The 144179-nt window shown below is 38.3% G+C and overlaps 3 protein-coding genes across 3 annotated transcripts; 2 read left to right on the forward strand and 1 right to left on the reverse strand.

The window, feature by feature from the left end:
• The first annotated feature begins 36546 nt into the window (after positions 1-36546).
• Positions 36547-96860, forward strand: srrm4 (serine/arginine repetitive matrix 4). The gene is made up of 13 exons (XM_008417861.3): positions 36547-37407; positions 71807-71944; positions 79605-79688; positions 80515-80595; positions 80682-80708; positions 80951-81001; positions 82679-82762; positions 84246-84396; positions 88489-88814; positions 90154-90345; positions 90436-90537; positions 90657-90812; positions 93140-96860. Exons 1-13 carry the CDS (start codon positions 37199-37201, stop codon positions 93408-93410), a joined length of 1872 nt encoding a protein of 623 aa, XP_008416083.2. The 5' UTR covers positions 36547-37198; the 3' UTR covers positions 93411-96860.
• Positions 96861-97521: 661 nt separating this feature from the next.
• Positions 97522-110028, forward strand: hspb8 (heat shock protein b8). The gene is made up of 3 exons (XM_008417860.3): positions 97522-98186; positions 102193-102256; positions 108355-110028. Exons 1-3 carry the CDS (start codon positions 97760-97762, stop codon positions 108527-108529), a joined length of 666 nt encoding a protein of 221 aa, XP_008416082.1. The 5' UTR covers positions 97522-97759; the 3' UTR covers positions 108530-110028.
• Positions 110029-110693: 665 nt separating this feature from the next.
• LOC103469858 (uncharacterized) lies at positions 110694-113631 on the reverse strand. Its single transcript, XM_008417859.2, has 4 exons — positions 113325-113631; positions 112894-112957; positions 112579-112699; positions 110694-111252 (listed from the first exon to the last, which is right to left on the reverse strand). The coding sequence occupies exons 1-4, from the start codon at positions 113623-113625 to the stop codon at positions 110824-110826; spliced, it is 915 nt and encodes a 304-aa protein (XP_008416081.1). The 5' UTR covers positions 113626-113631; the 3' UTR covers positions 110694-110823.
• Positions 113632-144179: the final 30548 nt, after the last annotated feature.

The following is a 144179-nucleotide window of genomic DNA, read 5'->3' on the forward strand; positions in this document are numbered from 1 at the left end:
TCGTACTAAAAGTTACACAGTTAAGTATTTTGACAATATTTCCATTTAATCCTCACAGTTTTTCAGAATTTTGATCTGAATTTGGGAACAACAGACATGTCTGCTCAACGGTGTGCATAAAGCTTTTATTAGCATTAAAGCACAGCTAGCTGATACAGGAAGTTAGAAAAGTGTCATCCTTTGCTTATTGAAATTAGTTAGTTTTGTTGCTGTACATTTCGCTTCATTTTAAATAAATAACATAGCTTGGGAAAGCTTTCTTCTGTTGAGCAGATATATTAGTCTGAGACTTAAACCAGGAATTGTTTATTGGAAATGCTAATTACTGTCTTCTACATCATAAATCACAGGTAAAAAGAAAAGACATCTAAACATTTGCTTTAATGGGTATTTATGCTCTTTTCCTGTGATACCTTCACCAAACACAACCCGCCTATTGCTGCCAACAGAACCTCTTTCTCCTTCCATCCATTACACCTTAACTCGTCTCTCTGACTTTGCATTTTACCGCCACACTGTCTTCCAGAGTTTTATTACAAGTCCTCGCTTGTCTAACATAATAGATGACTATATTATTAGTTCTGAAAGCATCTGAAGCTGTTTGCTGAATAAGCAAGTGAATATATCTACATTTAAGCATACAGCCAGAACACTTAGCTTTAGTTTTCCTCTATGCCTTGCATTGCTGTTTTGATGTTTTATGGTCCTTTTTACAGACTCTCAGCAGTGCCGTTTATAAGGAGTGATTCTGGCACATTGGATTTTAAATGAAACAATGACTATGCGGCATAGTAAGTCTTAAGTTTTTGCAGGTATTGCTTTCCCAGATTTGTCAGATTGGTTTGTCATGTGTTAAAAAGTGCAACCAAAGGATTTAAAAAGTGAACCCTTTGGCTTAACAGTCAAAATCAATTGAGGAAATTGTCTTATTATTAGTTTAGTTGATGCTTATTCACTTTGTGAACCATCCGAAAACACCAGAGTCAGAAAATATTGCCTTTTGGCGAGGGACAGTTTGGATGTGATGACAAATGTGGCGTGTCAGAATGCACAGGGAGCAGTTACATTGTGTCTCAGTCCTGCTCAATCTTGCAATATTAAATCTGTCAAGCGTAATTGGTTTCCTACCAGATTAAAACATAAAACTGTGGGGAAGACACTGTTTTCTCCTTACCACCATCTGTGCTCTGCGATGTGACACTGCAGCAAGACTTGATGAATCATTAGGTCATTAAGCAAAACATATCCACTGTAACTTGGGGCCAAAATGAGTTTTTCTGACGCTATTTTTGTCTCTGCTGGTAATGTCAGACTTTTAGACACCTTTGTTTAGTTTTATTTAACAATAATCTCTTACTCTTGCTAGGGGGGCTGCTGCCTAGCTCCAGCGGTCATTGGGCTAGAGGCGACCCAGTCTATCACAGAGCTTTATAGGATTTTGTTAGTTTTTTAATCAGGCACTTTTTCCACTTTTCGTCATTTTATTAACTGAGCCACAAAATCTGTTTTAATTGGGGCTGGCACAATAACACTTTAATTTTGATTGTTTAATCACATACATTTTAATGTGTTAATTTTTTAAGAGCAATTAATTGCATTTTCTTTAAAATACAAAAAGTCCCGATCCCCGTGCGTCTTACACACAAGCGACTTCTCCAAAGAACAGAAACCACTTCTCTTAGCCCACTGGAGGTTCATTTTTGTTTTAAACATAATTTGATGAGACTTGGAATAGACCACTGTTGTGTGAAAGTTGTGCAAAAACTTTGTAAGCCTATTACCTAAAATATTCAGACCTACACTTCCATCTCACAGACGACAACAACACGGTCAGCCCACATTTATAAAGAAGTATTTTTTCCAGAGAAATTACATGAATGATCGGTGATTCCTGAAATATTTGAAAGCTTAATGGGTATAATAGCAATCTGCAATAGATTAGAAACAGTTAATATTTTTGTTGATGTAATATGTCTATTTGTTCAGCTGCAAAAAATTATTTTGAATTGAAAATGTTTATTTTGTCAAAATATGACTTTCGATTAAAATGTGACTAATTGTGAGACCATGCAGTTACTTAAATAACATTTTTTAATTGAGTTCCATCATTGTCAGCAAAATGCTTAACATTAAAGTTTCTTGTAAAAAAAAAAAAAAGTGACATGAGAATCAAATTTCCCAATAGGTGATTATCTTTTCACACATACTTAGTTTTACCATTGCACTAAGTCTGTTACTTACCACACTGCAGTTAATTAGCTGCAGCAATAATCCTGTAGTATTCGTAATGAAGCTTAATGGTATTAAAATAGATATTTCCAACCTTCACTGTACAATCAAACATTCTAGCATTTAAAAGGCTTTTGTAGTGAACATCAAAAATCAACTGTTGTCTTTCGCACCTTTCCTTTCTGTTGCCTTATATTGATAATAATAACTATAAAATCTAGTGCTGCTGCTGTTTATGGTATTTGTTTTCATAGCTGAAATAACAGCAAAAATATGACTGAAATACATCTTAGACTCTTTAATGTCGAGATAATAAATGTTTGTGTGTAACTGCAGCTTTGTTTGACAGGAAATGCTGTTCATAGCATAACATTTAGCTTATCAAGTTGAATTAATGAGGTAAATAAAATCTTCACCTTAGCCTTTTCTACCTATGTAGCATTTGCACTACATATTTCAAAGCTCTGTTAAAAATGGAAAGTTATTGCATGTTTTTTTATAAGTCATGGTGCAGTTATCTGCAACTGTTCAACACAATAGATAGTAAAAGTGATCCTTTTAAACACAGAAAGACTGTAATGCTATAATCTTTCTGTGTGAAAGTTGTGCAAAAACTTTGTAAGCCTATTACCTAAAATATTCAGACCTAAACTACCATCTCACAGACGACAACAACACGGTCAGCCCACATTTATAAAGAAGTATTTTTTCCAGAAAAATTACATGAATGATCGGTGATTCCTGAAATATTTCAAAACTTAATGGGTATAATAGCAATCTGCAATAGATTAGAAACGGTAAACATATTTGTTCCTACCAGAAAGACTGTAATGCTACAGTCTTTCTGTGAATGGTAAATTCAACTAGTTGAATGGTAAAAACACCCAAAGTGGATGTTTAAGCTGATTTATCAATATCAATTTGGCAGCAAACATTATTTTGGTCAACAGTAGTTTGACTATAGGAAATACTTATTCAGACCAAAATCCTTGTAAAAACTTTTTTGTTTGACTAAAGAAGAAATGGTTCATTGGTAAGCTTGTATAGTGATATTAGGCATTTATCTGTGCGAGATAAATTAGCTTTCAACAATGGTTTTATTTGTGTTTTATTGCAAATTCAAATCTGGAAGACACACAACCCACAAACAAGGTTATAAAGTTTCAAGCTTTGCATTTTTGATTAATTAAATTACGTAAATGTTGGTGCAGACTCCTGCTTTGTGCTGCTGCTGGAACAGGAAGAGTTAGATGATGCATGTAAGAGAAAATGATTAATCAGTCTGACAGCAACATGGTCCTGGAAAAAGCACATCCATTTTTATTGGTCAAATTCTGATGTAAATCTCAATAGTTTACAGAACAAATATTTTTTCATACATGAAATTGTGAATTTATAATTCAGAGGTAAAAAATATCATATATTGGGATTTTATATAATTAATTCTGAAATTGGGGCTCCCAGCTCATATTTTGAATCTACGTTTAGAGTAATCTTTTCATTTTCCAATGTGTTTCTTCTTGCTGGAAGTTATATTAAAAATGTACAATCCGACTTGTATCCAATAGAAATATGTGGATGGAGCTAAAGATTAGGGTGATGGCGAGGAGGACTTTCAACCTCAAAGACTTGAAGCTCATTAGAAAAACATAAATTGTCAAAACACCAGTGGAAAAATGGAAATAGCTGGTCAGCGATTCTAAGAAGAGTTTGATCGCTGCGATGGCAGTGAAGATTAACAGGCAACGTTTTAATGATATATAAATGTAAAAAGAAATGATTCTATTACAATGAGAAATGTCTCATTTTCTATCATAAACAGTGGAATAAAATATTACATATGTTTCAGGTGAATTTTTTACTTTTTCCCTTTTGCACTCCAAGGAAATAATACGATAAGCCACCCCTGAAGATTTTTTTGAAAGTTTTCTCCAACCCCATTTTTCTTGTCTTCCAATATTCTCAGCTGAGATCTTTCAAGTGTTTTTTCTCTGGGAATGAACTGAGAGGGAGGAAAATAGTGGCCACCATTGGCTTCCAAGTCACAAACAATTCAACGAGAACTGCATTGTGAAAAGATGGACATGTGTTTTTAGTATCTCAGTGAGAAATAACATTCTGCCTTAGGCTTCTGGCTTTGATTTTGAGATTTGATGGCTGGCAGCAAAAACAAAAGCAACACTTGAAAAACTAGACGGATAATATTGAAAAGGACAAGCCAAAAAAATGACCATATGCAAAATATATTTTTACTCATCAAGCGCTTGGCTGATGTCGTGTTTAGATGCTGCTGGCACCCAGAGAGCAGCAGATGCCTCTGATTAGCTCCCATTTCTTCTCAGTGGTACTACAAATATCTCTCTGCTTCCTCCCAAGGTTGATTGTATGTCAAGTGTTATTTTCTGCCAGTGACGTGTCGACTAGCGACGGGGAATGATGAAGGAGATTAAAGACGGAACACGACAACGATTCATGGGAAAGAAATCCGCCTTGTCTCTGTCCAAACAGCCACAGATTCAGGCTGGATCACACGGTCAGGCTGGTCAAGCGGACCAGATTCTTCCAAGACTGGGCTGGAAGATTTACATAAGACAGCTGGCTTTGATGCAGGCGCTGCTCTGCAGTGACAGGGGAAAGAGACACAGTATAAGAGTTTTGTGCAGAGTGCTTCAGAAGCAGCATTCAACCCCCAGGCTTAAAATGTACGCTAAATAATCAATATCGTCACCTACTTAAAATAATGACCCAAGGCATTTTTGGCCAATGGTTGCAAAAAAATATTCTTTTCTGACTAAATCATACTTTGGCAATAAAACAGGTTTCAAAATCACTTTTGGAAAAAAATTACTTAGGCAATTATTTTAGGAAGGTGGCAATATGTGTTCATAATATTAGTGGCTGCTCGGGTTCTCACTAAAACCAGGAAGATAGAGCACATAACACCAGTTTTAAAGTCCCTACACTGGCTTCCTGTAGCTCAGAGAATAGACTTTAAAATACTGATGTTAGTTTATAAATCACTGAACTGTTTAGCACCACAATACCTTAAAGATCTGTTATTACTGTACCAACCGTCTAGACCCCTCAGATCTTCTGGTTCTGGTCTGCTCTGCATCCCCAGAATCAGAACCAGACGAGGAGAAGCAGCATTCAGTTTCTATGCACCACAGATTTGGAACAAACTTCCAGAAAACTGTAAAACAGCTGAAACACTGAGTGCCTTTAAATCTCAACTTAAAACTCACCTGTTTAGAGTTGCTTATGGCTAAATTAGGGTTAGAGTGCCGGTTTTGATGTCTTTAATGTATTTAATTTCTTCTTTCTTTTCGACGTTGTTTTTTTATTTTTATTTTTTTTAATCTCTCTCTCTCTCTGATTATTTCTGTTTTTATTTTAATTATGTAAAGCACTTTGAAATGCCTTGCTGCTGAAATGTGCTATACAAATAAAATTTGATTGATTGATTGATAAAAGTCAAAGATTTGTTGGTCATTTGCAGTATATAAATACAGAATCGTTTTGTTTTGGTCAGCAGTTCACAGCAGCCTCTCTTAGGTTAGATTTACTTTGTTTTCGGTCAACAAGAGATCATTAAACACAGTGTTTAGTTAGGAAGACGTCAATTTAGACAATATTGTGAAGCCACAGATGTCAACAAGTTCTGAGCCAACAAGGATGCTAGACTGGTTTGACTGGCTTCACGCAAGTAAAGATTTACCATTAGTCATTAAGAAGGGCATGAGTATTATTTGGCAAGCCATTTTTAAAATAAACGTTAAAAAAGTTAGTCTTCCATCGTTTTATTATTTGACACGTTTCATTTCCCACTACAATGTTCTTGGTTAAATAAAAATTCAATTTTGTTTATTTATATGTCCATAATTGACAGCATGCCATATCAAGGCACTTTACAAAATAAAAATACGTTAAAAAAAAAAAGTTTTAAATGACTCTAAATATAAATTTTCCAGCAATATTTTTAAAAAGTCAGACCTAACTGCACAGCAACCCAAGTTTGTCATTATTATTTATGCTTCATGATTAATTATCCTTAATTAAAAAAACAACTCATTATTGAGTGAAAAATTAAACATACTTTTCTTGCAGTCTTACATGTAGGCATTCTCTCAATATCAACAAATATTACCACAAAATATTACCATGTAAACAAATTTGAATAAAGTATTAATAAATGTACATTTTCTGATATACATCTGAAAAAAAGAAAGACATTTTTTTTAAATCTGTTTTTTCCCCCTCTAAATCTGATTTTAAAAATCAGTAACGTCTAACCATAGGTTACTACAGTTCAACAAAAAAAAAGTGATTTTTTTTTGTCCAATTACAACTCATCCAGCTTCAAAGTTTGTTTTACTGAGTCACAGAATACGTTCTCAGGAAAAGAGCATCATCTTTAATACTCTAATGTCTTATTTCCTATCATAACCACAAGGGAAGCATATCAAATACAGCCTATCAGAAGTGATGGTGACAAATTAAAAAAGTATGACATGTTTTTTATGTTTGATAGCTGTTGTATAATGACGACGGCTTTCAGAGATCGAAGGAGAAAATGTCCTGTCCGGTCCTGTACCGGAGCATGACAGGCTGAGGTTTCTTTCAGTTATTGGAATTTAAAGGGGAAAAATGATGATTGAAATCATGTTTGTGGGAGTGGAATATTTTCCTTGAGTGGTAGCATCATTAGTTTGTTTACTTTGCCATTTATTAAGTACATAATTAGCTCTTCAAAATGACTAAATGCTTCATCTTCACGCACCAAGGATGAACTACTACTTCTGAAATATCATTGCTTGATGAATTCATTCCCCATCCATGTAGGAAAGTGTATGAGTCATCAAAACTTATTTGCTCCAGACACATTTAAAGGATGAAGCTTGGGAGAAAAGAAATCTCGCAGAAACATCTCATAATTGAGTCATGCTTTGGTGGGAAAACTATGTTTTATTGCTGTCTGTATCTTTGTGAAATCAGCATTGATATGAGAGTGAAATCAAGATTGGGAGGTCATAAGCAGGATTTATTCTACATGCAGAGTATTTGCCGTGGCTGATTGAATCACCGCTGCATCAAAGCGGAGCGTCGTCTCCGGCAGAATTAATCACCATTTCTTTGTTAGCGGCGCTTGTTTGTGTGCTCCGTCTCCTCGCTGCTGATGATCTTGAGGGGCATTCAAGTCTGAGAAAATTAAGGCCATCAAAGACGTGCCATGCAGAGTGGCTGATTGCAGAATTCCCACATCAGGGAGCAAAGTCCATTATCATTAGTTATCCACCGATATGTGCTGTGGTGAGTCAGGGATGACAGAACGATGGGATACAGAGAGGAAAAAAGGAAGCGGGCAAAAGCAGATGAGCTCTACGGAGAATGGATTTAGGGGGAACTGAAAATAGCACAGAGGGATAGACAAGGAAGACGGAGAGAGAAGAAAGTGACAACAAGACGTATTGATAATTACCTCAGCAGCTACTATAATGTACAAAAAAGCACCAGTCAAAATGAAATGTCATCATTTGGGATGAGACTGGCCGGTTCCCTGACTCAGCTCGTACAAGGGCTACCCTACCTGTCATTTGTCATTCGCTCCAACATTCATCACTGCAAGCCTGGAGTAAAGCTTATCTGAAGTCAGCACATCGAAAAGAAGTTATAATAGGCCGCCATCACACGCCTGGAAGAAGCCTTTGAGAGGCAGGTGCAAAAACTGTCACTGAAAGCAGTAATCGGAGTCAAAGCGTTATTGGTTTAAATAGATCAGTTCAGTTTGAAGATAAACCACCTTCACGAAATAAGGTGATGAAAAATAGATTTCTGGTTAATTTACATACATCTTAATAAAGTTTCACCCTCAAACCCGTCACTGTATTTACAGAAAAGACGCCACAGCAACGTGTCGCGTCCATGAAAACTGTCCTACAGACGTTTGATATCGAGAATTTCCTCTATTTGCTTCAACACCGTTACACCGTTATGACAGTTTTATTGAATTATTAGCTTTCTTTGTTGGTCTTTGTTGTGTATTCTCACAATACAAATGCAACCACACCATCACTGTCAGTTAGTTTTCATTTTTAAATCAGGCATCCTGAGTTTTATTTTGGCAGAACAAACAGAAAAAATATTTACAGGAAGTATTATATTAAGGGTTCAGCATCTTTCCAAAACACATACTTTGCATGGCTGGCGTCTGAGCCCCAAATGATCCAACTGGAAAACAGTCACTATGTTACTGAGCCCTAAATAAAGCACTTTAAAGGCACCTAAAGTTCACTCAGTTTTGGAATAATTTGTTCTTACTTTATTTACATTCTACACAATAAGTTTTTGCATGTTTTGCATATTTTACCTCTGGTTTTATAATTAAAGATCTAATAATCACCATGTTAATGAAGCTTGTACAAAGAGGACATATTAGAGCAAATATTAGGGTGTACATGTCTACACATGTCTTATCAGGAAACTTAAAAAAAAAGTTCAAAATATTAACTATATAAATACACCATTTATGTGTTGCTGCCATGTCATTTATCTTTTCACTTTTGCTCTTGAACCAGTTTAATTTGCTTTCATTCCGGCTGTAGCTGTCATGTTCAAACCACGGAGGCGTTTTGGTCCTTTTGCCATCTCCACACCTGACATGAATGGGTATCCAGCATTGTGTGAAGAATACGCAAAAATCACTGAAGCATAACAGTAGAAGCCTCATCTAAGGATGCTGCTGTTGAATTTGCTCCAAACGATGGTCAATTTTCAGTCCCACGCAAGAAAGACAACAGATCGACCTGCTATAAGCACAGCAATCACTTACCAGTAATGTGTGTTTTTCTTGTGTGCGCTGACAATCAACATCATTTTTTCTTTCTTGCTTGAGTATCTTTTTGAGTATGAAGTGTTCTGTTGGTCACTTTAGTCAGGAAATCACGTGGTGTGAATAATTCAAACATGAGCCTTTCTTTTGCCCCTTCATGCTGTGAAACGAGGGGTGGAGTTGAGCTGGGATTTCGCTCAAACCTTTAGAGCACAAAATAGTGTTTATACTCCCACCACATCCTCTCACACTGTGTGTTGCATGCCTGCGTGTGCGCAGCAGCAGCAGCAGCAGCAGCAGCGATCCGCGCTCGCTCGTGTGGCCACGGCTGGGGGGGTGTGAGAGGGTGGGGCTCTGGTCAGCCATTGATAAGAAATCCCAGTGACAGGAACCGTGTGTCAACTGTAGATAAAATTAAAGGACAAAAGAAGGCAGGAGAAACAGAGGGAAGGCTAAGAAATACATATTTTGTAAGCGTGGCGACTCAGCCTCAGCAGAATCAAGGATGCAGCTCGCAAGAGGAGACACATTTCCAGACACTGTAAAAGGATTAGTTTCACCACATTCTAATGTCGCTGTCTCTGTGTTGCAGTCTGTGCATTTCACTGCAACTGCAAACACAGCCAACATCAAATGCTGCTTTTCACATGCACACACACACACACACACACACACACGCACACACACACACACACACACACTTGATGCTTACATTCCCAAATAATGTCTTTAGTGCATCTCCTTTGGTGGTGGATTAGAAATTAAAAGAAAAGTAAGGCATATGGAAGCAGCTTTCCTATTAATATTCTGAACCACTGCGGTTTGATTGTTACCTCCTCTGGCTCTGCGTAGAACAATCCTGACCGATGGCAAAGAGCTGAGCACATCTGCAGCATCAGAGCAGATTAGAAAAGTCTGGAAATTAATCATTATGCACCTGGAGGAAAATTTGAGACTTGAATGGTATTTGAGAAATTCTGAGTTCCTGCGAAAGTGACTAGTTTCATCCTGGCACTCAATAATTTATGTGGAAAGTAAAAATGGAATGCTGTGATTCCCTTTTCTTTTATCTTTGATATTAATTGTTATCTAGAGTAGATGAGAAAGCAAAAGTAACTAAGCTGAGCTGATCTATTTTGTAAGTCACCATATGATCCAAGCAGAGCTCCCTCATTACATCTATTCAGGCAAGAAACACCTGAGGATAAGACTGCAGCAGCACTGACATCCTGAAACATATTTTCACGGTTAAAGGAAGTGATACAGATCAAATGAAATCCTTTAAAAAAAGAGAGGAAACCATGCGAGGTAGTGATTTCCTCTTTCTCCCCAGGTATTTCTGGCCGTCTGCAGGGCTGATTGAGTTTTGAATCTGCTGATATGGAGGCCCTGTTGGAGGAGCGCGAGAGGCCTTATCTCCTCTCCTGAAGAAGAACTCCTGGTGACAAAATGAATAGGTCTGTCCACATAGAGACAAGGAGGCCCCTTCAAGGGAGATTTTTTTTTAGCTTTTTCCACTCCTGAAGTGACCCTTTTCTAAGAAAAAGCTGAGTGATATTCAGAAACATCTCTTAGTTTCCTTGTTTTCCCAAATATGATTTTTTTTTTTGTGCTTCCAGTGCTTGTTTGAAGGAACAAAGTGAAATTTTATAAAATCTTAAAAACGACTTACTTTCTTACTTAAAATTATTTTCATGGTGTCAGACCCAGGTCTACAGTACATTTGGGGAATGGGTTAGCTTACAATTACAATTCACATGCATGCATCAACTGGATGTCATTTGCTGAGATTAATTTCCAACAATAAATTTAGTGCTGTTTCAACGTTTAGAGATTTAGTGCCACCAGATCTTGTTATATTACATCCGTATAGCTATAAGATGATCAAGACTTTAAGACCTTGTCCATGAAAGATGTTTTTTCAAAACTGATCTTTGTATTTGTCCTTTCTAAAAAATATATCTTAATGAAAACTGAATTATTTCATTTCTAGAAGTGTCTGCAATCATACAAAAGAATGCACAAACAGTGTTCAAGGGAGCCCTTTATGTAACACGATATCTGTACACTAAAAAAGAGGAAGATATGCAGCATGTGGTTAAAACAGATGACTTGTGTCCTTGACGGCCAGTGGCCTGCACCGTTAGTTTTTAAATGTGTCTCTTGTCTTAAACATTTGAATTAAATATCAGAGTTACTTCCTCCATATGCTAAGGTAAAAGTATGCAAAACACTTACATTGAACCGTGCAGCTGTTTGGAAAATCCTGATGACTGTCAGTGACTGGCAGATGGATTATTTGAATAATCACTGAAGTGTCTGACAATGCAGGACAGACAGGCAGGAAGTGAACGGGTCTCCGCTGAGACTGACCTGAGATGAAGGGTTGAGACACAAATAGAAAAGATAGGACAAACTCTGCAAGTTCCAAAGTGAATTAAAATAATGATCTCTTCCGCTAAAATGTAAGTGATTCTGGATTGGCATCTTGCTTATTATGAATGGATGGAAAGCAACTGCCAAGTTCAGTCTCTGTTGAACTTTAAGACAAATTCTTGCTCAATAATTTATGATAAAAAGTGAAAAAAGTACATTTTTAGGGGGAATGTAGCTGATTTTATTCAACTGTGGAGTGTCCAATGTAACACCTTACAATAATATAATTCCTTTTTCCTCTTTTTAGGGGCTCCAATATAACTTGATTATTTTTTCCGGCTACTGAAGTGCATCAAACTCTGAGCATACAATTTATTTCTTTGGGGGGAAAAAAAACATGTGACATTCTTAATACAATACTCGCATAACAAACTCAAAGAATGAACCCTTTACTGAAGGATATGATTATGAAGAAAGCCTTGGATGAAATACTATAGTGGTGCAGAGGTAATTGGATGGGAAATGTCGTATTGTAGTCTGTAACACATAAATGGGAATGTGAATGAAAAATGAGCAAAAAGCTAAATCTAAATGAGATAACATGAGTCATAATGCTATACCATGTAATTGCTGCAAATCTGTCAATTGCAGATTCATGATGCTCCACCAGCCCATATAGAAGGAATGGTGAAGCATCATATTGTGTTGCTGTTAACACATCGTCATTTCGCGCATTTAGAGAAGGTGATAAACACATTTCGGTGTAACACCTTGTTATTTTAACTGCTGCAATTTCTCCATTTTCTCGTACCACTCTGCCCATTCTCCTCTGACTTCAACAAAGCATGTTTTGTGTATGGATTCTGTAGAAAACGTACAGAAGGTTGTGCTTAGAAATTGCAGTTTTTGAAATACTCAGACCAGATCCTCTGATAAAAACAACCATGCATCACTCAAGGTTATCTTACTTTCTTTTCTTGCCAGTTTTGATGCTTAATTTGAACTCCAGCAAGTTGCTTTACCTTGTCTAGAAGTATAAATGTATTGAGCAGCTGCTATGTGATTGGCTAATTTACTATCTGTGTTAATAAACAATAATTGCACAGCCTATAAAGTAGCTGGAAACTATATAACTACTTTAAAAAATTAGACAGTTATTAGGAACAACAAAAGATATTTTTTTGGCAGTTTATTTGCTTCATCTATCAGTTTTTGAGAAATGATGCAGAAAAACCCAAAAGTGTAATGGAGTCTGAAGTTCCAGTCACTCCAGACCTGTGAAGGACTGCTGCAAATATACTTGCTTAATGATTTTAATAATTATGAGAGACTGAAGCAGAAGGCCACACATTTAACCTCTGACAGCAGATCCATTTTCCTTTAGGTGCGATGTCTACGGTGCCGCGCCATCCTGGATCGATCCGTTTGTGCTCTGTGATTGATTAATGCTGACCACTACTGTCAAGTTTGCCCTTCATAGGAAGAAATTAAGCGTGAAGGCACTCAGCTCTTGTATTCCCTCCATACTTCAGGAGAGTGATTGCATTTTAGAGCTTCTGTCATCTCAGTGAAACAGTCCACTGCTGAACAACATCATTGGAGAATCAACAGTAAACTCTGTCATGACCACCGACTGAATCAATTACACAAATAATCCTAATTTCTCTGACACATTTTGTCTGATTAAAAGTGTCCTTTTTATTCTGATTGTCGTATGTAAAAGAATAAAATAAAAAAGAGGTGATGAGTAATTTTATCACTGTTTCCCTAATATAAATACATTTATGGAGCACCAATCCTGAATGATGCAATTTGATCATAGCTTGTCAATTTTTCAAGTTGCTCATTTATTGATCATTAAACATGATGTAGGATTAAAAAAGCACACCCAATAACGGGTAAATAATAATACAAAAAAGTTACTTAGCTGATGCAGTGAGTAGCCCCTCATTTCTTAAAACGGCCATGATGAAAGACGCATCCTGTAGTCGTGAAAAATATGTTAGTGGCATAAAGCAGAGATCACAGAAACGACTAACACTGTAGTCTATGGTAACAACTACTTTTAAAACAAAGTGAATTAAAAATGTCCAAAACATCAAAGCATGGCTGGTTTCACCGCTTCAATTCTAACTCTTGTTTTTCTACACAGAGGCTGAAATTGAAAGGAAAACATCCTCAGAGAACTGAATGCATTTGAATGCTGATACTCTGAAGAAACAGGATTGCTGCCTGCCAGCTTTCATCCCTGTGCCAATTAAACAAAACATATGAACATGAATGCTGCCCACTGTGGACAGATCCTTAGTCACACAACACAATTCAAGCAAAGATTAATGGAAGCCACAGAAAATTGTTGGAGAAGTGGATAAAAAAAAAACATTGCTGAATAGTGTTTGAATGTTTCAGCTTCCATGAAATTCTCAAAAACATCTTTTATCTTTTGTTGTTGTGAACCTTTTGTGACGGCGCTGAACTAAATCCTCATCATTTTCTTTCGACATGTCGACAGACAGCCTCCATTTGTAACATTTCCTAGAAGCTACTTAATCAAGTACGTTAAGTGAAATAAATTTAACACTGATTTTAAATCTGTGCAGCAGATGTAATTTGTTTTTATAATGCTGGGTATTTCAACAGCTTTACAAGATTGCTGTCATTATGAAACGGCAAAGTATAAAGGTCAAAGTTATTAACTGAAAAAGTTTTCAAAGAGTTGGATAGATTCAGGAGGGTTAGAAACTTGTTGAAGTATTCACCAATTCACCATTAGAACCTTCTATCTTTCTGTTATTTTAATTAGGAGTAAGGTAACACCTTACCCATGTAACAGGAAAGAACAATTTAGCCAAACAAAAACAGAAGCTATTGACATTATCTATACCTGAGTCGCCCTGGACAGTTTGCCATTAGACAACAACCATGCATGCACAAACTAAAACCTAAGGGCACGTTAGAGAGACCAATTAACCTAAAATTCATGTTTATGGACTGTGGAAGAAAGCAAAACTATCCAGAGAAAACCACTTTACAGGGAGAACAATTAAGCTCCATGCAATCCTAGGCTAGGATTTGAACCCAAGAGCTTCTCGCTTGACAGCAACAGTTAACCATGACGTGCACCTGATTGGCAAAAATAATCAAATTAAGTATAAGGACAGTATAGAGTCCTATCATTCTTTCTTTTTTCTTTTTATTCAATGACCACTGAAGGTGGGCTGCAGAACTGCATGGACAATCAGGTCTGCAGGATGAATTACAGTAAATAAGAGTGAACTCTACCTTCAGTGACTTAACATGCCTCTTTTTAAACCAGCAGCAGTGTTTCTGTTTCATCCTGCTTTTGGGTTTTTGCAAACATATTAGGAAACATTTATGTTTATGTCCCCAGTATATAATATCTGATTATGCTTGATGTGTAAACCGTTCCAACTTTATGAGCGCAGACACTATTTATCACTCTGAAAAACTCAGTGCTACACCAGACAGAATAACATTATTTTATTTGCTGAAACAACAATCTTTAACTTAGAAAAAGAAGAACGTAATTCCCATGGAGACAGGTAAACAGAGCAGTTTTTGCTTTGAGAAATGATTTTAATAACAGTTGAAACGATTTCTGCAAAAAGAATAGCTGCAAAATATATCTTTTTATGTCAGTCTTAATGAAGTATACTCTATACAATCAAATTTGCAACATTTCTAGGAAAAGCAGTCTAACTGAACACATTTTAACACTCATTCATCCCTCTCTTGTCCAAGTTATGGGTCCATTCAGCGAATTCTGCTTCTAATACACGATACACAAGACATTTTATGGCTCCTCATATCATCCAATCTTCTCATTTCAGAGAAAAGCTTTACCGTGGAGGAGAAATAACAAGGGTGGCCCCTGTGGTAATTGCATTCTGAGATTCAGAATTATACACCACTTGGAGTCTGAATTAAGTTATTTCCAAGCAGCTACAGTGAAAATTACTTGTGAATGCTAAAAAGTAGATTTGAAAATGGGGTGCACAAAGGTGGTGCCAAACAGTACCAATGACGTGACTTTTCTAGTTTGTGGAGGAAATAAGGACATGATTTCAATGACAAAATGGAGACAGAAACTGTAAAACCAGGAGACATTTAACAGGGACCATTTGGAAGTATAACATTGATGAGGAATAGATAAAGATTCTTCTGAAAAGAATGAGTTGTGAAACACAGGTATAAATGTTTATAGAGCATATAGGCAAAGCCTCTGACTCCCATTTACTCAACTGTATTCAGCTGGGCTGAAAACTGAACATAAATGTTTTGTGTAATAAATGTAATCAAATGAAAATCTTTTGAAGTTGGACATGTATCTGCTACAGGGAACCATTAAAAAAAAAAGCAATTTCAACACCTGTGGCATTCCAGTGACCCACAGTGAGAGCCACTTTCCATAAATGGAGAAAATATGGAACAGGGTTGACCCTTCCCAGGAGTCAGTAGGAAATCAAAATGACTCCAGGAGAGCATCAATGATTCATTCAGCTCTGCAGGCCTCACTTTCCTCCATTCAAGTTGATTGTTTATGAAATAACAGTAAGAGAGCAGGCAAAAATAACATTTGAGAGAGTTCAATGCCAAAAAATCCCACAGATGACAAAAAAAACTCAAAAGCTGATCTCACATTTGCCAAAAAAAAAAAAGAAAAATACTTCATGATTCCAAAGACTTGGTAAAGGATTTCCTGGACATATTTGGAAGCTGTCAGTATCCTTACATCTCGTGTGAAACTAGCACAGCTTTTTAGAGGAAGGAAACTGGCACACTTTATGGTACCATGAATTTCTGTGTGTATCTGGACCCAACTGTGATATTTTGCCTGACAAAATTTCTACCACAGCCTTTACCTTGTCTTGTTTTATGCAATTTTTCCAGCTGTCTTGGTACACATTTGTTTGGGTTGTGTTTACCCACAATGCATTAGGTAACAGAACACAGTTCCCTTGAACGAAGATGAACTTTTTCTGTATCATAGATTTCCAACTTGGTCAAAGAAAAGAAGCCTAAATCTGTTAGTGTGTTGTTTGAAAACAGCAACTAAAAAAAGTGATGTTACTGTACAAGCATGAAAGATACTATTATAAAAATAATCCTGAAGCTGTCTGATAAGATCAAATAGGTTTTTTGTTTTGCTTTAGATGACATTTAAAATCTGATTGCAGGTTAGAAATCCATATAAATCTGGCTTTATTTCTCATGTTCCTCAGTGCCCTCTCATCCCCATGTCAGTAGTTAAAATGTCACTTTGAATATGTACTAAAATAGTTATAAAAATCCTGCTGAAGCAAAACTTCCTGGTTAAAACTTTGCAAAAATGAAATCCTGTATTACAGTGAAACCTGGCATGGTGGATCAATTTAGGACCTCAGCTTCTTGTTCTGAAAATAACAGATACTTTATAGATCCTGACCTCAGGATCAGAGGTCAATGTACAACACTGAATCAAATGATTCCCTAAGTCCTTGTGTTGGTTTCATGGTGGAAATGCACAGTAGAAAAACTAAGCTGATGTAAAGAAATGTTAAATGTTTAAGATGTGTTTTATGTTTAGTTTTAGAAGATAAGAATATGTTGCATTCATTTCTAAAAAGTGACAAAAATGCATTTGGCAGCTTTTTGAGTCTGTTGTTGCCTTTATTTTTAAGCAGTAAACAGCTAAAATGGATGACTGGATGAAAGACCGCGTACCTCCCTGGGATCAGGCTGGGATTTGAATCTGGGTCAGCTGCCCAGTCAATAAGCTTAGCTCCAGCTGTATTTTATTCTGGGCTAAGCTGCTTTGTGCTAGAATATTTAGTCTGAATTATTGTTGTTTGAGGGAATCCAACAGGTATTTGTTTTTAGATTTGGAGAAGAATAAGCCAAGCAATTTGATCTAACGCTTGATCAACTTCAGTTTTAAATGCCTGGATGAAGTTTGTCAGACTATTTTTCCTCTGGTTGGTTTCACTCATAATTAGAACGGTTCAAAGAGCAGAAAAACGTTACTTGAGGACAAGGTGACATGCCACCAATCTCAACCCTCAGCAGCTGTTTGCTAATTGTTTTTTTAATTGAGATTAATACTGTATATCAGATTATAGTACGGCATAGAACAGCAGAATAGATCCTAAACTATCATTAACTGTAATGATTATATGATCCTTTAAAGAAACAAGCAATGTGATAGCTTAAATTGTAAGAAACAACTTTCATAAATATAAGATTTGACAATGTCCTTTCTAACTCTTACTGCTTAACTACGAGGTTTTACAACACAACCAGCTCAGCTCCTTTGACAACATAGCAAATCAACTGAAATAGTTTGAAGTCTGTGAAAGTGGATTGTTGTTATTGCTAATTTACCTCATAGCTTTTCTTTAAAGATAGCAGCTTCTTCTCTCATTTTCAGTCACCTTTCAGGTTGTGACAGCAAGCGTTTATTTGTGTTTGCCAGGCCATTGATATATGCCCTTTATAGAAGTTTATTGCTGTTTGAATTCAGAGCACATGAAAAGCTGTAAACAACAAAGCTCTCCATCACTGCCTTAAAACTCCACAGCAGCTCAACGGCACTCTGAGCAGAAAGGCAATGAGCAGCTAATTATAATAAGCAGCTTGCACAATGCCATTAAAGGTTTTTCTGTGAAAGGAACTACTGCATATTATTAATTCCATAGCAACTGATACAGTATTCATGTGGAGCTCAGCAGGTTCCCACTTAGTCTTTGAACTGGTCTTTGCACAGCAGTTAGAGTACAAATCACTTCATTATACAACTTCCAAACAGTGTTACAAAAGGTTTCTACCAGAAAAAGTCCCCCAGGTGAAAAAAAAAGTATACTTTAGTATACTTCAAACATACTTACATTTGTGAAAGTACACTTTAAGTATACTAATTATTAAGTGTACTACCTATAAGTATACTAAAAATACACTTGTACCAATTTCGAAATTAGTACTTTAAACACTCTTAAACATAATTGTACCAAAATACACTTTTAATATATTAAATAAAAGTATACTTTAAGTGAACAAAATATGAATGAATATGTATGAATTTTTAAGTGCCTTAATAATCTTTTACTATTTATTAAAATTGCATACAATAAAAAAAGGATAATCATCAGTTTTAAGATGTGTGATGTAAAACCTTATAATCAACGGCATTAGCTCCAGTTCATACTCCAGACCAGATGGTGGCGGTATTGCACACTTTCATTTATTTAAAAAACGCCACAAAGAGAAGGAAAAACTTGAAGCAGGGAAGATAACAGACGCTGTGAAGATTCAGAGACAAATATTTATCTGTATTTAGGATCATTTTGGGAAGAATCTAAAAGTTGAAGATAGAAATGGTCAACTTCCAAAGAAACTTAGAACACTGCGTCTTTTAATAGGCTTACGGACAGCACATGCACATGCAGCTTCTCATATATGACCCCATTACCTACAGCTGCATCTATGTACAGCTCAGACTTTTCTAAAGACAATAACTTCCTATAGCAGTCTGTAGCTCTGAGTGTCTTTAACATGTTCAGATGTTCTTTAACTTTTTCGCTCACTTTCAGGGTGAGCGAGCCAAGTGAACCAACGCTGTTTAGTCGGCTTTAATCAAATTCTTCGTTTGGGGAGGTGTGATTACAAAATTGATCTCTGATATGGACCAAACTCTGCCTAAAAAAAAACCCAGGTTTTGGTTCAGTTGAAGTGAACTCTATGTGAATGCAAGTGGGAGCACTGCAAAAGCAGGAAGTGGACTATAGCGCAATGCATTCTGGGTAAATACAACCGAAATGAACATGAAAGTCTAAAGCTAACGGCAGAAATGGCTCATTGTCTTTTATCAAATATTGAAACTGCTAAAGTCTCACTCCATTCCATTTTCACTTACATTTTGTGAAGAAGGAAGTTGCGCTCAGTGTCTTGTTCAGAGATTTAAATTTTGTTTCCTTCAGTGGTTCTTGGTGCAAGTGAGGGGTGAACAGAAAATCAAAGGGTTTAATTTGTTTGGCAGTTCAGTGTGACGGCGAACTGCATGCAGTTTTGGTCCCCATTCAAACTGAGACTACCAACCTGTCAGGTGTGAAAACACCTTCAGTGTAAGGCTCTGGCTTAGAAATGTGCTGCTGAGGCATGATGCTATTCTCATATGCTATCCGGCACTACAGAACATGTTTAGTTCAGGGCAATCAGACTGTGGGAACTCACTGTTTCATGTATTTCATCTAGAGTGGTGGACAAGAATTTAGCAAATATATAGTTGACAACACAGTTTACAACTTTATTTAATCAGTAGCTTTATCTTAAATTATGTACCTTTTGTTGCAACGGGCTGGTTAAAGCTTGGCTGACATGGAGCTCATTTAGCTTCAATTATATATGTGAAAAAGCTAAATCTAATTGAATCACAAATTATCGGAAAGAAAATGTGTTTTTAATATTCCTAAGGATGTTTTGCCTTTCTTCAAATAGGCTTTTTTGGGTTAAATGGGTTCTTAGGGAGAAATTAGAATAATTTAATAATTTTTCTTTCAGATGAGTTTCATACCAACACATTACCAACACATTAAAACTCATCCCCTACAGGAAGGCTGCATTTCAGCTGGAGTTCTGTTCAAGATGATGTGAAAATATTCAAGTAATTGAGATTTTTTTAAGTAAAAAGGAGACGATTGGAAAATTTAGAATGAATTTGAACATTGTGTTTTTGTTTTCTATTAGATAAGTGACATTAAAGGGTGGAAATTGCAAAAATAAACAATTTAATAAAAGATGGTGAAAAGGCAAGTCATACATAAACTTTTTCTGTGATGTCCACATAAAAATCTTACAGCTTACTTTTCTTTTTTCCTGTTAGTCTGAGATGCCATTTACTCATCATTGTTTGTTTGTCTCCCCCAGCTGGTGAATGGGAAAGTGAATTATATCTAATAACATCTGCATGATAATTTTATTCATCCATCCATTATCTGATGCAGGGTGGAGCTCAACGCGCCTCAGACGGGTCGCCAGTCCATCACAGGTAATTATATTTAACAAGAATTTTAAAAGTGTTTGTGAATCAGAAAGTTTAATGTTTTTTCCTCCTGAGCTACTGCTTTAAGAAAGATAACTTATCTTTTTTTAAGTTGCATGTCGTATTCATATTTTTTTTATGTAAACAAACTTACAAGATTGTCTTCATGTTGTCAACTAGATGAACTGCAATTCAGTTCATCTAGTTGATTAGAATCATCCGTTTGATCAGGTTTAGACAGTTTTTTGTTCTGGTGTCACATATAGACATTGCAAAATAAAAATATATATTTTGCTTTGTGGTTAGTAATGCTATTTAGGTGGGATAAAACATGTTTAGCTGTCCAACTTTTGCTGTTATGACTTAAAAAAGTAATGTTCTTCCTTGTCTGGTGTAACCAGGTTTCACTCTCCGTTGTGGTTCTAACAGGAAAATATTTGTTTTTGTATTGCTTTGCTGCAGCATTGCCAACTTTTTAGCAATTTATCTGCATATAACTCAATACATAAACAGATATGTACGAAAAAAATTCTAACATTTCATGCACAAAAATGTTACATATCCATTTGATCATTCTTAAAGCTGTTAAACATAACTAAATATTTTTGAAAAAAAAAATTATTTTCAAAACTGAATACATTTTTCCCTCTGAGCAATCACTTAACGGGAAAAACAAAATGGAACAGTTCCTTTTAACGAGTCAACATGCCTGTCGTTTCTAAACCCAAACTGACGTGCTTGTTTTAGATAACGTGGCTCCAAATCAAACTCAACAGCTTGATGAATACAGGTAAGAAGAAAAATGTTTGAGGCTTGAAATTTGCTTTTTAATCCTCTTCAGATAAATCCATGTTGCATAAATGTGTGGGTGGAAAATATGACGTTAGCAATTATTTGTGCACAACAGAATAAGTGCTGATGGTTAATCTAGTGGACAACAAAGCTGCAAGACCTTGTAAGAAAGCAGTCATTTAATAGTTTCTCGCTATAAAGTGCACAAATCACTGGGAGTGAATAATTTACCTTAAATTGCAAATTCAAAATTGCAGCAGCTGCAAAGCAACATTTGGATTTTGATCTTTGCTTTGGCTGAATGATAAAAGAATAACTTACGACATAGAACTGATTTTCTTCCTTTTACAATCTTTTGAGGATTTTCTGTTGCTTGGATGTATTAATTTGAAGCATGTTACCGTTGTGAAGAACCACAATTTTCACAGTAATGGAAGCACATTACAGGAAAACAATTTGCATTTCAACCAAGACTGCCGTTCTAGTTACTGTGTGAGTGTGTTTGTCTGTGTATCCAATACATATGTGGAGCTTGTTTTTTTTTATTTTGCACACAAATTTGAACTCCTTTCTTTTCTTTCTTTCTTGTCTTCTTTCTTTATTTCTTTTGAAAAAAATAAGGACGGAAAATGTTCAAGTAATTGAGACTTTTTAAAAATTATTTCTCTTTTTTCCTCTCTTTCTTCCCCTGCCCCAGCCCAAATCCCACCTTGGGGAGATTTTTATGCCTTAGTGTTGCATGGACACTATGCAACTCTAAGGCATAGTGTCTTAGTGTCGACACTAAGACACTATGGCATAGTGTCTTTTAATATAATTTAGAGGTTTTTTCTAAATTATATCAAATACAGTCCTGGAAATAAAAGAGCTATTTCCCCGGTTTTCTGCTCTTGTTACTGTTCTCAAATTCCTTCTGAAATTCATATTTTTGTTAAACAACTCCACTTATTGCTGGAAGAGAATGCGAGCTGGTTCTCAATAGAAATCATTCAAGGATATATTGTGGTAATGAATAACTTGATCTCCAGCTGCTGAGCACCTGGTGATATCTGGCTGACATTAAAGCATAAAGAAACAACACCTTCCATCCCCGCAACATTTAAATGAGAGAAAGCACAGAGAAGCAATTTGCCTTCAGATGACTTTCTCTACTGTAAGTGTCCTCTCCCACAGAGTTCTCCTGGCATAAAAGCTACATTACAATGATTTAGTCTGCCTAGAATCAGAGTGCACTTTCTGAGACACACGTACACACACTCACATCCAAGCAGATACACCCTCAGGCCAAGGGATCTATCCGTTACAGCCGATTCACTCAAGTCATCATCGTCCTCATTTTTTTCCCCCTCCTCCCTACATGCACAGAAGTGGCACATGATGGACTCAAACCCTCTCAGTACCACAGATATGGAGCGCTTTGTTTGGAAGGCATGCTATCAAAAATAAACCCAAGGTTCCATCGGGATCTTTGAGCGACTCTTGTTTTGTGTTTGCTGGTTTAAGTATGTCTGCTGTTAGCTGTCTTGGAAATAAAAACAGTAGAGTTTGTCAGAGGTCTATATTTATCTGGTTCTGTCAGATGTCATAGAAAGCAGATGGCAGATACATGCAAACACGATTCACTGAAGTGTCTTTTTATAAAAGAAAATCCTATAGTTAAGTGCATTTAGAAGTTCTCATCAGTTCATTGTTTTATTTACACGCATTAAGAGCAAAACTATTCACAATAAAACATGTCAGCCCTTGTCTATTTTTATTAAGGGCAGCGGTTGTATATTTCTAAAAATATATGCATTTGTTAAACTGACAAACACAGTTAGCAGACGGCTTTTATCTTATTGATAGGAAAGAATAGATTTGAATTAAACAAGATTGTTTTGGCTGTGAATAATGTTCAGCTTTGCTACTTGTGCTGTGTGAGAACCGTTTGAACTCCCCGAGTGGAAACTGTCAGTACAGTTATGTTTTACCTCTGAGAAAGTCTTGTGTCTTTCAGTTTCCACCCAAAAGAGCTCACATAATGACTGCCAACCATAAAAATATACATTCTGAAATTTTCTGGTGCTGAATGGCTGATATAAATAATGTTGGCTGGTTTTAGAAAGGAAAATTGACACAGCCTTGAATATCTGACTATACTGATGATACGCATTGAGAAAACTTTTTGTGAGTTGCATTTTAGCTGTAGATTTGTAATGAGAGATTAACAATAGAGTAATAAGTTAGTCAATAAAACGTTACCGCTGTTTCATAACCAGCAAAATAATTAGGGCAATTAAATTGTTATCATAATTTTTGATAAAATGTCAACTGGTGTGCAAACTGGACAGAAAAAAAAATACATAGAAAAGGAACAACTTGTTGCTGGATTCATAAAAAGAAGGGGAATTTATGTTTGATTGATTCTATTACTTTGTTATCACAAAGTCTTTGTAAAGTGCATACCAATTTCCATTTTAAGGGTGACAAATTTGTAAAATGTATAAATCAGGGTTTAATATTAGCATCATAGCCATGGAAAACATGGCAAACAATCAGCAAAACCCATATTTTACAAGTTTTTGTAAGAAGTTTGTTTACAGTTTTTGAACTCATATTCTTTTTTTTTTTTTTTACTTCCTCTCTTCTGTGGTGTATGGCTGCATGCACTTATGATATTATACAAAAGTGAGGCAGTGAGACCACTGAGTGAAGCTCTTTCAGAGCACTGAACCAAAACACATCCCTGCAAAAAGCCTCTTTTGTCTGAGCCAATCTGCGCCCATCCTGAACCTGTTGTGTAAGGCCACTGATGGCTTCCTCTTGCTGCAGGGTCAGAGCGGCAGCCATATTGATTTTGCTGTTTCTAAAGACAGTAGCAAACAGGGCAGGCACTGAATACCAACAGGAGTAAGTTGAAAAAAGGCAACGACTCGAGGTATTTCTCTGTTTCCCTGCCTTTCCCTGCCTCTCTGTTGGGTTTGAGTTTATGTATTTTCTCTGTCATGATCTGTGTCAGTACTTTCTGTTTTGCTAAGTACTGTGAGGGACACAAGTCAGTGTTGATGTGTTTCTCAGCTTTTATTGGTCCAGAGACTGGAACATGCTGACTAAGAGACACTGAGTACTAGGATTGTTAAATAAAACTGACATGAAAAGTGTAAAGTCATACAAATGTTTATTACTGCAGCTATAGCACGTTTTTGCAAACTGGGGTCATTCAAGTTATTCATAAAGATTCTCTGTCTGATCAAAGTAAATCTGAATGTCTACAGCAATCCCCAGACCTGGGGCAGGATGCAACTTCCCCAAATCTTTGTTACATAAGATTCAAAGTTCCCTCTATGGGGACTATATTTATCTTAACAATGTTGTTATTTAGAGTGTGTTACTACAAAAATACTCCTCTATTACTGCCTAAGAAAAACTTGTATTTTGCACTTCACATTTCTGTGAGTGCTTGAGAAGAAGACAACAATAGATCATCAGACTAAAACCAAAACCACTGAGTGCAGAGGGGCAGATTTCATCCTGACTCCACAATGCATTTGCAAGCTTAATTATCTTGTACAGAAATAAGGTCTGCCTACTCTACCTAAAAATAAAACGTTTTTTTTTTTTTCTAAATTTGCAAAGAACTTGACTCTCTTCAAGTAACTTTTGAAGTTTGCGAAGCAAAACAATCTGTGCAGTTGATTAATTGTAATTTCTTATGGAAGTATTCAAACGTATACACCTTGGAGTGCTGCTAAGCATTTCCTCTTAGACCAACTGAAATGATCAGACTCCAAATGAACATCAGAAATGTAGCATCATTGATTTAACACGAAGACCCCTATGATGAATACAAACTTTGGACTTCGTTTTCCCTCGCCCGGACGCGGGTCACTGGGGCCCCACTCTGGAGCCAGGCCTGGAGGTGGGGCACGATGGCGAGCGCCTGGTGGCCGGGCTTTTACCCACGGAGCCCAGCTGGGCTCAGCCCGAAGAGGAGACGTGGGTCCCCCTTCCGATGGGCTCACCACCTGTCCGAGGGGCCAAAGGGGTCGGGTGCATTGTGCTATGGGCGGCAGCCAAGGGAGGAGACCCTGGCGGTCTGATCCTCGGCTGCAGAAGCTGGCTCTTGGGACGTGGAACGTCACCTCTCTGGTGGGGAAGGAGCCGGAGCTAGTGTGCGAGGCTGAGAGGTTCCGGCTAGAAATAGTCGGCCTCACCTCGACACATGGCTCTGGTTCTGGAACCAGTCTCCTTGAGAGGGGCTGGACGTACTTCCACTCTGGAGTTGCCCAAGGTGAGAGGCGCCGGGCTGGATTGGGCATACTTGTTGCCCCCCATTTGGGCGCCTGTACGTTGGGGTTCACCCCGGTGAACGAGAGGGTAGCCTCCCTCCGCCTACGGGTGGGGGGACGGGTTCTGACTGTTGTTTGTGCTTACGGGCCAAACGGCAGTTCAGATTACCCACCGTTCTTGGAGTCCTTAGAGGGGGTACTGGAGAGTGCCCCTCCTGGGGACTCCCTTGTTCTACTGGGAGACTTCAACGCGCATGTGGGCAATGACAGTGAGACCTGGAGAGGCGTGGTTGGGAGGAACGGCCCCCCCGATCTGAACCCAAGTGGTGTTCTGTTGTTGGACTTCTGTGCTCGTCACGGATTGTCCATCACGAACACCATGTTCAGGCATAAGGGCGTCCATATGTGCACTTGGCACCAGGACGCCCTAGGCCGCAGTTCGATGATTGACTTTGTCATCGTCTCATCAGATTTGCGGCCGTATGTCTTGGACACTCGGGTGAAGAGAGGTGCGGAGCTGTCCACTGACCACTACCTGGTGACGAGTTGGCTCCGGTGGTGGGGGAGGAAGCCGGTCAGACCTGGCAGGCCCAAACGTGTAGTGAGGGTCTGCTGGAAACGTCTGGCGGAGTCCCCTGTGAGACGGAGCTTCAACTCTCATCTCCGGCAGAACTTCGAACACGTTCCGGGGGAGGAGGGGGACATTGAGTCTGAGTGGACCATGTTCCGTACCTCCATTGCCGAGGCGGCCTATCGGAGCTGCGGCCGCAAGGTTGTTGGTGCCTGTCGCGGAGGCAACCCTCGAACAAGTTGGTGGACACCTTCGGTGAGGGATGCTGTCAAGCTGAAGAAGGAGTCCTACCGGGCCTTTTTGGCCTGTGGGACTCCAGAAGCAGCTGATGGGTACCGGCGGGCGAAACGGCATGCGGCTCGGGTTGTCGCTGAGGCAAAAACTCGGGCGTGGGAGGAGTTTGGAGAGGCCATGGAGACAGACTTCCGTACGGCTTTCTGGTCCACCATCCGGCGTCTCAGGAGGGGGAAGCAGTGCAGCACCAACACTGTTTATAGTGGGGATGGTGCGCTGCTGACCTCAACTCGGGACGTTGTGGGCCGGTGGGCGGAATACTTCGAAGACCTCCTCAATCCCACCAACATGCCTTCTGTTGAGGAAGCTGAGCAAGGGGACTCTGGGTTGGGCTCTCCAATCTCTGGGGACGAGGTCGCCGAGGTGGTCAAAAAGCTCCTCGGTGGCAGGGCCCCGGGGGTGGATGAGATCCGCCCGGAGTTCCTTAAGGCTCTGGATGTTTCGGGGTTATGTTGGCTAACGCGACTCTGCAATATCGCATGGACATCGGGGGCAGTTCCCCTGGACTGGCAGACTGGGGTGGTGGTCCCCCTGTTTAAAAAGGGGGACCGGAGGGTGTGCTCCAATTACAGGAGGATCACACTCTTAAGCCTCCCTGGTAAGGTCTATTCAGGGGTCCTGGAGAGGAGGGTCCGTCGGATAGTCGAACCTCGGATTCAGGAAGAGCAGTGTGGTTTTCGTCCTGGTCGTGGAACACTGGACCAGCTCTACACCCTCAGCAGGGTCCTGGAGGGTGCATGGGAGTTCGCCCAACCAGTCTACATGTGTTTTGTGGACTTGGAGAAGGCGTTCGACCGTGTCCCTCGGGGGGCCCTGTGGAGGGTACTCCGGGAGTATGGGGTACCGGGCCCTTTGATACGGGCTGTCAGGTCCCTGTATGACCGGTGTCAGAGTCTGGTCCGCATTGCCGGCAGTAAGTCGGGCTCGTTTCCGGTGAGAGTTGGACTCTGCCAAGGCTGCCCTTTGTCACCGATTCTGTTCATTACTTTTATGGACAGAATTTCTAGGCGCAGCTGAGGTGTTGAGGGGATCCGTTTTGGTGGCCTTAGGATTGCATCTCTGCTTTTTGTGGATGATGTGGTCCTGTTGGCTTCATCGGAACGTGATCTGCAGCTCTCACTGGAGCGGTTCGCAGCCGAGTGTGAAGCGGCCGGGATGAGGCTCAGTGCCTCCAAATCCGAGGCCATGGTCTTGAGCCGGAAAAGGGTAGAGTGCCTTCTCCGGGTCAGGGGGTCGTCCTGCCTCAAGTGGAGGAGTTTAAGTATCTGGGGATCTTGTTCACGAATGAGGGAAGAAGGGAGCTGGAGATCGACAGGCGGATTGGGGCAGCATCTGCAGTGAAGCGGGCGCTGTACCGGTCCGTCGTGGTGAAGAGAGAGCTGAGCCAAAAAGCGAAGCTCTCGATTTACCGGTCGATCTACGTTCCCACCCTCATCTATGGTCATGAGCTTTGGGTCATGACCGAAAGAACGAGATCACGGATACAAGCGGCCGAAATGGGTTTCCTCCGCAGAGTGGCTGGGCTCTCCCTCAGAGATAGGGTGAGAAGCTCGGTCATCCGGGAGGGACTCAGAGTAGAGCCGCTGCTCCTCCACGTCGAGAGGAGCCAGTTGAGGTGGCTCGGGCATCTGGTAAGGATGCCTCCTGGACGCCTCCCTGGTGAGGTGTTCCGGGCACGTCCCACCGGGAGGAGGCCTCGGGGAAGACCCAGGACACCCTGGAGGGATTACGTCTCTCGGCTGGCCTGGGAACGCCTTGGGATTCCCCCAGAGGAGCTGGAAGAAGTGGCTGGGGAGAGGGAAGTCTGGGCCTCCCTTCTGAAGCTGCTGCCCCCGCGACCCGACCCCGGATAAGCGGAAGAAAATGGATGGATGACTTGACACATTTTCTTAATTACAAACAGTATTTACTGTACATTGTTGCCCTCCAGACTCTCATGACTACACAGGACTCTGTCATGAGGTGCTGGAGGGCAGAGCTGCACATCATCTAGTTTCACTGCAAAGTCTGCACATTGGTGAAGACAAATAAACCAGCTAAAATTTAACTCTGTAAGAACTCAGTTAGTTTAGTCAGTGATGCTCCAGAATGCACAAATGAGCAGAGTAAAAAGCAAATAAAACTCAAACTGCAGTTTTTGAAAAGTCTCAAAATTTTTGTCTGTCTTTGAGACAAACATCCTCATATTGCAGATAAGATTCAAAAATATGACTGTTGTCCAAAAAGATGACGGCTCTTCTTTTTGGTTCTGTAACTTTCCTGCTCGAAAACCAGTATAAGCATTTCTCTGTAACCTCTAGGCACCAAGCAGAAGCAGATCTGCTCCGTCATTCTGTAACCCCGTGGTTTATTTGCCCTGATGGAGACTTCTGATTTAATTAGGTAAGATGTTGTCCTCTCATCGTTGCCCTGTGTGGGTCAGATTGTCCTTAACATCACCAGACTGGCCTTCTACTTACTTACTTGCCAAACTCTGCTAAGTCCCTAAAGGGAAACTTTGTCAGTGTGCATCTCTCCTGAAAGGTGTAATGAGACAGGAAAGAAGGTTTTCTAATCTATTTTCTTTGATCCAGGTAAAAAATATGTTGATTTTCAATTCATTTTAGGTCAAAATAAATATTTCAGCAATTTATTTCAGAGTTTATTTGAGCAGCAGAGTGCCACTTGAATTTCATCACATCATGTCTCGTAGCAAACAGACGTGAATGTTTTTCATCAATTTTTTCTGATAGACCAACTCAAAGCAGAACATAATTGTGAATGGGTAGAAAAAATATTTTAGATTTTTAGTTTAAAAAAAAGAAAAATTCTGAAAAGCATGATCATTTCAGCCTCTTTTGCTGCATTATTACTCCTACAAGTCTTCTGGATATCTCTACCAATAAACTGAAATTGCTCTTTGCATGGATGGAAACCATTTGATTGTAGCTGCGACTGCATGTTTACCATCATTCCTGCACTAGAATGTCAAACCAAGTTTTACATGGCAACACAGAGACACACAGGACAAACAACCATGAACACACACACACTCACACCTAGGGGCAATTTAGAGAGACCAATTAACCTGACAGTCATGTTTTTGGACTGTGGGAGGAAACCGGAGTACCTGGAGAGTACATGCAGAAAGACCCCAGGCTGGGAATTGAACACAGAACTTTCTTGTTGCAAGGCAACAGCTCTACCAACTGCTCCACTGTGCAGCTGGCCCAAATACAAATATCTTATACAAAAATTTCATATTTAAATGTTTTTGTCTTGCATCTATCTTTTTGTATCTTTATGTCCTATCTTTATGTTTTTGTGAGAGAAAATAAAAGTATTATGTGGTAAAACTTTCACCTGACCTCCCCAGACTCTTTGCTCTCCTGCCCACTGTAGCTGGCCACATAGATTTTAGGATTTAGTCAAAACAAACCCTTAGTCTGGCCACTTTTTGAAAATAAAAAGTCTGTTCCTCAAAATAATGAAGGTTTTTCTGACCTTCCAAACTATTGTTGTTCTGTTTTACTTCTAAGACTCACAGTTGTTATGACCGGGGTCAGAGGACACTTTGCACAGACTGTGTGTCTCGGATGCTATAAAGAAACTGAGGGGAGACAAAAACAAGTCAGGCTTCATAAGGATTCAAGTTTATTGAAAAGAATTACAAGAATGATTTGTTTTGGCTGCGTAACCTAAACTAGCTGTAAGACTCAATGAGTTATGAAGGTGAATTTATTTCACAATAGTTGCTATTTACTGCATTAGGTTTTTGCTTTTTAGTCTTTACAGAAGGAATAATAATCAGGAGTGAAATTTAGAGAACAGGAAGTAAACAGATCACCAGTCTGAATGCTGCGTTTCTGCCAATGTGTGTAAATGCAAAATTTTCCAAGAAATGTTGAATATATGCGTGAAGTTTTTTATTATCATTATTTCTGACGGAAGGTCAGTCTTGTTCATTTAAAGAATCGTAAGAACCCTTGATGTTCAGCGCAGCTCTTTTCTTCTCACATATATTTTCTCAGAAAATATATCAGATAAAATATTTCCTGCTTTGAGTTTTTGTAGTCTTAAGCATTTCTTTTTGATTATTTGATGCGTGGACTGTATCGTGGTAATTGCTGATATTGACATTTCTATAAACTTTCACAGTGGCTGTAGTCTCACATTTTCAAATACATTCACTAGAGAAACAATTGATCAACATCTTGAACAAATAAATCTTCTGATTTAGAGGAAAAATACTCTGAGTGCAGACTGACTAAAAATTTATTTTTTGTTTTTCTCTTTTTCTAATTTAGCAAAAACTGAAATAAAACAGTTTGTCATCTTTATAACAAGAGAAAAAGTAGGTCAGTTTTTGCATGTTATAGCACCTATTTCATTCCCTTCAGACATATATGAGCCAGGCTCTACATACAAGTGTTTGTTGTTGCCATAGCAACCACAGGCTCCTCAATTTTCAGGCTAATTAAAAATACAATATTGATTTCTCTGCATTAGAATAAAAAATAAATAAAAATGCAGATATAAAACCTGGAAAAGTGAAAACAGAATTAGTCCAAACCACTAGGATTTGTTGATAACACTGACAATTATTAAATCATAAAAATGTACAAAATCACAATTTTTCATTATGTTTATGTATTATTCATTGAGCATGCTGTCTGTTGCTCCCTAAACTGTTGCAGTCATTATGCTGGGATGTCAAACTATCATTTCATTTTCTTTATTCATGCCTTGTTATTCATTAGATCTCCTAACCTTAACCCTTAACCCTCATTTCCCTCAAATTACCCTGCAGTGAAAGACCACGACTCTTCGCTCTCAGGTACACGGAGGGATGATCAAAATATCATTTTGAAGGAAATCATTACCGGGTTTGCGTAGCCTCAGGCAAAGCACCTGGAGTTCACAGTTTGCAATTTATCAAAGAGATTTATCAAAGAGATTTATAAGAAACCGTTTTACCAAATGAACAGTCGGCCTCTGTCCTCCAAATCAGTATTAGTGAGCTTTGCTGTCCTTCTCTAGTCCTTCTGTGAAAAGGAATTTTTGTGATTTAAAAAAAACCCTCAAAGTTTTGCTCCCAAAAAAATTATTTTAAATCTGTCTAGTATTTTTTTTTTTTTTGTACACAGCTAAATAGAGCAGCAAATAGCTGCTTTACGGCTTCGATTTCACAAAATAATAACTTATATTTCCAACTGTTTGTTGTCAAAGTAAATAACCCAACACAGTAACTACTTCAGCCAATTAGACAAATAAATAATGACAGCTTAAGCAGAGTCAATGATTGTTATGATGTTTCCAGCAAGAACTGTAGTTCTTACAACAATTACAATCCATCCATCCATCCATCCATTTTCTCACACCCTTGTCCCTCAGTGGGGTCGGGAGGGTTGCTGGTGCTTATCTCCAGCTAGCATACCAGGCGAGAGGCGGGGTCACCCTGGACAGGTCGCCAGTCTGTCGCAGGGCAACACAGAGACACACAGGACACACAATCATGCACACACACACTCACACCTTGGGGCAATTTGGAGAGGCCAATTAACCTGACAGTCATGTCTTTGGACTGTGGGAGGAAACCGGAGTACCCAGAGAAAACCCACGCATGCACAGGGAGAACATGCAATTTCAGTCATTGGTATTTATATTTTAAATGTAGTCAGATCCAAAACATGGTGTTTCACAGAAAAGGATTCATTTTTGTCTATGAAAAAAAAGGTTTTCTTCATTATGCTAATGTTTAATAATAGGTTCAAAGAGTAAACAATAGATCTATTTTTGTAAAATAATTAAAAGAAGATTGTGTTTTATGCATATTTTGATTCTGAATTTAAAGTTGTTTTCTTGTCTTTTTTGAGATTCCCCTATCTAAGGTTTTGTCCAGTTTTCTTCTAAGAATGGATAATTTTCTAGACAAATGATTCGCCTTAAATTTGTACAGCAACTAGAATTGTTCAGTTGTTTATAAAAAAGTACACAATTTATTCATCTGTATGGTCTGCACTGGGTCTTATTTGTTTTTGTCAAATCATTACAAATTTGTAAATTATTTGATTTGGTTTGTTTTCTGGACCACAGTTTACTTCGATGTCTGACTTAAAATGGCACAGTAATTCCACAGGTATTGGAAATAAGTAGTTTTTTTTATAGCACCAGATGTCCTCAAAACTGTCTTGAGAAGGAAGATTTGTCTGCTCTGAATGCGGTGGTGACAGCTCATCCACAGACAATAACCCTGGATTCCTGGTAAAGACGCGGAGGCGCGCTCGCTGAAATGAAAACGAATTTACGGCTCTGGGCTTTGACAACAGGTTGAATGTTTGCTTTCCAGTGTTTTAAACGATGCGTCAGACGAAGAATTGCCACACAAAAAAAAAACTGATAAAGAGAGAGACAAAAAGTTACATTTCGCAGTAATAGCATACCCTCTTTTTGTTGAAAAATAATAATAAAAAAATCCATTAAGAGGAATTCATCTGCTCCAACAAAAGCATTTACTGTCAGCAGGAGATCTGAGCATGCAAAGTCATCCAGCTTCCCCACTATGTCTCCATCCATTCCCCCGTATTTCCCTCGGCTATTTTTAAAAGTTTGCTTAATTTTTTGTTTACCTTTAGTGGAGGCTCTTCACGCTGCGCCCTGTCAGCCAGTACAAATATGAAAGACGACTCCTTCAGGAATAATTGGGCTTCTGACTGTTTTCAGAGCAGAGCTGCACACAATGAATGTCAGCCACTAATTATTGCAACATTTTCTATTATATTAATGCAATTTCAATGACAATATCCAGAGCCAATTAAGATGAAGAGTCCACAGCTTTGGAAATCTGTTTGCATTAAACATTTTAGCAGCTTCTACTAATTGCTTCCCCACCCATCAAAACTTCTCTCATCTTCACACAAATGAACATTTTAATAACAACCCATGTCCTTCAACTAAGCACTTTATTTAAAAGCTATACAAGCAAAAGCTCTTCATGAAAAAAATCTGTTTTGCAGAAGCCCGACCCGCTGCCCTCGGCACAACCCTCCGATATTTAACGCGACGGCTCAGACGCTTATTTAATATTCCCAACGACGATGAAAACATTTCCCGTCTTGTTTGTGCTCCCCGGTTTGATTGGAGAGCACCTCAGTTTCATCTTTATGCAAAGCACACTGATGAAGCAGCCACTTATCATCAAGCAACTGGTGGTGTTATACATCAAGGTTTCAAGTTATCAACTAATACATGCATTATTAGACCCGATGAGGCATGAAGCAGTGTTATTATGCATACATATTAGAGGAAAGATATTACCACCTCCACCTATGACTTTACAATGGGGAAGTGCAATTTACCTGTTAGTAATTAAAAAATAGTTAAAACTCTTGTTCTTTATCTCTTGCATTCACTTACATTAAGGTAACATTCAGGTATTTTAATGGATTTTTTACCCACATGGAAATAAAATAGAAAGGTGAGATTTTATTTGTTTTTTTCTAAACCAAGTAAGTTCAAAACAGACAGGCTTGTGGATGTGTCTGTGAGTTTTAAGGATAAATAAATACACTTTTAGCTTAATCTTAAAGAAGCTGACTGAAACAAAATCCACAAAATATAAATAAATCTTTATTTTTTTCTTATATAAGGAATAACAGATGTACAGATAAAATTATAACAATGATATTTTTGTGTTTTTTGTTTTGTGTAGAACCTTTGAACTTAACTCTAATTATAAAGCAATGCAATTGTTATTGTGCCAAGTGGTTAAAAATGTTGCTTTTAAAGGAAAACCAGTTGATTGCATTGTTTCAGTTTTGTAGAAATAACTCATTCTGAGCATGTGGTAACAGAAGAAAAGATTGACTCCTTTAAAAAAACAAACTCTAAAAGAAGCAGGCCCAGCATGAGCTGCCATCTGCTGCAGCAGAGTGAGGCTTTTCCAAGATTGAGCGGACGCAACAACAAAAGAAGCACTACTTGTTCAGGAGTACGTTATATCTTAAAGAAAAAGTAAAGAGTTATTTTCAACAGGAGCTCCTTGTGTGCCTTTATCCAGGAGAGAGATAAAACTAAAACTGGGTGGGGGCATTCTGCACAATCAACTTTTTAAAGCTTTGTATAATTTTATAATGTTATTCTCCCGTCTAAGTATCTTTGAGTGTTGCTTTGATTCATTCATGCATGTTTAAGGAATCCTTGAATCTCCTGTGGAAACCATTTGGGCGTCTGTTTGGACCCAAAGCTCCGTCTTGGAGCTTTAGTCCATTACAGAGCACCACTCCAACACACGGCTCCACCAGACTAGCGGCAGCAGCCATTAACAAACAACAGGTACAATTCTGTCTGCTGATCATTCAACCTGCAGCTCTTCTAACAGCATCAATGGAGAGCAGGGAGAAGGTAGGAGGTTCTTAAAGAGACAGATGCCAATTTCAAATAATGTTTTAAGTTGTTTCATTTTTATATTTAAAGTATTTTCATAATAACTGAACATAAAACAGTTATTTTACTGTGCTCTAAAATGGCACAAAGTAATTTTATCCACCCCAAAATTATACCCAAACCAGTTAACATGCTTCAAAATCAGCAGTAGCAAAGAGGTTTTAAAATATGGAAAAAGTTCCTGCATATTTTGGTTGAGAGTTTAAAGCCTCATTCCTTGAATTAACAGTTTTGTAACAGGCAGTGTGGAAAACTGAATACTAATCTGAAATGTTTATGGTATGTTTTAAAGGTACTGTCAGCAATAAAAGAGATTTGTAGGTTGGTCAACTGCTAGTAGCTTAAAAGTGAACGCAAACTTAAAAAAAACATGAGATGCATAAGAATATTTCTGTAGAATTCTGCTTCAGCTTGAAAGTTAACTTTTTTTAGTACAGAAACGTTGTGAAAGTTACACATTTAACGTAAATATTAACAGGATGCCATAAGAAAACCTTCACACCTGTGTGATCCAATCAGACTAGAGTCCAAACAAATGAATCCAGCAGTTGGAGAAAAATGCAGGGAGGTTTGGATCAGGCACAAGCCCTGACCGGCCCTCGCTAAGCTGGGCCTTTTGTTATGCTGATTTCCTCCAGCCTTTTGTCTGAGCAACATGAAGTGTGAGCTTCCAAGAGAGCAGGACAAAGAAACTCAAAAGCTACTGACACAGACACAGAGCAGGCTGCGTTCAAATCTGAAACCTTAATCGCACGTAAAATAAAGAACGTAACACTACCAAGCAAAATGACTCCATTTTGTGCAAACTTTTATCGTGAAAAATGTAAGTGCATGTTTTACCAAAACCGAACTAGTAAACGTATTAAAGAAGGTAACAATTATATTACACATAATGGCTCTTTGACCATTATGTTTTACTTTTAGCCATTGTTTACATCTGGATTTACAGTATTTGGCTTCTGCTGGGGCAGAATTGTGCTGCACCATCATCATAATTTATCATGAAAGTTGGATGACCTGCAACTTGACCGTTCAGAGCGCAGATATCGTCAAAATTATCCATCTGATGTAGTTTAGAAAGGGGCACAAATTGAGGTTTTTATTGGGGTGAAAACATTAGAACTGGAATGTTTACACTGCTTTGAAAAAGCCTGATATGAATCATACATTGGGATAAAAAAGACAATTTCATTTGGGTTGAATTTGCCTGCTTAAAAACAAAACACGTTTTTTTTTTTATATACAGTACATCCTCAATATATTTTGAATTACTTCTACTAATTGTCTTGATTGTGGGAAACCATTTTGGCAACAGAACATCAGCATCAATATTCAATTCATATTAAGCTAACAGAGCAAGTGTGACAGCTGTATTCTCACAAGATGATGAATGTTTGGATGTGGTTTATGGGTATTTCACAAACTTTGTTGTAATTTTAGAGATTCTGTTGATGTTTTTCTTCTTGTGGTATTTGTGGTTTTATGTGATCTGATATAAGCATTCTTTTATTAAATATTGATTGAGAGTTTTTTTTAAATAAGAAGAAGGGGAGAAGAAGACAAAGAAACAGACAGTGATGCATAGAAGTAAGGATGAGAGGTAAACCTAATTACAAAACTAACAGAGACAAGAACAACACACCCACATTACACACAGAGGTGTCCCTCCACCCCAGAGTCCAGCCCCCCTGTCTGACGTCACCAGCGCAGAGATACAAAACAAGCTTTTTCACAGTTCAGCTCCTCACTCAGCTCTCATTCATGCACCCGCTCGCACACTCTTCAAACTCACACACAGACCTTCCTTCAGACACGCTTGCCTCAAACCTGCTCAGCTGCTGTGGGTGGGAGTACAATCAAAACACAGCTTCTGACCACGCAAACTCCTGTCTCCTTCTGACCGAGCCATGCTCCTCCATCTGTAGGACGGGAGCGCTTCACACTGTGTACAGGGGCAGTAGAGAGAAGCTCCCCGACCCGGACCCCGTCCCAAATACAGCAGCAGATGTGACTGAGAAGGAGAGGCGGAGAGAGAAACACAATCTGTCCCCCCCCTCCTCCCCGTCCCGTCTTCAAGAACAATACCCTGCCTTCAGCTGGAGAGGGTCAGCTTTTGTCCTTCTCCCCGGGCTGCAGCTCAACTGAAGAGCAGACAGACGCGCTGACAGGTTGACCCGCTGCAGCGAAGAGGAGAGGACGCGGCAAAGCAGCCCGCTGCACTCCACTCCGCTTTGATTCAGTACTTGGACAGTTCCCGAGCAACAACTGGAGAGAGCGTGTTTTCAGCAGACTGTGGAGCGTCTGGCTCATGAGGGACTAAAGATCACATCTCACTTGCAGATTAAAAAAGAAAAAAAAAAACAAAAGAAAAACCCCCTGAGATGCAGACACCATGTTCACTCAAGCTCGACCTCAGTGGTCCTTCTCCAACCCTGGGATCGGAGGGAAGCACCGCCACCGGCAGCTTCCTGCAGCTGGGAGAGAAGCAGCTCTTTGAGAAGTTTTGGAAAGGGACTTTCAAGGCTGTGGCCACACCGAGACCGGAGAGCGTTATTGTGGCGAGCATCACCGCCCGCCGCAGGGTGACTGGGTAAGTTCTCTGAAATATTCTCACATGTTGCTAAGCTTTGGTAGTGAAAGAAACTCGAGCAGGAATAGCTGTTATGTCTTCAGGGGTATCTGGGTGTTTAATATACACATCATGAAAATGATCGTATTACAAATTCAAACTGAACGTATGCTACATCTCACTGGGGAGGTCGAGATGTTTTGAATTTTAAATGCATTTCTTCTTTTGCATTTCTTTTCACACTAAAATGAAAACATAAACCTGTTTGTTGACATTTGGAGTAAATGCAACAGTTGTCATGAATTATGGATAAACAATATGTTCCAAATATCATCTTTGCTTTATGAATCTGCATAGAAGGACTATTTGGAGCACAGTAGTGTTTTGCCCAGTCGATTTGGCCAAAGATTCATGTGTCATGAATTTGAGTTGTAAGTGCATGTAATATATTTTGCCAGGTGCATGGAGTCTCTTCATGCACCCTGACATATGATAGTAAAGTGGACAGAGAGAGCTGGATCAAGGTGTCAGAGGTCTGACGAAATGTGGATTCATCACAACTATAACTTCACCCTCATATGATTTCCTAATGCTGTACAAACACATTACAAATCCATTAGGTATTTTGAAAAATCCCAGGAATTATAGCCCTTTATGTGTGTTGAATGACTTGAATTGTGCTTCCAGTAAAGACTTTTTAAGCCTAAATAAATAAAAAGGGGTTTTATTGCTATGTGATGTCAGTTGGATTCGATTTAAGTGGTCAATATGACATGATAAAAGCATTTTAAGTTCTTTCTATTCACATGAAGAAAACTAACCAGTCTTTTTTTAAACGGGCAGTATTATATAAAATAAAATTTTATTCCCCTGTCAAAAACATACTTGCAGTTTTCTTTCATGTTCTTTCATGCATGTTTGAGAAACCCTTTAATCTCCCGTGGCAACAGTTCAGTTTTGCAAAACGCCTGGGTGGACCTACCGCCGCCTTCAAAACTCCTCAAAACCGCAAGCTTCCAAGCGTCCGCCTCGTAAAGCCTCCCTCCCCCGTGACTCCTTCACTTTGCTCCTGCAGACTAGCTAGCAGCGCTTAGCAAACATCTTCTGAGCTCATCATTCTGGCGAAATCTCAGTGAAATGCTGATATCTCTGTTAAAGGGTTTGTAGAGGAGTGTTGTGATGACTTCCTGAATGCACTTACAAAATTTCTTTTAAGTCATATTTGATCTATACAGCATTTTCATAATAACTGAAGGTAAAATAGTTACTTGATTGTGACTGGAAAACATATTTATTTTTTAAGTTTGAAACTTGAACAAGTCTGGGTTTTAGTGTCGTACACAGCAGGCGTCTTCTTAGTTTTCTTCTGTACCCCGTGTTGGCACACACCCCAAACACATATCTGTGGCGTTTAAAGGTCATGTGACAGCATCGTCCTGCCTCTAATGTCAGACCCGTTCCTCCTCTCCTCTGTGTCTCGGCTCTGCCTGAGTCTCTGTTGAAGCAGCAACCCGTCACGTGTGAGCCGTGACACTTTCATCCATCTGTCCAAAAGGTTAGCTTTAGTGCAGCGGCCGTTTGAGGTGGAACGAGGACAAACATTTCAAACTCTTTTTCTGATCATCCTCTTTTTTCATGTCCACATAAAACTATTTACCTGTTTTGTCAGAAGCAGTTCTGCTGCCTCTATATTTACCTGATTCCTCATCTCTGACAGCTGTTTCTCTCTGCGCTTGAGCGGTCTCTCCATGCGCTGGCGCATAAAAAGAGATTCTACTCATAAATATTTTAAATGAGCGTTAGAATATTTGAACAGGCTTACTTATATATACATACACATCTAGTAAATGCCTGTCTGGTTGACCTTTAAATGGTTTTGACATTCTCTATCAACTTCACCTTACGTGAAATTAGCTATGTTGATGAGGATTACAATGGCCCATTTCATCTGACATCGGCGCAGGCAGTGGAAAGGCACAGTGAACCAAATAATGGGTCTTTAATAGCTTCTGTTACCGCAGGAGCATACGGCTGCACATGGCTTGGTTTGAAAAGATTTTATTAGCTTTTTGGATTAGAGTTAAAAATACTTTTTATTCCTCGAATGCGACTGAACACGTCAGGCCTCCAATCAGACCGAATAGATGAACGTCTTTGACTCCAGTCTGGAACAAATGTAAGTCTATTTTAGAAAATTTGCAAAAAAAAAAACAACAAAACAGAAATAAAGAATAGAGAAAGCAGAGTAATGTGGCTCGCTAGCGTGAACTGAGCAGCCTTTTCTCAAATAGCCCGAGGTTCTGGAGCTTTGCCATACTGTCTCTTCAAGTTCAGCCTCTTTTGGAAGAAATCTCTCCTCCAGTCGCTTCGCCCCACCACTGTTTCTGTCCGGGTGACAGTGACGATGATGGCAACGTGGCAGGCAAGAGCAAACATCCCCAGAGAGCACATAAAATGCTGCTAACTTGCCTGGACAGCTCGTAAAAGACAAGAGGGGTGTCCCTGTGGTCCAACATTTGTCTCAGGGAAGGAGAGGCAGAGGGACCTCTGGGTGATGCAGATCGTAAATAATGACTAAAAAGTAAAAACAACACACAGAGAGAGTATGGAGACGGGGCATTCGGCCTCCCTCCCCTGCTGCACTGTTGATTTTTTGCGCAGGCAGAGAGAGCGACTTGGGAATGCTTAGACAATCAGAATGCATGGCCTTAGGCTCGCTCCTCTGCCTCCTTCTTTCCAAGAGGAAGCATTATTATTCACTGTGGAGAACTGAGGGGTGACGAGCAAATGCACTGAAAGCGAGAGGGCATTATGTACAACAAGCAGAGACGGAAAGAAAAGAGAAGGAGACAGAGAAAGAAGCCACAGGGAGACGCTTCATGTTCAATCAGCATGAGTTCTTTTCTCCCCGCGCTGTCCTCACCTCTCCTTTCTGCTCCGCTCCTTTTCTTTGCTCCTGAAATGAAACGCTGGAGGGACCCGATGGCCACACTGGACTAATTAGAGTTTGCTGTCGTCCCCCCTCCCCCCACTGCCTCTTCCCTTGGAGTCCCACAGAGAAGAGGAGGAGTTTGCTGGGTTTGTGCAGCAGGTTGAGTCTTGCCGTCCTTCATGGGGACTTCTCGCTCAGATTACTGGAGCTCGGGTGCAAATGTCAGCGAGTGCGTTTGTGTGCAGCCGTGCATGTCTGCTGCGTCTGAGACGTTTTCCAGCAATTGAGCGGGTTTTAAATGAGGGCTTTCAGCGTGGATGTATGGTGAGAGCGTGCGGCTGTTCTGGTGGTGGGGCTTCGTCCAACTCTGTGGCAGATGGCAGGCATGAGTGTCTGCAAAAGGAAGCGGTGGGGTGTGCGTGTGTGCATGTGTGCATGTGTGCGTGTGTGCAATGTTGAAGGGGGGTATTCAGGCCTCTTACCTCAGCAGATGCTACTTTAATGAGGAAGAGGGGGAGAAGTGGTTGGAGGGGCTTGTCGAATGACAGCACCAGAGGGAGGATTCGGCAGGCCGGACGGAATAGCAGGAACACTTCTGAGTGGAGAGCAAAGCAATCCAGCTGCAGCTGCAGCCTCAGCATTGACTCCAAGTTCTGAATACAGCTGAACAATTAATCATCTGCTGAGATATGCAGCCATGATGTGGAGTATATCTGTATTTTGTTTTAACCTTATTTTTATATATGTTTGGATTAACAGGTCAGCAACAGCCATTTTAAATGAATTTGCATCTTAGGAAAAAACATGTAAAAATCATTTTGCCTGTCCAGTGCATGTTTCTGCCACCTCAGCTCCCCCTTCTTGCTCACATGCTACTTTATTGATGGTTAATCTCTTATCCTTATCAAGACTGCATTGTTTGCCGACGAAATTCAAAGTCTTTTGACATTTGCAGCATCGATGCTGAAAGGCACAATTCAAGCAAATGCAGACAAACTGACAGAGTACAAGGCGACAAATGAGTACAAGGAATGGAGTCTGAAAACATGAAGCAGAGGCAGTCAGAGCTTCTCCAGAGATGAGGCATCTCTGCCTTTCTTGATCTCCCAGTGAGAATGACAAACATGATTTAGTGGCGGATGAGGGGTCTGTCTAGCGTTACTCTCCTCTCTGCTTGTTTTTCCTCCTCTCTTCCCTTCTGCCCAACATGTCTCCCTCTATGTATTTCTCCCGGTTTCGTTTCACTGCGTGTTAACTGGCCCTTCCTGTGTCTGTGTCGTATTACTCTGGGTAATGCGGACAATGACTGACTGCTGGAGCATTCCCACTAAAGAGCGGGAGATGATGCCAACTCCCCGGGAAGCGATTGTACTTATCAACAAAGTGGATTCATATGTCGTACTGATTTCCCAATCCACTAGAATCCCACCACTGTTGTTGGCTTAACACCCGATGCAGCACTCATGTTTATTTTATGACGCTTTTCATTCTGTATATGAGGAAATAAAACTAAATGCTAATTGGTAGGGCGCATCAATGATGCGAAAAAAAAAATGAAATGGATAATAGTTTTATTTTAATAGGAAAAAAATGTTAAAGTAATTTTGCAGACTAGCGACAAATGTGCACTTAGCAGAGTAAATTGAGAAATACAAATGATCCCTCCTTGGTTTTGGATGGCAGATGGACATTGAGAAAAATTGTATGCAAAATGTACAAAAAGAAATACTAATAATAACAAAAAAAGGTTCATTTTTCTATGTTTTTGCCTTGTGATGGATTAGCAAAGTGTCCAGAGTTCATCCACACCCCAACCTGGCAAGGATAAATAGGTATTGAAGTTCAGTGTGTGTGTGTGTGTGTGTGTTTAGATGAAGGGTGTAAAATATTCAGTGTGCTATTGCGTAAGAACAGAAAAAGTCACTTTTTTATCTTTTATCTTTTGTACTCATTGATTGATTAACCTTCTCAGATTAAAAGTTCAATGATATATACATAATGTATGAGTCACTCTAAGTGACTCATACATCTTTCTGTCAGTGACACTTAACAAAAAGAAATACATTTGGTAATTCTAACTGATCTAAAGTAAGAGATATTTCCTCTGATTTATCTTCAGGCAGTGAGAAAAAATGTCTTTTTATTTGGTGTATATGTACTCATGATTTCACCTGCATGTCGTTAGCTGAAGAAACAAAAGATGGAAACTCGCGACTGCCTGTCATTTTAACATATCCAGTAAGTGTTGCTTTCATGTAGACTGTGGTGACAGCTACCTGCAGAGGAAAATCAGTCAGAATAAATCCAAAGTTAGCAGTGACTAATCCTGCCACCCAGCACATTTCGTCTGGCCAATTAAGCCATTTCACAAGAGGTAAAGCAAAACTACACAATACAGCAACTTTACTTTTAAGTGCTCTGCAAGAGTACAGTGTGTTCACTTTGTCATTAACAAGCCCTTAAACTGGCAGACGGAGCTGCGGCACATTAATGACAAAGACATTCACTGGCTCAGAGTGACTGTAATACATCACTGGAAGGGAGTTTGAATGAGATATTGATGAACGCCAACAACTCAACGATTACTTGAAAAAGTTATCTTTCTGGCTGTTGAAGCTCACGTTGACATTTCCAGATTTCAATCTAATCTTCTGAAGTTTCTGGCTGGGAGAAATGAGTTTGGCTTTGCTGACACACCGATTGATTTTGGCAGGCGTTACGTTGCTGCAGCGCTAACTTTCTCTGCTGTTTTAGCAAAATGAGTCCGATGCTTGTGATTAAAAGCAATGGGCCCGTTGGAATGGAGAGCTTTAAAATCCCTTTGAGTTGCATTTTGCCAATCTTTCTCTTTTTGTTTTCATCTGCGGAATGTAGGGCAATCCCGTTTGTTTGGGTTTTAGAAGTAGAGACTGGAATTGCTCTGAATCTAGTGGTTAATCGTCTGTCTTTCAGTTTGTAACCTTTGCAAAGAAGTAAAGATTGACTAGGGGAGAATTTGGCAAATACACAACTACTTAGATGTGTAGATCTTTTGTAAAACACATCATTTATTTTAGGGATATTTCAAATCGGTACATGTGCATAGTGACACATATTATGGGAGGGAATTGGAACTTAGTGTGATAATTCCTCCAGAAAATCAAAGCAGAGAGCTGAGTTTAAACCCTTCCCTTCAAACATCAGCTAAAAGCTGCTGTGAAATTCTCCCTGAAGGAGCACATATTTCCCTTTCTATGGTTCACCTCAGCTTGTGAGGAAAGCTGAACGACTCGCAGCCTTCCACCTGCAGCCGGTGGCACGTCGGTCATCCTGAAGAGCGCATCTTCATTTGGGATGTCTTGTGTAGTCTGAGAGTATTTTCTTTCTGAAGGGATTCTAATAGATCATGAACTTTTAACCAATCGATGATGTAGTCTCATAAAATCTGACGCAATCAGAAGCAATGTCCAGTCCAGTCGACGGTATTGATTGGATCTGAGTCATATTCAATAAATTAGAAAATGTTTTCTGATGAGGCTCATTTGTAATATATTAAAAGTAACTTTTGAAAATAACAACCCTTAAGCTGGTATTAAGTATACTTTTCATTAGTCACCAATTTTTAATTGGTCTGTGGTAATATTGTAACTTGAATGTAATGTTTTCATTAACAGTAAGCGTGAAATCATCATAATTAAGTTAGTCTACATCATGTAATAGTTAATTTAATGTGTGAAATAAATTTCCTTTTTAATAATAATTTAATTAATGGTTCTGAGTGCTTTGTACCAGTGTCCTGTGGGGAAAGTAGTTTGTATCAATCAGTCGTAGTCTAATGTTGGTGCATACCGGCAGGTTTTTTTTTAATCTGCAGTATGAAAGGTTTTGCGATTTTTGCATTTTTTTGTCTGTAAGAACTCCAAGTGTTTGCAATAACAGATTTATGTGTGTTTGTAATATTGCAGCTTTATGGATCTGCACCTGCTGCACTCACTTTGAGCTAAAATGTGGGGTGTTGACATTTGAAAAGACTCGAGGCATTTACCTCCATTAACATAGTAAATGAAGTTGATGGATTGCAACATGTGTTTTCAATGCAGACTGCAAAAAATATTTACAACCAGCTGCAGTAAAAAGGAGGATTCTGACCATTTCTGCAGTGTAAAGAACAGTTTCATCTGTGAACTCTTTTGAGTCACTTGGTTAATATAGCTTAAATTCTAAAGATGTTGTTTTGAATTTTTACAGAAACCAACAGTAATTCTTCATTTTAAAAACATGTAAAGGTTGTTTTGTGAAAATGCCAGACAAATGTTGGCTCAGAATAAAATGAATTTATACGTTTCAACTGGGGCTGCACAGTGGCGCAGTTGGTAGAGATGTTGCCTTGCAGCAAGAAGGTTCTGGGTTTGATTCCCGGCCCCGGTCTTTCTGCATGGAGTTTGCATGTTCTCCCTGTGCATGCGTGGGTTTTCTCCAGGTACTCCGGTTTCCTCCCACAGTCCAAAAACATGACTGTCAGGTTAATTGGTCTGTCTAAATTGCCCCTATGTGTGAGTGTGTGTGTGCGTGGTTGTGTGTCCTGTGTGTGTCTGTGTTGCCCTGCGACAGACTGGCGACCTGTCCAGGGTGACCCCGCCTCTCGCCCGGCACGCTAGCTGGAGAGGCACCAGCACCTCCCGACCCCACTGAGGGACAAGGGTGTAAGAAAATGGATGGATGTTTCAACTGCATCCAGACCTACAAAAGGTTATATTTATGTCTATTCTTATGCGTTGCAGCTAAATCAAATCCCAACAGATTAAACAAATTGGCTTCAGTTATTTTTGGATACCTTCTTACATACAATAATGTACAAAATGTGCTGCATAAGAAATACTGGAGTTTAATTTAGCTGACATTGGTATAGATAAAATAGCTACATTTTTCAGATCCGTGTCTCCCTCAAGTAGAAAATGGCTGCAGAAATTGTATAAAAATGAGAGAAAGCAAAAAGGGAAGAAAGCTAAAAAACAAAACAAAAAAAAGACAGGATGCTGTGTAGCCAAGATGATTACATTTTTTACTTGATGTCACATTCCTGTCCAAAAATATGAATCGTCTGAGGTTTTGCCAAATGCAAGAAAATCATACTCTGTGTAGGTATGTAGGTTCAAATCCATGACTGGGAAGAGAGAAAACCTGTTGACTGGTGTTCAAATTAAACCTCACAGACAGGCAGACATGACCAATTCTTGATGCTTTTATTTATAGTGGGTCTAAAGGAGGACGGCTCACTGATTACAACCTATTTGATGTTCACAAAGCAGAGATTTCCAAGATAAAAATAAAGCGTGAGACGGCTTTCAGCTTAACTGCTTGTCATTTTTGCCTCCAGCATTGAGACAGCAAGAGAAACAACAACAAATGTAAATTGGTTATGTGTAAAAAAAAATGTGCCCTTTCACTGAAAAAGATTTTTCCTCCCTTTCTGTTCAGGATGAAGTGATTTTATGACTTTCAATTTAAAATAAACATAGCTCAGTATAACATAGTTCAGGACTCTGTGTGCTTTTCTCTTCTCAATGTTCTCACTATGTGAATCATGAAAATGAAGTCCCTTTTAAATGTGTTAAAGTGTTGTGATAAAACCTGCTTTACCACTATTGTAAACCATGTTTTGCTGCTGATTTGAGTTTAAGCCCTTAAATACTACACCCAGAATGCTGATAGTAAAATACTGCTGCACCACTTATCCGTTGTTACCTACAGGATCCAAATATAATAAAACTACTTCTGTTAAAATAAGAGCCTAAATAATAAACATTCACTATGTGTGTAATTTGTCAACTTCCTTTCTCTTTATCTGATTTAATCAGTAATTTTAGGCTCAACTTTTTGATCTTTACCTGAACATAGATCATTTAAATCTTTTATAATTAAAAATTCTGACTCACGTTAAATACATGTTAACGTCAATATATAATATATTGTGTGCATTGAAAAACCTGCATTTTGAATATGTAGAATGTTTTATTCTTAGTTCAGGCCTGGTTTTGGGATTTGTCTAAATATTTGAAGGACAGAAACTGTGCACTATGTGTAGGCATGGAGAACATAGAGTTAGACGAAAACCTCAGTAAAACCTTGATTCTCTATTAATTAAATTATAGATTTGCTTACTGGTTTGTTAGTAGTTATCAGTTGCTGTGTTTGCTTGCTGCTATCTTTGTTAAGATTCAATATATCTGCCCAAGATTAGTCCTCACCTCACTAGGTGAGTGTTTTGCTTTATAATTATAAAATGTCTGTGATGAACATCATGTTAGATGCATTATAAATACACATTCCTGGGATGTGAAATAGTACATTTTTCTCATTAATCATGCAATAAAAGTCAAAGCATTAACTTTAAGCTTTCTTCTTCTTTCAGCCATGTTTATCTTTTTCTTCAGTTTTATTTTCTTTTTTAACGAAGTTGGCTTCTTTCTAACTGGACCCCTAGAGCAGTCGTAGTATTCATTATTAAAATGGAAACTTATCAAAGTCAACTCCTCATCACTTAAATTAAATCATTTCAAGGCTGAGTGACTCTCACGTCTCGGCCTCCTCCTCCATTTTTCATTTTCGCTTCTTGGCCATCCTCATTTCGGGAAGACGATCTGCCATTCATTTAAAATTGCCACCATTTGCATAACTGATGCCAGGGTGAGGGGACGCACTGTAGATTCCCCAAATTCAATCGACAACGGTGGCACAGGAATTTATTGGCCCGGTGCTTTAGTTTCCTTTTTCTGTGCTTCATTCTCACCTTTGCTGTCAACGCTTCTTCCTCAGAGGTGAATGTCTAGTGAAAAACAGCTTTGCATTATTTTGAATTTTCTGTTATCATTGGATCAGAGGAGTTGGTTGAATTAGAGTCTTTATTTTTTTCGGCTGCACGTCATGCTGACTGCAAAATGAAGATAGTTGATGAGAAATAATAGTTTCTGTTGTTTGTAGGACAAGAACAACATCTCCCACCTGGCTTCATTACATTACATTCATTCAAAAATGTAATTTGTCATTTTTAGGTCTAATTCATATGACCATTTAGAAAGTACAACAGAACATGTGTCATAGTTTTTATGAACTGCTTTGAGGTATTTTAAATGAATAAAATGTGAGATTTGGCATTCTAAAATTAGAAATTTCTAAAAGTATCAAACAGGAAGTGCTTTTATTTTTATGAATGGCCAGTGCCTTTGTAATGATGTAGTGAACGCTTGTTAACGCCGGAGTTTAAACTGATAAATGAGGTTTAAACTCTCCACTACATTACCATCCACATTATTCCTACAGCCAATGAGGCTTTGAGATAATTATGCAGGTGACTTTCAGAGCAGCAGTTTTACATCTAAAAACAGACTTTTTGTTACAGTTAGAGATGAAAATACTGGCATGGCACAGACCGATGAATTACCACAAATTATAAAACACAAGTATGTCTTGCATACCTGAACATAAAACTATAGCAAATCTGCTTCAGCATTGCTTGAAGCACAATTTGGTGTACTGATTTTCCTCTTTGGGATCTTTTTGACAAAATGAAAAACAAAAGTGTGACTTTTTGTGGTTACTTCAAGTTCAGACGTTCGCTCATGTGTCGCTAACCTATTAAAAGTCCACTGATCACAGCAATAAAATTATAATGCCAGTGGAAGGTGTAGTAGAAGCACTTAAAACATCCTGAAGAGACCAAATGAATCTTAATAGCATGAGCACATTGGGAAATGACTGCAGTTTTTTATGCATTTTGAATCTACCAATGATCTGTTTTGACAAAGCTGACCTATAGAACCAGAGAACCCAAAATTAGAAACCGGTCATAGCTTATTAACACTGGTGTATTACACACTATTTTTTTTTTTTTACTTTGCCAGTTTGCCAGAGTACAAATTGGTCCACAAAAGACAAGTAATGAGTCAGGAATCAAGCTAATGAGCTTCCGAAATGACAGAAAGCTAAGTTGAAGTGAAGAAGTTGGACTAGCTTGCAGAGTTACAGTCACTGTTTTTGGATTATATAACTCTGAAGAGAAAATGTCAACACAGAAACAATACAAAGCTTTTGAAATAGTAAAAACTGGATTTGACTTTGACAAGGATCTAGGGACTTTTTGTTGTAAATAAACAATGTTCACGATATGAATTTAAATCATGAGAAATACAGCCGTAAATCCATTTCCACAGATCACAATTAGACTTGCTGTCAAATAAATCTCTCTCTTTTGTCAAAGAAATCTGTAATACGATCAAAACATATTGAGTCAAAGATGCTGCTGGGGTCAATACTGTGGTTAAGGATTTGCTTGTAACTTAGAAATGCAAAGAGTAGAGACAACTTCCAAAACCCTGTTCATCATGTGGCACGTTCCAGGGTGACTGTTATTCCTGATGACATTCCTATAGCCGGCGCATTCCAAATAAAACTCATAAGGACAAAACGAGATGACAGGTTGCTGAGGCCATGGGGGCGTGGGGGGGTGTAAAATCAAAATCTGCTTTGCAGCTAAAGTGGATATACTTTGTGTTTCACAAAATACTTCAGCACTTTGATTTTGTTGAGAACATAATGACACATAGCATCATGTCAGTGGTTTTCTGTCCTGTTCCTCCGTGTTTCCGATGCGTCTCCGCTGCGGCACACCTGATTCTAATGATTGCATTACTTTCTCAGCATGTCATCGAGTGCTGCAGAAACCTTTCTGTCTCCTATTTGTCTGTGTGAGACAGCAGTGAAAAACCTAAAGCATGGAAAACGGTGAGTCATGTGGACTGAGAAACTCTGCTTTGGATGATATGTTCTTGCTCATTGCAGATTATGCTGCATAACTCCAAGACCTTATAAGTGTCATGTAATTTCACAATATGTCTTAACAAGTAAAACTTCAAACTTGATTTAAGTTGTACTTTATTTTTAGATGACAGCAATGAAGACTTCAGTAGATTTGAAAACTCTAGAGCTCATAAGTGATTTTCTAGATGTTTTTTCAAAGTTAAACATTAATACCTCTATGACGTTATTTATATTCAGCTACAGGTGCACTTCACATTAATTAGAAAATATTAGCACTTACACTGATTGTTGCTTCAGTGTTAAGATAATGTAACCTCTTCCTTTTCCTGGAGATCTACATTTAGAGATAGAAAGATGATGATGGAGGCTTATGGAGATTTCTTTTTAGTTTTCAACTTAATGTTTTTTTTTTTTCACTTTGAGACTTTTTGAAGTGAGTTTTATTTTGCAGAGGAAATCTGCCTTGTATTCATGGAGTGTAATAAGCCATAGAAAGCCAAAATAAATCCCATCTGATAGTCTGATAGATTTTCTCTGTCATGCAAAGTTCAAATTTAAATCCATGCGACGATTCTGACAAGTTTTGAGAATTTTATAGCAACAGAATATGGTTTTCTAAAGGATGTTTTATTATTATTAATAATAATAATATAGTTTTTTTTTTTTTTTTTTTTGACATTTCACAATTTAAATAAGCATTTTCAAAGAACCACGCGATGAAACCATAAATAAAAATCTCCACTTTTTACAGATTTATTTCCTCTTGTAGTGTGAATTGGTCTTTGGTCAGTCCTTGACTGTAAAGCATAAAAAAGTAAAAAAATATACCATCCTCATAAGGACTGCCTCATAAAGATACGACGGACGCAGAGTTTCTCCTCTAATTAAATTTATCTCACAGGGATCGGGGTGATCTGAGGATATTCTAATTATAAGAAACATAATTGATGTCTCTGGTATATGAGCTAATTTCAGTGGCTTTCCATCACGATTGATAGAAGAGGGGGGACATTGAGTTTTGCATTGATAAAAGTATCGGTTATCTCTGCTCCTGATTCATTTTGGAAACATGAAAGCCTCTCAGATAGCCACATAATTAAACAGCTATTTTGGGGCATTCAATTTAAACTTGCGTTCGGTTGTGCCCTTGTGGAGGATCTAAAATTGCTTTGTCTCAGCGCTCTGTTTGACTGTGACGACCGTTTAAGGAAATCTAGTCGCAGTGGAACAGCGGATCTCTCTGAAATGAGCGACTCAGAATTAATGATTTGCCTTTGATCCGGCCTGGCCGATGGAGGAGCACCTTTTGTCCTCGAATAAATGACTTCCTCATACGGCGGAAGATTTATGAATTATTAAGAGTATGCAAGAAGTTTGACTGACTGATATGACTTCTTTAACACTTTCCGAAGAATTCAAAAGCTTAAAATATAAAAAATTCTGAACACTGGATAAAAAAATCATGAGTTTTTCTAAAGAACATCCGCCTAGTTTGGTCGTCTTCTACCATAACCCTTGTCTGTACTTGGATTCATTTTCAGAGTTTGTACTCCAAAACAGCTCACACTTATTACAGTTTACTTACATTTATGTTCAGATGATATGAATATTACATAAATCTTTGTATTTATATACAATTTGATTGTTCTTTTTAATTTGGAGGAACAATTTAGCAAGTTCAATAAATGATAAAAATTAGAATTAGCTGCACAAGCTTGACTTGACTTTAATACATATTGTCTTAAACTCATAAAGGCTGAATAAAGTAAACATACAAGATCAAATATATACATAAAGAAACTTAATGCTTGGTTGTTTAGTCATTTTGAAGTTTCATTTATTTATTCTAGTTTGGTCATTATGTATTCTCTTATTTGATTCGATAAGTCTTGTTTCTGTTTTACTTCAGTTCAGTTATTCTTAGTGCTTCTAGTTATGTTTATTTCTTGTTCCTAGTTGTTCTTAGTTATTCTAGTTTAATTGTTTCTTAAACCTAGTTATTCTTTAGTGTTAGACTTATTTCCTGCTCCCCGGTGTTCTCTCTCTTGCCCCCTGTACCAGTTTCTCTCTCCCTCTCCTCTGTCTGCCTCCTGCTCTCCCCTCACACCATCAAGCGCTGCAGAAATAGTCTCCATCTTTTGTTCAGTGTTCAACCTCCCCAGTATTTAAGCACCTTATCCTCAGTCACTCCTTGCCAGTTCCTCTCGTCTACTCTTGTTATTCTTCCTCTCTGTTCCCTGCCGTCCTCCCCCCCCCACGCCCCTGGATGTATGTTTGTGTTCCTTTTTGGCTTCTTTGGTTTTTCTGTAAGTTTGTTCTTACACAAAAACTCCATTTGATGCTTCCGCCTGCTGCAGTTGAGCCCTTTCTACAAAATTCATCATGACACTTACACCAACAACAAGACATTTACCTAAATGCTAGTGGAGCTACATGAAATGTTTGGATATGTATGCATATATGTAAGGTTGAAACTAAAAATGCATTCAAATTAAACATGTGCACCAAGTTCCCGTGCGGTTGTAGAGTGGCTCACCATGTTCCTCAGGGAAAAAAAGGGTTCAAATGCATCAATAAAAGTGCAAAATAACCAACATTTAAACCCAGGATGAATGTCTAACTTTCTGAATGGCTCTGTGTATTATGAGGCCTCGTTGTTTTGTTTAAATATGTAGGAGAGGTTGCTTTAACTTTTAGATATTTCAAAGAAAAACACCCAGTCGGATAGACTTTCTTAGAGAAAACCGTTAAGAGCTTCAGGTGATTGACATATTTACTCCTTCTTCAGCAAAGTCCTCCACCACATGCCTCTCTCTCTGTGACTGCCCTCAGTGACTCCTCATCCTGTCAAGAATGGGCTGAGAGAGGCTAGAGATTAGGGGCTTATACTGTATTGGAAAAGACGAATAATCTCACAGACGCCCTATCTTTTTTCATAAACTCTAAGGCGAGAAGACCAGCCACCTGCCTGACAGACCGACTTACTCATTGATAAAATGCCACCAAGGTTAAAGTACATCAGATTGAAAGAGCTGTCTTTAAATAACAGTTTAGGAGCATACCACTTTCCAACACCTCGGGTCATTATTGTGGATAACTGCAATAACTGGGAGCTCTAATCCTGGCCTGAAGCTCTCTCTCTTCCAACGCCACATGACTGATTTTACTTATAGATGTGAGATGGCTTTGAAATGCTCTTTCTTATTTCTTTAAAAATTCCTCGCAGTGTATCCAGTAAAACTCACTAAAATCACAATCAGAGGTATGCTGCTGCAGTCTTAGTTTAATACCAGGTAGAGCTGGGTGACATGGAGTCAATACTGGGTCAGTTTTGAGCTCTTATGTAACCAGCTTGTATTTCCGCAGGTCCGACTGCCGTAGGTTGCAGCTAGGGATAAAATTAGTTTGTATCCCTGTAATAATGAGGTTTAAATAAGCTTTCTCTTTGATATTTTGGGTTTGCTTCCAAACCGCGGAAACTAAACCAAAACTGAGGAGTGGTGTGAATAATTTTTAAAGACCTTGTAAATTGTTGGACAAAAATTGCTCTGGAAGCACTCAATCCTTCTGATTTCAGTTGCTGAAATGTCCCACTTCGAATCCCTTACAGAACTGGATGTGATAAGAAGGGAAATAAGACATGCAAACGCTAGTAAATGTAGTTAGAAACAGGTCCAGTGTATTTGTAGGAAAGCCTGGAATTTTGTACAACTTTACACAAAAACAGACAAACATAACAGCGTAGGACACAAACAAAATAACTTATTTTAGCAGCCAGATCACAAAAGACTGATAGTTTCTGTGTGGCTCAGTCCAGTAAGTACTGCTTGTGATGTATTGACTAGACTGATGGTCCTACAAGCACATTTTCAAGTTACCTGTTGAGGACCAGTTAAAGAGGAAAAGTCTTATCGGAGGAGGACAGGCCACCTTACATCAAATAGGAAGCCCTTTTTGTCTTTTATGTTCTTACTTCTTAAAAAATTTGTTAGAAATGCACTCGCCTTCTTTCAAACTTTGTCTTCTGCAGTTCACCGGAGAGGGCAAAGTGGACTTCTACCACTTAGTCACTTACACCTTTACAACAAACCCTTTATAAGTTATTCCTTCCTCAAAAAATGCACTTATAAGATTTATTTGACGGAAAATAAATAAGGGTTTACTTCTATACCCAGAGCATGGCCGCCCGGTTAACTCTTGGAAGGGCTTTTGTTTGCCAGGAAGGTGTCAAAAATGTGCCGTTAGGATGCTGGCAACTTTTGAAACAGATGACAGGCTTTGCATGCGTTGCCATATACATGCCACGAGAGATTATATTTGAACACTCCTTATTTCCCAGTTGCCCTGGAAACGAAGTGTCAGATGCAATTCATAATATATGGCTTGTTTACCTGTGGTGTATGGCACTGATTCCTTTAATATAGTGCTTAAAATAGTTTAAAATTTAGCATGCTCAGTAAGCCCCCCCTATTACGTGTCCTGAAACGCTTGGGATTTGTCTGCACATAGAACCAGAAGCAAAGCAAGAACTTACTGTGAACTGCACAAGCAGCTGGGATATAATACCTGACTTAGATGTCTTATTAAAGAGACTTCCTGATTTTTGACGTACTTCTAGTGTGTTATATATTCTGATACATGTATTTTTAAAACTAAAAAGACAAGATGTTTTGAATAAATCATAAGTCTTAGCCACAGCTGACACATTGCTGTACATGAACTTGTGTTTCTGCAGCAATATGTCAGCTGTGCAGCAAGTTAACTCGGCGTAATAGGTGGTTGGGCTGGTAATAAAAAATGTGTAACACATCTGAATGGACGCAACAAGAGATACAAGGATTTCTTACTAACATTGTAACATGACACAGAGCTCAAAAAAGCAGATTTTTAAAAAATTTCCGTCTTTCAGCTATTCCTGCCAATTACGTTTAGCCTCTATTAGAACATAGATGCTGCTAAATTTGTACTTTATACAAAAGTTGATGCTATTTGTGTTTCACTATTTAGCTGACCAGCTAAATAGTGGTTGTTGGTTATTGTTCCATTTGGTCATTTGTATTGTAACGCCTTAAAACTAGTTTTTTAATCATGGCCACCAAGATGACACTCAAGTCTTTACGGTTAAATGCTTTTTTACATTATTTTTGCCAGGTGAAAATAATATTTTTGTCTACTTACTGTTTTCTTGGAACCACTTCCATACTTGTGGACATTAATCTTTATGTCTGTCTCCTTAATAATCTATGAATTTACCTTGTTTCACACACAGACAGAAAAAACCCACATTTGAATCAAATTAGCAGGATTTTTTTGTGCCACCTGTTAAATATAACAGATGGTGTTTTATGTAGAATGACATTGCTACATAAAACACAACTTTGACCTTTTGGGGATTCTCTTTCTTTATTAAAATAAAATTGTTCTGCTTTCAGAACAAAATAATGTGACGACAAAGCCCCCCTGCTGTTTAAATATTTATTTCACCATCTGACATGCGTAGAGTTACTTATTACTAATTGGTTCAACATATTTACAGCTAATACAAAACTCTATTTTAGACACATACAGTAGCAGAAATTGTTATGATCATAGGTTTCATAAAAGCAGTGACAATAAAGACGAATGCTTACCGTAGCTGAATTAAAACAATGTCAGATATACATGAGGGAGTCAGTTTGTCAGTTTTTATTTACCCTCATTGTTCCTTCCCGAGGAACAGAGGTTGTAAAGTTAAATTGATCCCCCCAGGACCCTGACAGCTTTTGCCTTCCCACACATTACAGATAATGGAATAATTCACTTGCCCTTGAGCCCCCTTGCCGCGCATCCATACAGAACTTCTCATTGGGCTGCCAGCAAATTGAATGAACCTGCTTTCCATAAAAAGGTAATGGACTCCTTCAGATGGCCCTCTAAATAACTGGGACGAAAGGGGAGGTGATATGAACCAATTTATTATCTGACTTTGAAGAAGGTGCGCATGGAGGGTAAGGTCACTCTCTCATTGATCACCAGTTTCCCTCCATAGGGAAATGATTATTTTGCACCAACAAGGACTCAGGTCACCTCCAGTCATGCAGGGTTTTTTTTTTTACATTCAGACCTCTTCAGTTTAAATCTTTCAGAGTAGGCAGAATTAAAATTAAAGCACTTACTTTTCTTCCCCTCTAAAATCTGTGAAAAACTAAAAGGTGCAAAAAGCACACGGGTTAAATCTTTTACCTGAATGACTTCACGCCTTCTCCATTTTACCCTGGAGTGAACAAGTTCCTATTCGGTCAATTGTGATGAACGGTGGGGCTTTTTTTATGTCATGACAACCTGCACTGAACATATTCTGCATGGTGCCACACGGTTAAAATAATGATGCTGGGCTGCAACACAAATCTCCCTGATAATTGAGAGGGGAGGCAGATGATAAAGTGTCCATCTGGCGCACATTTCTATTTACTGCCAAATTGAAGCAGAGAAAAATAGGAATGCTTTACAAAGAGGAATGAATGCAAATAAAATGATATAACAGTAAAACATACATTTAAAGATAGATTCATGGGCTAATTTAGGTAGGAAGTTGATTACTTTCATAACTGCCAGATTTACAAATAATGAATTCAACACTTGTCGTTTTAGTCCACCTTATATAAATTCACAACACATTTAATCTTCTGAAGCTTTACAAGACAGGTAAGCAAGTCAGAGATCGAGACCCTCCACCTCCTCGCAGGTGGATTGGTTGCTTTTGATTGGTCAAAAGCAACCAATCAGAGCCAGGCGGAAGGTCTGAGTGCTGTCAATCAGGCTGGTGTATTCAAAGCTAAATATGGAGAAACACCTTTGTGTTTCAGGGAAACTGCCATCGTGCTACCTCGTCTGAGCATTCGTGGCAAACTTCGGTGTGGTGAACCAGCTGTAGCATAGCAAAGAGATAGCAAGAACGATGCTGTTGTCCTCCTGCAACATTTTCTTTTTTAAGTTAGATGCTGCAACTTTAACTAAAACCTTGTGCATGATATGTCTTAAAAGTATCTCAAGCTGATTTTTAAAGGAATCACTGAGAGATGGTGGTGATGTATATCTGTATATCTGGCCCAGGTAATAAACATATGCTGCATATGTTCCTTTAAGCATAATAACATCTATTGATCATATTATAGACAGACAGCCAAGACACAGTTGGTCAACAGGTTTGAAAAATATAAACAAACAAATGTAATTCCCATCCAGAAAAAAACAATTCAATCAATAAAAGCAACCCAGTGACATAGGCAGATTTCTCTACGAAAATCTATATTTCTACTGTTTTTAGCCAGATGGAGTGAAGCAAGTAAAGATTTGCCTAGATATAGTTAAACGTTTGATGGTACGTTGCCTGTCTTAAGATCACATGAAGCATCAAGGCAGCCAGCAGCTCCCACACTGATTAGCATCAAGGGGGAGAAGTGGGCTGAGGCACAGAAAGTCAGCGGGGGTCCTGATTGCTCTCTCCTGCTGCCGCATTCTTCTTTTTTGAAGGTGATTATGTTAGACGTGAATGCTTGGTTGTGATGTTTAAAATGGATGTATCAATGTATCAACTCCTCCAGAGATGTTTTTCATGAACAAATCTATACATCCACAGTTGTGTGGAGTGGGTGGAATGAAAATACATGTTCCAAATTTTACTGTCGACATTCTTTCTGCTTGTAAATCGTACACAAAGCGTGGCGATTTGATGTGTTGACTAATGTATGTTAGTACTACACATGCACTGAGGCAGAGAGGAAAACATTTGCAAGCAAAAACTCAGAACAAGATGGAGAAATAAAAATTAGTGTGAGGCCATGCCATCCAGCGCAATTTGGAGAGGGTGTGGGAGGAGGTCCTGACTCTGCAGGCAGCGAGCAACGCTCTGGAACACAACACGGAAACTCAGCTCCTCGGATTGAATTCAAATAGACGGAGATAAGAAGGTGAAAGCACCCAAAAACAAAGTCGAACAAGCCCAGAGGCCTGATTCAAGCAAATGAGGAGAGGGGGGGATTCAGCTGGTTGGCTAGTGGTGCACGGAGTCACATTTTTAGTATCAAAATGGAGGTGGATGGGCTGGATCTCTGCTGAATACTGAGCTTCCATCTGCCAGTGAAGCACACCTGATAGGTGGCAAGCAGAGAACAGAGAGGAGAACAGAAGGAGCAATCACAGGGATCTGTCACCTGTTCAGGTCTTTTGTGCCAGAACAAGCACAGAAATGCAGAAAGCACAGTGTGAACTTTACAGATGATTACAAAAAAGATTACCTAAAAATTGCTGTTATGTTTTGCAAATCCACCAGAATAAAATAAGTGTTTGAGGGCCAATTCTAACTTGTCCCATAAAATCAGTTCTTTCAATTTCTCTTATTTTGCTGAGAGATATTTAAATAATTTACATAAGCTAATGTGTATTAATGCTTATAAAACATAGTTGAGAAAATATATTATTAAGCTTACAAGTTGCACTGTAAAGATTTCTTAGAAAAAGACAAAGTGGTCTACACTTGATTTGCCTTTTATTTATTCTGTTACATTTCCTTTCTTAATTTGGGCCATGATTTCGTGGACCTTTAAGTTTACAATAAAATACATTTTATGAGCTTTACCTTTCAGAACTTGTCAGGAAACTAAACGGTGACTGCCATCAAAGTTTTTGTAAAGTATCAGCTTGAGTCCAAAAGGAACTTGGCAAGTTTCGAAAGTAACCATAAAGTCACAGGAAAGCACCTGGTTCCAGAAAATTACTTAAGAAAAGCCTAATAAATTTCGAAAAGCTCCATCAATATTTCAAGGAAAGGAATATATTGGTGCATAGAAGGTTCCAGAAAGTAGACAATGAGTTTGAGAAAAATACACAAAACGTTTGTAAACGTACTTGGGAAGTTTCAGGATATTCAAGTTTTGTGAGAGTTATCTCTAACTTCTAGGAAAGAATGTCATGTTGTGCTAACCCTGCTTTGAAAAAGCAAAATGCAGACCTTTTTATTTTCTGAATTGTACGCTGTGCATCTGGTGCTGGCTGCACAGTGGCACAGTTGGTAGAGCTGTTGCCTTGCAGCAAGAAGGTTCTGGGTTCGATTCCCGGCCCCGGGTCTTTCTGCATGGAGTTTGCATGTTCCCCCTTTGCATGTGTGGGTTTTCTCTGGGTACTCCGGTTTTCGCCCACAGTCCAAAAACATGGCTGTCAGGTTAATTGGCCTCTCCAAATTGCCCCTAGGTGTGTGTGTGTGTGTGTGTGTGTGTGTGTGTGTGTGTGTGTGTGTGTGTGTGTGTGTGTGTGTGTGTGTGTGCGCATGGTTGTGTGTCCTGTTTGTCTCTGTGTTGCCCTGCGACAGACTGGCGACCTGTCCAGGGTGACCCTGCCTCTCGCCCGGAACGTTAGCTGGAGAGGCTCCAGCACCCCTCCCGACCCCACTGAGGGACAAGGGTGTAAAGAAGATGGATGGATGGATGGATGGATGGATGGATGGATAGCACCTGCGTGAAGCTGACACCCCACCCACGTCAAAAAATCCAGCAAATAGTCTGAATGGTTAGTGCTCCGTTTGTGCAGGTTTGTGCCGTTAAAATTTTCGTTTGTGCAGTTTTGGTTTCTGAGATATTAAACATTATTTTTTAGGTCATCTAGAGTTCACCATCCCCCATATCGCTCCAAAACAAACCAAAGTGGGCTAGTTCGTTAGTGCTCCGTTTGTGCAGGTTTGTGCAGTTAAAATTTTCGTTTGTGCAGTTTTGGTTTCTGAGATATTAAAAGTTATAATTTTGGCCGATGACGTCACCATCCCCCATATCGCTCCAAAACAAACCAAAGTGGGCTAGTTCGTTAGTGCTACGTTTGTGCAGGTTTGTGCAGTTAAAATTTTCGTTTGTGCAGTTTTGGTTTCTGAGATATTAAAAGTTATAATTTTGGCCGATGACGTCATCATCCCCCCATATGCTCCAAAACAAACCAAAGTGGGCTAGTTCGTTAGTGCTCTGTTTGTGCAGGTTTGTGCCGTTAAAATTTTCGTTTGTGCAGTTTTGGTTTCTGAGATATTAAACATTATTTTTTAGGTCATCTAGAGTTCACCATCCCCCCATATGCTCCAAAACAAACCAAAGTGGGCTAGTTCGTTAGTGCTCCGTTTGTGCGGGTTTGTGCCGTTAAATTTTCGTTTGTGCAGTTTTTGTCTTTAAGATATTAAAAGTTATAATTTTGGCCGATGACGTCACCATCCCCCCATATGCTCCAAAACAAACCAAAGTGGGCTAGTTCGTTAGTGCTCCGTTTGTGCAGGTTTGTGCAGTTAAAATTTTCGTTTGTGCAGTTTTGTCTTTAAGATATTAAAAGTTATAATTTTGGCAGATGACGTCACCATCCCCCCATATGCTCCAAAACAAACCAAAGTGGGCTAGTTCGTTAGTGCTCTGTTTGTGCAGGTTTGTGCCGTTAAAATTTTCGTTTGTGCAGTTTTTGTCTTTAAGATATTAAAAGTTATAATTTTGGCCGATGACGTCACCATCCCCCATATCGCTCCAAAACAAACCTAAGTGTGGGCTACTTCTTGTAATTCTTCAGATTCTCAGCTGTTGTACAATGTGTACATTTTGTTTTGAACTTCAATAAAGACTTAGAACAAGAAAAAATGTGTCTCATTTCAAGAAATGTTTTAAGATAGCAATGTTTTTTCACGAACGTAGCGCACAATAATTGAATCCTGCTAATAAAGGACATGCAGCCTGACCCTAACGTAATGTGTATAACCTGTTCAACTGTGCTTTGATTTCGGAGGTGGTCTGAAGAATTATATTCACATTGTTGATGTACTGTCTGCTGATTATGCAGCAAACGTGTAAAAAATTACATGAGCCTATAAAGGCCAATTTGCTAGTTGAGCATTAATTTGATTTTACCTTGTTAAAAAATCAAAATCGGGGTTGAAAAAATTCCAAAAATGACTTATTCAAAACGATTTGAGACCGCTAGAATATTAACGAGAGGTTGAAATTACACTTGCTCTGCAAAACAAGATGGGAGGGGGGGGGGGGCAGGAGGCTCACTACAGTGTGGGTGGAGCCAATCCCAGTTGTGTGAGAACTATGTCAAAGTTCGCAAAACATGTCTCCTTGAAGCCCATACACATTTAATTTAAGAAATTGGATGAAATGAAAGTCGTTGCATTGAAACTATATTTACTAAATATTAAGTACATTACTTGGATGAACTTTGAAATAATGACACATTTCCGTTTTACTCGGCAAAATCTTTGCTCAAGCAACTAGCAAATTGGCCTTTATAGGCTCATGTAATTTTTTACACGTTTGCTGCATAATCAGCAGACAGTACATCAACAATGTGAATATAATTCTTCAGACCACCTCCGAAATCAAAGCACAGTTGAACAGGTTATACACATTACGTTAGGGTCAGGCTGCATGTCCTTTATTAGCAGGATTCAATTATTGTGCGCTACGTTCGTGAAAAACATTGCTATCTTAAAACATTTCTTGAAATGAGACACATTTTTTCTTGTTCTAAGTCTTTATTGAAGTTCAAAACAAATGTACACATTGTACAACAGCTGAGAATCTGAAGAATTACAAGAAGTAGCCCACACTTAGGTTTGTTTTGGAGCGATATGGGGGGATGGTGACGTCATCGGCCAAAATTATAACTTTTAATATCTCAAAGACAAAAGCTGCACAAACGAAAATTTTAACGGCACAAACCTGCACAAACAGAGCACTAACGAACTAGCCCACTTTGGTTTGTTTTGGAGCATATGGGGGGATGGTGACGTCATCTGCCAAAATTATAACTTTTAATATCTTAAAGACAAAAACTGCACAAACGAAAATTTTAACGGCACAAACCTGCACAAACGGAGCACTAACGAACTAGCCCACTTTGGTTTGTTTTGGAGCATATGGGGGGATGGTGAACTCTAGATGACCTAAAAATAATGTTTAATATCTCAGAAACCAAAACTGCACAAACGAAAATTTTAACGGCACAAACCTGCACAAACAGAGCACTAACGAACTAGCCCACTTTGGTTTGTTTTGGAGCATATGGGGGGATGATGACGTCATCGGCCAAAATTATAACTTTTAATATCTCAGAAACCAAAACTGCACAAACGAAAATTTTAACTGCACAAACCTGCACAAACGTAGCACTAACGAACTAGCCCACTTTGGTTTGTTTTGGAGCGATATGGGGGGATGGTGACGTCATCGGCCAAAATTATAACTTTTAATATCTCAGAAACCAAAACTGCACAAACGAAAATTTTAACTGCACAAACCTGCACAAACGGAGCACTAACGAACTAGCCCACTTTGGTTTGTTTTGGAGCGATATGGGGGGATGGTGAACTCTAGATGACCTAAAAAATAATGTTTAATATCTCAGAAACCAAAACTGCACAAACGAAAATTTTAACGGCACAAACCTGCACAAACGGAGCACTAACCATTCAGACTATTTGCTGGATTTTTTGACGTGGGTGGGGTGTCAGCTTCACGCAGGTATGGATAGCATCTGGTGCTGAATTGTCTGGTTGGCAGAAATCAGGATAGCTCACTGTGATACCAAAGCTAAGAAGAAGCTTAATGCAAATCAGGACAGCATTGAAAAAATGCTAATAAATTAACTAATCTGTGTGACCTGAAAAAGTGCTCTGCATCTGGACAGTTGTTTTGTTTTCATCATTTTATTACTCTTTTTTCACTTTATAAAAGTGAGATTCTGAAAGTAGAGAAGCCATCAAATGTTTAATTTATTTTCATGCAGGTGGTATTTTATTTATAAGTGTGTTCATTCAAATGATCTCACAGAGCATCTGACAACCCTCGTTAAAGTACCGTGTGCCTTCCTAGCATGGATGACGTTGTCATCAAAGTTGAACTGAAAAGTTAGTGAAATTGTAATTTTCACTTTTAATGAATTTCAGGACAAAGGAAGCTTTAAGTTTTGCTGCCGACCCCCAGATCTGTAAAGCTTCACAAAGCTAAACCTAAATAATCCATTTGCGCTCATTTGACTTTTTGTACTGTGAACAGATCTTGAGAAATGTAAAGATGTGTTGTGAATAATTTACATGAAAAACCAAAGCGATTCGCAGTTTCAACAGCAAAGAGACAATTTGGAAGTCGAAACAAATTTGAAGAGTTTCATCTTCCTCTCACAGTTTTTGTTAATTGCCAGAACTCATGTGAAAGTTTCCTCTCTTCCACTCCAGCAGCGACGTGCAGATTGTCCCATTCGGCTCTATGCTACCTGTCGGGGCCGGCTGCAAACCCGACACGTTTATTGACACAAATTAAGGTGGAGCCCTGGCAGCTCATTAAGCCAGAGGAGGGAGACTGAAACGGCGAAGCAATGGGTCCCAATCTGTTTGCCCGTCGAGGTCCTTGCATTCAGACAGGTGTGCAGAGAAACCATTTAGTTAACGCCAGAAATTATTCCCTCACAGCAACTACATGGAAATGTGATGGAGGATAATTGGAGGCTGGAGTTAGAAACGGCAGCTCAGGAGGTCCTTAATGCACAGAGATGTGGCTGCTGGTCTGTCAAAGCAGATTTTAAATTAGCTTCAGTGTCATGGAAAAAGTTATTTACAGTTTATTTTGCAGTTGCTGGAAAATATTGCTTGTTTAATTGGCTGATTAAGTCACATCCAGATGGCAGTTTTATACCCTGTCTGTACTCCCAATTAATTGGGAGAGGTGTGCTGCAAAAGTTGATACTATTTGTTTAGTTTCTAGGGGGAAAAAAACAAAACAAAAAAACTCCTGTCCTAATTTCACATTTGCAATTAAGCAGCAGAAACATCTAATTCTGAACCCATCTGTCAGCTGCCTGTTTGACAAATGACACAGGAATTTATTCAGATTTGTTTTTTCGCAGCAGCAACGTGGCGACCCATCCAGCTTTAGACTTCCTACCAGCCAAGGAGTTGAGACCAGAACATCCTCCCAATATAGTTTTAATGCTAATTAATCACCAGGTGCATTGGGATTTTATTCCTAGCTGCACTTATATTACTATCTGCAGAAGTCTTCTTCAGTGATCTCCTTCACGTGGAAAGAAGGTTTTAAATGTGTGGCTCATGAGCTGTTAATTACACCCAACTATCTCACTCCTACACACACTCACACCTAACTTCACACTCGGTTCAGAAACAGGGAAATTGATGTGCATGTAAGATTTATGATACAAAAACCAGCAGTAAAAGCTCCAGGCCACATGTGGGGAAACATAGATCATACGTTTGTCGTTCTTAGTTTATAAAGTTCAACCAAAGACCATAAAAGTGACACTACTTAAAGTGAAGGCATTGAAATGAAGGCAATAAAGTGCTGGCAGAGATACTAACCAAGCACTTGGCAGGAATTTAGTTTCTATTTGTACATGTTTTTGTTTGTTGGATGATGTTAAAATTCTTGTCGTATGCCCAGCTGCTGCTGACTGACTTCTCTGTTTGGTGTGAAAGATAAGCAACAACCTACAGGAAATGCTGTCATCTTGTTTGGAAAAGCAAGCAGCACCATCTAATCATCTCCCGCCACAGCTATATTTATGTATTTCACACATTAAAATCAAACAAGACGCTTTGCCCTTATAATGCATTCTTCCCAGCAGCAATATATCATATGAAGATGTTTTTATATTTGCTAACATACATCATTATTCCTGCCTGCTTGCTCTCCCGCTGCTGTGTGCCTGTAGTGGCTCCTGTAATGAGCCACAGTGCAAACAGCACTTGTAAATCTGAGCACTCACACTGTGGATGTGATTTAATTTTTAGCTCTACAGAGACAAGGCAAACACAGACAGCTGCCAGTGAAATCCAGCAGGTTTGCCCAAGTCAAGTGAAGCTCTTTGGCTGTAATTCACTGGCTAAAAGCACAGGATTTATTTTCTTAAGAGGGTTCATCTGCTGCTTCACGTGTGCAGCTCTCCCAAATATAACTAGCACTCTAGGAGTAGTGCGCTCTTATTTAAATCAATTAACCTGCGCACTAACCACAACAATTAGAAAATCCCACTCAGTCTGGTGTGATTTAATACTTAATTTCAAGTACTGACTTAAAAAACAAATTCAATGCTGCATCGTTCCAACACCTGAAATCAGATCAAGAAATTAAATTTGATAACAATAGACATGTTTACATGGACATGGTTGGAATGAAAATGCGTCATTTAAATGCCTCAGTCTGAATATTCTGATCGGATTCAGTTCGACCAGAATGAAACTGTAATCTGAATGACAGCAGTGGTTTATGTCGATTGTGGCAAACTGGCTTGACTGTGCATGTCTCCAACATGTCCAACTAGTTTATGTGACCTGTGATCAACTGCTTTCTATATATATATATATAAATTAAACACTGCTCAAAACAAATCTTGATGAACAGAACAAAACAGAAGCTCTGCTACGAAGTCCGCAAGTATTCCTACAGACAATAAGGTCTTTTTAGATTCCCACTCAAGAAGCAGGCATTGTTGAAGTGCAATGATACAAAAATCAACCTGAGTGACCTTTGCTTGGAGTTGCAGCTCCTAAGTAAACTCTTCCATGGCCGGAAGCAGAGGTCCAAGCCGGTCGACTCATTTGTTGTCTTTCAAAGTGATTGCTGCCAAGCGGAGACTGCTTTAATTTGATTGATGTGTGGTTCACCAAGCCGTGGATTTGGTTGTAATTACTCTTTGTGCTCACCGTGATAAGGAAATTAATCAAGCCATTATGTTGCTCCCAGTTTATCATCGGGATACAATAATTGAATAAACCAACCTCACTTGTCTTCAAAGTCACTCCTGATTGTGGCGAACTGCAACTAGTGGAAGGTAAAGAGATGGAGATCTCAAGCGTATTTCACAAAGAGAAGATTCAACCACCTCTATGAGACACTGGGTTATTAATTTAACATTATTAGAATATTTAATTCATAAATCTCTACGTAAGAATATAAAACAAAACTAGATTGTCTTGCTTTATCTCCAAAGACTCTCACAGCCCAAATCCTAAGACAGTGTAAAGACAAATGCGATGCTTCTCAAACCCTGAGGGTTGCTGCTATTTCCTCTTGTCCTAAAATGTACCAGTGAAACTACAGACCAACTTTGACCACAAGATATCAGAGCAGAAGGGGTACTGAGTTTGGAAAGGTCAGATGTATATGTTGCAGCCTGACAGCACAGCATTAAAATGCACTGTAAAACGCTCCAGTAGCCAAAGTAACAAAGAGGCAATAAAGTGTTGTCTCTTATGTGGATGTGTTAAAAGTTTCTAAGCAGCATTCTGTACTGACTAGAGAGGATCAGGCTTGTTCTTTTTTTAATTTTAAAGCTGAATACAAAATTCTGCATCATTTAAAAAATAAGATTCTGCTTTTTTCAATCTTGTGTTATAAATATTACCATTGATTTTAAGACTGTTCGTTAAGCCCCAGCAGACAAGAAGTAACCTTAATTCCCAAACCACGCCTGGCCCTCCATGTTTAACAAACTTAGCGTCCAAACTGCAAAGTTTTAGAGAAGCTTGTTCCAAATCAATTAATGGAAAAATACCAGTCTGGTTGTATTATAACTGAGGACAAAGAAGAAAAGGTCCCAGTACTAAATCCTGAGGTGCCCCAAACGAGAAGCCCTTCACAGTTGTCATGATCTGTTTTCAAAAACATCTTTTCTGCTGGAAAGAGAAAAGTGTCTACCTGTTGCTTCCTATTTGATATTTTATCCAAATCAGATGTTAGAAACTACCAGAACCACTACTGCGAGTTCCCCAATGTCACCTGGGATCATATTATGCTGTAAGTAGAAACTTTTCAGTAAATTGCTTCCAGTGGAGTGGTGCTTTCAGAAAGCAGACTGAAACTTGGGATTTGAACTTCTTACCAAGAGGCAACAGCCTTAACAGCCACTCTGCAGCCTTCAAAATGTTCACCACTTTCTAAATGTCAAGCATTGATACTAAAGCATGTTTTGACACCGGCTGACATTTTTCACAGGATCTGAAGGCAGCCTTAATAATCTTGCGGTTGACTCTTTTGGTCAGATGCTTAATTGATTGCCGCTGCTTAATTGCAGCACTCTGTTCTTCCTTGAGCTGAATGACCGAAATAAAATCTCTTAACTTGTAGTCAATCGCACTTGACCTAAAAGCATCCGCTTTAATGTCACACTGAATTATTTCAACAGGTTTTGAGACCCAGCAAAGTGAGAGATGTGTCTCATTTTCCTTGTGTTGCTTTAATTACACGCGTCCTTTTAGCGGTGATGAAGTCGTTCTTTACTTTAATCGGGAACTTGGACAAACATTCTGACTGTAATTTAAAGCTATGTGACTCGGGACCACCCAGTTGGGGGGTTTTAATTGTGGTTGTAGATCATCTCTTTCCCTGGTAATTATCTCAACTATCATCACTCCTATAATAACGATGATCAATTGTTCCACATCTCCCTGACAGGGATAATGAAAAGTTTATTAGCCTCCCTCAACCTCACACAAGTGGCTGGGGAATACTTAATTTACCTCTGGAAAGTGAAGAAAAAGAAATATGTGCATCAGTTCTTCACTTTTAGTGTCTTAACATATAAATCCTTCCTAAATCTCCACAGCTCGTTCTGCATTGTCTCACGTTGGAGGTGTGATAAGTCTATAAATAAGTAACTATGTTTATTCAGACAAGTTGGCAACCTTTTTTTTTTTGAATAATTATCTTGTTAGAGTGAGTAACGCTCCACTGCTTATAGCAATGTTTGAGTAAAAAGAGTCAACATTTGTTTTGTGGTTTTTGGATGAACTAGTCATCAAGTTTAAACGGGTTTATAACCTGCATATATTTGGAAATGTTGCTTAAAAAAAAAAAAAGAAAAAGTAGATGACAGGATTCAGTTCAGATTCTAAATTTTCCTTCGTGTGAGACCTGATTCATCCAGAGCCAGATGTTCGCTTCACCGGTGGTTGTATCGATCCTTTCTGGTGCGTTTCCTGACTTGTTTGCCACAGTTTGTTATTCACTTGCTCTCATGGGCATGAGGAGTCTTGACTACCCCATTCAGGGCAATGGAGCACCTGTGTGGATGCCATGGCAACCAGGATGACGGAGACACAAACTTGAATGGATTTCTGGATGCTGGATCCTGCAGTGAATCCAAGCTTCAGATACTCTTCATCAGCTTTTTGTTAGCATTTCTTATAGAAACATTACAAAAAACGTAAAAGTAATTTTACCTGTATGACAATCACTAAAGAATGAATTAATCTTGCTAATCAGTTGTATCTTTTTATATCTTTTTATATCTTTATTCTGTTCTCATGTTTGCTTCTATGAAAAAAAAAAAATGTCTGGAGTAGTTTTCTATGTATTTGCAAAACAAATTAGATTCTACCGCATCAAAATTTTCTCTGAGATTCGAAAATTCAAACTCTCATGGATTACAATGAAATGAATTTAAATTTATTTAATCAGGAATATCAATCAACATGATACCAGATTTAGCCAAAAGAGTTAATTTTTTTCTTGGCAGGTTAATGGTGTAAAGAAAAACAGTTGATATACACATTGATGAACACATACATCATTTACAGCAAATTACAAGAAATGCTTAGTAATTTTACTAGTTGCAATTATAGAAACAATATCACAAAACATTTGGAAACTCAAATATCTTAGTTTAAAACATGAATGCAGTTTTGATTATTTAAAAGCCACTGTTTAAATTATTTTCTAAAACAGTTCAAAGATGTGATTTTTCTTAATATTAAGGAATCTGTATCTCAGATATTTCAGTAAAAGCAGCAGCTGTTTTAAAAGCATCGATATTAGTGCATTTCCAAAAGGAATACGACAAACAACCATTTGAAGCAATCCAGATATCCTACAAAAGGAAAAAGGTTCTTATTTTTGTAACATGGAATAATAAAAGGGGGTGAATCATAGAGAGAACATATTTAATGGAAATGTTTCATTCATAGGGGAGTGATAACAAAATATTTATACTTCAACCACTGAAATGTGTTTTATTGAATAAATAAGAAAACAAGTAAGTTTAGGTTTAACTGAAAGTCGATTCATGCGCCACAGGAACATCACACGTTCTAGTGCGAAATGAAAGTGCATGAATATATTCGGCTAAAGTGATGATATGTGAGCACGTTTTGCTAGGTTAGGCGTCGGCGCACACCGAGGTGAAAAATCCCACTCTGTCTGTCCTGTGTGCCGCGTGATTTCGAGCCATCTGTGTTTTTGTCAGCGGTGAGGGAAGAAGCAGAGGGGAGCATCACACCAGGAGGAGGTGGACTCTGCCCTTGTGACAAAGACTGGAACAAGAGGAAGTGACAGGATGATCGCTTCTCTTTTTTCAAAGAATTTCTCATCACAGAAGGAGGTGTGCTCGCAAAGCGTGACTCATCTTCTGAGAGGAAGGGGTCAAAAAGTCAGAAAGTGGAACGTTTTCCCGTGTCTGCACTTTTCCATGCAGACGTTTCTGTCGCGCTGCAGTTCAGCTGCGGATTGGGGCTGACTTGATCCCACAGTCTCACTTTTACCTGTTTCAAGCTGTTTCGTGGTAAACAAACCCTGCCCGGATTTCCCAGGATTAGTGTCCACATAATTCCTCCTCATCAAGCGAGCTGTCATTTAATCCGCTTTCTACTTGCATTCGTTTAAAGCCTTTTTGTCAGCTGCGTGCTTCGCATTGACCCCTCCGGTACCTCTGGCTGCTTCAGAGACCGGAGGAAGTGGATGTGTACAAGATGGCGTGTGAATGAGGGAGAGGTGAAAGAAAGGGATTTGCTGAACAGATACAAAAAGTGTTTATGGCTTGAAAGGTTCAGGCTATAAACATCAAGGCCAGATTGAAGGGGCAAACATTTGTTGTTGTTGAAATTGATTTCATTTAGAAGTTGTCAACTGCTACTCCCAAGCTAGTCGCAAATAACAAAAAAGCAGAAAGAAGTCAAATGAAAGGAGAAACCTTTGGGTCACTTTCCATTCCGTCTTTATTCAGCTACACAAAGCAAACCTTTCTCAGCAAATGTTTTGCCTTTTCTCCTTCTGTGTCGAGATAATTGTGTGTATATTGTCCAGATGTTCACAGGAAGCAAGCAGCTTTTATTTCCACTGGCGGGAACGTAATTAAACATCTTCATGCTGAACAAACAAAGAGCTCCACATTCAATTAAACCTCCCTCTTGTAATGGTGACGCCACTTTTAACAGTAAATCAGTAAAGATTTAATAAAGTGTTTTATTGTTCTGTCCTATCATGATGAGCTGGGGAAAAAAATCTGATTTTAAAGGGAGTGAAACAAAACAGTGTGCTGCTGGTCCAGGGGACGATATTCACTAAATCAAATAAAAAAGTTTCCAAGATGATTAATTCCACAGTCCCATTTTTCCCAGGATGGTGGAAAAATGAACAGGAATATTCAGAACATTATCGTTACAGTTTTATGCTAACTCAAATTAATCAAATTTAAATGCTAATAGAGTATGTGAGGAAAAATGATTGTAGATCATTTTTCTCTGAGAAGTATTTATTAATGAGTGGTGCAGTAAATTACGCCAGTGTGTAGAGGCCAGAATAAAACATATCTTCTTCACTTTTTTGAGTTGATTATTTTTTTAATTCTTGCTAAGTCATTAATGTCAGTTATTGCAACTAATTTGGCTTAAAACGCTGAGGAGTTACAACATCTTTTAGTTTTCCTTTGGGACTAATAAGTATATTTGAATTTAATCTTTTTGGAGAAATTTGATCATCTCAATTCCTTGGGATTCCCTACAAGCAGCTAACTGACTAGCTTCTACAAAGCTAGCCAGCTGCTAGCTTTTAGCTAGCTTGCTAGCTACAAAGCTAGCCAGCTGGCTGGAAGGCTGGATGGATGGATGTTTAATGGTTTCCAAATAGGATTTTAAAATCTTTAATACCGTATTTTTAGATCATGAGAAAAAAAAACTTACCTGCAGATTTTATTATCTGAAAAATGTATTGCAATATTAGCCACCATTACCAAGCTAATTACAGGGTGAAACATTTAAAACCGTTTGTTGGCTGAAATATAAGCAGGTTTTAAAAATTAGGTTATTTCATTTCTTTGTAATTAGCTGTTTGTGCTAAAAAGCTTCCAGTCAAACCCGCCACACAAATAGAACTTAATTCCACTCATTTAATCTTAAGATAATTTTCTTTCAGTTTGTTGTACTAATTGTCACATCAATTTTCAGAAAATACAGTGAAAAAAGAGAAGAGGTTATTTAACTTAAATATATTCCATTAATTGGTCACAAGTAGTCAAATTAAGTTTATTCAAGTTAATTTATTAAGTTGTCATGTTAAACAAATGTAAATAAATTAAGTTTGTAAAGTTTCTTCTGACCAATTAACACGTTTTTTGAAGTTGGAGCTCCATTCTTTTTTCAGGGTACTTTTGAGCATATGTTTAATAAATTATTCTTCACATACTGAAGTTCTTTAAATACTTATGTAATCTACTTACACGCATTTTTTCATTTCAGACGTTTATTTGGCCCTACAAGGAGGAATTTGTCCAATCACCATTTTGTTTAAAGGTTGTCTTCCTCATCAGCCTCCTTGATCAGACTAATCATCCTTCTGGTGGCTGTCTTATCTCCCCTAACACCTTCCCCACACTGGATCATGTCGAAGCACGCAGTCTGCCGTTTTACATTATTAGATCCCTGTCAGGGGGCACTTCCTCTGACTCTGAGAGGCCGCCGTAAATGAAGGCGAGGAAGATAGAAAGCGACGGCTCCTGCCTGCTCGGTGCAGCGGGAAGCGGAGGAGACGGTGCTGATGGACTAATCTCTTGCTCTGATTATCTTCTCATTACAATCAGACTGGAGCCACTCGCTGAAGAGGAGAATTTGTAATTACCGTCAAATCTCTCGCGACTAAAACAGAGGATGTTGATCAGGGCTTTAACTGCGGGCCCACATCAAATAACTCAAATTTATCAAATCATTTGTGGATGAACATTGTTTGTGGAAGGGTTGTTGCAGTAATACGTAGAAGCAGGAGATGATTTGTTTTACCTTACTTTGGTTTTTGATACATTTAGTAAGAATTTGCTAAATCCATGCAAAAAGCAACAAACCCAGAACCTTCCTGTTGTGAGGTACCATTTCTAAAAACTGTTACATCATACATTCAGCTAAACTACAAAAACAAAAAGGGTCAGGGCGTGGAATATTTAATGATTTTACATTGCTAGCAAAAGAAAACCTGCTGCTCAATTATTGTTTTTTGCTATATTTGATAAAAAACGTAGTAAAGACGTGAAGAATTTAATCTATTGCTACAACTTGTGTCACTTCTACCTAGAAACAAAAAACAAAAATACCTACATTTCAAGACAGCTGAAGCATGAACATAACTGATGTATCAGTTTGACTTGTAAGTCACTGACCTCAGTTTTTCCTGGAGATTAGCTGCTAGGAGGAAAAGGTGGGGACTAAAACATATGGCTAGTAGACTGGAGGGAATAACGTTTACTAGCATGCTAAATCCTCTTTTTCACTGTTGTCTGATGTAAGCTTTGGGTTTGTGGAGACTAAGAAAAAAAACAAAACAAATGTTGACATTTTGCTGAAGTGCCAAAAAAACCCCGTTTCTGTCTAAATGTGTCTTTTCTTTCTTTTCTTTTTTTTCTTTTCTGTTTCCTGTGCAGCTCAGAAACAACAACATCCTACCAGCCGCTGCAGACAGACGACCGGAAAGCCGCTGACACGCGGGTGGACAGCGCAGACAGGAACGGCTGCATCAAAGGAAGCGGACGTAAACACCACAGCCACCGCAGGGCCAGAATGTGAGTTAGGCTCTGTGCTCTCACTGGTGCTAAAATGAAATGCTTCAGAAATCATCAGGAGGGTTTCCTAAGCTCAAACAACAAGCGCTGGGAAGAAGATAAGAGGACTAAGAAATCAATCCATGTTAAAGACGTAGGAGTTTTGATGAGAGTGACGTGAAGCTGGTGATGAATGGTAGCGGTTTGTTTTTGTTTTTCTGCTTTGCTTTTGTAGATCACAGTGCTTATGATAAACCGCTTCCGCAGTTCCACAGAATTCCTTCAGGGCCTGACTCTAAGTGAGAAAAAGCAGAATAATCTCTGTATTCTGGTGGATTGAAACAGAAAAGTCTTATCACGTCGACCCTGAAGGACAAAAAGAAAGAATCTGGTGTCAAACTTCACTGTGCATCATTAGGATTTTCTTTTAGGGAAATCTTAACCTGGAGGTCTCCTTCACATGCTAGTTTTTTTTCTTCTTCTTCTTCTTCTTTTAATCAGAGGAAAGGAAATCTTCACTAATATAAAAGCTTCAAAGCGTTTGCAGCAGCACAGCAGGGGGAACATTGAGATATGTGAAGCACATTTGAGGTTGCATCAGTAACATAAAGCTCAGTGAATTTTATCCTGCAGCAACTGTTGGTATTAAAATTTTACAATGAATAAAACACAGAGGTATGCAGGCGTCTGATAATAAAGTTTATCTCGTATGTGGTTAAATAACTAAAAGTTATTTGGCAAAACCCCAAAAGTACGAGGAAAAAACTTTTTCCAGGTTTTTTTTTTTTTATTATTCTTGAAGCCTTTTTTTTATTTTTGTTTTCTTTTATACTTGGCACCTTCAGCTGCCTGATGCAACAGCTCTGCAGTGCATCCATTTTGGCTGAAAAGTGGCCCCAGTGGGTCTTGACTTCTTGGAAAGCCTCCACTATGAAACACTGTGGGAATTAACACTTCTCTGTGTGATTCTGTGTGATTTATACCAATGTGATTGATGTGTTTTCATGTATGCTTTTCACACGTCAAAACTGCCTTTTTGACTAAAAGGAAAGTGAACAATGACAACTTCAGCATGTGGTGTCGCTGCTATGAATATATGCAGAGAAAAAAAAACGAGACAAAATTAATTAAACTGCATGAAAATACATTTAGAAAGTGTATAACACTTATCAGTATGTATTTCTGGTGTTATTTTGTAATCATGCTGCTGTATATCGAAGACATTTACATATTTATAACTTTCTTTAACACTTGCTAACTTTATATCTCACTAGTTTTTTCGGTTTATTTGAATTGTTGGATATATGTTTGTTGGCTTTTTCTTTTATCTTGTTTATTTTTGTGCCGGGGGACTGCAGATGAAAAATTAACATTATTTCTGTCAAAAAAAATTAATAACAATCTTTAAAAATCCTCCTAAACTACAAAACCATAAAATAAAACTGGACTTAACAAGGTTTTCACATGCTTTGAAGCTTATTGGTTTAGTATTATTTCATTTCATTCAATTCATTAGGCCTAAACAGCTCAAAGACACCTGGTTAATGTATTTAAATCTCTAGAAATGGTTCATATTTCATGGTGAAATCAGAAAATGTTTTACAGAAATGATTTGTTGTGGGTGTTACAAATTCCTTGTGTGTAAATACACATCAGTGGCTTTTGTATTTTATATTATTACCAAGGAGAAACCAAATGACTGCTAAATTTTCCAGAGTTTTTTCTGTTTCTGTGACAAAAAACAGGCACTACACATCAAAATTATATTATAAAATAGCAACATTTGTGGAGAAAAGATATGCCTAAGCCAGTCTAAGTCATACAACATGTCACAGTATAGCAGCATATAATTCCTGCAACATTACATTTTGCTCCTCACACCCTCCACCATTAAATCATGGTCTTCTAATCTTGCATACGGAGGTTCATTCTTACCCAGTTTACACAAAAAGCCACCATTAACTCCTGCTAAGATCATCTCAATTGAAGGCATGGTATTTACCAGCTAAGTGCACATTATAATGGCTTCTGTGGCCATAAAAGGCCTTTTTGTTAAGAAATATGACTGTGTTCACCTTATCTTTTCTATGACGCACGGTTGACAATAATACCAAATAGCAGGCCAAAAAAAAGCACTTAAAACTAGAACAGTTTTCCAGGAAATTGTTCATACGCCCAACTTTTTGTGCAAGTAGCTCTGAAAAATGTCTATTTTTAAGAAAATTACACTTTATCCTCTTATAGACGTTTGTGATTTTACAAATCTGGATGTGAGGGGAAAGAACTGAGTGCGAAGAGTGAAATGGGTTTTTGCGTCATCACCAGATTGTTCCTCTGTGACGCCGTGTGTTTAAAATTCCTAACAGGTCACAGTTGTGGCTTATTTCACAAACTACTGTGCCCGGTATGGAGGCAGGAAATTGGGTCACATCACTCGGTGTGTAATATCTTTACAATGGTCTCCTATGTGTCCAAAAAATACTAGTAGAGGAGACGAAATGTTTTAAGGCCATCTTCCATCACCCGTCTGCTGGTCCATTACCAACAACCCAGACATCACTGGTGGCCTGGAACCCGACTGTTCACTGCTTTCAACCACTAAGAGAAAACATAATGTTTTCCATACACAGCATATCTGGAACAGATCCGTGAAAAGTCAAGTTTTTTAAAGATGTTACCTCTACGTTCTCACCCTCATCTATGGTCATGAGCTTTGGGTCATGACTGAAAGAACGAGATCACGGGTACAAGCGGACGAAATGGGTTTCCTCTGCAGGGTGGCTGGGCTCTCCCTTAGAGATAGGGTGAGAAGCTCAGTCATTCGGGAGGGACTCAGAGTAGAGCCGCTGCTCCTCCACGTCGAGAGGAGCCAGTTGAGGTGGCTCGGGCATCTGGTCAGGATGCCTCCTGGACGCCTCCCTGGTGAGGTGTTCCGGGCACGTCCCACCGGGAGGAGGCCTCGGGGAAGACCCAGGACACGCTGGAGGGATTACGTCTCTCGGCTGGCCTGGGAACGCCTTGGGATTCCCCCGGAGGAGCTGGAAGAAGTGGCTGGGGAGAGGGAAGTCTGGGCCTCCCTTCTGAAGCTGCTGCCCCCACGACCCGACCCCGGATAAGCGGAAGAAAATGGATGGATGGATGGTTACCTCTGTTAATTTTTCCACCTGAAAGGGCGTTTTACTTTTTTAAAACATCTTCAAACTCAAGGCTTTACAAAATGGAACTCTTTATTAAATCCTTTAATTTCTCACTGTATGATTGTTTTTTTTTTGTTAAGCAACACATTTTTCATGTTGCTTATATGGAGTGATGTGGGTGTTTTTTGAGGTGGACATTAAGTGTTTAATCTCTAAGAATAGAGTCAGTTTTTTTAAACATAAGTAAAATCCGATCTCATAATCAAACTGACAGAAAATCAGACTTTCTCATTCATGAGAGCAATCACAGGGACTATGCTGTAAAAAATTTAAAAACATTCGACTTAGAATAAGGGACAAGATGAGGATCTTTTCAGTTTGTCTGATTTTTGTGTTTTCAGTAGCTATAAGCAGAAATGATCATAATAACACAAACAAAGACTTAATCTATATGTAACGTTTTAAAATCTTGATGTCTTTAGGTGCCTAAATTATTTAATGTTTTTCCTCCATTTGAAATGTTTTTAATAATCTAAAATTAGATGAAGATGATCATTTAGGTGGAGTTTTTAAATATAACACAACATAAGTGCATCCCACCTGAAAATCCTGGCAATTAAATGTGCTAATCTAATCATTTTCATTTCTGTCTCAGTGTATTCCAGGAAAGAAAAAAAATGAAAACAGTAATTTCACTCTAGTGAAGCTCAGGTAATACTTTGTTTTACCAAACAAAATAAATCCACAACTTCTGGATTCAAACTCTGCCTCACCTTCTATAGCCTTCTCCAATGAAAAATAGACTTAAAAAAGAAAAGCGAGGAAAAACTAAAACAGTTAAAAGTTAATAAATTGAACCTTTACCTGATCCCTTTTCAGAAGCCAGTTACCAAACAAACACTTAGAAATAATAACCATTATTTCTAAACTTACAGTCACAGTATTCCCTTTCATGGCTTCTACTCTGGGCACCTGTATGTGATGCTTATATACCTGCAGCCAGCACTGCACAAATCACCTCTTCACAGCCATTTGCAAATGTGTCCAACAACAACCTGCCTTTCTGCTCAAGTCCGTTTCCAAAGCCTGTTAGTCTGCGATGCATTAAAAATAACAGGTTAAGCCACAGAGGGGAAAACTGGATTTAATTCATAATTGTGTGTAAAAAAAAAAAAAATCTGTGTGCATATTCATACATTAGACATTTCTTGTGGGATTATAAAAAATAAAAGGAGACATGTCTGTCTTTTTCCACCCATGCCTTTGACTGCAAGGTCAGTGGAGTGGACGGTTCACTGGCTACAGCCTCCGGGAAGCACTGCAGACGAATCATGCATTTCCCAAAAGCTTTTACAAATAGTGCATGATTAATACTGTGTTTTTTTTAATTTATTTATTTATGTTTTTAAATGGCTAATTAACTACATAAATTTCCAAACCCTTTGTCTCAATAACAAAGTGCTGCCAGAAAGAAACGTCCTCTGTTGGGAAAAGCACTTTCTCTTCGGATTGTTATCTTGCTAATTGGATCGCAGCAGCTCAACTCAGCAGAGAAATCAAACATTAGTTATAAAATTAAACTGATTTCCGCTTCTTCTAAAGACAGCATGTCAGCGTTAATGAGCAAATATTAGGCAGGTTTCAGGAAAAGCGTACGCTCGGCATTTCAGAATGCCTTATGAAAAGAACTGAGGTAAAGAAAATCACATTAAAGACCAGAAATACACTAAAGAAACAACAAACAATATTTAAACACTTTATTCTCCTGTTTCTAAGGAGTTACATATTTGTATTGTGGAGTAGAAACGACGTGATGTATTCCCTTGTTTCATCTTTTTTTCATAATCACATCTCTGGTGACCTGAGGAGTCTACACTTCAAACCTGAATTATAATTAAATCACTTTACAAACAAGAAGCCAGTGCAGTAATTTAAAGATTGGGATTATCATATTTTCTGCTGCTGCCCAGAACATTATTTTGATCAGCTGCAGTTTCCCGATTCATTTTCTACAGACTCCAGTTTTTCTGTGTTCTGTTTCCACAGTAAGCTCTTTGTTCTGGCAATGTTTTAAAGAATATAGGAAGCTGGCCAAAACCTTCAAAGCATATTTAATACTATTATTGAGTTAACTTGAACCCTGATCTGTAAGCTGCTGCTTTTCTGACCTAAAAAGTCAAGTACTCAAGTTAAAGTAAAAAGTAGCCATCCAAGAAATTACTTAAGTAAGAGCAAAAAGGTATTTGGTAAAAAGTCTAGTCAAGTACTGGGTAACTGATCGAAATATCGATCATTTAATATTTAAAAATTACATAATCATTAAGGATTGCTTAATCATATCTTGTAAACAAGTGGAACATTTCAGTATTGCGTAAAAGAGGTCAGAGAATAGACACTTGAGGAACCTCATTTGTGATTTTTGTACAAAAAAAAGAAACTGAGGTGGATCAGTTGAAGCATTTCTTGATCAAAAACCTGGAGTGGACCTCATTAGACAGAAAACCAGAAACACAACTTACACAGAATCCCAAGGAAAGTGTGTAGCTTACATATAAAGACATGCCTAGAAAGTATTTCCATATATTGGGGAAAAATAAATAAAAATACTCCTTAGGTAAATTCAGCCGAGTTCTCATTAAATGTCCTCAAATCCCAATTTTTATTCAAAAACTGTTGCGCCGAGTTGTGTTTCCTACGTAGCTGTAAAATGACTGCTCTCTTGCTCCCTCCATCTCATCAAGAGAAACCGTTTCTGGTGGCCAGAAGAAATGCAAATGCTCTCTCACTACAAGGCCAGAATGGTCAAAGTGTTAATGAGTGACAAAGCGTTCTCATTATCAGGAGAGGGTACTTGGGCTTGCTGAGTCTAATCAGCTCTAATGCATTTCAGTTCCTAATGCTCCTGAACTGCCGACGACGCCAAGCAGGGCCATTTATTACTACAGGACACTCTTGTGGATCCAGCGAAACTTGCACACAGTCTCCAGAGCTTAGTGGCTGCATATTTCCGTTAAGCGTTCACCATGTTACGGTATGCAGCACTCCTGTTTGAAATCAGGAAGAAGTGGCATTTTTCTCTTAAAATTGCGACTAAAAGGCAGCATTACTCTTGAATGAGCAGTGATAGGATTGGTCAAACACATTTTGACGAATCCTGAAAATATTATCATAGAGACATTTGTTGTTTATTTCACATGGTAAAGCCGTTTTTCATTCACTGTAATCAGAATACAGCAACGTCTCTATAGCACAGACAGACAGACAGACAGACTGATTGATTGTGACATGGAAGCATATGTGGGGTTTATTTTGTCTTTAAGTCATTTGTGTGCATCTTATGGTTATTATGCATTTTTAATTTCCTTAATCTGGATTGAGGATCTTCTTGTGTTGTCATGGAAACCCCACAGGATTCTAGAGCGAAAAGGAGAGGAAGAGTTTTGGGTGTCTCCTGCCAAACGTTTTGCTCCTCTAACCCTCAGGATCGCTTAAAAAAATGTGAAAGGACCGTCTCACTCATCCATTAAAGATGGATTTTGCTAAACTTTGTTGTGTTTACGGTTACTAACGATTTCTCTTCATGCAAAACGGTTAAAATATTAGAGCTCAGACGTTCAGCGGGTATTTTAGGACTGTTTATGTTGTTGAGAAGACACTGAGCTTTCATCAGTCAGTCACAGAGGATAAAATCTGTATCTTTTTAAAATCATCCCGTTTTCTTGACAATTTCCCAGTCCTCATTGTGATGTAATCTTCTTTCTGTTCACATCACCTCTTTGGCTCGCTCACAAACTGCCTTTGCTCCTGTCCTTGAAAGGACCGCTCAGTAAGCCTTTGGTGCTTTTTGAAGTCCTTCATCTCCTTTCTCAGATGTCTCACTTTCAGACAGAGGGAAAAGGTGGGCGTCTGGAAATTAATCAATCTGACCACAAGAAGGAACTTGACAGTTTTCTTTTTCTGTGTAATGATAAATTCAGTCCACAAAAAAAAGAGTAAAAGTGGGGAAGATGAATAACAAGGACTTGAAGGAAGAAGACAGTGTGCAGTGGTAGACATTAAATGTGGAGAGTTGTTTAGTGGCACACTCATGAAGAAACAAGTCGAAATGAACGTATATTTAAAACAGGCAGTCTGGATATGATTTACAGCCTCAGTTTGGACCAAACAGAAACCAACTAGGAACTACTGCTTAGGATCTCAGTAGGTAAATCATGCACCTCAAGGACGTCACATTTGAAAAAAATCATGCAGTAGGCAAGCTGACAGAAATGAAACAAGAAAAGTTACCAGCTGAGCAGGAATTGTTTTTTCTTCACAATCCAACAATGTCCTGTTGTAACTGGACAGATCCTGACTCCAGAGGTTTAAAGACTGCACAGCTTGTTTGAACACCCCTGAAGTGGCTGTTTTTTCTTTGAGGGTTTATAATTATTTAGGTTCAGTTTAATCCACAGTGCTGGTTTCTGTCGGCTTCTTGGTGCTGAACATCGTCCATCACGTCTCATGAGTGACTGCAGATGTTTCCCTCTGCTCTGTTTCCACAGCCCGTCCTTTGATGGCGTCCTCTCCCCTCGGGCCAAAGGGAAGAAGAAGAAGAGAAAGTCTGAGCGGAAGAGAAAAAGAAGAAGGTGAGTTTTAAAAGTTTGCCAGTTCTGCACTCAGTGTTGCAGTGCTTTACTGTTCGAAACAGCAGAATACAATGAACATGCAGTAAATCCATGAAAACACAGATTTGAAGGTATTTATGCATTTTAATAATACTATTCTACTGAAATACATGAAACTAATAATTGAAATTAATGCATAAATAGTGACTTGCGCTGTGTTGACTCTCTATTTGGACTGAATAGAAATAAGTTAATACATAAAGTATAAAAAAATTAGATTAACTTTGACTATCTTTGTAGATTGTAATGAAATAAACTGCAGGTACTTCCAATTATTTTCAATTACTGCCTTTAAACAAACTGTAGAAATATTCAACTTGAATAAAACTGGGTTTAACTTAAATGAACAAACTTTAAATTAATTGTCTAATTAACCACAATGATTTGCATTAGACTTAATGAGATTGCACTGAAATTTATTTGAAATAATCAGCATGCAATGGATTTGGAATTATGTAATTCAACAGAAATAGATCATTTATACTTGAACTACTCTGTTTTCAATAAATAGTATTGAATTGGAAAATAATATAATGTACTGAAATTTGTTCAATTAGCCTTTATTTAATCAGATTAAAATGAGTTAAAATCGTATCTATTTGAAAATGATTTCATTGAACTCATCTAGACTCAAATAGACACAAATCTCACTGTAATGCAACTGAATGGTTTGTTGTGAAATATTGATATTCAAAACAACTTAATGTTAACTGAAATAAACTCAACTCAATTAAGATGTATCAGAATTCATGTTTATCTTTCATTATTACTATTTATTTCCCTTCAGGTCTCCTTCACACAGTCTGTCACCACTGAGGAAGAAGAAAAAGAAGAAGAAGAAGAGCTCCAAGAAAAGCAAGCGCCATAGGTATTTCCTCTTTATTATTACAGTTTTGTTGTTATGGATTTATTTTATTTTAAAAGTGACTCAAATCATCTTTCTCTACATTCCAGGTATACCTCTAAGAAGTCAAAACACAGGTATTTTTATGTTTAATATTATGATTAATATTCATATTGTCAGTAGTAGTAAAAAAAATCTATTTATTTAGAATATGTTGCTGTTTTAGATGTGGTGTAACAATGGCATGCATGCAGGAGGATTACTGGATTTTCACCTTAAAGCCTGATTCTTAGTGTATCAGCAAGAAGGCAGGCTGACTGTGAAGGCTTTGTCAGTCTTAAACACCTCCGGCTTATTCTGCTCTCCTTGATCCCTCCAGCTCTTCACGTTTAAAACGTAAGAGGAAGGATGAACGCAAGCACAAGAAAAGGTCAGTCTGTGATTGTTGCATCAGAATCATCTGGAGTATCCTTTCCTTCCTCCTTTCCTTCCTTCCTTCCTCTGTGGCTTGTCGTAGATGTTACAGCTATGTAAGGGCACCGCAGCTTTGAAATTTTCTTCAAGCCGATAAAAACAAACCCTCACACAGAGAAAAACACCGAAGCCACAAAGAGAGTGAAGCAAATATCAAAAGGGTAACTGAAGCCAATTTCATGCTGTGATTTTGCTGTTTCTCCTGATTTGCCTTTCAACCAGATAAGGGTTTTTTGGCAATGCCTTATAAATTAATTGACTTTTTTTTCATGGTAAAACCACAAACATTAATATATTTTATTGGTGTTTTAGGTGACAGAACAAGGATGTTCAAACTTTACAATTCAAATGACCAGTCCAGTTCAATAAAGCTTGTTTAGAGCTGCAAATGTGAAAAAAGGCAAATAGTGATTTATAATATAATATCTACTCTATAAAATATGTTGTTTTTAAATAACTACTTTTTTTTTGTTGCTTTAGTTATGTTTTTAAATAAGAGAAAACATGTAAACACTGTAAAAAGAGAATAGCTAATTTGTCAAAATCACATAATTTTGAACACAATGACAAAAATAGTTTAAAATTATGCAATTATTCCTCGTAAAAATTTAAAACCTTCTGAAAAATCTTCATGTTTTATTATATTTATTCTTAAAAACATTAGTTGGTCTTTTGTCATTTTTATCCAGATTTGTAAAGAGCCAATGTGGAAAACGCTCAGAGGCACAGCAGCTCCAGACCAACATCATGGTGGCATTAATTAACGATGGAGCGAAAATGTTTTACTGTTTTTGATTTTTTTTTTCCAAATAAATCTCTTAAAATGTGCCATTTGTATTTATCTCCCTGTGTAAACACAGAGCTGTTTGTCTTTGCACATCTAATCTTTCCCCGACATTCTTTGTGAATCAGCTCAAACTGAGTGAGGCTGAATAAACAGCATCTGTAAACATCCATTTTCTCAGTGGATTAATGTCTGAATTCCCACTAACCATTCCAACATGATTATCCTTTCAAGTAAACTGTTCAAATGTTGCTCAGGCTGAATGTTTTGGGTTATTGTTTTGCTGAAAGGTGAACCTCCACACATTGTGTCAAGTCTTCCTTCACGATCAGCCTGTATTGATTTCCTACCATCTTTGCATCAACTGGAGGAAAATGATTGCACTAGGTTTTATTTAGGGGCATCAAAATAAGGATTCCTGAATTATGAAAGAGGGTCAGGAGCACTTAAAAAATATCAGAACTTTGACTTGATCTTTTGAAATAAAAAAAACAAAGTTCTGAGAAAAAAGTCAGAATTTCGTTTTTTATTTTCAGTGTCCTTACCCTCTTCCATACTAAATACACATATGCCACACTTTTCAGATGTTTATTTGTAATTAAATAATTTTAAAAACTAGATATAGTTTTCTTACCTCAAAGTTTGCAGTTGTAACAAAATTAATTGTGAAAAAGATCCAAGGAGTTTTCATGGCATTGGGTTCAAGTAGCTGCTCATTTTAACAGCAGCAGCTCCGTTCCGTCTCCCCACAACTCCGCTTTCTTTTAGTATCTCTAAACTGTTCCATCTCTGTTTCAACTCTCAGCCCTCGTTTCTCCTCTTTTTCTTTTCTCCTCTGCGCTCCACCAGTTCACGGACTCGCTCGCGTCGGAGGCGGCGCTACAGGAGGTCAGAGTCGTACGCTTCCTCCTCCAGATCCTTCACGGAGGACAGGTAGGGCCCCTTCTCTCCCTCAGCACCTTTTTTCTTATCAGCCTGCGGCGTCTTGGTCTCACTGCAGCAGAAACCGATAAGACAGAGGTGACTTCCTCCTGCTCCAGTATAACCAACCCTTATCACGGCCTCACAGAAAATGGCCACAAATGCACTTCTCTGATCAATTCGCTCAGTTAGGATGGAATGGAGTGAAATATTGGGGTTTTGGTGATATGTAAGAGGTTCTGTGGTGTGGCATTTTTTTTCTGATTACATTTGAGTAATTGCTGGTGGAATCGCTGGATAAAAGCGGTAATTCTTTCACTTTAGCCTCAGTTTGATGCAGATTGTTGTATTGTAAATGAGAAGTGCCACCGCAGTCAGCAAATCTGACTTATGAGCTCAGGACAAGACCTCAGAGAAGACGGCAGGACTCACATATAGTACAGTATTTAATAAAAGAGAAGGCTAGAGGTTTATAAATATAAAACATGTTGAGACAAAATAGTGAGGCAGAGTTTCTTAAATGAGTAGCATGATAATCAGGAGCATTCATCTCTCCGTTCCACATTTACGGTATTCATTTCTCAAATGACAGTAGACAGTCATGAACATTTTAAATTTAACTAAATGTTTAACGCATTTTACTGCAGAACTGGGCGGATTTCTGTTGTAAGCTCCACTGTTAGGTGATGCAGGCCACGCATCCTGCAAGTTAAGCAACAAAATGTTCATTAAAAAGCCCCAAAATAAAACATGTAAAATAAGAAATGCCATTCATAAAGACATAGAAGCTTGTTTTAATTAACTAATACCACGTACACTGACAGAATATTTCACTTATAATTGGACATTTTTACCTTTTATAAGTGAAATAATCTGCCAGCTGGAAATATATTGACCTAAACCAAGCTCCTATGTCTTGCCGAAAGTTACTTGTTGGTTAGTTTTGCTTTATTTCAAATGTATTAAAATATTTGCACTAGAAACTGAACTAAAAAAGTACTTGGTAAGATTTTGTGTGTTTTTATGTATGAGCTACACAACAAGTGAAGTTAGCAGTGATTTAGCATTCAAATCAGAAAAAGGAAACCAGGTGGCATCACAATTTAACTAAAACACGACAAGAAACTCATTATTATTAAAACACACTTAGATTTTAAATGAGGTTAAACACATTTATTGTTGTCTAAACTAAATTAACTAGAAAACAAAGTGGATAAAGCTTGGTGGTTACCAACAATTTTTGAGACAAATACAATCAAACCTCACACTTTTAAATAAAATCTCACAACTTGTACTTAAAGTACAACTGAAACTCTTCTTCCTTTTTGGTTGTTTAACGCTGGAAATATTTTGTGTTCATTCATTTTCTGACTGAACCGCAATTACATTTTGTTTTACCGCAAAAACAAATGTGCTTGTGAGCTGAGACAAGTCGCAGGCATCGCTAACATAACGCTGTGTTGTAAAGTCAACTAACCGAAACATTTCCCCACAGACACCTGCAGAAGTCTGTGGTTCATCAGGCTTTCAGAGCCACCGGAGGAACCCGAGCAGCGCTGAACCCCACCGAAGCAAAGTGGAAACATGCATCTAAATCTGTGTGTAAAACGGCTCCTAAATATCGCTCCATCCTCTCAGCGGGCACCGTAAGTACAGTTTCCAAGTTTTACAATGCTGCCGCAGGTTCAAATTAGTTCCTCTGGTCTGGACGTGTCAAACTGTTTATGTTTTTTGGTTTTCTAAGCTGTATTCAAATGCATATCTCAAAAGGAATCCACTACGTTAAAGTTACTTTAGATTTCTATATTTATGGTGCAACTACACAAAGCTGCTTCAGGTGTGAATTGCAACCAAGATGTATCTCAAAGCATCACATGTAAAAGCTGTTTACCATTTTATAGAAAAGCTTTTCAACACAGGTGTGAAGCCAAAGTGGTGCGGAGGATAGTAATGATGTGTTTTATGTTTACTGCTGTGCTAAATCACAATGTTCCAGCAGCACCTAAAAGCATCAGGACTGGATTTTACAGCCGCTTGTTAGCATATAAAGATTTAACAGAACTGAAAAAAAAAACATGCAAATAAACCAATGTGGGAAAAGCATAAATCTAAAGATGTTTATATACCTGTGATATGTGATAGTCAAATTACCAAAACTAGAAATACACAACAAATTTAAACACTAGAAGGCAGAAACATAATGGCCATCTGTTTTTCTTTTACAGCGTCACCAACTGCAGATGTAGTTTGAACAAAGTGACAAAAATCTTTGATTTCATAGGTATAGGTTTTTATCTGTGGGTTATTATTACAGTTTGCAAACAAAGTAGCCCAGGTCATTTTCGTATATTAATTTATTTTTAATCTAGTAGAAGACAGAGCCTCTAAACAGTGAGGCATTCTGGGATTTCCCCTTTACTTTACTGGGGAAAAAGGCAATTGTTAGTCCTTGGTCCAATCTGGCATGAAGAGAAAAAGTTTTAGTAAGAGATTAAACAGTTTCACAATTATTTGGGTTTTGGTAAAAAGTTTAGTGGTCCAGTTTGAAACACCTCTGACAATACTGAAACCGTACATGTTTTCAACCTTTTCAATTCAAACCTAGGTTGTTTTATATGGTTTCTTATCAAATACTTTTTTTTTCACCACCTGTGAAGATTCAGTGCCAAAAAATGAAAGGAGGAGGAAATAACCAGCATTCCAAAGGTTTTAATGTGGGTAAAAAAGAAACACGTTTCGGCTACCAGCCATTGTCAGGAGCACATTCTTTTCTTAGCGTTCCTGACAACAGTTAAAACCTTTATATGCTTTTGGAGTGCTAGTTATTTCAATTTTCTGTATTCTTCAATACCAGGCAATCATTTAATTTCCCCCTCATCCTTTTTTTTTTTGCATTGGAGTTGTCCACACTACTTTCCTCCTCAGTATTCATAGTCAAACCATGGATGGAGGATGAGCTGATTCTTAAACTCGCCCTCCAACAACCTCGATATTAAAAACTGTATAAAAACAGTGTTTTTTTCCCATAAACTGGCCTTGGTGATACAACAATAAGTCACTTTCTTTACAAGACTCCCTATGATGTCGCAACCTCATTACCTCCTGTCCCTTCAAGTGTAAAGCTTACAAACACCAGTCTAATGTATAGATGTTTTTATGTTTTGTACGTAAAAGTTGGAAATTAATTAATTTCGAACTATCATCTAGAACTCCTCCTGAATCCAGATTTATGATGTATAAAATCAAAATCCAGTATGGCTTCTGCTTCCATAAAATCTAATGCAAACTGCAGTAATGAAAATATTTATTACTGCAGTTATGATAGTTTCTTTCTTTTTTTTTAAATCAGGCCACAGTTATCTAACTTTGGTGATTTAACAGCTAAATAAAGTGTTTTTTTCTTTTTTCTTAAACCTTACATTTGTTGTTCTCTAACAGTATTTTTGTAGTTCTGATTAAAATGATGAAAATATTACTAGTTTAGAGCATCTTTAGTCCATCCTTAGCTAAAACTCACAGTGAACAGCTGAAAACTGTTCTGCTGCTTAATGTTGAATTTTCTCGGTGTTCTTTAGAGCCTTATAAACACAGCTATGTCCTTAAACCAATTGTCTCCTGCTTGGTGGAGCATGAAACATCTTTAATTTCTCCCCAGTAATCATTAAATTATGCTAATTGAAAATATGGATGTTTTAATTACACACCAAATGGTTTTAATTGAAATTCAGTAAATTAATTCATTTATCCAATCATGTCAACATTTATTTTGTAGTCTTTAAGGGAACTTTACAAACTGATGTGTGCAGGAATACTCCGAAGTGATTGTATCTATTTATAAACAATCCATAAGTAGATTGAAAAAAAAAGTCTAATTAGCTAGATGCATTTGTTTATACACTCTGTAAATTGAAATGTATTTTTTAAAAACTGGCATTTGTTATCTGAGACAAAAGAACAACTCAGGGATTTTTTAAAAGATTCAATATTTTCTTGAAGGCATCTGTGTTGAATGTCTATGTTTAAAATGTGTGAAACCTTTTAGCCCCAAGTGTGAACAGATTGTGTGAAACTCTTAAAGAGGATGGTAGAAGATTTGTTTTTGTGTCCCTTGCGGATGCTATGTTGACTGATGACTGCAAAAACCTTCTGGAGGATAGGGCCCAATAAACGTTTTTTTTTTTTTTTTTTTGCACCTTCTTTTTGCATCTGTTGTTATTTTGCAATACAGGAAAAAAGCTAGCAGCTGTACCAGGCACTGAATGTGTAAATAGCCTTAAATTAATTCAACTTTTTTATGGCAGAGACATAATGTCAGTCTGAACACTTTAGAAAAATACAACCTTTGAACCAATGAACAATGGGGGGAAAAAGTTATATATATATATTTTAAAATATAGCTTTTTTGTTTTTGAAATAAACATATATTTTCTTTTTGAAAATAACTGGAGTGTCAGTAAAACACAATTGTTCCATTAACTTCCTGCATCCTGTGACAAAGAAGTCCAAGAGTTCCTTCCATTTGTCACTCTTCAAAATAGGAAAGATAAAAGAACATACCATTCCAGTAAGGCAGACGTGTATTAATCAGGAAAGTGACAAGAATCCTTGCAGTAATCAAGCAATAACAGAGAAACGTAGATTATTTGGAGGATCATTTGTTGTTCAAATGAGACTAAAACACTCAAAAAACGGAAACGATGTCACACTGGTGAACTTTTTTTTTTTAAAACTCTGGAAACCGTTTTGAAAACATGGTTTCAAGGAGATTTGAAATTAAAATCTGATGACTTTTACCAATAAACTGAAAATGTTTTTCCTTTTTTTTTTGTTCTGCATGTTAAACATTCTGAAACTAAAGGTTGTTTTTCTAAATTATTCAGTCTGAGACGATGATAATTGAAGGGATTTTACATGCATTTATGAGGCGCGCCAACAAGTGTGGAGGGCGCTGCATATCCACCCCCGGAAAACAACAAAACGATGTAAAAAACACAAATCTAACTGGCTCTGAGTTTGAAGAGAGGGTTATTGTCTTTTTTTATGCAATTTACGACTCTAATGATGCACTTACGTTGCCCGCTCTTCCCTTTTTTTTTTACACCTTACCTACTTAAGGAGGAAATCTTGATTGGTAAGTCGCTGCTATCTGCAGATTCAGGGATTTACTTGTAGGTCGCTGAGGGCTAAAAATGTATTCTTACAGGAGAGAGAAAAGCAATCTTCTGTCCTATTCTGAGGGCTTTCTTAGTTAGACTGATGGGATCTTTCTTAGTCTGCAATCCTTTTCTTTTCTATATAAAACCCAGTTTTGTGATGTTTGTTCAATGTTTTTTAAATGAGGCTTTTCAATGGGGTTATTGTTTACTCTGTTTTCCTCTTCACTGGAGTTAGAGCTGGTAGTTCTTTTCACACATAGATTCTTTTGTTCTCCTCTGCTCTTTTCTTTTCCCTTCCATATAATTGTTTTTAGTGCAGCTCTTTTTACAAAACAGTTTTCTTGTTGATTTCTTCGACTTTAGTTGAGTTCAAACTTTCTTTCGAGGTTAATCGCATGCTTGAAATTTGCATGATGTCTTTCTATTTCAAAGCTTTTTGTCCCAAGAATAAATAAATCTCTACTGTGCTTTCAATGGAATATGTGCCTTTGCACTAGTGTATTCAGAGTAAATCAAAGCAGGTAGCAGGTTCTGTTCCATGCAAATTGGGGTTTAAGCTGTTGCCTCTTTGTCTGTTCGCAGATTTTGTCGTTGAAGCCTGGAAGCGAGCTCTTAAATGGGAAAGGAGCTCAGGATTTTTCGAGTCACGCCGAAGGTACACGCGACTACGACTCTGGTAACGACACATCCTCACCTCCGTCGAGCAAAACTGGTGTTTCTCGAGCAAGTGTCGCTGAAAACCAGAGGACCTGCTGTCAACGTCTTACCTCGCCTCTGGAGAAGCAACGCTGTGCTGACAGAGACAACGGCTCCGATTCAGGGAACTCTGTGACAAGCTACGCCTCCTCATGCAAACCCTACAGGGAAGGTGGCTTCTCTGCTGCCATTTTCAGTGGAAACAGCAAGAGGTGAACATTGTGTTTGGATTGTATCATCGATCTAAATGTGTCCATTGTTCTTTGGGGGAAAAAAATTTCTGTGTTCACAGTCATTTGAAATTTTTAGTTGGGTGCATTTTTTCAGAAATTGAAGGTTTTATTCCATTTCTTAAGAGGTACTTTAAAGAACTTACCAGGTACTTTACTAAAACTTAGCAAGTACTTTTCTCAGCTTTCTAAATTATTCTACCAGAACTTAACACTTACTGTTTTAAAACTACCATGAACTTTTATAGGTTTTATGAGTTACTTTTCTATAACTTGCTGTGAACTTTCAGAACTAACTTAGTATGTTTCCAAACTTTCCTTAATTTTACTGGTAATTTTCTCAAATCATACCAGATATTGTCCTGGAACTTACAGATACTTTCCAAAAATGTAGAGGTCAGTTTTCAGAACTTGCAAGGTTTCTTGTTTGTTTGTTTTTTTTACCTTCATAAAGTTTGCTGGTTGCTTTCTTAAAACTTACCTGGGACTTGCCAGGAAGTCATAGCATACTTTGTAGAACCTACAGTGTATTTTTGGAACATAGTGTATGTTTCTGACCTTTTCTATATCTGGTTACTGGTGAGCTATCAGATAAGTAAGATAGCTCACATTTTTTGAAGCGATGTTCTATTAAAAAGCAATCAAGCACTAAATGGCTCTCTTTGGATCCACATTTAATGCTAATCCAGATTAATTGGTACTTCAGGCTAATGCTAAAGGCAGTCCTGAAAAATATCACAGTTTCTTTTTGCAAACAGTATTTTATTAGCCTTTAAACTGTGGTTATTTTTGCATTTTGCAATTATTTTTAATGAGACCAATCATTATTTACATGGGAGGTAAAGGTAAGAGGCTGTGTGTCATTAATTATCTTCCAGTCTGAAACACTGAGAATGGAACAAGTAAGAGTAACTGAATGTTAGAAAAGTAATGTGACATAAAAGTCAATGAAATAGCAGCTAAAATACCATTGCTTTATTTACCTTCTTCATGTAAAAGATACTGAAAACACTACATGTTTTGTTCTCTTGTGGTTTACACAGAAAGATCATTGGTGTTCTCCAACTCCACTTTCTGTGTAAATAATCATGGTTTTCTTTGTTAATACACCTCTAATGCAAGACCATAGCTGAAAAACTCATAAAATAGTCACATAAAAAAGTTATGACAACTCTCTAGACTAGAGTTGTTTGCTGGGGGTAGAAATCAAGGTGCAGGTAAGACAACTTATAACAACCTTTTAATAGAAACTAACTTTAAAACCTAATTTTAACGATTGGTCACTCCCAACCCCTAAAATGTCTTTATGTTTTCTTTGCAGTGGGCAGATAACCTTGGGGTGTGAGGAAGAAGTGGTGAGATGCACGAAGGCAGCCCGATGTGCGCGGAGGAGGAGCAGGTCGTCTCGAAAGCGGCGGAAAACGCTGTCCTCCTCCACCAGTCGGAGCAGATCTTCAGGGACTTCCAGGTACTCTGGACGCTATTCTCGAAGCCCTTCGCTGTCTTCTTGCAGGTACTTTATCTAATTTCGCATTTACACGCTGTCCAGCAGGATTCTACCACAGGTAGTACTTTCAGTATTTGCTCACCTCTCTTGCTGCAGCTCGTACTCTCGTTCCCTGAGCAACTCATCAGATGTGAGGCGAAGGGGCAGCTTGGTCAGCCTGAGCTCCAGAGGAAGCTACTCCAAACACAGTGCTGATAGGTGAGTTTTGCTAAATGTTTACAGCTGCTAATGTCTCTTTTTAAGCGGTGCACAGAAATAAACCTACGCTGACATTTTTGGGTAATTAAATGTTCACACTGTTGAATCTGGTTCCCCAGACTGCGAGACAGAAAGCGGCAGTCCAGTTCCAGAGAGACGAATCTGAAGCACATGCATAAGGTTAGTGGAAAGAGACGAAGACGCAAGTCCTACTCTCCTATGAGGAAGAGGAGGAGAGACTCTCCAAGCCATCTGGAAGCACGCCGCATCACAAGGTAAAGCTGATCTTAGTCTGCGCTGATCCTTTATTCCTGCACACTTTCATTGCCAAAAAAAAATCTCACGGTTTAACAGCTTAGATGGACACATTACGCGTTTATGCAAACTTAAAATTATTCATATCCAGAAGGTAAGAGATAAGTTGGCTTTCAGTCCCTAAAGAGGTCAACAAAACAGATGTTGAGGAAAAAGGAAATCTAATTTTTTGTTTGTGGAAGTGTCTTTTAAGTCACATAAAATAAAAGACAAAAAGATAATAACCTGAATCCAAAGTATGTTTTAAAAATGAATAAAGTTTTACTATTGGATATGGCAGCTTTATATTTTTGTGCACTTAAACTTCGTTTAGGAAAAAATATAGCACAAGTACAGGATAAACAAAGCATTTCACTGAATTATTAAAACTTAACGATACAGCAGAGCACTAAATCTATGTCAGTCATCAATCATCATTTAGTCAAGGGAGAAAGGAAATGTCTGCTGCTGGAAAAAGAGTTATAGGGAAAAAACTGAATGCGCTCTATTGCTTAGGATTAAGCAGAAACAGGAGCTGCCACATGATGCTGATCATATACACGTTTATTAACCGATTACCAGTAACCATGACAACCACTATAAAAGCGGAGGGTTTTGCAGTTTGCTCCCTTGTCGTATACAGAGCTGCCTTAATGCAATGCTAAGGCCTTAAGACAGCAGCCACCACTTTAGCAAAGCAGTCTGGGAAAGTTTCTAAGTCAATTTATGATTGATGTACAGGCAATAATTTTTAGTTACATTTTTCTACACTGCAAACAATTCTGCAAAAATGGAAAATGAATAAATATTAAAAGACCCCCAAGGTTAACTTGTGCAATAGTCTAAGAAACTGTAAAAAAAAAATATCTCTGACACAAGGTGGTATTTTTAATACCACCTTAAATGAAATTTTAAAATAAAATATAAATACAATACAAGGGATGGTTGGGGGATCCTGCTGTAATACAACCAAGCATAACAAAAACAGACATTTCTGGAGTCTGTTTGTGGCTATTGGCAGTGGCTTTGTGCTTCTGACTTCACTTTCATCTACAGTGGTGAAAACAAAGCCAGTGGCAAAAACAAATACCGTCCAGCTAACTGGTGATAAACTCACACTTACCCATGATAGATGCAAAAACACCAGCTAGCTAGAAGCTATCAAGAGTGTGTTAGCATTAAGTTAGCGGTAGTGTCAACCGCCACGAGTCACAGAGCGCTTGTCTGCGCACGACTCAAACCTTTGCCTGACCAAAAAGACCAAGAACAAATTACATTAACAAGATTAAATATTCTTGCCAAAACAAAATATAAGACCTGTGATTAATGTATTTACGGCCTACTTACACTTTATTTTATTAAGACATTTTAAGCCCATAATATGAAGTACATGACTTTTTAAGACTTTTTCAGGATGCGCAGACACCCTCAACCTCAATTATACACGTTAAATGGCAAAATTCATTACAGCAAAGTTAAAGAGCAAACAAGTATGGCTTCCTTGGCAGGGATACCAGGAAAAATCTTTTGCTAAATGAATTATGACGATATAACTCAGGTTTACACCGTCGCCTCTGAATTAATGGCTAGACTTGAGCAATATGTTACTGAAGCAGAACAGGTTGTTATATGATGTTCAGCACCGTGTGTGGGACAAACAAGAGACCTGAGTTATTTTTTTGTGTAGAGTTTCTTTTAGATAGCATGGGAGAAGAAGACATCTTCAACAGCAGTAACTTGTTATATTGTTACAACAAGTTACTGCTGTTACAACAAGTAACTTGTTAGAGTTCATGCAGGCCAGCATGAACTCTTCTGTTTGCAAAAGTATTTGAGAGCTAAATGTTAGGCTACGTGTCTAGGAGTCTTGGAACAAACTATGTTGTAAGCAATCATCCCAAATCTATAAACAAATTATTTAAAAAGGTAATAAGTGCTCGAGTGGCCCAATTAAAGTCCTGCAGGTTCTTTAAGGAGGAAATGCATGAACCAGTTTCTCCAAACTTCAATGGTCTGACTGTGTAAACAAGAGTGGGCCAGTATTCATCCACAATGCCATGAATGAATGAATGAATGAATGAATGAATGAATGAATGAATGAATGAATGAATGAATGAATGAATGAATGAATGAATGAATGAATGAATGGTGTAATCATACAGAACAATATAACAAGTTACTGCTGTTGAAGATGTCTTCTTCTCCCATGCTATCTAAAAGAAACTCTACACAAAAGAAGAAAAAAGAAAACCTGATAAATGTGCAACTATATTTTTTGCTTCTCCGTTTGTTTCCCAAATCTCCACAGTGCCAGGAAGCGACCCATCCCTTACTTCAGACCCAGCCCTTCCTCCAGCAGCCGCTCCACCAGCGTGTCGTCGTGGAGCAGCCTCTTCACACGAAGCCGCAGTCGCAGTCCGATCCACAGCGTGAGCCGCAGTCGCAGCCGCAGTCGCAGTCGCAGCTACTCTTCCTACAGGAGCTACAGCCGGAGCTCATCGTGGAACTCCATCTTTGGGTCCCGCAGTCGCAGCCGCAGTCGGGGTTCTTTGAAGAAGCGAAGGAAAGCCCGGCGTTAATGTTTTTCTGTGCAGAGACAGAAACTACATCTGTATTGGTGGTCAGGACAGAAGCTGTAGGGGCTGATGACTTGGACTAAAATATCCCAGCATTTCTTCAAGGCCATCTCTCATTGAGATATTTCTAAAACGTTTTTACTTTTTGTTCCTCTTGCACCAACAAGAGAAGTTGCATTTCCATATTTGTCAAACCAACGTCCATGTTGAATACATCCAACTGAGATGCAAGTTTGTGCACTTCTCACTAATTTGTGTGTCTTAATGCTTAAAATTAACTTAATATGTTATTATGTAGTAATGTGGGAAAAACAACATTTAGTTTAAAACCAGGCCCATGAAGCACTGAAATTACTTTTCCCATTTAGTTTATGCCCTGATGTTTAGCAGGGCAGCAAACACAAACTGTTGTGTCGAGTCTTTGTGACACTGATTTTACACCAACAGATGAAGTACAGGGGTAACATTTAAGCTGTTTGATCCCGGCGCTCACAGGCGGCTTCACAGGGATCGTTATCAGGAATCAGCGAAAGGCTTCTGGCTCTGATCTCAACACTTCACAAGGCGGAGAACAAGCATGTTTCCTCGGCGTAGGTGGGCAAACGGCCTGTCAGCTTAAATGTCACTTTAATTTCTCCTCTGATCAAGTGGAAAACAATTTAAAATCTGTCTAAAGTACATCAGCGATCATATTTTCATGGAATTGCGGGAAGTTTTTCCCTCAACAACTATTTCTTCCTCTTGATCCTTTTCAGTTTTTGTCAGATTACAACCCGAAACATGAATGTATTTCATTGGGATGAGCAGTTGGGACAGACCAAAACAAAGCAGCACATAATAGTGAAGTTTAGGGAGGCATAATATTGACATCCGTATCAGCTGATGTTAGTCATTTTTTAACACGTCGACATGAAGTCCAATATGTAAAGCTGATATCAACAGCTGAAAATCTGTAGCCTTTTGCAGACTCTACCAGATTTTGTGGAAGATTCTCCTGGATTTACTGATCAGCTGTCTTGTCCCTGCCGTAGATTAGCCTTACCACAGCATTACACTACCAGCGTCATGCTTCGTCATAGGCACAGTGCGTTCCAGAGGAATAGCAGTGTTAGTTTTCTGCCACAGATAGTGTTTTACACATAGGACTGAAAGATCAGTTTTGATCTCATCACATCTGCTACATGTTTACTGTATCCTCTACATGACTTGTACTTACTGCAAGGTGGATTGTCTTTTTTGTTTTTGTTTTTTATTAGTAGCTTCCTTCTTGCATAAAGGCCAGATTAGAGAATTACTATTTGTCCTATCAAAAGGCCTCATATCTGAGCAGTGGATCCCTGCAGCTCCTCCCGAGTTACCATTTGCCTCTTCCCTGCTTCTTGTGTGTTTGATGTTCAGGTCTTGTTAGATTTACAGTTTTCACACACTCTCTTCTCTTTCAGATAAATGTGTTCCTTCCTTTGCCTTCACGATGCCGTTTGTCTCCATGTTTTCACAGAGCAGCTGCAGTTTGACTAAGATTCATTTAAACACACCTGCACTGTTTACAAATTATGAAAATACTCAACCACCTGGTTATAGCAGATTTTTTAGGATTATCAGAGGATTTGTCAAAACTTTTTAAAAGCATAAATATTGTTTCCGCTGACGTGACTATTGTGTGCCTCTGTGGGTTGGTCTTTCCGTTAAAATCTCAATATACTGACGTTTGTTTGTAAAATGACAAACACTGTACAAGCTCAAAGAGTGTGATTTCTTTTGGATGTCTCTGTACTATGTTTAAATGACTTTCACTCATGCTCACACTTAACTAAATAAATACATATTTTTATTAATTTTAGTTTTTAATCAGGTAAATGATGATTTAACTGATGTCCAACACAGATACTTTATTTCCTTTAATATTTATACAAGACTGAAACAAACATTAGCAAACATACTTATAACTTGTTTAAAATGTATCAGTTCTCTGTTCTTTTCTGTAGTTGTCAAATATTGTGTGTATTGCTGTTATCTCTTATTTATTTTCTTTTACAACTGTAACACATTTTGTCTGTAAAATTTTATTTTATATATATATATATATATATGCAAAGGTTTATTAGATGTCCAGCAAACTCGGTAAAACAAACTGTTGAATTAATTTTAGAACGGAAAATATTTGCAGTTTTGGGTTGACTTCAGTTTTTCAAAATAAATTTTGACTCCCTAATTGTTGAGAACATCAAAATAATCTTCTGTAGAGTAAAATCCCACATTCAGTGGCATTTTAATTCATTAATTCTAAAATGTTATATATTTATTGACATTTCAATTTTAAACTTATCTTTTCCCCATTTGTGTTATGAGCTTGCAAATTAAGCTAGGAAGAGAATACAGTAACTACATCTGAAAACGAAGCTGACAATGATTACATTTGAAGAGTCTGCTGCAGCACTTAACGTTTGTTCACCTATTAGAATTATTGAGAATGCAAAGGGTAATTATTGGGAAATATTTTGGGTTTTTTGCTGATGCTCCTGACTTTAACATGAGGCTCAGCAACCTTTTCAATCCGAGCCGTTCTTTGTGTCTTCTACAGTATAACATCACATCCAGGGTTTCTCATTTCCTTGACAAAGTCGCTTCATTATCTCAAGATATTTTTACTGTACTTTCATAGACCAGCTGCTCATTAGACCATATATTTTGACCAGCTCGAAGAAAACAGGCTATTTTCTCCAAAATGTCACACTGTTCCTTCAAAGTTAATTTCATGGCAGCTCCAACTCCAAAACAGCTTTTGCTTATAATTAAGGGTCATGTTTCTTAATGGTTTCAGATCCTTCATCCTGTCTGTGTTGCTGCTCCAGGCCTGAACGACTGCTGCTCTCTATGCACTCAACTCTCTCAGCTTATTTCCCTAAATGTCAGCTAAATTGGACAAATGAGGGAAATGTGCTGCTGGAAGAGAAAAGACGTTGGTGCCAAAAATATAATCCATATACCACAAGCTGATGGTGGCAGATGTGAACCTGTATGCTGGGGAGAAGATTTGCACAGTTGTGTTGATAAACTTAGACAGCCAGCGATGCCCTCTCTCTGAGTCCTTGTGCAGACAGGAGTTTGAATATGTAATTACCGTGTTGTAAATAGGCACCTGGACTGTGTAAATAATACAAAATGTGTTTTTTTTTTATTTACAGCACACAATTGGAGGCATATTGTAAACATTCAGAATACAGTGCATCAACAAGTGACAATTTAAATGTATTTAAATATGATTTGGGGTATTAAAAAAAAGCATAAGCAAGCTCTTATAGCAATAGTGATTCATTGTGAAATTATGCATTTTTATTATCGTTTTCAATATCTACAAACATAATGCAAAATCATATATTTTTTGTACTGCATGTGTGTCAATGTAAAGTCCATATTGTAATAAAGTGTCAACTGGAACCTCAGCATAACATACAGTGGCTTCCAAATGTCTTTATTACCGTTGACATTTTTCACACTCTGTCTCATAATAAACACAAACTCCAGAGAAAAAGTTCAAGAGTTACGAATACGTTTCCAACACCCTGTAGCCGCCCTGAAGTCAACATGTTTTTGTAAGAAGCTCCATATAGAGTCCTGCTGCTGATGAGTGCCATCGCAGTCTTGCTTTCTGCTTTAAGAACAGAGAGTCAACACTTCCCATCTTCTCGACTCAGTCTGTTTGTTGTATCAATGTTGTGACATCAGTGCATTGGACCTGAAGCTCTGCGATCATTTCTATTAAAGATCAGTGAGTCATCAAGAGGAGGGAGCTCCACCATGTGTACTGTATGCAACTCAGTTTGGTCAAAAGTAGGCTGGTCCTCTGTCAGCTGTTGCGCCTCCACTGTAAGAAATACACATTGACAAAATCTTGAAATCCTCATTTATAGTTGTGTAATTAATTTCATTCAAATAAAAAGATTAAGAATTAGACTTGGTTCAGACTCTCTACTATTTAGCATCAAATAAAATATTTTAAGGGTTGGTACTGAAGTGGTGAAGTGATATTTTGTGCAGCGTGGCCGCTGTCCAGATCCTCCCAGTACTTTCTCGTCTTTTGCCCCTTATGCACCAGCCAGCTGGGAGGTCCCAGCTCAGCATAAAAGCCAAAGCCAGAGGAGAGAAATAATTTTTTCCTTCAAAGTTGCAGCAGCTGGAAGTCTTATTTGGAGTTAACGGACCCGCAGGCCGCTGCGTAAAGGTGGTGCGCGCTTAACGGGAGGCGTAAAGTTTGACCATAGGCAGAGATTAGAGAACCAAAGTAAATTCGATTGCAAGGTTCAACTTACTGTACAAACAAAGAACTTTTGCGAGTCTAAAGTCCGCTGAAGATGGCAGAAGGTGACTTTTACACGATGGGAAACCGGCAGCGGTTTCCTAGAGACCCGTTTGGAGAATCGCCGTTCCGGGATCAGTCGCCGTTCCGGGATCAGCTCGCATCCCGGTTCATGGAGGATGAATTCGGGATGCCGCCTTTCCCCGACGACCTCGGGATGGACTGGCCCGGTTGGGCTCGACCCGGCCGGCTTAGCACGCGCCTCGGCCCGTCGCCCTTTGGCGGCGGTTTACGCACAGGGTTCCCCACGCGTCACTCCACGGGAGGCCCCGCTCTTTACACCAGCAGGTACGGCGAGCCGTCCCCACGCAGCTCCCCCACGACCACAGGTGGCGAGCCCTGGAAGGTGTGCGTCAACGTCCACAGCTTCAAGCCAGAGGAGTTAAACGTTAAGACCAGAGACGGTTTTGTAGAGGTCTCAGGTGAGATGATGCTGACCAACACAATGGTTTAGGGTAAAAGTTTGCTGAAAAGAGGAGATGAACCGGTGGGTTGGAACTGTCATATCTTCTGCTCAGGGATTAAAAGTTTTACTTTGTATTGGCGCTTATAAGAGTGTAAATCCTTCACTGGGACGAACTTTAACTTTTCATACTGAACTTATATTTTTATGTAGAAAACTGTCAAAGTTATTGTGTAAGTTCAGGAATGTAAAGGAAGGATTTTTAAATTAATATTTGTTAAAATGTTAGAATCAGTAACATCTCATTCAAACTTTCTTGACTGGACCCTGACCAACTCTTATCCTTTTCTACTTGTCAAATTCGTGAACAAAACCTTTTACACTTAAACCATTGCCTTAGTTAATATTATAGTTTGCTTTTCTGAATTAGTAACATTTTGATCAAAATCTTTAAATCTATGTAATTTCGTTTGCAATTTCCTAAAAACCTCGTCTCACACTTTGTTTCAACTAATTGTGGTTCTGATCACCTTTTGGGCCTGTTGGTTACCATAAACTATAACACCAGCGCTCTGTCCACACATTGAAGTTTATGCAAATGACCTTTGAACTGTGATCAGGTTTGTATTGAACGTAATGCAAACACGACATGATATGTTTCTGGTCAGAGTAATTGCCTGATAGGAAAATAGAGAAGTGTACAGATCAAAAATGTGCCACAGCGGTTTATGCTAATGTTACCATGCTCCTGTTCACAATGACCTATTTCATATTGAACAGTTAATTTGACCAGAAACACGTTAAATGCTCTGCTTTCAGACTGCAAGATGTGATGCCTCCTATTTTTCTTCTGTATAAAAAGTAATTGTTGTACAGATGTTGTTGTGACAACCGCTTAAAGTTAATCAAGTAGCATTTGCAAAAACACTGCACTATTTTGATATTGTTGTAAAAGTTGAAGCAGAACTTCACTTTCCTTGTGAGCTAAAACTAACATGATATCATATTAAATTTACACAGAGTACAGGAAAGATGCTTATGACTAGATGTTCATTAAGAAATTATGAAATGCCCTTTCATAACTTTGCAGTTAATTAATCACCGCTTTAAGGTAAACTTTTTGCTTTCAAGAAATCTATCAGAAAAAAACCCATAAAATTTGGGAGATACGAACTAAAGATGTTTGTAGGAAAATGCATAAAATGAAATCTAAAATGGCCGAAACAGACTGTTGCTCTGAATGAAAACAGTCTTGTGGCTTCTCTCTCTCTCTGTCCGGGAAGTGAAAAGGCCTCAGTGGTATAACATGATCTCTGCATTGCTGATGAGTCCTTCTATAAAAGAGGAAGACAGATTTTTGGAATCTGGGACTTGGAAGTGGTTTGGCAGATCATAAAGCTCGGACACCTGTTTGAGATTCTTGGAGAATCACTCCCTCAGCCGCTCATGAGCTCAATTTAGATTTAAGGCAAGGTCCGTGACAACAGTCTCTGTTTACAATAAGATGGGAAGCTTGACGTCACTCAGAGAATGTTCTGGAAGGAAAGACAGCCAGGTCTGTAACCCAGCAAAACTCTTACAGGTTTTGTCCCTGACTGCGGGAGTAAGTTGCAGAAACGTCCTCCTGTCGATGCTTTATAAGATTCATTCCAGGGATACCCAGGTTTAAAGGGGGCACTGAGGACAGCTGCCTTCCTCCTGACCGTTCAGCTGTGAGTTTTTTATAAACACATTGTTGGTATGTCAGTTGGGTTATTCTATCCCAACTGACATACCTCGGCCTGTTCTAAATCTGTGGCAGGGTAGGGAATAAAACCGGTGAGATGTTTTTAGTCTGTTAAAGGCAAAGATAATCTAGAGTTTGCTACAATTCAGAAATAAGGACAATTGCTCCATCTCACTTTGACAAAGGAGAGTGAAGTGGAACGATGGACATAATTGTCTTTCCTAGCAAAATTGCACCAAATTAACTCAAAATCATCTGAATTAAAAATGTGGAACTGAAAGAGCTTTCAAGCTCTCAATTACTCTGTTCAAGTGTTTGTTCAACTAATAGTTCTTGGCTTTGCAACATATTATATACAGAGTGAATTAGTCAACCCTCTAAAAATAAATCTCAGTGGAAGTTTGGAATCGATGGCGAAGCGAGCAAAGTGCCTACTTTTTAAAGTACAACACAATTTCAGAGATGATTATATTTAAGAACTCAACATTTTAGTCCCTGATACGCTTTTCCTTCTATCTTCTAAAAAAGAAGCCGAGCCATCTTTTCATAAACTTTGGTTTTGATAGCGTTCTTTATTTAATAAAGAAAGAGCAATATCTAAATTTTTTTTGCATTTGAGTGATGGGTCATATGTAAAAGGAAAATCTTTGATTCTATTTCCACAAATGTTTTAGAAACAATCAGAAGCACCAGCCAGGCTTTGAAGGCGTGTAGCTCCCCAAACTGGACTGGAATACTTTTAAGGCTCAATGCACCAAAGATGCTTGATTTATAAACTTTGTTTTTCTAGAATAAATTCTTGGAGTATGTAGTTCAAAACATTCGTCCAGATTAAAATATAGTTTGATCCTTAAAACTGTGATCGTTTTTAAGAAACCAAGCAAAGCTCAATCTTTTATATCTTTTGTCCAAAAAAACTTAGTTATATCCATCCATCCATCCATCCATCCATCCATCCATCCATCCATCCATCCATCCATCCTAGGAGATAATCTGCTAAGTATATCTATGTTTGGCTTTAGCAAACATGAATCTAATCTCTGAAATAAAATTGGATTAGAACTGTGTAAAAGTTGTTCTCGTGATCCAAAAATACAGACTCTGTTATGGTTATAATAGCTCTATAAATAATTGAAACTTAATGCTAACATGTTATTTTTTGTGACTTGAGTTGTTTCTTTCTGCATTACAGTTGATAGACTGCTATTTAAAGAAGATAAGCATCTGGACTTGCAAGTTGTTTAAGCTAATTACTCTTTGCCTTTTGATTGAATGTTAACTAATTAGTTTAAAAGGATGAAAGCATTTGCTTTGGAGAAGTCTGGCACCCTAAGAGTAACTGTCTTCTGACCATTGCTTTCTGTTTGCATTTTGAAACTGTGTGGGAGTTTTTTGTGTTTCCTCTTAAATCCAGTGAAGACACAAACATAACCAATGGATTCCTTTTCAAAGAAATGTTTTGTGTACAAAAGTGCTTCAGTGGGCTACACTAGTGAGAGCTTGTCATACTTACAACCACAAACATCAGTTCTTTAACTGTGAATGTTGGCGACACCCTCTGTCTAAACACAGAGTGAGGCGTTTCGGGGAACATGGAGGAGGAAGAATCTTGTTGAGTAACTCTCTCTGGGGATGAGTTTCACATCTGAAGTCATGCCGAGTTCTTCGCAATAATCCTATGACCTCACTGATGATCATAACTCATCCATTCCTTCTCTGGGGCTTCAGCCTTAGTTTCTAGTGAAGTGCAGCTCTGTTAGCAGGTAGAGACGTCACAGCGGGGGTGTAGGGTAACACATAGTTTAACCTGACGTGCTCAAAGGGGCTGAGCGCAGTGACAGGCCACACTCCTCCCAGCAGCGTTGACATTTTAGCTGTCGAGGAGCAGCTGCTGGTCAGCTAAAGCAGTTTGCCTGTAATGAACAGGGAGAAGGTGGAGCAGGGTCAGTCCAGGACTGCATGTTCCTCCCAGCAGGAGATCCGTCTGTGTCTGCAGGAGAGTCATTCCGAGAATCAATCAAAGAAGACGGGGTTGATGTAGTTTGGCTTAAAACAACAGCAGAGCAGGGACTGAGCAATGGAAACTGTGTGTGTGCCAAGTGAACTTCTGTTAAATCAACACCTCTTTCGCTGACGTCCATGTTTGAAATTTAAATGGTCACAGGTGTTGGGTTTCCAATGTGCGGTCCATGAGATTGTGTAATCACAGGTCAATGCTGCAGTGGCGCCACCAAGAGGGCGACCTTGGGGGCAATTAGCATCTTCAAGCTTGCTGATCTTTGTTTTTCCCCCCAACCAGGAAAACATGAAGAAAAACAGGAGGAAGGAGGGATTGTGACGAAGAATTTCACAAAGAAGATACAGTGAGTATAACCGAGAAGGTTTATCTCTAACGATAAGAGCTCTCTGTCTGCACATTGTCAAGAAAGAGGGTTTGGCTACAGTTATATTTCACAGCAAAAGAAAAAAAAAAGCAGTAATTAAGCATTAATTTTACCCTCCCTTAATAAAAGTGTAGCTCTATTTAGTGGAGAACAGGTTGATGAGCTTTAATGACTTATAGACTGACTTTATTTAACATTCATCAGAAATATATTAGAGTTTAAGTTACTGACAGATAAAACTGAGTGAATACTGAAGTTAATGCACAATGTTGACTTTAGTTTTCCTTAATCAGATATGTTTCCTGTAAGATTTTAGCAATTCTTGCCAAAACCTGAAGGAAACTCTTAGAACTGGTTGTAGATATGTAAATGTGGAAGGAATCAAACTTTGATGAGGATCCTTTTATTTTCTATGAACTTGTCATATTTTACAATAAAAAGGCAACATCTCAGTGTACTTTAAGCTTTATATGAAGGAGTCAGATAAATATTGCTCTTTAATATTGTTTGCCATCAAAGTCTTTTCTGTGTTATTTCTGAATGTCCAGAAAGTACAAAGTTCCAGTTGGAATAATGAAAAGTTTTGAGACATAATTGTTTTTCTTTTTTTCTCTATGGTTGCTATTGTATTACTAAGAGAAAAGTTTCATAGGGGCTCTAGGTTAAATCACAGCTGGCAAAAAATAAATAAAAAGTCAGAGGATAATTACACACCTCTGTCATTAATTAGGGCACACTGTGTATGTTGTTGCTCTGAAAAACAAGTTATGTGGGTCTAAGTGTCAGAAAAAGGTTGTGTGATTCTTAAAATTACATTTCCTGTGATGCCCCTAAAGGATATGTGTTCCTTTAGATGTTGTACTATTTGTATGCTGCTGGTGTGTCCAAACAGAGATAATATAATGTTAGCTGTTAGCTGTTTCCATAGTTCAGCACACTTAAATCAGATGAAGGGTTCACGCAGGACTCTACAGACCTACTGGCATGCCGAGGAGGTAATTCAGTCAATAACTTTACCTATTTTTGAGCAGAGACACATCTAAAAGATGCAGGATATTGACTCTTAAGCATTGGAATTGAACAACTCTGGAATACTGCATGTATGTTGGGATCAAAGGTGTAGAATTTGTGGTCTTTAACTGTTTTACAGCAAATTATTGCCTGCAGTTTATTGTTTTTCTTTGCTTTGTGTTGTTTTTTTTCATATTTAAGGATCAACTCCCCTCCTAAATGATTTTGTGAGATAATTACAACCTGGAATTAAAGGTTTTCTAGTTTTATACACATTTACCTTCTTGCTTGGTTGTTAAAGAAAATCCTTTGCGAAATAACAGGGGCTAGACAAGTGTGTGGCTGCAGGGTTAATCAAATTTTTGGCACTTGCTCCTTTCCTACATTATGCTTATAGTGTTGCAAAAGATTCCCTCACGTTATTACAGTTTCTGCGACTTTGGAGAAGCACTTGAATAAATTCTGCAGCAGTGGAGCTTATGTGCAACATGGGTTATCTGAGTGTCCTCTCACTCATGTAGCATAATTTTTCAACATATCTGAAGAATCTGTGGTAGCCTGGCCATGTTGGAGATCAAATAGTGTATGCTACAGCCTCAGATTCACAGGATAGTAACAGGATTCTCACTCACAGGGAGCTTCAGTCCTTCAGTTCATTTGGGGACACTGGATCTAACATCGCTGCAAAACCAACTTGCACCTAAAATCTGCTTAGCTGCATTTCAACATAAAATCCATCAGCTATAATACAGTCGGTGTTTTCACAATGTAGTGTCGGCTTTAGGAAGATTTAAGTTAAAGTTTTGGTCAGGCCTCTCTTAAAAAAGAGATTTTTAATCTCAATAAGACATACCTGGTTAAATAAAAGTTACATACATTCATTAAGTTAATTTCTTATGCCTATAAGGATTGGGAACAAAGATAGCTAAGCTGTTCCTTTAAGTCCATAAATATCCATCCATTGTCTAAACCAGTTTTTCCTTGCAGGGAGGCGCAGGAGGACTAGTTCCTATTTCCAGCAGTCATTGGTCGAGAGTTAATGGGCATTAAATTATTATATATGACAGGAATTTTTTCAAAGAATTGCCTGAAGGGAAGAGCAAAAGATATCTTTGATTCTGCATTAAGACCAGATGACAAAGCAAAGAAACATTCCAACCAATTATTTAAGTTGTGCTCTTCTCTGAGCAGGGCCACTTATAAAAACTCTGTGCAGATTGGGAGACTCCTCCACAATGAGCCCTTGTTGCAGGTCCTTCGAGCCAAACTGGCAACACAGACAATTACCTCAACCTGCCTGTCTCTGCATCTCGTCCCATTTAATTGTGCAGTAGGAGGACTTCAAACACGGAGAGCCAAATCCTTGGTGTGAATCAGCCTTTTACAGGCTCGTCAGTCGAGTTCTGCTAATATTCTGCTAGCTAATTAAGCAGGTGCCCTGCAGCCCTGTGCTATTCATATACAAAATTGGAACTTCGTCAGATTGGGTCTGAGTATGGCTCCTGAGTTAATAAAAACCTCAAGTCAGTGACAGACTAAATATTTAAAGGGTTGGAAAAGAGAGAAGTGGGGGATGGGATGATAAGAGGTCATGTATAAATAACTGCCCCCAATGCAGAAATCCACTGGCTAAACAGACTGTACACATAGCCCGATAAGCACTTTTAAGTTAACGTGTGTAGCAGAGACTGTATGTTTAACTAGAATACCAAAGGTCATGTCACCAGTTTGGCAGTATTTCAGGTATTTACAACAAAAAACTAACCAATAATTATCAATGTCAACTGATCCCCCGGCCATAGACCAAAGTCTAACCATGAAGTTTGTGTGTTTCAAACAAGCAAGAAAAGCATCAATTAACCAAAAAATGTTCAAACCTGGGGGTAAAGCTAGCAGGACATTTACTTCCCCAACAACACATAACTGTGTCTCAACAAGATACGTGATAACCCTGGATGAAATGTCTGCTAGAGGTTATAGGTTCCACTCACATGCATACACACCTTGTTCTGTTTCTTGTCTCTCCGGGGTTCAGAATCTCTACGAGGTAAAAGCTTGCTTGATGGTTTTCTGGCAGCTGTGCAAAATCAATGCCTGAGATAAACTGTACACTTGCCAAAGTCAAACGCGTTCTCCCCAAACTGGAGACAGATGAGGTCTGTGCTCGGGGCCGACATCACGGACCACCGGAGTGATTTGACTTTGTCAGAAGTCGAGGCTTTGCTTTGTAGAAATTGGCTGAGTGAAGAAAGGTGAGGGAGGGTGGTGTGTAAACTCATAAAGGTTATTAGCTTCTTTTTTTTTTTACTGGCTCACACCCACCTTCATTTAACTCTCAGCTGCATCTTGTTTTGTCACCAGAGTGTATGCTACAGTGAGTCTATGAATAGTAATATCAGGCTGTAACTTTTTATGCAGACTATAGTATTTTTGCACATAATTGAAAGAGGTATGAAATCTACTGTACATAAGATAAAGAGCTCTGCATGGTTATTGAGGCAAAGTGTTTGCAACGTCTTATTCCTAGTTATTTATTTTTTGCTGCAGCAGCATAATCTCACACTGAAATATTTAGGGGAAAAAAAAATCAACTTTTAACTGCAGTATGCTTGTAAGAAAATAACATTTGAACTACATATGTGACACAATTACCGGTAATGGCACAACTAGCAACTATCGAACTGAATCATTCTTTATATTTTTTTCACCTTTAGGTTGCTTGAGTCTCCAGAAATGTTTATTTCTATACGATCCTGGGCTTCCTGTTTCTCTGGGGTGTAAATATGATAAAAAGAGGTCAAGTTCTCTTAGCCCATCTTCAAAATGGAAAAGACAGTCGATGGAATATGTTTTTATGCAGATGTGTGTTGATATTTGAGAGCTTAAGCAGAGGAGGGCTGGAGTTCTGCCTTAAAGTTGCATTATTTGCACTCATTATTTGCCTACAGTTGTTTTTCTCTGTCTTTTCACGTTGAATTTTGATAAATCAGAAAGCTAATGCAATTTAATTTGTAATTTTAAGTTTGGCATGTTGTCCAGTCCTAATGATAACGGATGTGATGGTATGTGAAAAAAGCAGGTATTCCGCCATAAAGTCCAGTAGTGGCTTCTTTCAAAATGGGATAGTGAAAAGCTCAGTATGTTACTTTAAAAAGGGAGAACTGAACAAGGTCAGCACTGATAAAACCTTATCTATATTCCCTTTTCAATCCCAAGTCTATCCCAAGGGTCTCACTAAAAAAAAGCATGAAGTAACTAGTGATTTAAATGTTTTGGGGTTTTTTTAATCAACAATGACACAACATAAAATGTCGTTAACAGTTGTCTAGATATCTTTATTGGCATTATTAATGTCCATATTAAACTAGCAGTGACTGCATGAAGCTTTTTGCAGTTTGAAGCTATGAGACCTTCACTGAGGAAATATGTCTTGCTTATCACTTTATATCTGTGTTTATGGTGCTATTATCTCTCTGTCTCAAAGCACAAAATGTGCATTTTTTAATGAATTATTGGTCTCTACCATGGTCTGTCCCGAGCTCTTTGCCATATTAACTGTTTCCTATGATTCTTTTTCCTTTGTTAATGTTTCAAATTGTACCACCTGCTGTGAAAGTTTGGACATTGGAATCAGCTCAATCTGCAGGTCATTCAGATGTCGTGTCCATATAGTTGGATTTTATTTGTCCACAGAGTGTTTTTCCTCTGAGCTTGTTAGAGTTTTCGCATCTTACCTCACAAAAGATGAGAGTTTGTGAAAATAGGAAAACCTTTTTTGTTTTTCCACAAAAAGTAACCATATTCAGTTCCAGTTTCTGCAGTGCTTTTGCTCTATTTCCCATCAATCCTCAGTGTTTGTCTTCAAGCCTGTGGGCCCCCATTTATCCTCCCAAGTGACACTTCACTGCCCTTGGGTTGCATTTTATCTCTTTGCGGCTGCTGTTATCCTAGCTGTCAAAAATAGGATCAGCTATAACCCTGTTGATGCACAGAGTATTGCCGCATCATTATTTTATTTTAGACGATAACATTGATCTTAAAAACAGTCTCTGAAGTGGACCTTCACATCTCAGTGGAATACAGTCTGTGGTATCTGAACACAGAAATAGACATGACGTGATGTCTCTGTCTGAGGTTCATCAGCCCGCTCTGACTTGTATTTCACAGAGGAGTGGAAAGCCAGTGGAGGGTCCTCTCTAATTAAAAGGAGGGTAGATCGGGCGCCTCCTCTGCTGAACGTCCCGATGGCAACCCGGTGTTTATATTAACTCCCCAAGAACAGTTGGCTGCTCACCAAGCACACCTACCGTATCCATATTTAGCCATACTGGCTGACAAAGAGGGGAGTTTAAGTCTGTGTGCAGCTGCAGCAGCTTTTAGAGTTCATTTATCCAGCATTACAATCAAACGCTGGTCTGCCGTAAACTTTTAGACTACAAAGTATTTTCTGGATGTTGCAATTCTGATGTTACACAGACGTCTACCTTCAACTTATTTTCAAAGCAAGTTATCCAGTTCTGTTGTTGGAAAAAAACAGCTGTAGATGAGGGCAGTTACACATACAGTCCTGAAAATACGCAGGTGTTTAACTTACCTAGATTTAAAATCTAATTTCCTGAAATTTGCAGTTGTTTCCTTTCTTGCTATCTGCAGCGGTTTGATGAGGGTGAAGTTTTATTACAAACTAGATTTGCTGGATGAGAGATTTTTGTAGCATCTAAAATCCTTGGAAGCCAACAAGGACACGGTGAAAGTTTTTAACAATCTTCTTCAGACATGCAGCACTAAAAATCCGTCAAACTGAAGGTTGTTTTTATGGGCATTGACAAAGTTGCAATAAAGTCTGGCAGTGCTGAACAATGTTTGTACAGCGGTTCCACAGAAAGAAATGTCACAGAGTTCTGTACAAACTCCCTGCTCTGTTCATCTTTTCCGCCCCATTCGGCTTCTCTTGTGTCTCCCACATATCTTGCAGCATTCTGAACATACACAGAAGCTTTCTGTCAAGTAAAAAACAACTTAAGTGATGCCCTCACATTTACATTCCCTCTCTTCTGTTTCTTCAGGATCCCCACCGATGTGGACCCCCTGACAGTCTTTGCTTCCTTGTCGCCTGAGGGTGTCCTCATCATCGAGGCTCGGCAGACTCCACCGTACTACCTCTTTAGCAGCGAAGACTCCCCGGGAAGGGAAATTCAGGAAGTGGAGGCTCCGAAACCCCAAGAGGCCCCAGCAGTCTAAACTGGCACCCCCAGACCGACATGATCACATAAATCTACATAATCAGTTATGAGTTTGAAATAAAAACTGCTCACTGAACTGTCATCTTATTTAAACACTTAGAGAAGAAAATCTGAAATATTTTTAGGGCAGGGAATTCATAAAACAGTTCCACAAAAAGCAGGCATGTTATAGTAATACATTCTGGGTTTTTTTCCTTCCTCGAGTACAACTAAGACTATCAAGTCCTATAACAGTTATTTTGCTTAAGAAAATATTTAATTGCATCATCAATAGGTCGCAATTGAGACATTTATTTTGTAACGCCTATGCAAAGTAGAAAGATAAAGAAAATTGGTGGACTTTTTTTAATTTCTTTATGTACACAATGAATATTTTCAATAAATAGTTTATAATGTATTTTATGTCTGCTTTTTATTTAAAGAATTTGTCCTTTATAATAAAACATAAATGAATTGAAGAAAAAAAACATGAGTGATGTGATTTAATTATACTGTTTGCGCTGAACGATACTAACAATTTTTAAAAAGTAACACTTTTCTCCATATATTGATATATTGTTTTATATATATATATATATATATATATATATAAACAATATGGCTCATTACCAAGTGTGCCACTCTGTCAGGGGCGCCATATTGATCAGTAGCATTCGAAAGATAAAAGAAAGAAAAAGGTCCGACTCATCATATCTGACATGGATTATTCAACATTAGTCGTAGACTGATCAGAAATACATTTTAAGGTTGATGAAACTTTTTATATCTGAAAACGCAAAAAGACTTTTTGATGCTTTTTAGTATCTGCAAGACCAAAAACTCCAAGAATATATACAGCTTGTTCAACTTCGTTCTGATCTGTTTTAAATCGATTACATATTTAGTTTAATTGATTCTTCTTATCTCAATATTGTAAAATCTTATATTAATTAGGTAATATACTAATGTATTTTAATATACATTAATGCATTAACATATTTAAATTGTTCCATTTATACCTGATTAAACCTCTTTAGTAGATTTTTTCCTCCCCATTAGGTACCACAGGCCTTCATTGCATAATCAGGTATTATAAATATGCCCACTTACTGATGATACTGTTTACAAATGCGAACTGCAGGGAGTGTTAAAATCAGGTTCCAAGTTAACAATTTGCGTGTGCAGATTGGTGTATTAGAAATCCTTGAGTAGAAGGTTAATTCATCCATTTTAACATGGAACTGTTAGTGAAACAGGGAATGATTGTGCCTTAATGTCTTTATCATAAAGTGAACCTGGATGGTTCATCTTTGTATGCATTGACAATATGTTGTATATATACATTTCAATTGGTGCAAAATTGTTTGATGTATTAATTTGAAGTGAGCATTTTTCTATTTATGATTGCATGCTTGCTTGATGGACAATTGACTTATTTGTGAAAAGCAGTTCGTTTTCTGCAATCCTCTCTGTTGATGTCTTTTTACTGAGAAATGCAATTAAAGTGTCCATCCTTCATTTATGTGTTTTTATTTGAAAATAAAGAAAAAAACAATACCAGTCACAGGCCTTGTTCCAGGGATCTGGAGAACCTGTGGCGTTATTGTTGGACAGCAGTAGGAACTGGGCGGCAGCTTAGCGAGGAGCTTAGTGCTGGCTCCGATAGGCACCGCTGTGCGCTGGCGTCAGGATGGACCCAACTCGCTCATGCGCCCTGCCAGGGCTTTAGAAAGAGGATGGAAAAAAACTGGGACTGTTCCACTGACTATTGTGTGATGCAAAATAACGTAATCTTCTCTGTGTGCTGGAATCGACGGGGATAATTGGTGCAAATTTAAAAAGTTTCCAACCGGAGCTGCGCTCTGAAAGGATAAAAAGACTCTCTTGGTTCTGTGTTGGCAAAGACATTGTGTGATGGGTTGCACTCACATGAACTGTTACAATTACTGTCGTTAGGTTACATGTGTGGACTTCACTTAAGCTGTTTCTATAGTAACAGCATAAGTGAATGAATTGTGCTTTTCAATGAGCAACTTATTGATGTCAAAGTGGCAAAGAAAAAGATGTGAACATTCAACGTCATAACCAACTTCTGATTTAAAAAAATAATGAGGTTAAGTTACTTTAATCTTGTACATTGTATATTTTAGTGGTTAACTTTAGATGTAATAGATGAACACAAATTTTACTTTCACATGATACTACTTTATTAGAGCTCCAAACACAGCAGGCTTTAATGGCGCTATAGCTAATGACAAAAAGGCATCTGTGGAGCTGGTTTAAGGCAGACAATGCAGGCTAATACTCTTGTGTTTAGTCGGTGTGCTGTTGCTCTATGTTAGCAGCCTCCAGCTCCTGGCTTTGGACGTCACTCAGCAGAGCTGATCCCAGCTCCTGCTCCTGAGGGGGAGCGAGCTCCTGGGCTCCCTCTGCCTTCACCTGGATCTCTTCATCCACGACTGGCTCTTTGTGTTCCAGGAGCTTGGATGTACCCAGGCTTTCTTGGCTTTCTGGGACTTCGTGGTGCTCAGAAGCCTTTTGGATGCTCTCTAAGCATTTATCTTCCTCAGGCAGTGAAGAATGGGACTGTCCAGCTGGCTTTTCTCTGGCTTCCTTGTCTCCCTGCTCCAGGCCAGCTGTGGTGCTGCTGGGCTGAACCGGATCACTGCAGGCCTCTAATTGAGACTCTTCCTCCTGATCTTCATGTTTTGTTTCTGGTTCTCCATTGCCCTCAACCTCCACCTGAATTTGCAGACGAATATGAAAATAAGTGGATATGTTGCTTACAGCTTTATTGTAATAAAAAAAAAACTCAATTTAAATAACAACAGTATTAGGATATGTGTGCGCATATAAAAATGTCACCATTATTATTTTTGGTTGTTTTATGAAATATTTTTCAAATACAATTTGTTGTATTTATTTCAAAATATGAACAAATTATGTTTTCTTTGCATTTTTGCATGGCATTCTGCCGGCATTTACATTGCTTTCCTGGGGATGAGATGGGGGCAGTAGTGACGAAAAGGAACCTTTGTTTGGGGGGGCGTTGATTCCGGGTTGGTTTTAGGGCGGACTTCCTGTTTGCCTCAGACGCAATGTGGACGCTAAAGGCGCCATTTCGGTTGTCATTGCTGAAGCCTGTTTTACTATATTTAAGGTCAGTACACGGTGAAAACACATCAGAACTTCTTTGTAATATGTTTACATTTTAAATAGCACTGCGTTACAGTTTCTGTGCACCTTTCTGCTAATAGTTGTAAGTTTTATATGTCGAGGTTTAGATTGCCAGGATGCCAACACCCGCTGTGTAAGTTGAACAGCGTTAAAAGACCGTGATATCTCACTAACTCCAGGTTTTAGGAAGTTAGTCAGCCACAAATGACAAATGTTGGTCACTCTGACAAGAAGAAACAAGCTCAATCCAACAAGTGCTTATTAGAAAGAAAACCATTAAATCTTCTCTTTGTTGCCATGAACATCCCTGAGTGGAGTTATGGGAGATCCCACGAGTTGCAGGATCTCAATATCTCTGCATTGAGACTTCTTGTAGTGATAACAAGCTGACATCGGCATTGAGGGAGATGTTGCCCAACTCTGCCACACTACCTCCACCAAAAACTGGTTAGCATTGGCAGAGATTACTTTTTTTTCATGGGTGCAATCCATATCAACTCTGCTGCTCAACCCATAATTTTCCTCAGAAATGTGGCACACTTAAGACAAAATAACAGGCTTTCAGTACAACAGTATATGATTTGTTACCAAAAAGCAGTTTTCCAGAAGGAAACAAATTGGCAAAGCATAACTTTTCTTGCTTTTTGTGTTAATGTTGCTAGGCAACAGATTTCTCAAGCTAATTGCAGCTTGTCATTTTTGCACAATATGTTATCTTGCAAGTCTTGACATAGATTACTTCCACAAATAAGATTGTGGCCTAAGATTTCCATTCTTAGGCCTTGTTTTCAGCTCATCCGAGTGTTTTTATCTTCTCAAATTCAAGATTCAAGAAATGAAAACCATATTTAAAAATTTGTTAAGCTTTAAAGAAGTTTAATATGTGACAACCTTTATTGGGATGATGATGGCAGCAGGAGCTGAGGCTTCAGGAAGTGGAGCTTCTACAGTCAGGAAACCATCAACGGAGAGTGAGGACTCAAGTTTGGTAACGTTCACCTGAGCTGGAAGCCTTCAAATCACAAACTCTTGTTTAGATCACCACACCAAACACTGTTAACACTGAAACAAATGTAGATCTCTTTTATTTTTCTTGCTTGAGCATTTCATGAATCAATTATTAATAAAATAAATAAAGGGGATCAACAACAGTGATGGCTTAATCCTAAATATCAGCAGGCTAATGTCTGTGGCCTCTTTGTCTACCTGTATTTTCTTGTAAAACATCTGGCGATAAATCCATGCTCGTCAGGCCTCTCCTCGTGTTTCCCTGGGGAAAGATTAGTGTTTATAGGGAGGTACACGAGGACACAGAAGAATCAACCGACACTGAGAAACCACTCAGCACAGAAATTAATTTCTTCCACAGAGCTGTGATGTTAATTTCCCCAAGCACGATATTTAAGCAGCTTTCTAAATTTGTAGCGTTCAGCTTTTTCTCCATCGCGGTTTCAGATGTGCGTATTTATTCTGTGAAGTGCGGGGAAAGTATTTTTAGAAGACTCTTCTCCTTACTCGGATGATGATGTGAGATAAGATTATTAATGCTTTATCAGGATTAAAAATCTGCCTTGTGAGTAAAACTAATTAACACTTATGCCAGACATTTTCAGAGGGGTTAATTAACAGAGCAGTACCTCCAATTTCCAGGAATCCATCCCTGACACTGACAGAGATCTCCGAGGGGGAAAAGTGAGACACATCCATGCTGACCCTCCACTTGCTGACCTTCTGACCAGAATGAGGCATCGGCTCGGAGATGTAGGGCACAAACAGAGGCGCCGGTACGCAACCCGGCCAGGACCAGGCTGCCAAGCCCTTCTTGATCCAACGAGAATCCCCAGTCTCCAGGAAAGGCGGCAGGCCAACATCCTGACTGGAAACCCATTTTCTCAGAGGGTATAGAGGCCCAACCCTGTCATACTCCCCGCAGGACATTTCTTTAATTGTCTGCTCACTCAAATGGATTCAAAGTAAACCTTGCTAAACGACAGAGAGTAGATTGTGGATTGAAAGATCAACAAAAACAAAGGAAATGCCCAAAAGCTAAGTGAGCTGACAGAGAAATGTACATAGGGGTTTTATATAGAGCAGGCCGTGCAGGCATGAGGTGATGGGCGTGGATCGTAAACGGTTACCTCTTGCTGACCGGGTGAACGTAATTGTTTATATTTATAACTTTTAAAGATGTGATGGCAAATAGCAGGAAGTTCACGGTGGCCAGGGTGTGTTTGAACCACTGCATCTGTTTCCCGAAGATCATACTTGTCACATCCCAGTGAACTCTGTTCTGCCAGCGATGACTTCGCTCCTTAGCCTGGTCATGAGCCAGTCTTACAGCCTCACCCCCTCCACACACACACACACACACACACACACACACACACACACACACACACACACACACACACACACACACACACTCACATACACACACACACACTCTCTCTCTCTCTCTCTCTCCCTGTGTTTCACCCCTCAAAGGACACAGTGGCAGCAGTTTGTCTGAAGCATAAAATACCTCTGCCAGAGGCTGAAAAGCACAGAAAAGACTGGATTTCTGTTAGCCACAGTGTCTGTAGCACATGTGTATTGAGTGCACAAAGCTGCATTCCAACCCAATTTTTCTCTTTCTGTGCCGTTTCAACAGGATTATTATTGTTCCCGTTTTTATCAAGTATGACAGACGTGTCAGTGATTCATTTTTGGAGCTGTGTGCTCTGATATCTTGGCATACTGTCCATTGGAGCACAAAACAGATGAAACAGATGTTTCTGACACTTTGTGCAATGCTTGACCCGAACACTGCATCTGTAGGATATGCTCTGAAGGGCCAAGTCAGGATTCTTTTTCTGAGCTTTTTCTCAATTTTAACCTTTATTTGGAATTTTTATTTTTTTAAAATGTGCCTTTATGTAAAGTAAATGTAATCAATTAATGTATCGGAAACTTAAAAAATCATTATAATTGTATTATGATCTAATTGCCATGAGATCATAACAATTTGGGATTTCCCCAAATTGTTTAACATGTTATCATTGTTATCACAGTGTATTTATTTCTCTCCTTGCAGAAAATGTTTGTTTTTTTTTAAATCGCCTTTGACTGTCAGAAATGATGAACGTCTTAAAAATGATTGTAGTTCTTGGAATGGAGCCAGTTTTCAGTTCTGGTTCATTATGTTTTATGGTTGTATTTGAAGACTCTCCAGAAGCCCACTGCTTTATCGACTCCATATTATAATGATGCTTGCTTGTTATCCTGTTAGTGCGACATTCCTTGAGTGTTTGTTTGTGTTTGATCATTTTCTTTAGGGTTATTTATATTCCATAGGTCACTTAGTCAGTTTGTTTGTCTGTGCTTATTATCGTTGTCAAGGTGTTGCCATACTAGCTTATTCCCTTATCTTTGGTTTGTTTCTTTATTCTTGTGTTGTGTTTCTTGTACATTTGAATTTATTTTTCTTAGATTACTGTGACATTCAGTTCAGCTTCCTCTGTGTTAATTCGTCTGTCTCAGTTTCCTCATTGCCACAGCTGTACCACATTTCTTCTGATTAGTTTTTCTGGTTCTCTCGTCACTTTACAACCTTTCCTCAATATTTAGGCTTCTGAGTTTTTGTTGTTCAGTGCTGGATTCTTTCATTTTAATATCATGTCCGTGTTCCTTGTCCATTTAACCTTATGCAAGACGTAGATTTTATTTTTTCCAAAAAAGCATCTTTCTGCACATAAACTCTGCCTCTACCATACAGGCAATGACACTCAATTCTGTCCATGTTTCAACAATCCTGCTCTTGATTGAAGTTTCAGTGTAACTCATTATTCCCTGCAATTTCTTAAATTTAAAACTCCCAGATTGATTTCATAGACATCTCTTGACACCAAATAGATCAGTTTTTGCCTCATCTGTCGACTTGGACAGTGACACTGGAGTTCCAGAAATGTCCTTTTTATGATTGGTTTGAGTCTTGGCAGTTCAAATGTATACACTTTGTCCATAAAAAGTCAATTACAATTAATTATGCACAAACCCCCAAATAATTCATGCCATTGAATTATTTCAACGGCATGAAATAATGCCATTGAAATAATTCATTGCATCCTATGAACTTATTTTACATTTGTGTTGCGTTATAGATTTATATTGTGTTGTTTCCTCATAGAATTGTATCAAAAATGTGCTTTTCTTACTATAAAAGTATAAACCATCTTTCTGGTTGGCAATAAAGACTTTCTGACATCCAGGGCAGCCGAGTCATATTTTAAAAATTGAGCATGAAAAGATAAATGTTGAGGAAGCTGCTGATTGTCCCTTTAACTGAATCAGATAGTTAATGTACCAATTTATATTCAAAATTCATATTTTTACCCCCATCTTCTCTCCTCTTATCTCTGCTGTTCTCCACGCTTAGAGAGGTTTATTTTTAGATAAATGTTGTGAATGTTTGGGCCTGCAGCTGTGTGAAGTATAAAGACATTTTTTACACTTGCTGATGCATATGAAGGTTGCAGACGAAAATAAGCCACTGATTGCTTCCTTTCTCCATTGTTTTCTTGTTAATTAGTGACAAGAGTTATGGTCGATCTAGAAAACACTCAGATACCTTTTGAAGGTAAACATTGAAGCCAGATCTTTACTTTTCAATAGATGCAAATAAACACAGGTTTAGTTTTCTTTCATGAATGAGGAAAGCGATGATCAGGAGATAAAGCATGAGCCGGTGGACTTATGAAACACAAACAGAAAATTAGTATTGATTTTGAAATATAGCTCTACTTGTAATTTTGATTGATCGCACACTAAGGTGATTCTAACAAAAACGTATGACCTGAATTCTTTTCAGCCATTTTAATCAGTTTTTCAGCGTAACTTTAATCTAATGGGGTGATTTAAATTTGAGGGGGGGAAAGAGCTTATATAGTCAAGACAAAGCACATCATCTGGTTTTTACAGTGATGGTCTGTTTTGCTGATTTTGTTTTTTATTTTTTACTCAGCTGTACGATTCTACAAATTTTTACTGAGATTGTATTGGACTGGGAAATAATAGTTTTACAAAAAATTGCTTAAGGAGTAGCTATAATTGCTCACAGAGTGTTGTGAAATAATGTCATTTTTTTTCTAACTCAGTGATGCTTGGTGCAGAGCGACGCTAATGATCCTCGAGTTTTACATATTCCTGTCCTGCTGTTTTCCCTGGTACCAACTGGTACCAGGAACTGAGTTTATGGCATTTGGCATTGAAGCCAAGTGCCATAAAATTTATGTTTGAGTTTTTTTCTTTTTCTAAATAAATTCACAATGCCGATTTCACAATATTTTGTGGAAAACTAAGGACTCCCCAGAAGCCCTTGCCCCTCTTCAAATCCAAGTTTTTTACTTTTACAAATACTGTCACAAAACTAGTCGGTGTCAATTAATACAATGCAGCTATTTCATTGTTAGCCGTTGTCACGCTTGTCTCAATCTAATAACCAAATTAGTATTGAAAATGCTACTATTTTGTATTTATACAAATTAGCAAACTGTCAGCTTCCTTCATGCTATATTATTTTGAATATTGTACAAAAAAAATCTACACTGGGTCTTTACATTCTACAGACAAATCCACAAATGGATGAATCCAAGAATACTGGATCAGTAATCGGTATATTATATGCTGTAACAAAATTTATGTATTTTTTTAGAGATCTAAATTTTAGTGCTAGTTCCCATTATTAAGAGCTAAATTTAGTTTAAATCGCAATTCATGTAGATTTGACAGAAGTAAAAGTGAAACACCTGGTAGTTTACAGGAAAGTAGAGACTAGGAATGTTTTTGCTCTTGAACAGAGACTCTGGGGACCAAAATTACACATTTGTTATATTTTCAGCTCATGCAGTTCACATTCACACAGAGTCAAATGATCTAAACCAGGGGTGTCAAACTCCAGTCCTCGAGGGCCGGTGTCCTGCAACTTTTAGAATTGACTCTGCTGCACCACACCTGAATAGAATAATTAGGTCATTAGCAAGGCTCTGGAGAACTGAGGAGGTAATTAAGCCATTTGATTCAGGTGTTTTGTACCTGTGGCACATCTAAAAACTGCAGGACAGCGGGCCTTCAGGACTGGAGTTTGACACCCCTGATCTAAACTATTTGGAAAAAGCGTTTTCCCCCTCTTGCCTGTGGTGGCGCTGCACCAAGAACTACTGAAGGAAGCGACACAAAAACGTCTGAAGAAGACATGAGAGCAACTTCCTCCTCCACAAAATATAAATAAAAACGGAGTAGCGTCAGAATTTAGCTTGTGTGGGATTTCTTTCTCGTCTTTGGTAAAAGACCACAAGCCATTTCTCCCTCTAGTTCACTTGCACATTCACATCTTCCCAAACAAACCAGACTTTTGAGACACATGAACTAGAGTTCGATTAAAGCAAAGTGAAATGAATGCAACCTTTATTTTGCATTCATTGTAGACCTATGAACCAACCAGTATTCCTAAAGAGAATTTAAAATCTTTTTTGTTTTAGCTACCCTTTAAAATAAATAAGACTAAAGTCAGATTTATCACAGCTTGTTGGTTTAGTTGAAGACGTGCGAATGAGACTGAGACCTCACATGGGTTTGCCACCCCCTGTAAACACGACATTATAAAATCATTGTGATGCCTTGCATCAGGATTAACTTCACAGCTCCTTGGTGGTTTATTTATCTCACCCCAGATAAATGCTTTAATTCTGCAAAACCTCAAACGCTCTCTTTCCCAGCCATACATGTTTTATTGTTGGTGATTCATCTCTTCTCAGCTGGTAGCTACTAAGCATCAGAGAACCTTGATGGTCACTCCTGTCTCTCTTTCTTGAATCCCTCTCCAGTGATATTTTCATATCTCTTCATGTCTGTCACCTCTTTCATTTCATGGCAGGGCTTCTGTCTCTCGGTCATCAGTCTGCCCCCACTTTTCACCGGCTTCATGCATCCCTCCTCTCGTTTCAGTGGATACGGCTCATTCTCCTTTCTCGAGGACACCGGATGTGTTGCAAATTCTTTTTATTCCTTGGATGAATAAGACACTTTGGACTTGTAATCAAATACAAGAAAAAGCACACTTAGGACACCGGTTTACTTTTAAACAGTCTCTCTGTGATTTGAGTAAAACGGGATCTTTAAATGTCCTCTGGGCAGAGTCACATTTCCTAATCGGTAAAAGAGATTCTGTCTCTGATCTCCCACACTAACCAAATACATTTGAAGTTGGACATTGCCATTTGTGATATGATTACAGCCACCTTTGTTCATGGGAGATCTCAGCAGAGGCCAGTTACACCAAATCAGGAGGCTTCAGACAAGCTGCCACCGATCCATGGTATATTAGTTGATAATGCATCAAGGGGGATGAAGTGTCAAATGGCTGCTTTGCTCCTGTGGACGTTGCATTCATCATAGTTATTGTGAGACTGGAGCAGTTGCAGAAACCGGCTGTCTGGCCTGGAGGATAAAAAGAGGTGGTGGGCATCAAAACTGACGCATCAAGATGGAGTAGCTTATCTGTGGAAATATATTTTTTGGAAAGCATTGTTTTACTTTTTTTTATTGTCGCGAGAATCCGCAGCAAAGCTGTGATTTACCATAAAACAATGTTGCCTGAAGAAATGTGCTCTCAGGATTTTTGTCAATCCACAAGTACCGTAGATTACAAAGGAAGATGAAAAAAATCCCATCTTTTGTTGTGTGTTGTTGCATTTATATCAGCCCTTCACAGTGTTGTTAGAACAAATGTGATACTTAACAGCTTCTTTCAGAGATGCCGAATACACGCTTGGAGCCACTTGGCAGAACATTTTCTTAAAGAACCAATTTTTAGAGCAACATGAATTTTGTCTGTGCATTGGTGTGCGCACATATATAGTATTCATATGCTGAGATCTCTATTCCCACTGAAGTAGCAGAAAGGCAGCGGCAGTGTTCCGCTTTGACTCGAAAGAGATTTGCAGTAAATGAGCTCATCCATCAGCAGACGCATGTGGGGGACAAGGGGATGATGATGGAAACGGAGGGGGTGAGGAGGAAGATGAAGAGAGACAGCAGGCTGGGGGGAACGGAGGGCGAGGGGGGGCTGTGGACGAACAGAGGCAGGACTCAAAGAGATGCCTCACTTTAAAACGTGATAGCTGTGGCATTTCCACACCCTGAAACAGAATTTCTTCTCCTTTTCTTTGGATGTTTCAGCTTGAAGGCTCGAGTTCAGACTGTTCCTCGTTGGGATGGTCTGAAGATTGGCTATGTATCTGAAAAGTCATGACATTTAGGAGACTGTTTTCAACACAAACATGTCCTTTTCTGTTGTCGGCTGCACTCTTCATTAAAGTTATATAACTTTTTATTTATTGTCAGTAAAATGCATATCTTAAAATGCAATAAAGTGGTAAATATGAACAAAGGTGAGCATGACAATGATGCATTTATTTAAAAATGGGGATTATCATAGCTTGAAAATCTCCAACACTGGACAACAGCTGGGAAGTGATTCTGTAGATGACTGAAGAAAGTTAAACCCTGGAATGTGAATGGAGAAGGTGGACGTCTTTATTATACAAAAACATAATAAACACAAAATAGCCAAAGGTACTTGCTTACCGATCCAAATCTTTCCATTCTGGTGTGTCAAAAAAAACCTCAATTTATTTTAATTCATTTTATTTTTAATAAAATATGATGAATTTAACACAAGCTCAGTGTCTTCAGTGAATTTTTAGGCGTTCTGTGGCTAACCTGACTTTGCAGGGTGAAATGTAGATGGTTGTCAAACTTATAAGAGGTCATGCATCACTTTTACTCTTTAGTTGGGCTTCGTTTATCAGTAAATGATAAATGGTGCCATCTGATGGTTTAAAACTTGGCGAAACTGATGAAGCATATAGTACCAAGCTGAAGTGGATCTGATCACCATCTATTGGTTACATTAACAGTTCAGGCTTGGCAACACAAGACCAATCAGATAAACCGAGTGAAAGTGGATTGTTATTATAATTTAATGAATCTTCTCTGTTAACTGGGACTTGGTTAAGACTGGTTAGTAATAATTTGAAACCGGCTAAATGGACTTCCTTGCTCCATTTAGCCAGTTTACGTCATAATCCAGTGTGTTCTGTGTTTTATTCTGTTTGTATTTTCTTAATTTTCTTGTTTTTTGTTAATATCTGTTTAGATGTTGCCATATTGTGTTCAGTACCTTTAGTAATTCTTGTTCAAATGGTCTTGCCATGTGCATTTTGATTTTGCGCCTTTAGATTGGTGTTATTGTTCCTCTTGATTTTTCTGCTCAGCTCTGTGTTGGTTGTTGGTTTTTCTTCGGCCTACCTGTTTGCCTTCTCTCCCAGCTGCACCCTGTTACTAATGAACCACCTGGCTCATGTCAACAATCACACTCCTCAGTATTTAAGCTCCTGGATCTTCATTGTTTGTTTCTGGATCCTTCTGCTACCCAGTCTGTCTTTCTGCCTGTGTTAATGTCCGACTCATCTGTTGGTTTCCTTATTTTTTTAATTGGAAGAAACCACTACATGATGATTCAGCAAACAAACTTTGGAGTAAGAAATCTATTTTATATCACCATTAAATAATTAACTGTTTAATCTGAGATAGTCTAAGGTAAGCTTATTTTGTATAGCTGAAATGAATAAGTACATACATATTTAGAGACAGTTTTAGTTTAATGCTTCATTTCTGTACTTCTAGTATTCTTCTGGTTATCAGGCAGAGTACAGCTGCTTCAGTTTGCATATTTTTTTGTTTTGTTGTTTGCTTTAATTTATATCTTGGATTTCTGTATTTTAGTTTAGATTTGCTTACCACACCTGCATTGTTTTAGTCTCTTTTCATCTCAGCACATCCACTGCCAGATTTTCTCCTGAGACTTGGTTTCCTATTGGCCATTCTCACATTGCTTTGCTGTTTTGATCTTCTGGCTTAGTTGCGTCTGAAGCTGCAGACCTGTTTTATTTATTTATGTAAGTTTTGAATAAAGTTTCTTAATTTCGTTGCACTGTCTGCCATCACACTTTTGAATGTGCTTGTATCCTCAACACCCATGAAAACTCAATATACGCCTTTTCTGAGGTAGCAGGAAAAACTGAAGCAGACTTTTTTTTTTTTACACATTAAGGGTAATTCTTTAAAAATGTATTTATATTTAATAAATCCCCTGTTTTATGTACACTGCTGTTATGGGTTTTCAATGTCCAAAATTAACACCCAGCCAGTATTTTTTAAAGCCATAAAACTATAAACTGTTTGCATGTTATTCCTTGTACTCTATTTAAAAATCACATTTTCTTTTACTCTCCTGGGATCTATGGATCTGTTCCACGGAACCGCAGATAGCAGACCATCCCATTAGCAGCAACCCTTCACATTCCACACATGGGAACAAAGCTGCACAGTTATAATCATACCAGCACATTTGCTTTCCTCCAACACTGTTGATTTGCACTTGAGAAAACTTTGGTTTATCACTCATGCATACAAAGACCTCTTTTTTTTTACTTATTTTTTTTTACAAATTCTAGCTAATTTTATTCAATTACCTTATTGTTTCAAAAGAAATCTTATGTTTCTGTCCAGTTTATACTGTAGACAATTCTAGCTTATTTCTAGTCTGAAGAAAATAGGACAATAGCTTCCTCTTGCATTGTGTTTAGCATCGTATTTTATCCTTTATCGATTCATTCTGAGTCAGTCCTGTGCAACTCTCTCTTATGCAGGCTGGTTTTGAATTGAACCAATGTTGGGTAGTACAGAACTGTGAGAATGTTTTTCAGTTCAAGTAGTTTATTCTGTTATGTTCGTCACATTTGGATGCTTCAGACAAAAATAACCAAAAGAGTTTTATTAAAGGGAGAAGCTATCCAAAGTAATGTGATCCTACGTTAATATATAATTGACTGCTATTGTTAAATCACAAATTACTGATCAACTCGTATTGGAAGGTGGTCAGTTTTACCAGCCAGACTTCACTATTACCAAACCTGTTGAACCACAAAGTAACTTGATACAACATGAAGCAGCTAAAAGACCCCAGGAAGCAACATTTCACATCCTGATCTAAATAACAATTATCACGTTTTGGGACTTTTTGGATGGTCTGCATCCTGTGATGTAAAACAAACTCAGCATTTTACAAAAAGAACATCCTACTGAAAGTAAAACATTGAGGTGGTAGTTTGATGGTCTGGGGTGGCTTTGCTTCTTCAGGACATGAAGGGCTTTTTATATTTGATGGAGCATAAATTGAGTTCATTCACCAAGTTTGGCTCAAGGTCCATCAGGTTATCTAGCAGGACGGTGGTTCAAAGTACACAAAAATAATGAAGGTTTCATAGCAGCCTAGTCAAAGTCTGGACATGCATTACAGAAGAATGAAATGTGGTGTGATATTAAATTGCATGGCTCCATAAAAACAATTATGTAATGAATATTTTGAAATAATCAACTTCAACCTTTCAAACAAAAATGATCTGTAACCGTTTACTGTCTGCAGTTATAATGAATTTTAAGCAATTTTTCACCCTGCAGGGTAGAAGATGGAAAGTTTCCCTGCAAAAATCTATGGCATTTGGTCAGGTGTGTGTGTGTGTGTGTGTGTGTGTGTGTGTGTGCGTGTGTGTGTGTGTGTGTGTGTGTGTGTGTGCAGGCCCCCTAACCCCACCACAGGATGTAGAGACAACATCCTTTGGGGGCAGCCAAGGGTACTTCCAACTGCCTGACATTTGTGACAGCCTTTGATAGAGCTCAGAGTGCTGAATAATTCATACAGGTGTTATGGGGAAAGGCTGCCATTTTCACAGTAGAAACTAACCTTCGCCTGAATTGTGGCTATTTATCCAGGCAACTGAATACAGTAGTAATGATTGTGGACTGTGATAGCTTTTGGGGTAAAATGGCAGCCCATTTTCCACAGATCAGAGGTTGAAAGCTTTGTCATGTCGTGGTTTCTGCTGCCTGGAGCGCAACTTTAAGCTGGTTTTGTTTTCCTGATGGGTTAGTTAAAATTTTGTGGAAATAAATGGAAAATATTCTGCAACTGATGTCTTTTTCTGTATTATAATACAGAAAAAGATTTCATCATTGAACATCTAAACTTCTTTATCACAACAGTTATTTTCATTGGGTTCAGTAGGAAGTTGTATTCAAACTCTTGAATTGTAGTGCAGAGCTTATCCCGACTCCTAATATACATCAACCGTGACTCACAACGCAAATGCAAGGAATAAAGATGTTGAAAGCCATTTATTATTGTTCTTAAAACAATCTGAATCTGCTGAAGTCGGTATTGGCAGGGTAAAGCAAATCTTCACAAATACCTGCTCTATACAGTTTGGTTGAAATCACAAATGTAAAGTCAGTCTCTTCTTTTACATAGAGAGAAATATTCCAGCAAATGTGTGCAAAGTCTATAAAATCATTTTTATATTTCAAGCTTTTCTTGGCGTTTTGTCTCAGTAGTCACCCTGCAGCTTAATGAATGACAGAGCTATGGCTCCTACCCTCGCCTGCGCTGCTGTCATTTAAGACTGCAGCAGCTTGTATTGTCATGGTCTGCCATTTGTTGCTGGCGACGCTGACATGAAGCGTCCCGTATTCTGCTGTTAACGCTACTGTAAGTCCTTATATTTGTCATCTTGTCACTAACAGATGTGTCTGGCAAATTGTACTCTTCTGGTAGATTTTCAAACAGAATGAAATGATTAAATGTGTTTGCTCATGTCCCACATTTCTGTAGCTTGTTCATCACATCCAACTTCAACTTGCTGCTGCCTGCCTTTAAACTGCTTTAAATGCTGAGTACACGCAAAGTGGAATATTATGTTGTGATGCCAGACGAGAAGCAGGGGGAAGATTTAGGCTCATCCACAGCACTCCGGTTTGACTAATTACTGTAAAGATTCTTCACCTTCCTCCATCTCTTATCTGTTTTGTTGCCTGGCAACAAGCTCCAATTCAAGTGCCTTTCTGATCAGATCTGTTTAAAAGTGTCCCCTTACACCAGCACCACCCAGCCACTTCACACAAATGCCTTCACCCTCTAATTTTCAGTTTCTGATTTTCTGCAAAGTTATTCTGTTAATTGCTGTCTTGTCCCACTGGGCAAATAAAAATAAAAACCTTTTCCTCATTATAATCCTTAGCTTTATTTGCATGCATTTACAGGATGAACGGCAGACGATGGTTCTCTTTCAGTCAGTTTAGGGCAGATTCTTAAGTCACCGATTCTTTCACTGAATATGTATAATAATCATAATTATTCACAGTTCAGGTTATGAAAAACGTTAAATTCAATATCTGGATTTTAATCATGTAGGATATTAAATATTTTACAAATGTGTATGATTACGAATCCTGACATATTTTTGCAAGAAATAAAGACACATCAGTTCAACATAACCTGGACTGCATAGCCTGGAACTAAGGCTTTTAAACCATTACCAAATTGTACAACTTTAAATTAAAACAATAATTAAACTACTGCAAAAGCAGCTGGTAAAAATGTTTGATAGAAGCCTCAAGAAGTTCAGGTAATGTTGGTGTTTTTAGCCTTTAAAACAGTTTTATAAAATCATCCACTGTTTGGATTGTTAAACGGGACTCAAAACCGAGAACGGATTGCAAGCTGTAAAGTTTTAAGGTAAGGAGTTTAATTTAAGGTTGGAGTCTCTGTTAAGAGCAGCACAAGTACAGAACTGATACCTGGGGATAGATAACTGAAAAATAAGGAAACACTTTTATTTTATTTTTTTCAAAAGTCTCAATATTAATGTCCAAAGATGTGATAATGCCAAAGGCACAGCAGTGTAAAAGCGACTCAACACAAGCAACAGTGAGAACCTAGTAACAAACTAACAAGCTAACAGTAGCAAAGCAGCTGAGCTCACTGTGACAGGAAGTAAGAAAAGTAGCAGAGCAAAACTCCCATGAGTGGTTGCTTTAAAAGCTTCTGGATTCATTATGATCACTTTAATGTTTTCTCTGTTTTGCCATGAGGCAGTCATTAAGTCATATTTTAGTACAGAACATCGGTTATGAATGGCCCCTGGAGAAAATATCTTCCTTTTCATGAGTTACATAAAAGGGACAAAAACAATGTCTTGTATAGTCTGGATCGACATGCTCCAGTTTTCCCTTCTTCTCAATGGTTCTCCAACAAATAATCCTGATAATCCATTAATTCTTCTCATTGTCTTTCATTTTTTGTCACTTCAGTGGCATCATTTTTATGCTGCTTCATTTTGTCAGCCAACTTCTCTGTTCTCATTTGAATATTACGCATTTAACTCAAGTACATGTGGTCACGCAGTCACATTTGCACGTCTTGTGCCTTAAAGATAAGCAGAAACAAACACACTTGCCATTTTGTAGATAATCAGCATTTTTTTTCTAACATTTACTGAACCAATACCAAGAATCACTTCAGCACAAAGTGCTAACATAATCAGTCATGACTGAAGCAAGGTCACTGAGCCACCGCCCACACTCCTGGCAGCATGCAGCCATTCCTGGGGAAAAAAAAAAAGTTTCTGCACATTTCAAGCTACGGGTCATTAGCAACGCTGATAGAAACACATTTTAATTAAGAACTGCTGCATTTTGGACTGTGTAGACCCATCAAAAGATTAATAAGTAATATCAAGGGTGTGGTGGTATGCAAATAGAACAGACTTGCCTTCCAGCTAAATGGGTGTACTCTGCTTTATTAGCATGCAGAAACACAAGTACTCGGTGCCCCCCTCCAAGGCTGAAGTGCCTGACTCCACTTGTGGGCAAAATATTAACAGCCAGCTGCATGTCAGTCAGCAAATAATAGCGAGAGCAGCAGAGAGCTGGAACATATGCAGGTTTCTATGCCTGCATTCAGCTTTTAAAAAACAAAAACATCGACAAAGTTTTACGGAGAAGAAGGTCATGTGCAGGTCGTAAGCATTTTGCAACTTTACTTTGGCTCTGAGCCTCATCTAGCAGAAGAGTCAACGACTGCAGCTTAGGAAAATGACTGCAGTCAAATGCTGTACAATGCATGATGTTTTTGTTTTTTGATATTTCGCTGATATGCGGCTTTAAGCATCTTTCCCACATTTGTCAGTACCAGTAATATTGGAATTCTGCACACTTTGCCTTACTGTTAATAAGGAGAACCAGAAACTCAACATAATTTGGGGCATGGATCACAAACATGTGGCCTTCCATATTCATTACTGGAACTGCCACATGTTGACGGCTCCCACTTTAATGCTCTTTCAAATGTAAAATCTGTGCACAGCCAAATACGAAGAATCAGGTTGATCTTCACCCTCCGGTGTTTTATCGTTGCAGTTATCTTTCTTGCTGTAGTTTGGTGTGGAGTGCTTTAGATAGCAGCTCAGTCTATTCTTTTTGAAATACCATCACTGATCTCGCTTAGAAACTTTGATCAAATCTTAATGGATTTGCTCTGCAAGGATTTGTGGTTTTTGCAAACCTTTACGTGAGAAACTAAACAAAAACTAGGACTTCTACTTTATCTAAAAATATTACAAAAGTCATGTCTGGTCTTGTGATCCCAATATCATGTAAAGGCTTATTTCATTATCTGGATATATCATTACATCCTTTGTATCATATTCTCTAAAGTTCTCTTTGTGATAAGCTGATAGAAAGCACATATCTACATTATTTTCTAAAATCATTCAAGAACCAGAATAGAACATTTTGTGCAGTAAACCTGAAATTCAGTATACAGTCTATGTATAAATGTAATTTTTCTGCATTTTTTAATATTTCCTTGTTTTTCTAGCTATCGAAGCTCTCTGTCATTTTCTTTATTGTACTATAATGTGACTTGTATTAAATCTTGCTCATTCCAACAAACCAGTCCTTTAAATGATTTGTTGTTTTCGGAAAATGGTTCGAAACTATGAGCTGAATTTGAATACATATCAAAGTAGATGTAGAAGTTATTTGCAATTCCGTAAAAACGCATCAATCATTTTTATCTCTGGTGTATAATGATGGAGCCAGTAAGAATAATACGAACCAGATCAGGTGTGTGCATCACCTCTGTGTGCCAATTTACTCCAACATTTATTGCCTTCACTCACTTTTTTGTCAGTAAGATATCTGTTTTCCTTCCTCCTTTTTATTTCCCAGGTTTATATTTCTTGGCTCATTTCAGCCACCAGTCACTGAAATAAGATGAAACTGCTGTCATTGGTGTCAGGAATGTATATTACTCATCTCATGTGAGAACTTCTGCTTAAAATTAAATTCACATAATCGAATGTAGACCAACTTAGGTGTGTTACTGCTGCAGAGGTTCTTTTGATATTTCTTTTAAGATTAAATTTCACATTTAATATTTTATTTAATGTATTTATGTATTGTAATCCCCAGGGATTTGGGTGGTTTGATCATAATTTCGATTTTCTTTAAAAAAAAATTACCTTTTTCATCTCTTATAAAATCCAGTAAAGCAAATTCAGTCTTCAAGGTTCCCACCACCTGGACCCCCTCACAGCAGCCTGCAATAAACTGCTTTTCCTCACATTTTTCTTTTAAAAGAAAGCGAAGTATTACTGAAGTTATTAGGAAACCCTTAGTACTGTTGGTAGGTCTCTTTGGTCAACAGTTGCTTCGTTGTCCTGTAATGTCTGCCACGGCTAATTATGTGTGGAGTTTGTAAGAAGCCCATGTCAACAATATTTGTGTGAAAGTCAACTTCATCTGGTCAAATATAAGTTTCTTCCATAACTCTCCATTTAGGGGCTTTTATGCACTCTGGTTTAGATGTGATTTAATGTGTGTGTAAAGGATTATTCATGCTTTGAGAAGGTAAGTCCACCTGTTGCTCGGCTGAATCAGACAGAAAATGTAGAAGATGATGTTCAAGTCAAGGTCTGCGATACACAACGCTCTGCATGTTCATCCTTTGCAGTAAGTAGTTCCACATGAAGTTCAGTCAGACTAAAATCAATTAATTCATGTTCATAGTTCACCAGCTAAACATTCTGGTGTAAGTTCATAGCTCAAATGAACTAGTTCTTATTCATTTGTCATATTTTGTCTGAAAATGAAAATGTACATTTAGGCCATTGCATTAGAATACTGATTATCTCATCTTTTATTCTCTGGTGTTTATTTTACTCACAGAAACAATATGTTATGCTATATATAACTGTTATAAAACCTGCTCTCACTGATGTATTTCAATACTTATGCAGTCAGAAAACAACACAACATTTTGACTGAAAACCAATTCATTTGGACTAAGTTTTCAAATACAGTAACTTTTAACCCATCACATCAGTTCAGATTTCAAATTAGTTTGATGTTTTGCACTTTAAACTGTTGCATTGCCAAAAACACACACTAATACACAGTCAGGAAATTATGGTTGATAACTTGGGAAACACTCTTTCATTGCACCTTTTTGATATTTAAATGCCCAAATAATCTAAATGAATCTGAGGTGATCTACATTTAATTCTGGCAATAAGAAAGTTAAAATATTCACTGTCCCTCGTTAATAGAGTCCTGATTAGCTGCCAAATTTTACAGTCATAAAACAAAAACGGTGCTTTTATAGCAACTATACAATAACTGCAATAATTGAATCCAGTTTAATGCATCAGTTTTAGTGGTTATTAAATGAGCACATGGTTGAAAAGCTTACACAGAACCATGACGCCATATGTGTGCAATGATGCCACAATGAAACACATGCAGTGTTTATCCTTTATCAGATTGGTAGATATTTTTGGAACAGGTTTATATACATATGACTCAGAAGAATTACATGGTCCAGAATAAAGTTAAAAAAAAAAAGCAACAATCAATAAACCCCAAGAGTCACTGCTCTTATTGGAGACTCATCATCTTTCAGTGTTTGTTGTAATTTGTGTCAGACGTGTTCTCACGCCACAGCAAACGGAGCAAAACAAACAAGCAGATTAGTTAATATTTCATGTGAGCATCTGACAGTGACATGCTTTCATTATGTGTTTTCTTCATGCAGCAGCCTCTTTTGATGCTGCACAAAGCCACAGCCAAGGTTTCTGAAAATTTTGTCTGAAGATTTTTTTTTTCTCCGACAGACCTGCCTTGTTACACACTCAGTGCTGACAACACACACACACACACACACACACACATGCAGACAGTGATCATAGAGGTGACATTTTAGGTGTTATGCTTTGAAAATGCTACGCACTGCTTTGATCTCAAGGTTTTGATGCAACACTACCCACAATATGTAATGTGTTTTAGGCATCAGAAATGCACTTCTTCTGCTTGTGTCGGGTCTAATGTGAAGGCAAATAATGGAATGGCTTCTAGTTCACCTTTGACTCTGTAATTACTACCAGTCTGGGGGAATGATAAGGTCTTAGCATTGTTGGACTGTTGTGCAGACCTGTAATGATGCAGTGAAGGATTAGTGCGCTGCAGGTCTGAAGGTCATCATATTGATGGGGTAGTTAACACCTGGCAGCGCTTTGTACTGCTGGAAATGGCTCTGCGGCGCTCTGCTCACGTCTGTTGACTCTTTATAAGGAATGCTTCATCACTTTGTCAGACAAATATGCTGGCATTGAAATACTAAAATACTATCAACATTTTCAGCTCTGATGCGTGGCAAACTGCTCAGGGTCAGCCCAGGCTGAAGAACTTGCAGAGTGAGGACACATCCAATGCAGTTTTCTTAACGATGGAGCCTCTGTAGTAAGACATTACGAATCAACCAGAATAGTTGGTTGATTCTTGGTCTTGCAGAGTTTTCCTCTAATGCGGTTTTCCACATTTGCTGCACTTCTGCCACATTTTTGGAGTCTTACAGATCCCGGAAACTGTTGAGTGAAAGGTTTCCTAAGGATTCTTATTTTAGCTTAATGCACCTGAAATGGTTTAGCATGGCTGAAATCGAATGTTTGACATGGTCACCTGGTTGCAAAATATGACTTTTGTAACGAAAATGAGAGCCGATTTTAGCACGTTTGCCAAACCATGCTGGGCCCTGAAGGCTCACTCAAGTTTGATTTTTAAAGCTTTGTTTTAGCATTTACTGTTTATTTTCTATATAATGTCATTTCAATATTACAGACAGTTTGATTAAAATAACTGAAGTTGTAATAAAATGCAGCATTTTCCTTTTCTTTTGTGTTTATCTTTGTAATGACAGAAATCCTATTTTAAATTTTTACATGCAGTGTTTTGCAGGGAAAATCTAGATTTTTCCAGCCTGCCATACATTTCCTCTCTCTTTTTGTTGAAGCTGTTTCCAGAACGTGGCCTTGTTTTTGAGCCAGACCAGTGGAAAACACCGACCGCTGTCCAAACACTGTGTCCTGACGTTGTGACAGATCCTAATCTAACAGACTGTCCTCCTGACAGAACAAACAGCCTTGTTGATAATGCAGTGAGCTTTGAGTGAGCGAGGCCGGCGACATTTATACGCCAGCCGGAAAAGGAGGCAGAATTCATATTGCCTTGATGTATTGGGAGTCATCGCAGGAATGGATGTGGCCATGAAGCTCAGCAGCATAAAACTGTCACCATGATCAACTGTGGCTATTGACAGCAGGTGACATTGTAGCCAAATGTTTCCGAGAGATGGCACATTGTGCATTAGTTGCTAACAGCAGCCTTGTGGTTTCTGTCAGATTTCCACCTGGACTTAACAAGAAATAACTCAACTGGTTTTTCTGTATATAACATCTATAATGTCACTTTTCAGCAAACGAAACCATATTATCAACTGCATTCTGTGTTAAAAAAATAATTCTTGCGTTTGTCACATGTAGACTAGAGATTTGTGTCCCTGAATAGTTAAAGTATAACACAGCAAACAGAAGCTAGTTGTTTTGTTTCTTCACCACTTTGTATTTTGACTTTTGTAGGCTCAAAGAGGAGTGATTCTTCTCATAACTAAGTTGACAACCAATAAATTACTGTAGTTTACAGTCATTTACTCAAAGTGCTGGATTAGCGTGGCAAACTAGTTATTATGGAAATAACTTTTATTCGCTTTGTTTTTTAATGATTTGTCAAAATTCAGCTTATTCATGGGGAATGTGAAAAATACTATTATATAATATTTTTAATGCTTTCTTCATTTCTTACATTTACAGTTTTTTTCAAACTTTTTCAGGGGAAAAAATGTAAGAAAAATCCATGAACTGAATTTTAATTCACTTGGCAATTTCCATATAGTGCTGTCAAACCCTAAAAAGGTCAAACTCAAACGTCTGATAATGAACCAAACGGTGAACACAACGTGCTAAGGGCCAACCATGTTTCACTAAACACAAAACACTTCTGTGTCTTCATTGCTATATAAAAATATTCTAAACTCTTCTCTCAGAAAAACAAAAAGTATATCCTGTAGACCAAAAAGTCTTCCAGAGTAAATGACGATGTTATGAAAATCTTAGTTTTCATGTGCAAAATTTCTACTATTAAATTTAAGTTCACAAGGATGACTTTGTTTTTGTTAGTGTTCTCTAATATATAGGGATCTGCAGTTATTACCATGTTGACCTAAGTGAGCTGAGTCTTTTGCATGAATAAAACATCACAGTGAGACAAGCAGGCTACATTTCTGGCATTTCTTCAACCGGGGCTCTTATATTCACACAAACGATGAGTGGAACAAACTCTTTAAATTCCAGCATGAATAACAAGCCCACCAGCTCCTCTGAAATGCTCTCCAGCGAGGCGCTCAGCCAGGAAAGCTGTTGTGTGGCTGTTTTACTCTCTCAGTTCCATCTAGTTTGATGCCATGCGGTGGTTTTTGCACTGCTCAAGATTTCTGAAGAAAACACAATAATGAGTTTGTAGAACTGGAGGCAATTTAGATTTATCTGCTGCATGTCATCTCAGTCACTTTGAAAATAGCGGCACCATTATTCAGAAACTATTCAAATCATTTCCATTCTCTTGTGAATGACGGCAAACATAAAATATACGCTTATCTGTTTTGCTTCAAGTGAGTCTCTCCCTTCACAACAGTATATAACTTCCATTTTCAACTACACTGAAATCTGTTTAATATCTAAATAAGATTTTTTTTTTCTTTTTGCTAAATCTCCCCTATTAAAACGTTGAATTGTGTTTGTGTGTGGTTTAAAAATGAAAAAGCAAAGAAGTCCAGTCTAACTCCTGCGGGGTCTGCCCTCTCACGTCCTACCGAGAGTAGATTATTCTCAGGGTCAAAGGTTACCAACACCCACACACATTCACACAACTGACGGGTGATCAGATAAAAAGATGGATTTTTAAAAGTAGCCTTTAGGTGGATTTTCATCCTGCTGTCTAAAACTCACTGGAATGATTTTCACTACCTGATTGAGTCTCTGTGAACCTTCAGTGAGGCTGAGTCGGATGTCAAATTTAATTCATACTGGCTTTAGGTGTTCAACATTTTACAACCATTAGCTTTTTAAAATAAATCTGAGTACGGAATGTGTGGTCGATGGTGGGGGGAAAAAACATATTTAACAAAATGGAGTTACCGGTGATTGCAACAGGTGTGTTGTACTCGGAAAAAACTTAAAACCATGTGTGATTACTTTGAATACTGAAAAAATATTCATCCCTCTTCAATGTTTTCACATTTAGTCGCCTTAAAAGTGTGATTTCCGTTTGTTTTCTTTCCAACAGGAATCTAAAAGCATGTCGAGCATTTCTTCACGCTGATGTCAATAAAATCCAATTTAATCAATTGCTTTAGGAGATAGTCACATTAAAGTTTTAATTTAGCAACATGTGAAAGTTGCATCTACAAGACATGACATTTTCTTCTGAGGGACCAAACTTCTTGATCAATTGTTCTCCAAACGTTTTAAGGGTCTTTTAAAAGTGTTTGTTTGACCTTCAGCTGCTGTTTCATTCATATAAAGAAATTTGCCATGTAAATCATTCAAAAAATGCAAAGTGTCTTGCTGAATAAATAAAACATATAAAATTGATGTCTTTAATGACACAAGATATGAGAGATGCATTATTTTCATCTGCTGCATGGCAGGTTTTGAAATTGGTGCTTGTTGGCGCTAAAAATCTAATTTTGTAACATATTATCTTTGATGTCTTCCATAGACCAAACAAATGGGGAAGTTTAAAGAGGTAAACTGGTTCAATATATGCAGTTTTAGCAAATATTGAAAAAAAAAAAAAGTTGGTTTGAATAGCTTTTATTCTCACTGAATCATTTATTTTGGAGCTCAAAATGGTCAAATACTGAACTGTACCGCAAAAACACAAAACCTTATCAAGTATTTGTAGTCAAGTTTATGGTGCAAATATGCTTGAAATAAGACAAAACTAACTCACAGGTAACTTCTCAGCAACAAATATGAGTTTGCTTCAGTCAATAATTCTAATATTGATGAAACCTCATAACTAGTATTAAGAAATTATTGACTTAAAACAAGCTCCTGCATCTTGCTGAAAAGTTACTTGTAAGTTAGTTTTGTCTTATTTTAAGGATACTAAGATATTTGCAGTAGAAATTAGACTAAAACTTCTTGGCAAGATTTTGTATTTTTGCAGGGAAACAATAAAATCAGTCAAAGTCCAAAGAAAAACTTTACATAGCTTGGAAGATGTATTAAGATCACAAACTACAAAGCAATGAGAAATCATCCATGATGTTTTCATTAATCCGCAGTTGAAATGGAGTTTTACTAATGATGATTGATGCCACTCCTTGAAGCTCCACTTCAAAGCTCCGGACTGACACGGCCACCAGCGTCAGTCCATGCTGACCCGGTGAGTAACTTCTGTGAAGTTCTGTTTCTAAGCGCGCCGCCTCCAGTCACTCTGCGTCTGTGCCTGAAATGAAGTGTGGTGGTGATCTGCAGCTGCGGGCACAAGCTGACTGGGCTGGATGAAAAATAAAGTCCAGCGCTCCAGAGGGGGTCCAGGCTCAGCAAAGAGATTACATTCTTCCATCTTCGTGCCCCCACCCTCAGGCGCCGGCTGCTGTGATATTGGCCCACCACAGGCGGTCAAAAGTAAGGAAAATGGAGAGACGGAGGGCAGAAGTAGCAGCTGTGCGGTACCTGAGCTCAGATGTTGAAGGATTGCTGTTATATTGTATCTTTATTCTACTATATTTCCTTTTAGGCAGATCCTCCCAAGGTTACATTTTACATCTCTTTTCATTAGTTTTTCCTTGCCTTGATATTGATCTATGATGATCTTTATGATCTCCCTCCTACTCTCATTCTGTCTGCTTCCTTTTTCTATTGCTTTCGAGAGCAATAAAAGGTGGAGACGAGGCAATCTTGTAATTTTTAATGCTGTATCTTTTTTGTAAGTGTCAGAGGAGACCTGTACGGCGAGAATAGATGTTTTCATAAAGTTTAAAAATGTCTGAATCTTGTAGGATGTGCAACAGGAACATTATCCCACACCGCTTGTAAGGCATGAATATTTTATAGAAATATTAAACCAGCAAGCTGCACAGTGAAAGGAAAAGAAGTAAAATTTTTAAACCAAATAATATTACCTTACATCCCCAAAGGCACTGACTGTGCTTCCAATCCAATTTCCGACAAAGACTTAAGCTTTATGATCCAGCTGAGGCAGTAGGACAAGGAGAGGATGAACTGAAACATTATCCCAAAGTTACGACTCTGCAGGGCCTTCTACCAAGCAAGCAGCTTCAGTGTTGGACATAAATCTGAAAAATCGCACAGATTAATTTTTTATTTTTTTTTTAGGATACAGAGAATTATTATTTTTATAAGAGCCAGAACAACTCTCAATCCACTGAGGCCACTTTATGGTCGCAGACGACTCACAGATTGATGATTGTGTGACAACGGCAGCTATTGTTTTCTTTTTTTAAAGTGTAATTGAAGATAAATATTATGCTCAAAAAGGGTCGGGTGGGAGACGCACTGATGTATATCGTGTGACTATCTTATTCTTTAATGATCCATCCAAAATCTTCTGCCTGCCTCTCCTGTTGCAATGAATTATGGAACCAATAAGGGCTCAAAGAAGGATTTTTATTTATTTTTTCTGAAAGAGAACCGATTGATTTTCCCACAGGTTTCAGCCAAACGTACATTTTTTTTTTATCAGCATGTCATTTTACTTTGGGACTTTTAATAATTTCTTTAAACTGTACTCTTTAGATTCAACACATAATGAAAATTATTTTCCTCACACAAACACCCAGTTAGATCTCTGTTCCTGTCCAAGTTGCAGACAAACCACTCTATTAGGGAGTTATCCATAAGCTGCTTGCAATTATTTGGCTGAAAACCTGATTCCATTCATAAATCATAGAGTTCATTTAAATTGGTTGATTTCCTCCAATAGACCATCTTTTAAATATAACCTGCACATTTTTAACAGACTTGAGGTCATGGTTATTCTAAAAGCTGTTATTAACCTTCCAGTTTTTATGTGTATTTATTATTAAAACCTTTGAAACCTTAAAAAGTGGAGACAGCTCTCCACTTTCTAATTGTCTGCCTTGTTATAAGGTGAAGTTTGGGAATCCTCCTTTGTGCCATGCATCACTGCCTCTCCACATTCTTCTTCTTATTTTGGCCAAACAGCTCAATTTTTCATGCAGGTTAGATCTAAACTTTGCCCTGCAAACGGAGCGTCCATCTCTAGGTACATCGTATTCCTCCCTTGGTCAGCTGGCTGCCTCCCCAGGAGTTTGTCATGCAGCTTCCTCTCCACTACAAGAAACTTATTGTTTTCTGTGCATTATTAAAAACAGATTAAAAATTATTTTTCTTCCAGGAAGCCAAAAATAGACTTACATTTCCTGGTGTAACAGAGCATGTACTGCACAATCATTATTTTACCATCAGCTTTTTTTTTGCAGTTTTAGAGAAGAAACTGTTTGGCTACAGCTGGGCGGCGCATACCGCTTTCTGGATTGAATCGTGTCCGTCACGGCATCCGTAGTCTGTTATAATCATCACGAGGGCCGACCATCCAACGCATCCAGCGCACGCCATGGGAACGTGCTTGACTCGAGTGGCCAATCCCTCCAAAGCCACACAATTTCGCGGCACCGCAGCCACAGGGACTGTGTGCACCCCGCCACCTTGCCCGGTTCACACAGGGTTCCTCCTCACACGAAAGCCGAGGTCCAGCATGCAGAGTCCCCCCGCTCCACCAGTCCAGTGGGTGGGACCCAGACAATCACCCAACAGCTGTCCCATCACCATCGGGGAGGTTGTTGCTGCAGCACATGCCCAACCACAAACACATGTGCGACCGAAATTTGCGTGGTTCCCAGAGGGGAAGCTCACGACCGTTTATATGTCTGTATTTAAAGCATTTAAACCATTTATTGACCGAGGACCCCCATAAGGAAGGTGCTAGTGACTCCACCGTTCCTCGGCTTCAGCGGTAGCCGTACTGAGTGAAGCTCTATTCACCCCCTTAAGAGAGTCATAGTTACTCCCGCCAACTTTTGACAATCTAGCCCACATTTTACTCTCCCTGGATGACAAAAGAGCTGAATTTGTTTGTTTGTGGTCATATTAATATGCACACAATGCCAATCCTGTGACAGCCCAAAGTGGATTATCTGTGTATGAAACCACAGACTGAAAAAAAAATCTCAACCTTTTCTTTTTTAATATTTAATCCACATTTTATTTATATATATATATATATATATATATATATATATATATATATATATATATATATATATATACTGATCATTATGACAACATGAGATAGACTCAGTCTTCCTGATCAGTGGTTATGAATATTTCAGTTTTACATTATACCTGTAAGACGTGTGTTTTCCGTCCAATCAGGTTTCAAGCACCACAGTTTAATTATCAAGTCGATTCTGCACCTCAGGGCTGGATTTGAAAACAGCCTGCAAGTCCGTTCCTACTGCCCAACACATTACTGAAGTTCATTAATACTCTGGCAGCCAACAGCAGCAAATCACAGAGGTGAGGTGGCAAAATGTGGCTGAACTCCTTCCCCGAACTGTCCAGGCTGCAATAACGGCACATTCACACCCGGTTGTTGCCATGAAGATTCTTGACGATTGAAAATACCGGACAAATTGGATATGGGGGAGATTTGTTCACTGTCCCAATGTCCTTGAGTGGTTTTAGTTTCCCACTTCAATCATTTTGACACTTTTGGAGTTCTGGACAAACTCGGATCACAGCGAAGGGTCCATGTTTCCCCAAAATCATCTTTGAAAGTCAACCATCCGCCACATTAGTGGGGGGGAAAAAGAGAGGGAGAGAAATCCTTCTGTGTGAAAAGCGCAGCAACACGAACACACACAGAAAATATCATCATGACATGTACAGAGAATCTAATGTACTGAATCAGTAAACAGAATCTAAGCCTTTAATCCAAAGATATTCACATAATCCAGAATCTTTTTACTTGACTGATCTCCACACTGGAGAAGAGAAAATGTATGACAGCAAAGGACATTTGAAGAACTGTTGCTCCTGTTGCTGAAGTGTTGAGCTTCCATCCATCCATGATGATTAGGCTGATGGTGGTGTCACACACACTTAAGGATTGGATATTTTCTGACAGACGAGCAGGAGAGGGAAAGGCATGAGCCAGTGGAGGCAAGTCTGGCACCTTTTCTGCTGCTCACATGCTGTCTTAGGTTGAAAAAAGTTAGAAGTTTCTGCAAATATCAAGCACAGATGTCCTCCAAAACGACAAAAATAAGATTAAAGATTTTTCAGAGAAAAAGATGATCACAGTTGTCCTTGTTTATAGCTATAATTTGTCAGCATTGTTACTTCATCCTTTCCAAAATCATTCTAATTTAATCAGCCATGCTGAAAAATAAGTAACAAAATGTAATGACTGGTTTTTTAGCTATATAAATGAAATATGAGATTGATGCTGTAGGGGGAGCTCTCACTTTATTCTAAAAGCGCAGGACGTCTAATTTAACATCCTTCTCAAACCTCTATGGACATCTGACTACAGATTGTTAAAAATAAAGGAATAATTCATCACATTATTTGATTCGCCGAAAGTCGAAAAGCACTGTAGAAATGTGAAAATGTATCGCACTGTAAAATTGTTGTTTGTAATCAACACAAAAGCTTCTCTGGCCCATTTTACCATCAGGATTCAGGAGAAGCTACAGATATTTACTTCATGCAACTTGCATGTTGCTAACATCAGTGGTCTCTCGGATTGAAACAATTTCGGGTTTTCCACATGAGAAATATACATTTAGCATATATAAAAATATTGCTTCAGTGTAGATAATTTACATTGGAGCAGGGAGAGACACTTTTTCCCTCCAGCACTTTTTGGAGGAGCAGCTATTGCTGGTTAAATGTTAGATATGTATTTTTATTTCACGTGGAACATCACCTGAACCATCATGGATGTGAAGTTGATGGTTTTTTTCTCTCCTCTTGCTCTGGGTAATAATACCATCATTTTGAGTTTTAATTAAACATGCTGATGGAGTATCAACACACACATCCATGTTTTGGTAAAACAACAATGAAGTGTTAAAGTACTGTGCAAAACTTAGAAACATTTCTTTTCAATTAGTAAGGTTTTTAATTTTTTTTAAAGTTTTCTTTTCTTATCCCTTTATCTGTGCGTGACAGCACTTTTAATCACAGATTTTTAAATTAATAAATAATTAACGGTCAGGTCTGTATGAAGAAGGGGAAAAATTAACACATTTGAACTGATAATCTACTGTTTGCCAAGTAGAGATTGTTGGTAATCATCTTGTTGCTTCTAAATTACTATTTTGCAACCATTAAAATGTAAACCACAGTATTTTTATTTACTACATACATATGTAATTTTTTTACATATGTAATTTTTAAAATATGGATTTTTTTTTTTTGCTCAGCACTTAGAAACAGACTGGGTCAACTTACCCCAGGTGGCTGCCTCCCATCATGCTCTCCTTCAGGAATCCCAGTAGTAGACTATAATTAGTCATCTGATCTTCCTACCACCGCGCCACCCCCATGGAGATTACAGGTTTCATATCATTACCTCCTGATGAAAGACGGCCATTACTGCCCGCTCTCTTGTCAGAATGTTGTTTCTTCTGTTTCCTCTCCATTACTCTCTCCTTCTTGCAGCTTTTTTTTTTCTCCTCCTCCCTTTCTTCCCCTCTGCATTCATGAAAGGAGTCCAAAAATCAAAGGATTAATTCGGCGTCATTGGTTTGAAGCAATTAACTGCTGTTCCAGCTAATCCCCAGAGTTATGCCTCAAATCCAGAAATTGGCCACTGAGGATGTGCAGCTTTGCCCACATTTCATTGTTTTGTCTGGCGCATGAAGTTGAAAGAGGCGTTATTTACTCTGAGAAAAGGACAAACGTAGCTTTTCAAGCTCTTTAATGAATAAAAGAGATCTAAACTTTGGAGAGTTGAGAGGTTTTGTTTTTGCATTTCAATACCTCCCTGAGATGGATCGTTTTTAGATTGTTAATCCACCACGTTCATAATTAAAGCAAGAACTCATTTATTCGATTTAAAGCAAACCAATTTGCAAAATCCATTGGCTTTTACAAATTTGGCTTCTGGTTTTCATTGCTGTTCCTCAAGAGAAATCTGGCTGTACGTTTTAATAAGCGCCCCATATCCCTGATTTTTCACACTGTGATTAATTTTGTCACAGCTCATAGAGAAGTTGAATCATTTAGGCTGGCATTTAACACTTTAATGAATGTTTTATGCTCTGGGGAAGATTTCTTATGACATTCATGTGAAAAGTGGAATAAGCTGCTGCTTCAGCCATTACCAGGACAAATACTGTAGTTTCTTTGTGTAATAGCCAAAGGCTAACACAAGGGGGAGCAATATGATTACATATTATATTATATACGGTTGCTTTTGAATTAGTTTATTTTTTATTCTCTTTTGCAGTTATTTATATTTTACCAGACAAAAACTTGGTAAAATATAAACTTTCAGCCTAAATTTTACAAACTGTTAAATCATAAATGACCTAAAAACTAACCAGGATCAGTCATTTTTGAAAGTGATTATGGAGAAACGGTTGACAGGCCAGTTATCTGAATGTGTATTAGTCTACAGAACCACACAATATAATACCCATTCATTTATATCACATTGTAGCGCATTACACCCACAAATTGCAATATATTTTATTGGGGCAATAAATGTGATGGACAAAATATAAAGCATGACTGGAAGTAACAGAATATATTGTTTTTTGAGACATTTTACTAATAAGCATCTAAAAAATTGCTTGTGTGCAACTTTGTACAACCACATTTTGGTGCGATTACAGCTGCAAGTTATTTTCATAGTGGTATTATCCTATACTGTATTTATATAGTATAGGCTTAATGTCTATGCTATATCTTAATTATTGTAGATTGTATTTACAAAATACTTCAAGTCGGCTCTGATTGATGGCGAGCAATAGAGCATTAATTTTCATGTCACAGACATTTAATCCAATTTAACTCAGTTAAGTTTCAACTTAATTGAAATTTCTTCCACTTTGTTTAAGCACTTCCTAGTATTTTCTGTTCCAATAAAATTATTTAAAGTTTATTAGAATGCAGCAAAATGCAAAAAAAAAAAAAAGAAACAGTTCAATGGATGAATTATGACTTTTGCAAGATGCCAAATATTAAATTGTCTTTAAATTAAAAACAGCATTAAAAACACCAGAATACACCTCACCTTCATTACAAGCCTCCTGCCGCACTTTGTTGTCTTTTCCCTGACTGCTATTGGTCGACCTGGCTGCACTCTGCCCATGTTTGCTTGTGTTTGTAACTAGATAAGTTCTGCTGCATCTCAGATGGATTCCCATGAAATACACAAGGGGCAAAAGTCCCTGGCAGTACTCCTGTGACCTCGGAGAGAGACTCAGCAAAGAACAGAATGCTGTGGGAAACATTTCTGAAGTGGCAGCTCACAATGCAGCCGTTGCTTTTGGTTTGTGGTGACAGCCACTTAATTAGCAGTTCTATTTTTATTCTCTCATCTCCTTTTTGTGTCACTAAAGGCCCCAGTGCACGTCAGGGAGTGATTGTAAAGAAGGAGTAGAATGTGCTGCTGATGAGGAACCAAAGGGCGAGCAGTAAAATGTTATCACAAGTGCTTTCTACAACTTGATATTTACTCAGACTGTGAAAGCTGTGATCACATGATTGCTACCCTTCAATAACTGATTACATTTGCTTCAGCAAGCACAATTCCTCTACAATTATGAGTGGGCATAAACAACAATATTTAGTTTAAAGTTTTACTTTGCATGGGGAATGTGCTTCATGCTTATGCTGTCTGAACGCTGTGCTAAATTTGAATGCGTCAATTTGACTGGGCCGAGTCAAATTTGTTCATTTAAGTCAAAACTTACCTTACATTTTTATTAGTGTTTTTTCTCTTGTCAGGTGTCTTTTGGTGACTTTTGACTGAACCTAAATTTAATTGAACTTAGTTAAACGGAACTGAATAGAAATGAACTGCGCTAATCTGGACAACATTCAACTGACCTGATCTGAACTGAATTCAGTTGAAATGAACTGAGTTGATTTGAATATAATTGAATCGATTTAAATTGCACTGAATTGAACTGAACTGAATTAGCATGACTTAAACTGAATTGAAATAAACTGAGTTGAACTGAAATTTACTGAATTGTTTGTATTCAACTGGACTGAATTGAAGCACACCATCAAACTCCACCAAAAAACACTTACAAAATTATACCTGTGTGTAACTCCTGTATACTATTAAATATCTTATATAATTAACATGTCAGTCTTGTATGCATTATTCTTGTGGCTTAAGTGTAGATTAAATAGCTAACAGAATTTAACTGAATTGGATAAAAATGAACCAGAATTCATTTAAGATTAATTTGAAAGAGAAATTCATTTAAATTTAACTCATTTGGAATAATGTTATGAACGGTTTTTGCACTGATAAAGGACATGCAACTAAAAGTGACATTTCAAGAAACAGAAACTACAAACCCTTCCTCATCCACAGATAATATCAGATATAAAATATAACAGAGAGAAACCTATACATTATTTTCATGGTTATTTGTCTTGTAACCTGGATAATTTAGAAAGAAAATCAGGAGGCAGACTTGTTCAGTAATACCATCTCAAAGCCTGTTTAATGCTTTTCAGAACAAAGGTCAGAGCTTTGAGATGCCTTTGAAGAAATGTTATCTTTTGTTCCTTTTTCTTTTGTTCTCTCCCAACAGGTTTTACTTGTTGACGTCTTATTTCCAGTTTGTCACACACTCAGTCTGGAACAAACTTGGTCAGAGCAGAGCAAACCAAACCAGTGCCACAGCTCACAGTCATCCCAGACGTGGGAGGTGGAACAGCAACCACACCTACAGTTCTTAGAAAATATGTGCAGCTAAAGTGTTTCAGCAATAACTTTCCTTATTTTCCTTATTTAGGTCACTTTTGTATGACAGTTGCTGTGTGAATGTTTTACAAGCTGCCCATGAAAACAACTGCAAAAGTTGTTTTGCTGCTGGTCACTTTTACTTATTTTGTCACATTTATAGAATGTGTAAAAGGACTAGATTAAAAATCTGTGGGTAATCTCCTGACTTTGTTGTGTTGGGCATGTCCTAATCAAAGTAGCCTAGTAAATACCAGCCCATTGTTTTACGCTTTGCTTCATACAGACGGTTTGGACCCTCAGCTATTAAGAGACAATTGCTTTCTGGACGTGTGGATTTGATTTTACCCAAAAGCTAACATTGTGCCATGATGTCTGTAATATGGCAGCTAAGCTATTAAGCTTACCTAAAATCGTCTGAGCTGTAAACGATAATTCAAGACTGTAAAGAAAGAAGTGACGAACCGAACAACATCTTTGTCAGCAATAAAATGTTTTGAACCATTCCTCTCGGTCCGCTGAAATGTAAACATTTGGAAGTACGGACTGAACGGCTTTGTTCACTTCCTCTGCTGCCTTTGTTAAAATTACAGGCAGAAGACACTGAATGAAGTCCTTCAGTCTATGTTGGCCACACTTCCAAATATTACATTAACATTAACAGCTGCCTCGTTTAACTCAGTGTTGTTAGTTACAGCGCAGGCAATTTCTGGTAAGTTTCAAAGCATCAAAAAGGCACATTGCATATGTGATGGGGAAACGTTGGCGATCAGGTCAAATTTAAAACTTCAACACAGTCCACACCTCCAGCAAGCAATCGTTTCTCAACAGCTGAGGGTCCAGAGCCTCTGTATGAAGCAAATGGCATAGATCAGGCGGCTGGTTTTTATCAGACTAGATCCTCTGTGATCGGATCTCTTTTAATCTGGAGACAACTGATGAATGGAAAAGGCAGTAAAAAATAAGTCTAAAAAACTATTGATGCGAATTTGAAACCATTATATTGACGCCTGGCTCTTTGGAAGAGCAAGCTTAAAGAAATAAAGGACCTTTTAAGCATTTTGTCCAGGATCTGTTTTCATATTTGTATCTGAAACGGGCAGTTTCCTAAAAGT

Source organism: Poecilia reticulata, chromosome 9 (genome assembly GCF_904066995.2).
Source record: "Poecilia reticulata chromosome 9, P_reticulata-male-v2, whole genome shotgun sequence".
NCBI classification, from domain to species: domain Eukaryota; kingdom Metazoa; phylum Chordata; class Actinopteri; order Cyprinodontiformes; family Poeciliidae; genus Poecilia; species Poecilia reticulata.

Bases quoted from the DNA above. Each gene is read 5' to 3' on its own strand.
- srrm4 (XM_008417861.3), top strand. From the start codon at position 37,199: ATGCAGACACCATGTTCACTCAAGCTCGACCTCAGTGGTCCTTCTCCA. The intron at 37,408-71,806 runs GTAAGTTCTCTG...TTTCCTGTGCAG, and splicing joins GCCCGCCGCAGGGTGACTGG to CTCAGAAACAACAACATCCT. The intron at 90,346-90,435 runs GTACTTTATCTA...CTCTTGCTGCAG, and splicing joins CCTTCGCTGTCTTCTTGCAG to CTCGTACTCTCGTTCCCTGA.
- hspb8 (XM_008417860.3), top strand. From the start codon at position 97,760: ATGGCAGAAGGTGACTTTTACACGATGGGAAACCGGCAGCGGTTTCCT. The intron at 98,187-102,192 runs GTGAGATGATGC...CCCCCCAACCAG, and splicing joins CGGTTTTGTAGAGGTCTCAG to GAAAACATGAAGAAAAACAG. The intron at 102,257-108,354 runs GTGAGTATAACC...CTGTTTCTTCAG, and splicing joins AATTTCACAAAGAAGATACA to GATCCCCACCGATGTGGACC.
- LOC103469858 (XM_008417859.2), bottom strand. From the start codon at position 113,625: ATGTCCTGCGGGGAGTATGACAGGGTTGGGCCTCTATACCCTCTGAGA. The intron at 112,958-113,324 runs GTACTGCTCTGT...ATCTTTCCCCAG, and splicing joins TGGATTCCTGGAAATTGGAG to GGAAACACGAGGAGAGGCCT. The intron at 111,253-112,578 runs GTTGTCACATAT...CTGCAAATTCAG, and splicing joins CCATCATCATCCCAATAAAG to GTGGAGGTTGAGGGCAATGG.